At 41.1% G+C, this 142,579-nt stretch overlaps 10 protein-coding genes and 1 non-coding gene across 16 annotated transcripts in view; 5 read left to right on the forward strand and 6 right to left on the reverse strand.

Moving 5' to 3' along the window:
* Positions 1–7,499: 7,499 nt before the first annotated feature.
* LOC117484118 (heavy metal-binding protein HIP-like) lies at positions 7,500–11,613 on the forward strand. 6 transcript variants are annotated; one of them, XM_034132576.1, is made up of 12 exons: positions 7,500–7,759; positions 7,873–7,914; positions 8,024–8,086; positions 8,258–8,299; positions 9,352–9,414; positions 9,699–9,761; positions 9,988–10,050; positions 10,157–10,225; positions 10,332–10,373; positions 10,578–10,640; positions 10,827–10,955; positions 11,279–11,613. In XM_034132576.1, the coding sequence occupies exons 1-12, from the start codon at positions 7,513–7,515 to the stop codon at positions 11,560–11,562; spliced, it is 1,170 nt and encodes a 389-aa protein (XP_033988467.1). In that variant the 5' UTR covers positions 7,500–7,512; the 3' UTR covers positions 11,563–11,613. The 6 variants fall into 6 exon arrangements, with proteins under 6 accessions (XP_033988467.1, XP_033988468.1, XP_033988469.1 ...); XM_034132577.1 differs by having other exon boundaries at positions 10,163–10,225; XM_034132578.1 differs by having other exon boundaries at positions 8,258–8,281.
* A 2,804-nt stretch (positions 11,614–14,417) lies between these two features.
* LOC117483936 (polycystic kidney disease 1 like 1-like) lies at positions 14,418–18,714 on the forward strand. Its single transcript, XM_034132278.1, has 6 exons — positions 14,418–14,506; positions 15,495–15,672; positions 16,331–16,435; positions 16,841–16,981; positions 18,077–18,199; positions 18,484–18,714. The coding sequence occupies exons 1-6, from the start codon at positions 14,418–14,420 to the stop codon at positions 18,712–18,714; spliced, it is 867 nt and encodes a 288-aa protein (XP_033988169.1).
* Positions 18,715–19,273: 559 nt separating this feature from the next.
* pdia4 (protein disulfide isomerase family A, member 4) lies at positions 19,274–26,064 on the forward strand. Its single transcript, XM_034132414.1, has 10 exons — positions 19,274–19,530; positions 20,610–20,787; positions 20,886–21,091; positions 21,185–21,323; positions 21,672–21,877; positions 22,283–22,441; positions 23,653–23,804; positions 23,996–24,152; positions 25,014–25,247; positions 25,435–26,064. Exons 1-10 carry the CDS (start codon positions 19,455–19,457, stop codon positions 25,848–25,850), a joined length of 1,923 nt encoding a protein of 640 aa, XP_033988305.1. The 5' UTR covers positions 19,274–19,454; the 3' UTR covers positions 25,851–26,064.
* Positions 26,065–26,112: 48 nt separating this feature from the next.
* Positions 26,113–39,683, reverse strand: si:ch211-217a12.1 (alanine aminotransferase 2-like). The gene is made up of 12 exons (XM_034132415.1): positions 39,593–39,683; positions 39,009–39,168; positions 34,852–34,941; positions 34,581–34,689; positions 33,064–33,197; positions 31,149–31,392; positions 29,644–29,723; positions 28,779–28,915; positions 28,312–28,486; positions 27,675–27,830; positions 26,853–26,965; positions 26,113–26,743 (listed from the first exon to the last, which is right to left on the reverse strand). The coding sequence occupies exons 2-12, from the start codon at positions 39,147–39,149 to the stop codon at positions 26,653–26,655; spliced, it is 1,470 nt and encodes a 489-aa protein (XP_033988306.1). The 5' UTR covers positions 39,150–39,168; positions 39,593–39,683; the 3' UTR covers positions 26,113–26,652.
* Positions 39,684–41,820: 2,137 nt separating this feature from the next.
* Positions 41,821–57,771, reverse strand: ppp1r16a (protein phosphatase 1, regulatory subunit 16A). Its single transcript, XM_034132614.1, has 11 exons — positions 57,656–57,771; positions 48,357–49,351; positions 47,800–47,870; positions 46,717–46,862; positions 46,171–46,274; positions 45,837–45,961; positions 45,180–45,305; positions 45,021–45,096; positions 44,585–44,714; positions 44,324–44,486; positions 41,821–43,556 (listed from the first exon to the last, which is right to left on the reverse strand). The coding sequence occupies exons 2-11, from the start codon at positions 48,601–48,603 to the stop codon at positions 43,047–43,049; spliced, it is 1,698 nt and encodes a 565-aa protein (XP_033988505.1). The 5' UTR covers positions 48,604–49,351; positions 57,656–57,771; the 3' UTR covers positions 41,821–43,046.
* A 2,843-nt stretch (positions 57,772–60,614) lies between these two features.
* Positions 60,615–66,446, forward strand: foxh1 (forkhead box H1). The gene is made up of 4 exons (XM_034132615.1): positions 60,615–60,711; positions 62,395–62,988; positions 63,668–63,772; positions 64,591–66,446. The coding sequence occupies exons 2-4, from the start codon at positions 62,515–62,517 to the stop codon at positions 65,542–65,544; spliced, it is 1,533 nt and encodes a 510-aa protein (XP_033988506.1). The 5' UTR covers positions 60,615–60,711; positions 62,395–62,514; the 3' UTR covers positions 65,545–66,446.
* Positions 66,447–70,351: 3,905 nt separating this feature from the next.
* oplah (5-oxoprolinase, ATP-hydrolysing) lies at positions 70,352–96,049 on the reverse strand. Its single transcript, XM_034132555.1, has 27 exons — positions 95,970–96,049; positions 94,602–94,808; positions 93,453–93,644; positions 92,629–92,743; positions 91,798–91,921; positions 90,766–90,961; positions 89,607–89,772; positions 89,175–89,313; positions 88,472–88,539; positions 87,857–88,032; positions 87,647–87,763; positions 87,176–87,288; positions 86,535–86,705; positions 85,865–86,002; positions 85,512–85,650; positions 85,245–85,357; positions 84,357–84,508; positions 83,646–83,908; positions 83,115–83,289; positions 82,182–82,366; positions 80,458–80,604; positions 77,360–77,494; positions 76,515–76,664; positions 75,335–75,492; positions 74,692–74,852; positions 73,775–73,872; positions 70,352–70,828 (listed from the first exon to the last, which is right to left on the reverse strand). Exons 2-27 carry the CDS (start codon positions 94,770–94,772, stop codon positions 70,676–70,678), a joined length of 3,915 nt encoding a protein of 1,304 aa, XP_033988446.1. The 5' UTR covers positions 94,773–94,808; positions 95,970–96,049; the 3' UTR covers positions 70,352–70,675.
* A 1,029-nt stretch (positions 96,050–97,078) lies between these two features.
* shrprbck1r (sharpin and rbck1 related) lies at positions 97,079–111,480 on the reverse strand. The gene is made up of 14 exons (XM_034132514.1): positions 110,878–111,480; positions 109,991–110,165; positions 108,121–108,198; positions 107,743–107,884; positions 107,107–107,197; positions 105,867–106,218; positions 104,580–104,680; positions 103,965–104,135; positions 102,192–102,352; positions 101,505–101,616; positions 100,319–100,498; positions 99,712–99,810; positions 98,698–98,841; positions 97,079–98,349 (listed from the first exon to the last, which is right to left on the reverse strand). The coding sequence occupies exons 1-14, from the start codon at positions 111,166–111,168 to the stop codon at positions 98,269–98,271; spliced, it is 2,178 nt and encodes a 725-aa protein (XP_033988405.1). The 5' UTR covers positions 111,169–111,480; the 3' UTR covers positions 97,079–98,268.
* Positions 111,481–112,584: 1,104 nt separating this feature from the next.
* trnar-ccg lies at positions 112,585–112,657 on the reverse strand. The gene has a single exon. It is a non-coding gene; the product is annotated as a tRNA-Arg (tRNA).
* Positions 112,658–116,773: 4,116 nt separating this feature from the next.
* Positions 116,774–121,536, forward strand: prlh2 (prolactin releasing hormone 2). Its single transcript, XM_034132638.1, has 3 exons — positions 116,774–116,895; positions 119,185–119,358; positions 121,179–121,536. Exons 2-3 carry the CDS (start codon positions 119,223–119,225, stop codon positions 121,364–121,366), a joined length of 324 nt encoding a protein of 107 aa, XP_033988529.1. The 5' UTR covers positions 116,774–116,895; positions 119,185–119,222; the 3' UTR covers positions 121,367–121,536.
* An 888-nt stretch (positions 121,537–122,424) lies between these two features.
* Positions 122,425–142,579, reverse strand: part of LOC117484153 (rab effector MyRIP-like) — a 120,216-nt gene continuing 100,061 nt past the window's right edge. The window contains 13 exon segments of the mRNA XM_034132637.1: positions 122,425–125,015; positions 127,030–127,090; positions 127,201–127,296; positions 127,718–127,879; positions 128,671–128,736; positions 128,738–128,863; positions 132,673–133,314; positions 135,003–135,146; positions 135,693–136,222; positions 137,372–137,543; positions 140,086–140,247; positions 142,138–142,218; positions 142,318–142,415. Coding sequence (XP_033988528.1) covers positions 124,972–125,015; positions 127,030–127,090; positions 127,201–127,296; positions 127,718–127,879; positions 128,671–128,736; positions 128,738–128,863; positions 132,673–133,314; positions 135,003–135,146; positions 135,693–136,222; positions 137,372–137,543; positions 140,086–140,247; positions 142,138–142,218; positions 142,318–142,415 — 2,384 coding nt within the window. The 3' untranslated portion in view covers positions 122,425–124,971.

Here is a 142,579-nt window from a genome sequence, read left to right on the forward strand (position 1 = left end):
ATCCTCGTTCTCCTTCTCCACCTGTTTTAGTTTGGCCTCCATCGGTTGTTGGTCTTCAGAGATCTTTTCTCCCTGCTTTTCCAACTGGAGCACCAACTTTTGGACTTCCTTCTCCAAGGTTTGGATTCTAAAGGTCTGCTGACTGTTGTGCTTCATCACCCCTTTCACTTTCCATTCCATCTTTTGATTTTCCGTCTCCAAGGTGTGGTTTCTAGCGGCCTGGTAGTTTGTCTTGTCCACTACATACTTCACGCCTTGTCTTCCACTCTCCCAGCTCTGTTGTTTCTCAGCCAGGTCCTTGGTGGACTTCTCCTGGCACTGAAGGAGTTCTTCCTCTCTTCTCTTCAGCAGGTTTATGGTCACCAGGTTCTCGTCCAGCTGCTGCTTGTGTTGAGCCTCTTTAGCTTCCATCTCCTCCTCCAGAGCGCTGTATCTTTCCTCCAGAGCGCTGTATCTTTCCCCCAGAGCGCCGTATCTTTCCGCACAGACTGTCACACACTCAACGAGTTCATCTCCTCTCATCACAAGCAGTTTGACGGTCTCTGCGTCAAACTGCAGGAGACTCTCATCGTTCTGGCTGTGGGATGTCTCCTTGTTGCTCTGGTCTGACTTTGTTCTATCCATGGCGCTGTCTGTGGACTTGTGTTGTGCGTAGGAATACAAATCTATGTGTCTACGTAATACGTGTTTTGTCTAGAAAACTGTGAAGTTAGTTTGCTCTGACTGAATACATGTACCACTCACCGCTCTGAACTGAAGAACTGAAGAATGCCTGCACTTCAGAGCTCTCGCAATGTCAAGATGAAAGCCATCTGTGATGTCATGTGATGATGTCATCGATTCTACTCTGAACTGAGATGTCATGTGATGATGTCATCGCGTCTACTCTCAACTGTGAAGATGTGATTCCGTTAAGGTCACATGTGATTCCGTTAAGGATCACATGTGATTCCGTTAAGGTCACATGTGATTTCGTAGTAAAATGCAATTAATTTGTCCCACTTTATGACTTTATCAGCAGAATAAATGTTGTGCTTTAAGGTCTTTACAGTTACACAATGCAAACATTTAATTTGTTTTAATTGTTCCTGATGTTGTTTTGAGTCAAAGTCACACGCTTCTTTGTAAGCACACATGTCTTTTCTGTCTTTATTAATATAAAATATATAATTATTTATTATAAGTGCATTATTTGTGTGTTTGTTTCTACTTAGACACACTTAAAAAAATACTGATATTATATACAGATCAGTTGATTTTAATACATTTTTGCACTATTTCACTCAAATATAATCGTGTTAGAAGCATTAAATATAACTATATCCCACTATGTGTTTTACATCGTTGTGGTACTCCAGGCATCTGAAGGATGATGCTCCAATATTATAGCTATTAGGTTTGATATATCACTATCAAACATATTGAATTAGTCTTATTTCAAATAACAGTTTGTAAATGTTTTGTACATGTTGGGTACCAATTAGAAATACCTGCTACTGGTTGGTAGAGTGGAAGAAGTACAGGGACTTAGGGGGTAATACATTTGTTATTAAGAGGTAATTAGAAATAAAACACACCCTTAGTACGATTCAAATGACTGGTATAGTTTATATTGAATCATTACAGGGTATAGACAGAGGACAACAAGCCTTATAGGTCCTTTTGTAATAGAGCGGTGCAGGGATGACGTCTGTTTGTTAGCAAACTTGGATGTTAGCATGTTAGCATCGCAATCATACCCTCAAATAAAAGTAAATGGGATTTTTGAAATTGGCTTTTGAACTATTGCAGAAAATCAGATATGTGGCAAACAAATGTTGATGATACTTACACGTTTTGTCCAGCACTTTAGAAACAGGGCTGAAACAGAGGGGATTATGGGATGCTGCAATGATCTGTTTGGTATTTGGAGCCAAACACTTCAGAGACATGTTTGTATATATCTGAGACCTATAAGATATTGATGAAAACAGTATAATAGGGGACCTTTATTTTGATACAACTAGTTCCTGAACAGTGTCCTTCACATGCTGATATACAAGAGAGGGAGTTACACAGTCACAAGATGGAGGAATAGAAAGCAGTATTCAATGTTTAGTTCAGATTAGCTCCACGTCAGAAATGATCATGCTTGTCATATGTCTATCTCCATAGAGGCTGAATCATCATGTTAATCACATAGCTATCATATGCCTAAAACAGTCCTGATGCTCTTCTAGGTAATCATACATCCTGTCATGTACACAGCTACAGTTGGGATACCTTTGTTATCATGTTACTCTCATATTGGAAGAGTACATTCAGTATTTTCCCAACAATAAACATTATGACTCTGAGACATTTTAAAGTCAGTATTGATAATAAATCTGTCAGCATTATCCACACCACTTCACAATCCTCCAGATGTCTGTTACCTCATCCCCAGCACTGCAGAGAGCACCAGGCAGCAGAGGGACATCAGCAGACACAAAGTCCAGGCCAGGTAGAGACCCCAGTGAGATCTGAATCCTCCTCCCTTCAGAGGGACGTCCTCCTCCAAGCTGCCGTCCGATGAACCCCCATCAACACTTCTCGGTTCCTGTCCTCCATCCCTCGTACCAAACTCTTTTCCCGGAGGTGTTTGATTGGCATTGTCCCCCTCGTTAATGAGCAACAAACTGCAAAGTGTTGTGATTTCAGGTTCTTTATCCGTGATTTTATTTACCAGAATCTTAGGGGACACTGATGGCAGATCTGTGCCCTGAAAACACAAGAATTAGAGTCAGACAGGGTTCACCATGTTGTGGGAATAAAGATATAAAGAGTTTTCTTTTGCCTCCGATAGTCTCCATTTCTTTTATCTGTCAGATGATCATAATAGTGTTCAGGACAACGCAAACAACGGATCAGCGTTAACAAATGTGGACACTCTTGGGGCTCTAAATATTAAACTCTATAGGTTTTATTAACCAACCTGATCATCCATTTGTGATATGATCAGGGTGCTGACACGTGCATATCCCAGCAGAAGCAGCAGGCTCACACACAGTCTCTGAGTGTGTGTGAACGCGTTGGGGCAGGGGCAGCTGTACAAAGATATCCAGATGTGGAAATCGGCCAAATAGTCTGATAGCTTGAGACTCAGCATCTGCAAGGGGGGGAGATATTAATATTAGTTTTTTGTATCTGAGTGTATGTGTATGAGGACTCTGTACCTTAAAAAAGCCTATTCCACGAGTGCATTTTCCCAGAATCCTCTCCACCCGCCCGTCACTTTGGTTCACAGCCAACCAGCACTGAGCCACAAAGAGCCACGCACGTCGCTTCAGCTGCCCTCTGCTCACCTGGGTTATTAAGAAACAGAAGGAAACAAACCATATTCAATGCTAATATCATACCTGCCAACCCTACCGATTTGGGCGGTAGTCTACCGCTTTTGACATGTTTCTACCGCCTACCGATTTAGCTGACTCTCCCTACCGATTTTCAATCTTCCCAAACTATAACAAATAAAAATGACACTACATAGACACTGGACTCGACTTTTGGCGGACACCGTTTGCAGCGTGTCTGTGATCCCATCATACAAACAGTCCTCTGTGTTTCAGTCGATCGCGAGATGTGTCTAAAAATAGAACAACAATATTCTGTTTTATCGTTAATGTCCTATAACATAATCTTCCTGTGCCAGAATAATGCACATGAACGCATCAAAGCTTTGTGATTGGCGTGACCCCATGTATCGGGGCGTGGCTGGTAGGCAGTGGGCACTGGGCAGTGGGCACTAGTTTGCTGTGCAGTCCGCACACACAAGACCACAATTATGGCAGAAGCAAAAGAGCCCAAAATATATAATTTTCACTCTGAGTGGGGAGGATGATTATTTTTGTATCTATTCCAATTCAAAGTCTATCTGTCTCATCTGCAATGCGAGCGTGGCTTTATCGAAGAAGGGTAATTTAGGAGCGGCATTTCAAAACAGTGCACAAACGCTACGAGACGGAATTCCCTCCTAATTCTGCCCTACGCTCCCAATGCACAGCAGTCCATTTTCACCAGGCCCAACAACAAGAGCAAGGCTGCTACCATAGCATCTTATCGTGTCAGTCACGTTCTTGCAAAACACATGAAGTCTTTCAAAGACGGCGAAGTTGTGAAAGAAGCATTCCTGGAGGCTGCCGACGCGCTTTTTTGGGACAGTAAAAATAACAGTAGCATTTCAACAGGTTTTTGATATAATAAAAACTCAAGTTAGATACCGTTATTAATCAGCTGTAAGTTTTAGTTTGTTTGAACTTATTCATTATAATGATTGTACAAAATGGTATAAGAATGCAAACTTTAAGATCTGTTCTGTTTAAATTGATTATAGTCTATTATCAATTCAGGTTAAGAAACTAGTGCTGCTTGCATCCTATTTTAAAAGGCATTTCTTTTTATACTCTACTAAAATGCAAAAAAAAGAAAAGGCTTTGATTCTATTAATTTTGTCTTTTTTATTGCACTTTGGCAGCAGATTCCTGTGTAGCTTCAGATCTGAGTTGTCTTATTAGTAAAACTAATTTATACTTTTGTAGCAACACTATTTTTATATAATGGCAAAGAAAGGGTTCAGTCTTTTCTTTTTTTCCTGTATCATATGTGGCAGCACTGTTCAATGTTTCTTGAAAACATTACCCACTGTAGTATGTGACGTGTGAATAAACTCCCAACTCTGTATCAACAACACTGTTGTGTAACTTCAGTTAAATACTTGTGTGTGTGTTGATTAGAAAGAGGTAAGATAAAGGATCTGCAGTATTTTATGAAGTATTAATCGTACAAAGGTCAGTTTTATACAAGTAGAAGTGTGTATTTACCTGGTAGTAGGCTGTCAGTAATGGCTACACCTCTCTATTTGGACTGGTAGATCTCGGCAGACTGGCCACTTTAAAAGTAGCTCTCGGTTAAAAAAAGGTTAGGCACCCCTGATCTACACTGTCAAGGTTCAAGGTTCTTTATTGTCAAACTAACATAGCTACAGAGTAATTATGTCGTTGAAAATCTTATGTCACAGGCTTCGCCAACAATGCAACTGAAAGAGGACCAGAAACACATTAAAAATATAATAAAATGTGGAGACTTTGGGATATTTATCTCCCATTCTTTTACTTTTCGGGCATTTTACAGACCAAACATGTCGTTGATGTCACTGTTTAGTGTTTACCAAACTACCACTTTTTCTGAAAAATGCATAAAATGATGCAATATATGTTAAATACATGGTTTATACATGTAATTACTGGGGTTCTGATTACCTAATTTGGGCGTGCACATTTGCCGCGCGCAAACCTACCTCTTTTGGATTTGGAAAGGTTGGCATGTATGTAATATGTTGGGCACTTTTAGGCACAATTAGCATAAGTTGAGTTAATTAAGATGAATGGCATTATAGAATATGTAAACAAAAGTAAAATAATTATGTGGCTGATTTGGAGTGGGGCACAGCCCCACCTAGTGTCAGCAGAAAGTATTACACATAATGATTACAAAAAATGCAAAGAGATGCAAAAAAGAAATTAAAAAATATATAAAATATATTTTAAGGTCATGTTTAATCATCTGATTTGTCTGTACATTGCTGTTTTAGTCTGTGTTCTTCTAATTAGTGTCTACAGTGTCGTTTTGAGCCATGTGGGACAAAACCTGATCATGCCCCACCCTTTCACTGTCAAAGTGAACGGTGACTGTAAAAACTACACTGCGCATGCTCAGAGTATTTTTCAATGTAATGTGTGTGGCAAAAAAAAAGAAGACCATAGGGGCACAGAGCTGCCATCCCCACCATACGTCATCTCACATCATTCAGAGCTGATTGGCTGTAAGTACGTGTGCCGCGAAAAGTGTGGTGTGTGAAGAGGAGACGAGAGAGCTGCAGTGACGCGTCCTAAAACCAGGAAGTAAGCTGCAAAAAAGCAATGAGGTTTCTCCATAGGATTTTAGAAAGTAGCTCGAAATAAGATCTGTGGGAAATGTACCTGTTAGATAAATGCACGTTTTGTTCAGCCGGATAATATCCACATGTCTACCCTACTTTTATAATTTTCGAATCATAAATCTATCGATTAGATTTATGATAGACTTTTGAAACTACTAGAAGATAAGGAGGACTTTTACAAAAAAGTTATAGAATTTTTTGTCCAGAAGGATAGGCAAATGGACTTCATCTTCAAGTCAAGGTAAGACCGCAGAGAGAACAATTCAATATTTAAATGATAAAATTACATTTTTTGGGTATCCTTTTGTTGAACTGTCTGTTTAAAATTAATCGAAGCATCAGACAAAAAAAGCTTTTGAAAATAATATTATATTTTGGTTTAGGTCAAAATATAATATTTGTAAACCTGAAGAGTCAGTGCCAGTGCCTCACCAGCCATGAACCTCACTGCACGTCACTGCAGAAGCTTATATATAGACATCTAAGTTTTTTGTGCCCCACCACTTTTGTACATATAAAAACGCCACTGCATATGTGTACTCTCTGTGAGCTGATTTTGACTACCATGAGTAATGTTTCCACCATTGGATGTACAGAGCACAAGATAACAAAAATTACCTCTACTGTGGACAATTCTTTTTCAAATAAATAGGCAATCTGGCAAGAATAATTTACCTACATTGGATGGATCTTTCCAACTGAATTTATGAGGCCATACATATGTCCTCTAGCGAGTGGCCCAGCCCTTCGTCCGGCAGTGGCTCAGTCAGTAGGGGCTTCGACTGGGAGCTGGAGGGTCGCCGGTTCAACTCCCCGACCAGACCTAAAATATGGAGTGTGGACTGCTACTTGGAGAGGTCCCAGTTCCCCGGGCGCTGTGCAATAGCTGCCCACTGCTCCTAGTAGTAGGATGGGTTAAATGCAGAGGTCAAATTTCACTGTGCATGTGTGACAATTAAAGAGGGTTTCATCCCTCCGATTCTATCTATTACACACACACATACACACACACACACACACACACACACACACACACACACACACACACACACAAAGAGGGTTTCATCCCTCCGATTCTATTCGTATATTCTTCTGTATGTGGCCCTCGGTGAAAAAGCTTTGGACACCCCTGGGGTAAAGGATGTGTGTGGTAATGTCATTCTGTACCTCGGACACGTCCAGGTGTTTGATGTTCCAGCTCGGGGAGGGTCCAGAGTTGTTGTGCCAGATGTGCACCCCCCACACAGGGCCCAGGCTGTCGGCTGCACTGTGGGGTCAGAGACAGACCGCCTTTATAAATGAGCAAAAACAATTCAAATAAAAGAGATATAGAAAAATCAGGAATAATACACTTTTTTTGAAAGAACAGAATTCAAGTTGTTGTTTCCCCTTTAATATCAGTAAGATGTCCAAGGACGTTTCGATTATTTTTATGTGTTATCAAAGACATCTGCTGGATTCTCATGGCCTTGCCAGTGACCTGTTTAACGTGGATATAAAGGCGGGAACAGAGCGAGACGTGTCTCCCTTCTCTGTCTGAACAGCGATATTTCAGAATGAGGAGAGCTGCAGTTTTTCTGGCGTTGCTGCTCTGTCTGCTCTGGACGGGGGCTCAGGGTGAGGATGGAGGGGGGACAGGGAAGAAAGAGGGGGAGTTTGATATCCAAGTAGTGAAAGCAGCCCACGATCAGAGCAGCAGTGAGACCCAGATGAGCACTGACGTCTGGGCTGAGCTGAAGGAGCTCAGAGACATGGCCATCAAACACAGGATCAAGATCCAGAGGCTGGAGCAAGACAACACAGGTGACACACCTGACGTAAAACACACTGAGTGCCACGTCACGCTGCACTGATACATGCAATCATCAAAACTGACACTCTTCACTTTAAGGACTCATTTGTTGTTTTTAACAAAGTCACACAGGTCAGACTGACAGCCAGTGAGAGCAAGAATGCAGGTACATATTTTCATATGCTTACTTATATGTTGATGTACAATAATGTTTGGGACAGAGCTCCAAAGTGACATCTACAATAATACTAATAACTATTTTTAAATGTGTTCAGCTTTAGAGGGCAGGATGAGCTCCAGTGAAAAGCAGGTGGAGGAGCTCCAGAGAGAGAACGCAGGTAAGAAACAGAAACTATTATTAAAAAATAAACATTGAATGTTTTTGTGTATAACCAAAAAGAGAGAAAAGAGAAGTGAAAGATATATGTCAGAGAAACAAATTCAACATCTTGATGAAATATATGGAGGTAGTTTATCAGCTGTTAACCTGCTCTTTCTCTTTGTTGCAGATCTCCTGGATAGAGTCACAGCAAGTGAGAATAAGAGCACAGGTAGGAGTTGTTGGAGCAGAACACCTATTGTGGTGGCTGATAGCCACCCCCTCTGCTACGCGCCGTTCGTTGGATGAGGCTGATCTCTATTTAATAAAGAAAATAATTGAAAACACCGGAATCAAAAGTTATAACAATTATCTGAGTTTACTCTTGTATGAAACAAAACACGTATACAAGTTTTACAGAGTACTCCGGTCTTCAGGCTTGTGATGCGGTTTACAGGTAGACAGACCAGCCTTCAGGAAACGAGAAGTACGGACTTCAGGTTTGGGATGCGGTTTACACGTCTCTAGACCAGCCTACCCAGAAGTATTTTTACATACAAAAACAACAGTATTTATATCCATATTTTAGGGCGGAGATGTGTCGACTCTTCCTTCCCATTTTACTCCGAAGCGAATCAGAGAGTCCGTGGGGAGGAGCTGTGTGAGCTGCTCACTCCCCCAGGTGTCCTTACTGGTTGGATCCACCTCTGGCCGGGTTCAATACAGCGAATCAGAGTTCTGACCAGAACGTGAGATTCTAAGGTTCCACAAGGTCAAAGTCAATCTTATCTCTGCCCCGATATCCACTCCCTTATTTTCCCATGGAATATTTCACATAAACTGTTACTCTCAGACAATTAAACATTGTATACAGATATAATGAGCCCAGAAAGAACATAATGATACCCAGAAAGAACCTTGAAAAGAACATGTGTGTGTGCTCTGGTGAAAAGGGAGGTGTATGTGTGTGTAACAGGATCTCTGGGTCAGTGAGTTGTAAGTGAGAAGACATTATATATGGGATTACTTAAAACAGTTCAAACAATACATGTTCACTTCAATACAGTTTAGAATCATATCTTTTTACTTCAGAGTACAAAGTTATCAAAGAAAAAATTGAGAAAATACAGGCAAAAAAGGCAAAAAAGCGGTCTAGAGCAAATTTGAAAGTGAACATTTTAGTATGGTAGAAACATTCTTGAATGCGCGGTTTGTAAAAATGACAAAAACTGAAGACAAATGTTGACCATAATTTATTTTTTTACTATTTTTTTATTTGTTCAGCTCTAGAGAACAGGATGAGCTCCAGTGAGAAGGAGGTGGAGGAGCTCCAGAGAGAGAACACAGGTAAGAAACAGAAACATCATAAAAAGGGAAATGTTGCGAATATTAAGATACAAAGACTTGTTTTTGTGTAAAATACAAAAGTTAGAAAAGAGAGGTGAACAAAATCAGAGGCTGGAGCAAGACAACACAGGTGACTCACCTGACGTACACACTGAGAGCCACATCACTGATGCTCATGATCTTAGATTTAATTAACAATTCATGTTTGTGAAAGTGTTTCTACTTGGTCACGCTCCAGGGTAACATTTAGCATGATCCTAATAAAAAAACTCATATGTGTTCAGCTCTAGAGGCCAAGATGAGCTTCAGTGAAAAAGAGGTGCAGGAGCTGAAGATAGACACTGCAGGTAAGTGACAAAAACCTCATCAAAAATAAAAAATGCCCTGTCTTATGTTTGAAAAGTAATGTTTAAATTACATGGGAGATAAGAGAAACACATTTATAATACTGATGAGATATAAATGTTGTTGTTTATTAGTTATTGACCTGCTTTTTCATAAAAATCAGATTTGTTAAACTGAAAGAAACTGAAACCATAATTTTATTTTACTTAACATTTTACATTTGTTCAGTTTTAGAGTCCAGGATGAGCTCCAGTGAAAAGGAGGTGCAGGAGCTCCAGAGAGTGAACGCGGGTAAGTTTCAAAAACATCATAAAAAATGATGCCAACAAAATGAAAAAAAGACACAATCTTGTTTATAAGTCAAATGTTATTTACCTGTTTTCTATGTCTAAACATGTTTCAGCTTTAGAGGCAAGGATGAGCTCTAGTGAAAAGGAGGTGGAGGAGGTAAAGAGAGTGAACGCAGGTAAGATATAGAAATATAATATAAAAGGTAAATATTGCCTATAATGATAGAAAACTAATGAGTTTGACATAATGAAGAGATAATCTGCTTTTTCTCTTTGTTGCAGATCTTCTGGCTCGAGTCACAGCAAGTGAGAATAAGAGCACAGGTAGGAGTACAAATGAATCAAATGAGAATAGGAGGAAGGACAAATATAATTGTATTTTTCCATAAAAACGTTGGATTTGTTGCCGTTTTAAAAGTGAATATTATAGTATGGTAGAACAATCTTTTAACATAAGATCTGCAATAGTGAAATTGAAAATGAGAGACTATAACCTCATCTGAATAAAACAATGTTGAACTTGTTCAGCTTTAGAGTCCAGGATGAGCTCCAGTGAAAAGGAGGTGGAGGAGCTCCAGAGAGAGAACACAGGTGAGAAACAGAAACTATTGTGAAGAGTCAAAATGTTGTTTAAAGAAAGGAACTGGTATACTGAGGAGAATATTACATATCACTCTCTGCTGGCTATCAGAATCCAAACCACTGACTTTATTGTTTTAATAGACAGTTTGTTAATGAGTTCTCATCTCTCTGTGTGCATCCTCCTCTTCCTCACAGACCGTCCTCAGGTGGCGTTCTCAGCCGGTCTAACTGATTCAGGATCAGTCGGACCCTTCACCACTGATACCACACTGAAGTACAGTAAAGTCTTCACCAATATCGGCCAGGCCTACAGCCCAACTACAGGTACTGAAAACAACACACACACACACACACACACACACACACACACACACACACACACACACACACACACACACACACACACACACACACACACACACACACACACACACACACACACACACACACACACACACACACCCTTTCTTAAGAGTTTTCTTAATGAAACCATTAAAACATCTCTTAGTTTTCCTACAGTTGATCATGGTAGAAAATAGAACAAAGTCAAGAGCTCCTACATGCTCCTTATTTAAAAAAACCCATCCTTAAGTCCTGCTGAAGCACCAGAAACAATCTCCTCTCACTGACCTTCTCCTCTGATGCAGGTATCTTCACAGCCCCCGTCGGAGGAGTCTACTACTTCAGATTCAACATGTGGGGAGACATCGATTCATCTTACACACATGTTGGATTCTTTCACAACGACCAGAGAAAGATGATGCTTAGTGATTACAATGATGGCTATGGCTTTGTCTCTGCGTCTAACTCAATGGTTCTTCAGCTGGAGAAGGGAGATGTTGTCTACATCGTTCTCAACTCCAACAACGCCATTTTTGATGATTCGTATAATCGCATCATTTTCAGTGGATTTTTACTCTTTCCTCTGTGAAGCCCACTGTAAAACACCCACTGCATTACGTTTCAACATTACATATTAATAAATAAGTGTGTTGACTCAACTTATATAATTGTTTGTGTTTATTTTTGCTTGGTTACATGAACAAGAGGCATTCATTAACATAACAACGTTTTCTACGGACAATATAAGAGAAACACTTTAGCAGTACTGTTGTTGTCCAAACCCCCTAAACCGAGACCAAGTCAAGACTAAAGAGCCCTCTACAGTCTGTGCCCTGACTACAGAAGTGAGAGACCCACACTGCATGACACAGATATGAAAAATATATAACATTAAAAACAGAGACACTCCTCAAAATTATCTGTCATATCCACAATCCCAGAAAAACTCAAATGTCTTCATTCACCTGGTTGCTTGCCTTATATACTTACAGTATATGTTTGTGTATGAATGTTATACGAGAAATGTAAAGCAGAGTTGACTTTTATGTCCGGGAATCTTCCTTTATTTTATGGCCTCTTTGTCAGAGACAGAAACTCATCAATATGAGGTTGATTCTGAGACCAGTCTTCAGGACTTTTTAATAAACTTTAAACTCATTTTATTTTTGGGAAAATGTCAGATTCACAAGAACTGGACTGATTTTTAATGCAGCACTATTACATATTAAAAATAAAAAGGCAATACAAACCAGGTGTGTATTTGATAAATATTTTACTTGAAATGTAACCTGTTTTATTTCTTTACTTTATTATATTTGTTTAACTCTGTATATGTACCCCTGATGTCAATATGTTATGTTTATATAATGTTAGATACCTAGCATTTGGAAACTAACATCCATAGTATTCCCTTAAACTTATATACTCTCAAATAAAAAAGTAAAGAAAGTTCACATTTTCACATGCTACTTCCATATATCTAGTAAGACACCAATGACTTGCTTGTCAAAACGCTTTTAAAAACAGATATAGGCAAATGTGATGCATGAACTCAAATACATGCATGCATTGACAGGTTGCACGAACATTAAGGTGAATGATCTCTTTGTTTAAACTAGTCACTCAGGTAACAGTATTTGCAGAAACATGCTGGTCACATACAGTTGTTAATCTTAACAGAACAGAAAATACAGACCTTGTAGATCTTGTTGTCTTGTAATACTTGCAGATTTTCAGCCACATCTCCATCACTTATTGATCTGGCTTTACCCTGCCAGGCTCCTCGTGGACCAGCACCTGCACCACCATCTCAGTCTGTGGGGTCTGAGTTCTCCGTTGGGGAGAAAATCAGCGATGTAAATGGTGACGTCATGACGCAGCAGCGGCAGCTCTGGGCGGTGTGAACAGAGCGGGAGCTGAAAAGGGAAACCGGAGCTGAACCAGAAAAGCTCTAGCTAGGAGCTAGAAAGGGAAAAGCGCTGGTGTGAAAGCCGCGAGGAGATTCAGGTGATAAGGTGGGGGGGGGGGGGGGGTTACCTTGGTTGGTGATTGGCTAATGGTTACACAAGCCAAAACATCGTTATGACATCATAAAGTGGCCAAAATCTGATCAGCTCATTTTCAGACAGTTTTTAAAGAAATGGATCAGGACAAAAAGAGAGAGAATCTTTTTTCCTGAAACTTTCAGAGTCTCTTTCCACAGAGGGGACACATGTTGATGTAGAAGAGACATGAAGAAGAGGGGACACATGTTGATGTAGAAGAGACATGAAGAAGAGGGGACACATGTTGATGTAGAAGAGACATGAAGAAGAGGGGACACATGTTGATGAAGAAGAGACATGAAGAAGAGGGGACACATGTTGATGTAGAGGAGACATGAAGAAGAGGGGACACATGTTGATGTAGAAGAGACATGAAGAAGAGGGGACACATGTTGATGTAGAAGAGACATGAAGAAGAGGGGACACATGTTGATGTAGAAGAGACATGAAGAAGAGGGGACACATGTTGATGTAGAAGAGACATGAAGAAGAGAGGACACGTGTTGATGAAGAAGAGACATGAAGAAGAGGGGACACATGTTGATGTAGAAGAGACATGAAGAAGAGGGGACACATGTTGATGAAGAAGAGACATGAAGAAGAGGGGACACATGTTGATGTAGAGGAGACATGAAGAAGAGGGGACACATGTTGATGTAGAAGAGACATGAAGAAGAGGGGACACATGTTGATGTAGAAGAGACATGAAGAAGAGGGGGGGACACATGTTGATGTAGAAGAGACATGAAGAAGAGGGGACACATGTTGATGTAGAGGAGACATGAAGAAGAGGGGGGGACACATGTTGATGTAGAAGAGACATGAAGAAGAGAGGACACGTGTTGATGAAGAAGAGACATGAAGAAGAGGGGACACATGTTGATGTAGAAGAGACATGAAGAAGAGGGGACACATGTTGATGAAGAAGAGACATGAAGAAGAGGGGACACATGTTGATGTAGAGGAGACATGAAGAAGAGGGGACACATGTTGATGTAGAAGAGACATGAAGAAGAGGGGACACATGTTGATGTAGAAGAGACATGAAGAAGAGGGGACACGTGTTGATGTAGAGGAGACATGAAGAAGAGGGGACACATGTTGATGTAGAAGAGACATGAAGAAGAGGGGACACATGTTGATGTAGAAAAGACATGAAGAAGAGGGGACACATGTTGATGAAGAAGAGACATGAAGAAGAGGGGACACATGTTGATGTAGAGGAGACATGAAGAAGAGGGGACACATGTTGATGTAGAAAAGACATGAAGAAGAGGGGACACATGTTGATGTAGAAAAGACATGAAGAAGTGGATTTTGCATAATAGGTGACCTTTAAAGCTCTATAAGAAAATATCTCCTTCTCTTTTACCCCAGGGATTTGTCCGTCTGTGGCTCCATGCTTCTCCTGATGCTCTGCATAAGTTATGGCGGCTCATTCACTGACCATTACCAACTCAATGAAGCTGTCAGAAAACAGTTCACAAGGTGACATCCTAAAACATGCTGTCTCTCTCTTTATCCCCTTAACTCTCTGACACACTTCAAAATGATTATTTATCTTCAAACAGGGGCCATGATAATGCATTCATGTCCATCCAAAAGCATGAGGACTGGTGGCTGTGGGCACAGAAGAATCTCCTTCATTCACTGTTCAAGAATTCATCATCCACTGAGGTGAGATACAAAAGGCATCGCAGTGAAGTTTCTAAAATACCTTGAGAATAATTCATCCAATGCCATGAATGCACGCTTCTGTAACCCTCTTAAGGAAATACAAGTTCCTGTATCATGAAATATAAAAACAAACATTTCAACGTTTTCTCTGCTTAATAATGTGATGTCCTGCAGCAGTCACACATCTTGATTGGAGAGCCAATCCTGTGGAGGGAGGAGTCGAGTGCTTTTCAACGCAAGGTAAATAACCAAAGGAGACATTTCATGTACAGAAGTACTCCACTTCTATTATTCTATTACAGACATGGACCATCATAATGACAGCTCCTAGAACATGAACATGATTGTACTTCTAACCCTATAGTAGCACCTTTACCAATTTAGTCAAACAATATTCTTCCTCAAAAATACAGTGTCTTTATCTCCCCCCTAGAGAGCGCTGTTTCACACATATTGACCCATACTGTATGCAGAGATGGCAAAAGTACACAAGTTGTTTTCACTTGAAATAAGTACAAACATCTGCTCAAAAGTGTTCTGTTTTCTGATGTTAGTTGGTGATTTTTTCATCTGAGATAGGACTCAACATAAGATTATTTGACTTAACAAGATGATGCATTGCCTAAAAACAAGACCCGATATCTCACTGCAGTGTTACTTCTGAAGTTAGTATGTCTTATATCAACTGTAAAGACATATTCTGACTAGATATTAGACAAAAATACGTGACAAGATTTCGAGTGTTTGTAGTGTATGAGGAATTTCCAAATGTGCTGAAAGACTTCCTGTGTTTCTGCAGGTCTGCTGCTGCGTCCAAACTGAAGCTCCTGCAGTCAGACGGCTGGCTGGACGGACATACTGTCTCTCTCCACTTCACCTTGTTCAGCCCTGCACCAAACCTGTTCACCAGTGTGACCCTGCAGACTGAGCAGAGCCCCCCCGCTGGCCTGCTGCCCTCTGCCAGGGTCCAGTCCAGGGTGTCACTCTCCTGCTGTGGGGGACTATGGTGTCATGGTGTGCCAGGTACAATACTGCATTATCTTTTAATCTGTGGAAACCACTAGTCTGCAGCTGAAGAGAATCTACAGATCTACAAACAGAGGTGGGAGTAGTACTCAGATGTTGTGCTTGAGTAAAAGTAGAAGTACTCAGATGTTGTGCTTGAGTAAAAGTAGAAGTACTCAGATCTTGTGCTTGAGTAAAAGTAGAAGTACTCAGATCTTGTGCTTGAGTAAAAGTAGAAGTACCAGAGTGTAGGAATACTCTGTTACAGTAAAAGTACTGCATTCAAAATGTTACTCAAATGAAAGTACTGAAGTATCAGTATCAGAATATAGTTAAAGTAGCGACAGTAAAAGTAGTCATTGTGCAGATTGGTCCATTTCAGAATAATATATATGATATGTTTTATAATGATTGATCATTAAAGTGTTCTCAAAGCTGGAAAATGTGCAGCTAGTTTGAATGACTTTGTATACTGCAGGGTAGCTTGTGAGTTTACTCCAGGTGGAACTAAAGTCTGATTTAAGAGTAAAACTGTGGCTGTCTTTCGCCCACTGGTGAGAATAAAACCCTTGTCGAGCTCAGGAGGACCTTGCTTTTAATTTTCATCTTGTGCTTCTTCCTCCTGTCCAGCTCCTCTTCCTCGTCCTGTCTCTGCTGCAACTCCGTCGTCAAGTGTACGCTGTAGGGGAGCAAGGGCTGATGGGATACTGGAGGACTCCCTGCAACTGGCTGGAAGTGAGTCTACTAACACACACAGGCAAACATATAACTATTCAATTCAAGGCTTTTATTGTAATGTGTACATAGCTACAGTGTAGTTATGACAATGAAAAGCTTAGGTCACAGGCTCCAACAACAGTGCAACACAATAACACAGATATATCAACATAATATGATTTATTTTTGGTGTGCACACAACTTTAAGATACAGTAAACACACAGAAACACGCACACACACACTTGGCCACACACCAATGCAAACAAGATCACAATGACCTATCTGACAGGGTAAAGTAACCTGCAGCTCTTAAACCAACATACCTGTGGAAGGTCACAGCATGGTTTTAACTTTAAAATAATCTACCTGTTTATGCTTTGACTGCTGTAGAAATATAACTCTCTCTCTCTCTCTGTTTGCAGGTCAGTTTGCTGACTGTGTCTTTAGTGTACTATATTTATTACATCTATCGCTCCGTTATCGTCCTGGAGGTTGTGGAGCTGCTGCACAAACACAGCTACAGAGGGCATGTGGATGTCAGCCTCCTGGCAACATGGGAACAAGTGAGACGGAAAAAACAATATTTAAAGGGGACCTATCATGCAAAATGCACTTTTGTACGTCTTTTATACATGAATATGTGTCCCCGGTGTTCCAGGGAACTCACCAAGTGTCAGAAAACACAACCCTCTCTATTTTCCTCCATACCCAAATCTCTAAAAAAGGGGCTGCAACGGATCTGATAAAAACTGATCCAGATTTGAACACTGTCCTGACGTCAGGACGGTGGCGCTACGGCTATTGGGCCAACTCCACCAATCAGGAGGAGACAGCCACGGCCATTGCCGTTCGAAAGCGCTGGAGACGCTGTAGTACATATGCCAGGCCAGTAGATGGTGCTGTTCTCACTGAATCTGCCCTTGCAAAAACAGAGCTAGAAATGTCAAATTGAGCAAAATGAGGCATGGCTAAAATGCATGATCTGTTTGGTATTTTGAAAAAAAAAAGTATAAATATGCCTTATATAGGTATGGTCCTACACTATATTATTCAAATATAGCATGATAGGTCCACTTTAATGTTGAGAAAACAGCTCATTGCTACTCCTGCTTTAGGTTGAAAAAAGGAGCTTCCCTTGAAAAAGAGCCTCATCTTTAGGGGGGATAATCACACTTTACATAATTACAATGTTACTTTAAAGGTAAATACTGAATGAAAGCCCGACTTTAAGGTTTAGAAATCCCTTAGAGATCATGGTGTCAGATATAAAAATGAAAGTAATTATTGAAAGGCATTATAATACAAGTTAACAAGTGCTCTACATGGCTAGGGAGGGAACAGGAAGAGAGGAGGAATGCACTACAGTGTGGGAGAGGTGCTGACCATAGTGAAAATAAAAATGTGAACCAAGGCGCAGTCATGAACCAAAAAAGTTATTTATTTACCAATGTTTGACTGAATGAATGACATAAAATCAAACAATTACAAGATTTTTATATATGGAATAAAACACGCAAAAGTAATTTCTAAAAGAAGAAGAATAACATTTACTAAAAGACATGTTGGGAATAAACTAGTGGGCTCACATTAAGAAGCTTTTTGAGAAGTGATTTAAAGGGTTCTACTGACTCAGTGTTACGTTGTGTTTTGTTTCACAGCGTATTCGATCTCTGCGTGGCGTTACGCTCTTCCTCCTCACCATGAAGTGTGTCACCGTGCTGAGAGTGAACTCCTCCGACTCACTCCTCACCCGCTCACTCTGCAGCCTCCTCTGGCCAACGGTACACAACACTGACCGCACACACACACACACACACACACACACACACACACACACACACACACACACACACACACACACACCACACACACACACACACACACACACACACACACACACACACACACACACACACACACACACATAATAAATGCAAAACAAGACTGGAGAAAAAAAGAGAACATTTTCACATAAACACTTGAAGACATAATGAGAAATCATGAATGAATGTTTCTTTATGAAATGTTGTGAGGAAAGCAAGCGGTCAATAATGTCCTGTCCTAGATTTCCTGTGTTATCCTGATGGTGGCGCTGTCCTGCGCGGGGAACCTCCTCTTTGTGCAAAGCTCCTGGTCTTTCAGCTCACTTCCCCGCTCCTTTCAGACGCTGCTCGGTCACTGCTGGGGTCTCCGGGCCCTCAGGGGCCTCCACCGCTCTGAGAGGGATCTCCTTTACCGTGGACTCCTCTTTCTGTCCTCTGTGCTTCGGACAGCAGTGGTATACTTTATAATATAAAGAGTTTCCTCTGTATATAATATTTAGTTTAATATGCTATTACTTGCACACTCCATGTTAAAAACATCCTACTTTAATATTTGGTTAGCCTTTGATTGGCCCTTCATAGTGTATATGACAGAAAGTCAGAAACTCAAATATGTTTGTTTGTGTCTTAATTTCTCTCATGTACATTGCCTTGGGTTTTTTATGCTGCTGCAACGCAAACAATTCCCAAATTGGGATCAATAAAGTACCTACCTATCTATCTATCAAATCAAATACATCAAATACACACTTGGTATTGCCTTTTTATTTGTAATATGTAATAGTGCTGCATTAAAACTCAGTCCAGTTCTTGTGAATGTGACATTTTCCGGAAAATAAAATTTGTTTAAAGTGTATTAAAAAGTCCTGAAGACCAAGGGTGTGAGTGTACAACTATAATAAAAGTCATAGATCCGGGACAGAGCTATCCAATAGAATCACCCAACGTATTTTTGAGTGGCGAATTGTGATTGGATGGCGGCCGATTACCCGGACCAATCAGAGCGTGGCAAGTCAGACAAGTTGCAGACGGAGGAGGCGTTGTTCGTGTTCTCAGAAGTAGTTTGCATGAAAACACACAAACACATTATCGTCAGTATTGATCCGGACAGAGTGTGTGTGCAGCAGTGTGTGTGTTGATGACACGTATTAGCCCTTTTATTAGCTGAGTTAATTAGCCTGAGACGAAGAGTTAAAACCCGTCGCCCGTGGACATGAAGAAGCTCGCGCTGCTGCTGCTCGTGCTGCTCGGCGTTGCACATTTTGCGACCCTCAGCCGATGTGAAGATGGTAAGTGAAGCATTTAACATCTTAATGTGTTAACTGCAACTTAATTAGCTATTCAAGCAAAGCACGGAAGTGGCTGCTGTGCTAATTATTGGACCGCTAACTAGCTAGCTAAGTTAGATACCTTGCTAGTTATGTTAGCGCGCTAGCTAACAGGACACGTAAGCTAAATGACAACAGCACTGCCTTACACACATGAAAGTTGACCCCCCTGGTCTGAGGGGGTCAACACTAACATAATGTGAATGCAAAAGGTTAATAACGTCTGGTTTGGTGCAGTGTCTGCGTGCAGGTGTGGAGCATACACATTGTTATCTCTGTCTATATGCACAGGTGGGAGAGGTACCTCTACTTCTGCTGTACCTGGGCAATTAAGTTATTGCTGAAAACAACGAAGCACTTGTTGAGTTAATTTAGGCCTTGTAACTGATTCACCAGCACTAACTATGGCATGATCTTGCTTGAAGTGAATATATCTGCACTTTCCTTGTTGTTCGGAGTTTGATTCTTTATGGTTTTTGCACTGATTTGATTTTGCACTTTGGAGAAAAGCGTCAGCTAAATTATAATTTACATGTAATCAAAAAGTACTCGGATCTTGTACTTGAGTAAAAGTAGAAGTACCAGAGTGTAGGAATACTCTGTTACAAGTAAAAGTCCTGCATTCAAAATGTTACTCAAGTAAAACTACAAAAGTATTAGCCTCAACATATAGTGCCAAAAGTAGTCATTATGCAGATTGGTCCATTTCAGAATAATATATATGATGTGTTTTTTAATTATTGATGCATTAAAGTGTTCTCAATGCTGGTAAAGGTGCAGCTAGTTTGAATGACTTGCAGTATATTGTTCTGACAATGATAAAACCATCTTTATAAACTAAACTAAAGGCATAAATAGTTCTTAATCTAAGAATAGGAGCATACGCATTGTAGAAAACATTGATCTCTGCCTTATTGCCCCTCTTAGTCTTATCTTTTTGAACCTGTCCTGTTTCAACAAGAAGCATGTTGATAAATGAATGCACTCGCCAAGTTTGTACGGCTGAAATCAGTTTGGGTCCTCTTCTTGTTTGCTGGCAGATGTTACAGAGGAGAAGCAGGAAGCTGACGAAGAGGACAGTGATGACGAGGAGGAGGAGGATGATGAAGATGACACGGAGGTGAAGGAAGAGAATGGCGTGACGGTTCTCAAAAACAACAACTTCGACACTTTCATGGAGGGCAAAGACACAGTGCTAGTGGAGTTTTATGCTCCATGGTGCGTCTGTTAGGACATTCTTTATTCACACACATTTGACAGCAGCTCACTTTCCATATGCCTGTCAATAGTTAAGTCTTCTTTGTTTATCCCTTTAGGTGTGGCCACTGCAAACAGTTTGCCTCAGAGTATGAGAAAATCGCTCAAGCTCTGAAGGAGAATGACCCTCCGATTCATGTAGCCAAAGTGGACGCAACAGTAGCCAATGAAATCGCGACCAAGTTTGAAGTGTCGGGCTATCCCACCTTCAAGATCATGAAGAACGGTGAAGCTGTGGACTACGATGGAGAGAGGACAGAGAAGGGTAGGGACATCTGGATAACTTAAGCATCATTATGCCCCTTCAACAAAACCTGACCTCGTTTTTAAAAATATGTTCAACGCCTGTTTGTTGCAGCTATTGTGGCTCGGGTGAAAGAGGTGGCACAGCCAGATTGGAAACCCCCCCCTGAGGCGACGCTGGTTCTCACAAAGGACAACTTTGATGAGATTGTGAACAACGCAGACATCATCCTGGTGGAGTTCTACGCCCCATGGTCAGTCAGTAGACAATCTTTGATAAAATACAAATTGTTTAATGCCACTGTTGTCAATTTTGTTTCTCAAAAGTGACCCACTAAACCAACCTTGGTTAGTGATTGGCTAATGGTTACACAAGCCAAAACGTCGTTATGACATCATAAAGTGTCCAAAATCTGATCAGCTCATTTTCAGACAGGTTTTTATCAGGACAAAAAGAGAGAGAAAGTTTCAGGAAAAAAGATTCAGAGTCTCTTTACACAGAGAGGACACGTGTTGATGTAGAAAAGACATGAAGAAGTGGATTTTGCATAATAGGTGACCTTTAATAAGACGTTCCTCACTACTCTCTGTTCTGACTCCAGGTGCGGACACTGTAAGAGTTTGGCCCCAGAGTACGAGAAGGCAGCGAAGGATCTGAGTCAGCGCTCTCCTCCCATCCCTCTGGCCAAGGTGGACGGCACCATCGAGAGCGAGCTGGCGTCACGCTTTGACGTGACGGGATACCCCACCATCAAGATCTTCAGGAGGGGCAAGATGTTCGACTTCAACGGACCCCGACAGCACCAAGGTGAGTCCCTCAGATATCTTTCTATGTAAATGGATACAGAACGCCAAAGTACATGTTATCAAAAAAATCCTGAAAATATTTCAAAATATATTATATTTACTTCCATGTATTGTTTTTCAAATGAAATTTGTTTTTACTGATTTTAATTTTAATTTTTTAATTCATTTTATTGATTAATGATCCGTTTGTCATTGTTAGTTTTCGTCCATAAGAAGTAGGGCGGTCCGATTAAAAGGCCAGGGGTTTCAACCTCTCCTGTCACATTTTTAAATCTTTCATTATCTGGTTTGCATGCAATCTTATGCATTTGCAAATGAAAAGAAACAAATACAAGTCACTTCCTTGCATGCAAATGTTTCCTGCTCTTCCAGTCCAGTTGATCTACCTCCGTCTCTTTCTCTTTAGGCATTGTTGATTACATGGGCGAGCAGGCGGGGCCTCCCTCTAAGCAGGTCCAGGCAGTCAAGCAGGTGCAGGATCTCATCAAAGATGGCGACGATGCCGTTATAGTCGGCGTGTTCTCCAGTGAACAGGATGCAGCTTACGAGATCTACATCGAAGCCTGTAAGTAGCATGACATTTGAGGGATGTTTAAAGGTCACCTATTATGCAAAATCCTCTTCTTCATGTCTCTTCTACATCAACATGTGTCCCCTCTTCTTCATGTCTCTTCTACATCAACATGTGTCCCCTCTTCTTCATGTCTCTTCTACATCAACATGTGTCCCCTCTTCTTCATGTCTCTTCTACATCAACATGTGTCCCCTCTTCTTCATGTCTCTTCTACATCAACATGTGTCCCCTCTTCTTCATGTCTCTTCTACATCAACATGTGTCCCCTCTTCTTCATGTCTCTTCTACATCAACATGTGTCCCCTCTTCTTCATGTCTCTTCTACATCAACATGTGTCCCCTCTTCTTCATGTCTCTTCTACATCAACATGTGTCCCCTCTTCTTCATGTCTCTTCTACATCAACATGTGTCCCCTCTTCTTCATGTCTCTTCTACATCAACATGTGTCCCCTCTTCTTCATGTCTCTTCTACATCAACATGTGTCCCCTCTTCTTCATGTCTCTTCTACATCAACATGTGTCCCCTCTTCTTCATGTCTCTTCTACATCAACATGTGTCCCCTCTTCTTCATGTCTCTTCTACATCAACATGTGTCCCCTCTTCTTCATGTCTCTTCTACATAAACACGTGTCCCCTCTTCTTCATGTCTCTTCTACATAAACACGTGTCCCCTCTGTGGAAAGAGACTCTGAAAGTTTCAGGAAAAAAGATTCTCTCTCTTTTTGTCCTGATCCATTTCTATAAAAACCTGTCTGAAAATGAGCTGATCAGATTTTGACCACTTTATGATGTCATAATGATGTGTTGGCTTGTGTAACCATTAGCCAATCACCAACCAAGGTAACCCCCCCCCCACCTTATCAACTGAATCTCCTCCTAGAGCACCATTGTGTTCTTTTGACAGAGGGGCGTGGGGAGGGGCTCCTTATTTTCATCTAAAGTAACAGACAGAGAATCAGCACTTTGGAAACAGGGCTGAAACAGAGGGGATTATGGGTAATGCTGCAATGATCTGTTTGGTGTTTGGAGCCAAACACTTCAGACATGTTTTGTATATATCTGAGACCTATTATATATTCATGAAAAACAGTATAACAGGCGACCTTTTAAAGTAATTTTCGCCTGCAGGACTTTCTTCAACTGTTTAACGGCAGTCAAATGGATGTGTGGCTTTAACTCTCATTGCTGTCTGTTCTGCAGGTAATTCACTGAGGGAAGACTTCACCTTCCGTCACTCCTTCAGCTCCGAAGTGACCAAACTGCTCAAAGCCTCGCCCGGTCAGATCGTCATCTCTCATCCCGAAAAGTTCCGCTCTAAATACGAGCCAGCGTCACACACACTCGCAGTGGAGGTACTGTCCGTTTGATCATTTGATTTGAACTGGTTTCATTGGGTATTAAAACTCATCATATCATAAATGACTGTGCTTTCTCTTAGTTTTAGTGTAAGTGTTAAAACGGACCAAAAAGCAATAATTTAAAAGACTTATTTCAAAAGGAGTCACTTTGAACTCGAGACACATTTTGTTAATTTATTTCCCAGGACTCCACGGCGGTGTCGGAGGTGCAGGAGTTCTTCAAAAAGCACGTGATTCCCCTGGTGGGCCACAGAAAACCAGCCAATGATGCCAAGCGCTACACCAAGAGACCCCTGGTGGTGGTTTACTATGGAGTCGACTTCAGCTTTGACTTCAGGAAAGGTGAGTTTTCTTTTTTTTAGATAACAGGTTTGACCCTGGATCATACAGAGATCTGTGATGTGAGTGGAGATGTGATTCTCCGCATTCATTGAATGAATTCCGTTTTAAGGACTTTATTTATGGCATCCTCCTAGATTTGACGTACTTTAAAAAGAACAATAGTTATCAACATGTTTGACATATTAGAGTGTCATTTAACATTTTTAAGTCTTAATATGCTATGACTTTTTTGTAACATATTTAATGATAGTGAGTTTTTGTAATATTTTATGCTTACAATACTATGCAACATACTTAATTATGCAGTTGTTTTGACATACTATACTGTTGTATTGTGCTGTGTTTCTCTCATATATTTGAGATACAATACTTTACAGTTCTTAATATTTTCAACATGCTCTACTAATCAGAATACCTTTATTAGTCCCACGGAGGGGAAATGTGCGTAGTTACAGCAGGAAAAAGAGCCACAGACAGCTTAATGTTACATATGTTAAATATGTGACATGCATAAAAAGTACTAAGTTTTGATATAATAAAAAAAGTTACATAATTACAAAAATAATACACATCCTGTAACAGTTCTTAGGATTTAGCAGCCAGGTATATATTACACAGTTATTAACGGCATCTATATATATTGCACATAGGTGGTTGGTATTTAACAGCAGCAAGTTACACCATTTACAAAATACACACCTTGTAACAGTTCTAAGGATTTAGCAGCCAGGTATATAAGTATATAAATGGGGTTATCTGACATAATCAACAACCAATAATAATGAATACAAAGTGTGCAAGATTTACAATGCAGTCACAAAACCCCTTAAACCTTTTTTGTCTTTTATATTTTTTTTTTAGCCACGCAGTTCTGGAGGTCCAAGGTGCTCGAGGTGGCCAAAGACTTCCCCGAGTACACGTTTGCTATCGGCGATGAGGAGGACTACGCAGAGGAGCTGAAGAGCCTCGGCCTCAGCGACAGCGGAGAGGAAGTGAACGTGGGGATTCTGGCCGATGGGGGCAAAAAGTTCGCCATGGATCCAGAAGAGTTTGACGCTGACGTGCTGGGAGACTTTGTGAAGGCTTTCAAGAAAGGTGAGGGCTGAGTTGTGGTCAATTTGGAAAGATGGGTAACAGCTTCTCTAGTGGAAATCCTGGTTTTATTTAACTCGTAAGAGCTGAGGTTTAACTTCCTAAAATAGACCCAAACATGTTTCTAGTGGTGTTTTAAGGGTTAATCCGCTCTAACACTTTGTTCTGAACTTCTTTCTCTTGTCAACAGGAAAGCTAAGCCCCATCATTAAGTCCCAGCCGCTGCCAAAGAACAACAAAGGACCCGTTAAGGTCGTGGTCGGGAAAACCTTTGATGAAATCGTCATGGATACCCAGAAGGATGTCCTGATTGAGTTTTACGCGCCCTGGTGTGGCCACTGCAAGAAACTGGAGCCAGATTATGTGGCTCTGGGCAAGAAGTACAAGGGGGAGAAGAACCTGGTGATCGCCAAGATGGACGCCACGGCCAACGACGTGCCAAACGAGAACTACAAAACGGAAGGGTTCCCTACGATATACTTGGCCCCAAGCAACAGCAAGCAGAGCCCCATTAAATTTGAAGGGGGAGACAGAACTCTAGAGGGCTTCAGCAATTTCTTGGAAAAGCACGCCACAAAGCTATCTCAGAAAAGAGACGAACTTTGAAAGCCTCTAGCTAAGAACTCTCAATGCAGCGGAGATACAAACGGTGTTACTGAGATGCTGCGATGATTACAGTTCAATCATATTTTTTTGTTTTGTTTTCTGTTCATTCCAAGGGATTCAGCTTTCCTATGTTTCTGAAAAAAAGCATGTAAGCACTGTTGAGGATTTCCATCTTTTTAAATAAAATAATGGCAGCTCTGAAGGCCAGCACTCATATTCTCAATTTCTTTTTTCAAGTGTAAATCAACACAAGTGAACAATGCAGATTAAAAGGTTTTAATAACAGGTAAAAACAATTTTAATATTAGTAAAAACAAATTTCTACAATCTGAGACGGGCTTTAAATTCATGGATAGCTCTTGCAGTGATCAGTAATATGGTTCATCCTCTAAAGTTAGTCAGGTCAGTTAATTAACAACATGTCATTGAATAATACATCCAGCTAGTTTTGCTATGGGTCTTGGCAGGAGAGAAATTCATTTGTAAAAGCATCTGAACTAATACTCTTTAAATGACATAGAATCAGCATTCTAACATCGTTCTGAGCAATACAAACCTGGCCGGGTAGATTTTTGTGAAAGTGCATAATTTAGTGAAAATAGTTACAGCTGTACATAGGACATCTAAACCGTACTAGCTGTATAAACAAGGAAGCAGCAAAGACGTTTTTCACTGATGCAAAACAGTGAAAATATCTGTAAAAATCAGATGTAGTGTAATATAGCCTCGAGCTGTAAGACGGCTCCTTCCACACAAAGGCACTTTAAACTGGCACTGATTGGGTCTTCTGCTGAGACGCTCGTTAGGAAAACTGTTTTGTGAAACGCACGTGAAAGTCCCGGATTTTCTGCAGCACGACCTTCAGCTTCTCAGTGGGAGGCAAGATGGTCATCCTGGTGAAACAGCAGGAAGGGAGATATGGTTTAATAGCACTACAGATTTAGTGGATGAGACTAATTAACCTTTTTTTACATTTGATCCATATAAAGAAGCGGGACTAACCTGAAGTGAAAGGTTCCCTCTCTCTGGCCAAATCCACTCCCTGGCACGAGGCAGATGCCCTCCTCCTCCAGCAGCCTCATGCAGTACAACATGTCTGGAGCCAGGCCTTCCTCCTGGGGACGGACACACATCAAAATGTATTTAAAGGTCTCCTATTATGCAATTTTTAGGCATATATTATGGGTCTCAGATATATAAAAACATGTCTGATATGTTTTGCTCAAAATACCAAACAGATCATGCATTTTAGACATCCCTCTATTCCAGCCCTGTTAGAGAAACGCTGATTTGGGTCCTTTGGGGGTATCTGCTCAGAATTACCCGGCAGATACTCAGTTAAATTCTGCCGTGATTAAACGCCATCATGTTCCAAACCACATCAAGGATTATTTCTGAAACAGTATGGAGCTCAAACGCTTTTTCTCTCGTGGGTTTACCACAAGGTGAGTTTCTTTATTTCCTTTTTTTCTCACATACTCTCTCCAGTACAGGTTAGCTCTGAGTGTTAGCGATGCTTGCTAATGTAAACAAAGACCATATTACGTCCAAAAGACGTCGGGCATTGTTTCTGATAGGGCCGTGGGTCCACATTTCAGATATTACGTCATATCGGACGCAAATCTGGATCAGCTCCGTTGTTCCCCCATTTTTAGAGATTTGGGTACGGAGGAAAAGAGAGAGGGTTTTATTTTCTGACACTTTGTGAGTTCCCTGACACACATTTATGTATAAAAGACATAAAAAAGTACATTTTGCATAAAAGGTCCCCTTTAACATCGATGAGTGAATCCAGGTGAGATGACGTTAGTGTGCAGTGCATACCTTAGCTGTGTCGATAGCCCTCTGCGGCAGAGTGATGCGGGGGAAGGTGTACATGGCCCCCTGCACAGGGTTACAGATGATACCTGGCACTGTGTTGAAGGTCTTCTCCGTTAGCCCCGCCTTCTCTGCTAACGCTGCAAGAACCTCTGTCCGCTCCTGAGGAGGAAGCACAAGCAAACACGTTATATTGTAGTATATCGAAATATACTATTTTTTTTTTACTTTTTTAAATATTATACTATGTCGAAAAAATCTAAACAGTATAGTAAGTCGAAAAAAACGACATAGCATTTTATGTCGAAATAAGGCATAGTATACCATGTAAAAATAGGGCATGATATCGTATGATGAAAGAAGGGAAAAACAAGACATATCGTATGTCGAAAAATTGGAAATGTCATTTTTTCGACATACATTATGTTTATACTATATCTTTTTTTTCTTCCTTCCTTTTTCAATATTTTTTTACTCCACAATCACCCCAAAATACTATATAGATATATATATATCTAACGTTTTTTCAGAACATGCCACCATTTGAAGCTGATTATTTCCTTATTCAGGGCCATGTGAGAACAGCAGGCATTATATGCGGTGGTGTTTATAACTGTTTGTTTGTGTTGTGAGTTGTTCCTACCTTCATAAAGGTGCTGTAGGAGGGCTCGTCGGGCTGGGGGGGGTTCACCACCAGCTCCAGGAGAGCCTGGCCGGTGACGGGGGGGCACAGACGCACCGACACCAGCTTTGTGAGCTGGGCCTTCACCTCAGGGTCCATGTTGATCACCTCCATGTAGCCGCCGCGAAACCCACACCTGACCAGAGGAAACAGAGGAAAACACAAAGTAAACTCTTAGTGAACGTCAACAGCGGGAGCTTAGGTCTGTGTGTTTTATTAAGCATGTGATAAAAGGGAAGATAAGATAAACCTTGACTGATCCATGTAGGGAAATGCAGGCGTCAAAGCAGCCAAATGTACCTATAGGCAACACTTTTAATAATAATAAATGAGATACAAAATTGCTTCAGTGCCCTTATTCTAAATGTATATATGTATGTATTAATACATCAACTGAATTGCGTAATTGCGTGCGTGCGTGTACTCACTCTCCCATGTAGCATTTGGAGGTGGAGTGGAAGGAGGCCATCTCCACGGTGCTGGAGAACTCTGGTCCCATCTCAAACAGCACTTTCTTAAAGGAGTGGAACTTGCAGTCCTCTGCGTACACGTTGTCCTGGTACACCTGGAGAGGGACAGCAGATTAGTTAAAACACACCGTTATCCAGTACAGTATAATCAGATTTTTTACCATGGATGAGCAATTAATTGTTTTTCATTTGTATTAACCTCTTTATTTAATATCCCATTTTACTTTTGCCTTTTAATCCTCACTGTACTTTTGCTGTTGTAACCCTGTACATTAAAGTCGCCGTGGGACAAATACAATATTTCTGATCTGGTTCTGTGTTACCTTAAGGCAGTGTTTCTCGTGGGGGGGGGGGGCGCAGAGGCATGACAGGGGGGGCGCGATAGACCAGGGGGAAAAATGGTTTTGAAAAACTAACTTGACCCATTACGTGACTATTTGTGTTGGGGGGGCCCGACTTTTTTTTTTCTCCAAAGGGGGGGCCTGACAGAAAAAGTTTGAGAACCACTGCCTTAAGGGGCTCAGGGGAAATTGTTACAAGTAAAAAAACATACTAAAGCTAATAAGTTAGACAGGGTTCGTCACAAAATATATGGTACCATTTTCATAAAAAAAAAAAAAAGGAAGGTTATTAAATATTTTAATCATTTACTATGCAAATGATAACTTTTAAGGCTAAATTCATTCTTTAATTCTGACACTTGGGTCACCTCTTGTGACACTGGGTGCATAATTAATGTACAAATGGTACATTGTAAGGCTCAAATATTATTTTAGGATGAAGAAACAGGAAGTGAACTTCTGAATTGAGGAAATGACATTACTTCGTCAGCCATGAGGAAGAGATGCTCCTCTTTGGCAAATCGGATGACATCTTCAATGCACTGCCTGCTCTGGACCTGACCTATCACACAGGACGAGCAGAGTTACAAGAAAGCTGGGCGTGCACATAACCATTTCATTTAAAGGGGACTTATTATGCAAAATCCACTTTTTCATGTCTCTTCTACATCAACACATGTCCCCTCTTCTTCATGTCTCTTCTACATCAACACGTGTCCCCTCTTCTTCATGTCTCTTCTACATCAACACGTGTCCCTTCTTCTTCATGTCTCTTCTACATCAACACGTGTCCCTTCTTCTTCATGTCTCTTCTACATCAACACATGTCCCCTCTTCTTCATCAACACGTGTCCCCTCTTCTTCATGTCTCTTCTACATCAACACGTGTCCCCTCTTCTTCATGTCTCTTCTACATCAACACGTGTCCCCTCTTCTTCATGTCTCTTCTACATCAACATGTGTCCCCTCTTCTTCATGTCTCTTCTACATCAACATGTGTCCCCTCTTCTTCATGTCTCTTCTACATCAACATGTGTCCCCTCTTCTTCATGTCTCTTCTACATCAACATGTGTCCCCTCTTCTTCATGTGTCTTCTACATCAACATGTGTCCCCTCTTCTTCATGTCTCCTCTACATCAACATGTGTCCCCTCTTCTTCATGTCTCTTCTCCATCAACATGTGTCCCCTCTTCTTCATGTCTCTTCTACATCAACATGTGTCCCCTCTTCTTCATGTCTCTTCTACATCAACATGTGTCCCCTCTTCTTCATGTCTCTTCTACATCAACATGTGTCCCCTCTTCTTCATGTCTCTTCTACATCAACATGTGTCCCCTCTTCTTCATGTCTCTTCTACATCAACATGTGTCCCCTCTTCTTCATGTCTCTTCTACATCAACATGTGTCCCCTCTTCTTCATGTCTCTTCTTCATGTCTCTTCTACATCAACATGTGTCCCCTCTTCTTCATGTCTCTTCTACATCAACATGTGTCCCCTCTTCTTCATGTCTCTTCTACATCAACATGTGTCCCCTCTGTGTAAAGAGACTCTGAAAGTTTCAGGAACAAAGATTCTCTCTCTTTTTGTCCTGATCCATTTCTATAAAAACCTGTCTGAAAATGAGCTGATCAGATTGAGGCCACTTAGTGATGTCATAACGATGTTTTGGCTTGTGTAACCATTAGCCAATCAGCAACCAAGGTAACCCCCCCCCCCTTATCACCTGAATCTCCTCCTAGAGCAACATTGAGTTCTTTTTAACCAAATCTCTCTCAGAGGGGCGTGGGGAGGGGCTCCTTATTTTCATCTAAATTAACAGACAGAGAATCAGGGCTGAAACAGAGGGGATTATGGGATGCTGCAATGATCTGTTTGGTGTTTGGAGCCAAACACTTCAGAGACATGTTCTGTATATATCTGAGACCTATACTATATTGATGAAAAACAGTATAATAGGGGACCTTTAAAAAAACCTGTACTCCTACCAGTGGGGTTCCCGGGGTTGATGATGCAGATGACGCGGGGGTTGCAGTGCGTCCGGGCGGCGCTCAAGGCTCTTTTCAGCTCCGCCACGTCCAGACCCCAACACCTGTCCTCGTCCAGGTAGTAGTTGATCTGCACGGCAGCCAGGTCTGCCAGCGCGGCCGAGTACAGCGGGTACTGAGGGATGGAGATCATCACTCCTGTACGGTCGGGACCCTCACCACAGACCAGCAGCTTCAGCATGGTCTGGGGTCAGGGGGTGGAGAGAGGAAGGAGATGAGGGGACAAGAGAAAAGGATAAGACTTGAGGTGGTAGGAGTAAAGAAATATATAAAAAATGTATATACATGTGGAAATCAAGTAAAAATATATATACATGTGGAAATACAAGTTACTTATTTCTGTGTCCTAATTTCTCTTATGTACATTGCCTTGTGTTTTTTATGCTGCTGCAATGCAAACATTTCCCAAATTGGGATAAAGTACCTATCTATCTATCCATCTATCTATCCATCCATCTATCTATCTATCCATCCATCTATCTATCTATCTATCCATCTATCTATCTATCTATCTATCTATCCATCCATCCATCCATCTATCTATCCATCCATCCATCCATCTATCTATCCATCCATCTATCTATCTATCCATCCATCTATCTATCTATCTATCTATCTATCCATCTATCTATCCATCTATCTATCCATCTATCTATCCATCTATCTATCTATCTATCTATCCATCCATCCATCTATCCATCCATCTATCTATCCATCCATCCATCTATCTATCTATCCATCCATCTATCTATCTATCCATCCATCTATCTATCTATCTATCCATCTATCTATCTACCTATCTAACTAACAGAGAAAAGCATGTCAAGTATTTAATAATGAAGGTTGATGTATGATGATTTGGCACCCAGACAGTTACATATAACTCACTGAACATCCGCAGATCTACTTTACAGCAGCAGAATAAACACACCTACATTGAGGCCAATATGTAACATTTTAATACTGCGGGCAACAGCATATCTCGTGGTGCAGTAGTTTTGGAATAGTTGGAGTTTTTGAGGTGGGGTTGTATATCTGTAGTCACTCAGTGTATTAAAAGATTTAAGATACAGAGGCTTTATTGTTATATGCACACTTTTTATTATTATTAAAAGTGTTGCCTTTAGGTGCATTTGGCTGTGAAAGCTTAGTTTTGGCAATTAAAATCAAGGCTCCTCCTACAGTGCAACACACTTAAGACATACAAAGTAATAAAGTAGTGCAAGAGAATGATGCAAGGGACACAATAGTGCAAGTAAAATGCAGAAATATGTTAACTTTCGCCTTGTTATGTAATCAATAAGTGGAACATTTTAAATTAGAAGCTAGTGTCTCTTTGCAGACTGTTGTAAATTACCCTTTGGTGGATATATTATAAATAACATTACGCCTGTTTTTAAAAGTAAATGGCATTTGTCCGATGATTTGTTAATCTTCACCAATCTAAATAGCATAACCGTCAGTTCTGGAAAAAAATAAACAAGTCCCTTAAACCCAAAGTCAAATCAAATTGGAAACCCCTATGAGCTTCCTGCAGGTACAAATATGCCAAATAAGGCGTGCAAACCTCAATCCACTCTATCTACTACACTGAATACGGACCTCATTTAACCCCACTCCACAAAATCCTTGATCCTGATTTAGTTGCATAAAACTGGAAAAAGCTGCATCCTCAGTGGCAAAGGTCTGTGGGTGGAGGATGTGCAAAGTGCAGCAGAGTGTATGATCAACAGGAGTTAAATAAAGAAGAGACTCACGGGGCAATTATACCCAGAGTGTGTCACATGTGCAGGGGTAAGGCAACAGATGAACTGATGGCCTACAGTGAGTCAGTAATAAACGGTGTAACGTGTACCACGATGGCGTCGCTGGCCCCGGTGGAGAGGTAGATGTTGTCGGGGTTGGAGGGGATCCCACCGTCTCTCTTCTCGATGTAGCGCGACACGTCCTGACGGATGCACTCGATGCCCTGGCTCGCACTGTAGGCCCCTGAGGTGGGAAGTAGTGGAGTACAAATACATCGTTACTGTACTTAAGTACATTTTTCTGGTATCAGTACTTTACTCCACTACTTATTTTTCTGACGACTTTTTACTTTGACTTCTTACATGTTGAACACAAATACCTGTACTTTCTACTTCTTACATTTTGAACACAAATACCTGTACTTTCTACTTCTTACATTTTGAACACAAATACCTGTACTTTCTACTTCTTACATTTTGAACACAAATACCTGTACTTTCTACTTCTTACATTTTGAACACAAATACCTGTACTTTCTACTTCTTACATTTTGAACACAAATACCTGTACTTTCTACTTCTTACATGTTGAACTCAAATACCTGTACTTTCTACTTCTTACATGTTGAACACAAATACCTGTACTTTCTACTTCTTACATGTTGAACACAAATACCTGTACTTTCTACTTCTTACATGTTGAACTCAAATACCTGTACTTTCTACTTCTTACATTTTGAACACAAATACCTGTACTTTCTACTTCTTACATGTTGAACACAAATACCTGTACTTTCTACTTCTTACATGTTGAACTCAAATACCTGTACTTTCTACTTCTTACATGTTGAACACAAATACCTGTACTTTCTACTTCTTACATGTTGAACACAAATACCTGTACTTTCTACTTCTTACATTTTGAACACAAATACCTGTACTTTCTACTTCTTACATGTTGAACACAAATACCTGTACTTTCTACTTCTTACATGTTGAACACAAATACCTGTACTTTCTACTTCTTACATGTTGAACACAAATACCTGTACTTTCTACTTCTTACATTTTCCAAACAGGCTGGTTCCTTTAGTTTGAATGTGTGTTTGGTGGCGTGATCATTATTATTTAGAGTCATTGCGTGCCTATTGATTTGAACACGATCCGTGTATCCATCATTTCCTGGTCTTCTCTAAAGAAGAGGGACCAATGAAAACGTTGTCATGTTGCCGTTGTTCAGCATGGAAACATTCATTAGCTAACAATGACATTAGTGTTCTATTAATCTAAAGGGAGGTCAGGTACTCTTTAAAACAGCTGCTAGTTATGGGTACTTTTTACTGAAGTACATTTCAAAGCCCTCTTTACTTTTACTTGAGTAAAGAAGTTTAGTCAGTACTTCTACTTTTACCAGAGTATTTTTAATATCTGTACTTCTACTTGAGTAAAGGATGTGTGTACTTGTGCCATCTCTGCATGACAGTGAACTTTGATTTAAAAAGAACACTCACTGCCTGTTTGAATAGTCACACACCGTCCAAACAAATGTTAATGAGTAGACGAATGGAGGTGGGTGCGATGGAGGAGGGGTGGATGTGGTTCGAGGAGAAAGGGGGGGGTGTCTGACCTATACTGTGGCCCCCGCAGGCCCCGAGGATACGCCGGGCTCTCTGCTTGGCATCCTCTGGAAACTTGTTGTCTTCCAGGAGATCAGGGTACGCACACAGAGCCAGGACCTGACCAGTAAGACCATTTTAACATGCAAGTATAGGAAACAGGTTTATAGACAAGTAGGTTTACACATACGAGGCATTTGTCTTGGTGCATACATCAACACAGTTAAAGAAAAGAAAAAACAACCAAAAAATAAAATATAAGGCACTCAAAAGATGTCTGACCTGTCTGAAAAATGTGATTGGTTTCTGACCCATGGCGTGGGCGTCACCAATGTTTGCCTTGATGACTTCTGTGAAAGGTTTCTTGACTCCCTGAAAATACAAAAGACAGGAAACACAGCAGGTGAAAATGAGGACTGTGAGAAGAAGTTAGAACAGGTTGACTTATATCATAAATACTTTACATCCATTATCTCTTGCATGTAGCAACAGCTTCACAAACAGGATGTGTGAAACTTTAATGAGGGGAGGGAAGGAGACATTCATCTGGATAGGGAGGACTGTATGGCTTCAATTCAAATGAGGAATTACAGCGTCCTCCGCCCACTAGTCAATAACAGTTCAAATTGTCATAATTTAATCCTACGAGACATCTGTGTGAAATTGTCATTATTACAGTTATGGCCAAATATGTGTTTTGTGAGATCCTTGATTCCAGCCGCAGCATGGAGACAGAAAAACCTCTCTAAACAAAGAAAGGTATTCCCTTCTTATGCCCAGAGTCAAATAGAGAGAAAATGTTGTTTGCATATCCCTTCTTACACCCTTCTTACAACTCCTGTGTTTGAAATTCAAAAAGGTATCCCGATGAGGAACATTTCTTTAGGGCTTTGGTGGTAGGAAAATGAAATCCTAATATAATCACGTGTGTTGTTCCCAGCTCTGGCTCTAAGTAGCGACACACACACACACACACACACACACACACACACACACACACACACACACACACACACACACACACACACACACACACACACACACACACACACACACACACACACACACACACACACACACACACACACACACACACACACACACACACACACACACACACACACACACACACACACACACACACACACACACACACACACACACACACACACACACACACACACACACACACACACACACACACACACACACACACACACACACACACACACACACACACACACACACACACACACACACACACACACACCTTCTGCTTCCACTCAAGAACGGCTGCCTTAATCCAATAGTGTGACAAGCTTGGTTCTTTTTCATTACATGTCCATTCTCGTCTGAACCATTTGCTTCTTCTATCAACTCGGATCGAATCAGAGTCCTTCATATTCATCTCTTTGACTTAAGTGGACATTTAGTTTGGTGCCTGTAAGTCTGTGGGCCACAACATGCTGCAGCTGTTTATCAGATGACGTAATGTAACAATAGATTGTCCAATGTTTCTTCATACCAGTGTTGGGCAATGAGGATTAAATAGAAATCAATATAATCTTGAGTTTTATGGCTTCATAGTTTGTGCATTCAGAATCATGTCATTAAATGAAGAGTCATTACATTTGACTGCAGGCTGATGTGACACTCAATGTATAATGAAACAGAAAATCGGATTAGATTAAGAAATGTTTGACTTCTTGTGAATTTTTTACACAATTGCCTTGCAATATATATCTAATAAAACATGTTGAAACCTGTCTCGGGTGAGTGAGTGCAAACATGTCCTAGTGGTTATCCAACTAATGACTCATATCATATTATTAAACCCACACAAAGCTACAGACAGAGCTGCACACTGAAACAAACGTTTACATCTAGGCTACTACATGACATTTTCTATTCTAAAAATAAGTCATTCATATTATAACATGCTGTTCTCAGCCTCTAAACAAAGGTTTCTTCTGTTTTATATTTTAAAAGTGAATATCTCTTGTTTTTCGGACTGATGAAAAGACATCTTCAAGAAACTGGGCTGAACCGTTTTCAACCTTTTATAGTGGAAACGATTAAATCCATTCATCTATCCTATGATTATCACATCAATTGGCCACGAAAAGGTTGCATCCCTTTTCTAAATATAGTTGGACTTTGCATTTCACTATGCACTGTCGTAGCAGCTTTAAAATCATATACTTGCAAGTAGACGTCTATCTGGGAGGCCAGCTGATACCCCCTCTGGCACTGTATGCAAAACCATCTCACCCTACAAGACAATGGGATATACAGATACCCCTCAGACACAGTAGGTTCACTCCCAGAGAGATGACCTAATCAGAGAAACTAAGGTTAGCAATGATAACACATTTGATTGCACAATTTCCTTCACAGCACTAATCAAGCCGTGAGATTACGTGATAAAATATCAGGCAAAAGGCGTCCAAGGGTACATGTAGTGCTTTCCGTTTGATTAAGTCAATGTTAGCATTTCTATGACCTTATATGACAGTGGGAGCAAAGCACACCAGGTTCTCTGGGTTTATGGGCCTGCTTGAAATGTGAGTAACTGGACGTTTCCTTTTCAGTCCTGGAGCAACAAAGACGCTGCTGTTCTCGGGGAAAGAGAGGAGCTCAGCACTGATTCTCCCTCGCTGCGCCAGGCACTGATTACACAGGCCGGAGCCCAGAGAGACAAGAGAGAGAGAGACAAGAGACCCTCAGGGCCACCAGGCCTGATAAACTGTCCTTACAGTGTCCAGTCAGGCTAGAATACTAAGAAAGGTTAGCTCATGCGAAACATGCAACTCCTGCCAATGTTTTTCCACACAAAGAAAAATAAAGAAAGAGAAATACTTTTGTGATTACACAAATTACAACTAAATTTAAAAAGTTCTCTTCCCTGGTCTCTTGCTCTGTTGTCCTTGACAGTGCAGACTTTAGATCAAAGCTTAGCTAGATGTCTGGGTTAAGGATGAATAAGGGTCATCAACACACCAGCCGTATAACACACACTTGCATAAAATCTGCTGAGCCATCAGGAGAAGTGTTCCAGTCACAGGTCTGACAGGAAACACACACTGCCAGCTGATTGGACATCGGATGCAAACCCTCCTGACCTCGCAGAAAAACTCCTGGATTTCACTTTCATTTAACTCCCTTTTTTATTGCTGCAACAGTAACAAATGTCTGAAATCAAATCTGTACAATTCGTAAGCAAACGATGGTGCTGCAGGAGAGCTTTCTAGCTGCTCCAGTGCTCCTTGTTCCTTTCTTCACAGGAGGCTAAACAAGTGGATTCCCAGGAACTGGAGCACTTTGAGCAGAAACTGGGCTGCTTGTATTGGAGGTCCTCACAGAGAAAGGCCTGTGACGCTGAGGGGCCTCACAGCTGCAGCTCTGTCCAATGACCCCCCCCCCAGTGAGGAGGAGGAGGGAGGGGAGCAAACCCAGAGACACAAAAGAGGAAAGCGAATGTCGCCTCTCATCTTACGTAATAACCTTCTACCATACACAGTGAATCTCTCAGGACTGAGTGAAATGCAAACACTTCGTCCCTCCTCCAGGTCCTCTAATAAAAAGGACATAACTACAGAGGGCTGCGTCGCTCCTTGTTTAACGTGCTGAGGAATGCAAGCTGGATCTAAATCACCACTGCAGGATGTAATATGAGATGAGGAGTGCTGCGCAGAACATAACAAGCTGTCATGCACGGGCTTTTAAAAAACTACCATCTACTTCCTGCCTCCACTCTCTCAGCACAAGCTGTCAAATGCTCGCATGTCATTAGTCAGGTTTATAGCCTTGTCTTTCCTCCCTCTTTATTTTGTTGCCATATATATTGAGGAAAAAGAGCATGGTAAATAACTTGTGTCTTCCTTCACAGCTAATGATGGGTGCCAAAATACACTGAGAGCCACTCAAGGTTTGATTGATAAAAAAAGAGTTTGGGGAAAATACAATAATAATATTTTTGTGATTAAAAAAAGCAGGGAAATAACTTGTTTTTGCACGTAAAACTAATTTCCAAAAGAAAAACAGACTTTTGGCTTAAGTCAATTTCCAGGTGGTTCAACCGCTTTTCACATCTTCTTCTATCCCACAAACACACGTTATTTCAATTCTCAACATTTGGGAATCACTATAACAAACAATAAAACCAAATGTTCCACATACAAGCGTCAATTTTCCCGTCATATCATGGAAATGAAAAATAACTGCTCTATAAACTTCCCTCACCAGCACGACTGTAATAATACAAAAATCCCTTGTGCATTATCAACAGTGGTGTAGCCTATATTAGTAACTATGTTCATTTACTCAAGTACACTTTTGAGATACTAGTAGGCTACTTTACTTGAGTATTTCAATGTTGTGCTACAATAGTCCTACCCCCACCTCTGTGTCTTATCTCGCTAAACTCCATGAGTCTTCACCTCTTTCAGCTCCTTCTCTATCTGCATGGCGCGCTGCACGATGGCTCCTCGCACCGCGTACTCCACCTTCCTCACGTTGGGGTTCATGTTCTCCAGGGTCAGCACCTTGCCCCCGAACCCGTTCATCGCCTGATGTGACATGTTGCTTCTGTCTGGGTATCTGGAACAGAGAAAGAGTTTTAGATACTGCACAATGAACAGCTGTGACTGTACACGGGCAGTTAAAGGGCGTCAGGAGTTACCCTCAGAGCTGGAAGAAGTATTCACATTCTCCTTTTGTAAAAGTACAATCAGGTAATTGTACTTAAAGTATCACAGTAAAAGTACTCATTGTGCAGAAACATTGTGTGTATATAATTATAATGATATATGTGACATTTCTAGATAACATTGTTGCATTAAGTCGCATTTGACTGTTGTATACAAACAAAGCTCTGATGACTTTTAGTAAGCTACATTATTTAAATAATTTGTCTATATTGTATATATTTCCCTTTTGGAGTAGAAGTAGCATTACATGGTAATACTCAAAAAAGGTACCTCACAATTGTACTTAAGTGCAGTACTTGAGCAAAAGAACTCACCAGCTCTGCCAGTTGTTCCGCGAGGAGCTCAGAGTGCTCGCCTCGTGTTGTTTACCTCCACACGCACTCCTCGAGCTCCGAATGACAGTTGAGCCTCTCGTGTTCATATTCCCATCCGCGAGACACGCCTTCGCTCGTGGTTGGCTGGTTCCTTGTCCAACTTCCCCTCACAATTCAGCGTGCCATAAGGACGCCTTTACGTGCCGTAGGAAATATATAACATCCATGGGCCCTTTACGTAAAGCTATGTAGATATCCCACTTCTTCAAAACCCTGTTCTCTTAAAGGCAGAGGTGGAAGAAGTACTCAGTACCAGAGTGTAGGAATACTCTGGTACAAGTAAAAGTCCTGCATTCACAAGTAAAAGTACTATCATCAAAATAAACTTAAAGTACCAAAAGTTAAAGTAGTCATTGTGCAGATTGGTCCATTTGAGAATAATATATATGATATGTTTTGATTATACATTTAAATTAAAATGATATATATGGATAGTCATTTGGACAATTAACTACTGGGTCACTCATGAATTGTAATTTAAGAGTCTATCATTCTGTACCAAAGGGACAATATAAAAGCAGTGCTGCGTTCAAAACCTAAACAAGTTGTTTGTTTGTCTCTTTAAGGCAGACAAACCACATTATGGTAATGTGGTAAAAGGAGTGTTTGAGTTAATTAAGTTGGGTGTGTATCTTACATAAATGCTTGGGTGTGTTGCAAGGAATTATGGGGCAGCATGTTTTTCTCAGGGATCCTTTAATCCATCATGTGCTCTGCATTAGGAACAAGGAGAGTTTTGAGAAAGGCTCTTACAATGCGAAGGTTATTTTCTGCAAGTTGCAACATTGTTAATAAGTGGACAAAAGCAGACTTTCCAGTAGCTCACACCCAAACATACTTTTGAAATTAAACTTGAGGACATGTTTTGGACGAATGTGGGGGTAATGAGAGACTTGGAATTTCGTTAACAACAAAAGGGAGTAAGAGTTAGGAATGCAGAGAGCAGGAGGCAAGGATTTCAAAGCAGATAGAAGCTGTTGTGCAAAAGAAACACAGAAAGAGAGGCACAGAATAAGCTGTGAGTGAGACAGAGAAACCCCACGAGATGTCCTGGAAAGACATTTGATATCCCAACATGTGATGTCCCTGCAGTCTTCCCGAGCCATCCAGTGCGTATTTTGGCAGCATCACCCGACACTGTTCCATTTCAAACCACGCCTTAATTTGAAGGACGCATCGGCATTGTATAATAAATAAAACTTTCAAACAGCTCTCTGTTAGTCGCTCACAGCCCTCAAAGTTAAAGCATTTCTGAATATAAGCAGGGGGGCATTTTGAACACACTTCATGCACAGCTGTTACCAAGGCCACATACTGTGTGTGTGTGTGTGTGTGTGTGTGTGTGTGTGTGTGTGTGTGTGTGTGTGTGTGTGTGTGTGTGTGTGTGTGTGTGGTAGTGGGTTGTCCGTAGGTGTTCGGATCAGGGGGTCACAGGTTCAAACCCCACTGCAGTCAGCATGTCGTTGTGTCCCTGAGACACTTCACCCCAAATTGCTCCTGTGGGGATTGTCCACAGTATTGAGTATGTAAGTCGCTTTGGATAAAAGCGTCTAACAAGTAACATGTAATGTGTCAGCAGAGATTCTTAAAAGGGAAACTAACTTCTTGACAAGAGTCCCAAAAGTTCTGTGTACATGCAGGGGCGCCGTAAGGAGGTGAAAAGTTAGGACAATTTTAAGGGCCCGTGACTGACAGGGGCCCAAACTATTTTAGAACATTAAGAAAAAAAAAGGTTTAAGTAACCAATATGATATCTTTTCATGGGGCCCAAAATCCCTGGCGGCGCCCCTGTGTACATGTGATACTTTTAAGTGTAGGGAAGGGTTTATTACGTATATCATGTGCTTCCCTTCGCAGGTGGATCAGGACGGAGTGTGACATTTGAGATGAGCTGAAAGTGAGTGACCACATGATGTAAGAGGAAGAGGAAAAATCTTTGTGCATAACACTTTTACATTTTCACCACGAGAGGGAGACATCGCTCACTTCATGTCAACAAGACAGTCAGTTCCCTTAACATGAGGCCAAGTTAAATTAAGCGTAATGTATAAAGGTCCCCAAAACGTAGGTTGCAACGTCATGTTTCTTCACAAACGTGTATATCTAAACCAGACAGACACATAAACCAAGATGCATTAAAATGACCTTTTGCAGAAAAGACAAAAACATTAATGAAAACATTTTTTTATGTAGTTTTTTTTCTTAACAGGGCTCAGTAAAAATCACTAGCAAAACTGAATTGCAACACAGAAATGAGAGTGCATTGACCGCACATCACGTAGGAGTTCATATCGGACAGATCATTTGATCCCTCAACTCTATGTGGGACTTTGTGCAAGCATTGCAAACCTAAATCAAATCTGCCACCTAAGGAAGGCACCAACCTGTGAAATAAATCATATGACAAGTTCACTTGGTTTGACAACTTAAATTATATATAATTTCTCTGATAAATATCTTGCTTTCAAACTTTTATCTTAAAAAAAAAAATGGAACTGTACACCGTCAGCCATATTCAGTATTAGATAATAAATAATGTGATTCCATTCAGAGGGTAGAAAAATAGAAATACTGACAGAAAAATAGAAGTGATTATGATAGGCTGAGGATCCACTGATTTCAATATAAGCATTTATGATCGCTAATTATTTTAAATAAAAACACTTCAATTACGAATTGCACCGTTACACATGTAGGCTTTTCTGTGCACTGGAAAAGTAACAAAAAAAAGAAAATCAGGAAATGTCCAGTCCAATAAAATAAAAAAAAACAATGTTTTCATCTTTCTGTAAATGAACATTTAGAGGAGCTATACTGTATACTGAAACTATCATGACCAAGCAATCTCTGGCTCGTAATGGAAATGTATGCAAATGTGGATCACCCATCGTAGGAAAACAGATCTTAATTTAAAACAAATAATCTTGAACTGAATTTCATTCATCTGAAATGTTAATCGACAGTAATTGTGTAGTAAACGACAAAGTAATAAACAAAAGGCAGAATAAAGCAATTATTTGGTTGTGATTGAAAAACTGGGAGCCGTCGTTTTTCTTTTAGTGTCTCACGTACACCTGACATCCGGAGGGAGCCACATGGAATGGTAGGACCTTTAGTGGAGAGTGTGTATCGTGTTAAAAAACGATAAGCAAATGGGAAATAAGCACAAGGACTGCACCTCAGTCACTGAGATGCTCTGCGTAGATCAAACCCTCATTGGCATGTGGCCTTAACTCACAGTCTTTAAGGATTTTTTTTGTCTGTTCTGAAAGCTTTTTGCCACTTTGGAGTGTATAACGCCGGCTTATTTACTCTGCAGGCAGTGTGTGTGTGTGTGTGTGTGTGAGTGTGTGAGTGAGTGAGTGAGTGAGTGAGTGAGTGAGTGTGTGTGTGTCTACATGAGTCCACAGCAGGGCTCCTTATTGTTAGACTGCTCCTCCTCAGGCGCTCTGAGTTTCAGAAGGGGAGGGTCTCCGCTGGCGGGGGTGAAGTACACCTGGCTGGGGGAGGCGAGCTCCTCTGCAGGGGGGGGGGTGATCTGGACCTCATGCTGTGCTTGAGGGGGGGTCAGCTCCACGGCAGGCTCCTCCTCCAGGGCAGGGGGCAGCGGGGGTTGAGGGGCTGGGTACTTGTTGAGCTTGGCGGCGGCTCGCTGGCGCTTCAGGTCGGCCAGCGTTTGGTGAGATTTCTCCCGAGTCATACTGTCCGCCCCCGCCCCCTCCCCCTCTGAGGGGCTGAGCTGGTAGGAGGCGCTGCGGTCCATCAGACCTCCTCCACTCCACACCTCTGCGGGGACAGAGGACGCCAGAGACAAAGACGTCCCTCCGTTACCCAGGCTGGACACAACGCTCCTGTCTGCAGCCTCCAGCTCCTCTAGGCGGGACGTGGCTCCGACACCAGCGACCTGGAGCAGCAGAGAGAACATTGAAGACAATCAGCTTCAACTAGTCGTGCAAAAGTGAGACAGCAACCATGAGACAAACGAACACAGACCCATGTCGCCCCAAATTGTCAGCATTGTGAAGACTGATCCTATTTATTTGTTTAGTTTAATACTTTATCTACCTTAGTGTCCTTAAAGGTGGGGTAGGTAATTTTGGAGAAACCAGCTTGAGTGCGCTAGATTTTGAAAATACACAGCCGGAAGAAATCTGCCACTTCCTTCCAGAGCCCCTCCTCCAACACACACGAACGCGCACATGACCAATGAGGGCACGAGATAAGTTTGTGCACAGATGGAAGGCTGACAGGCAGGTAGGCCATCCAGTTATTTTAGCCGGGCCGGCTCAGATGAGTGGTCGTGCTTTTTACAGTATTTTTCACCCCTGAACCGGAGTTTGATAGTAGTCATACCACCTTGCTAGAACTCATTGAAAATGTAAGAATAAACAGTAAGAACTAGACAAGACATTATTGATTGACTAAATTGTCGTGTTTTTTTGGACTTTTGTTTTGTTTTAGTTTTGTGTACCTTGTACGGCGACCTTGAGAGCCTTGAAAGCCGCCTTTATAAATAAAATGTATTATTATTATGTTTCTTTTTCCTAACAGTTACAACCAGCTTGTTAAGAAGTTTAATCGGCTTCATCTAGCGGTGTACAAGTTAGACTGAAACCACGACACAGGCATCCTCAGCGTCATGTCAGCCTGTCTCCTGCCTCTCTCTCTCACCATGGTGGCGTGCCGGTGCAGCTCGTTGTCCGTCTGTCTGTCCTCGTCCTCGTCCTGAGACTCCGGCTGTCGGCCGCGCTCCTGCCACACCATGGCCTCTTTGTGGTGCTCGCGCCGGTACAGACTGGAGCGCTCGTTCACACTGACGCGACGTACCACCTTACTGTACAGACAAACGAGAGAGAAGGGGACATTTAGGTTTAACTGCTCCAACTTCATGTGTACTGTCTTCCCCCTCTGGTCTGTAATGCTCCCTCTCACCCTCTGCTGCCGGTGCTCGAGGCTCGTCTCTGCAGCGTTCCTTTCTGCCGGTCCTGGCTCTTCATGATGGCTTCATGTTTGTGTTTCAGGTCCATCAGTTTGGCTCTGACCTCTTCATCCATACACACATCTGAAACGCCAGTAGCAGCAAAGGTTAGACACATGGAAGGAAAGATGCTAACAAGAATTAACAGGCCTTTAAGAAATGTATCAGGATAACTAGTTGCTATTTTAGCACAGGCAGTTTATACATTTGAATGGGGATTTTTGGCATTAATTGGGAAAAAAAATCCAGTTCTAGCAGGGTGATTGTTAAGTAACTGCATAGCCTGGGTGCCACTGGACTTACAATCAGATGAAAGCTATTATGGCTTTTTTGCCCAATTATTATTTTGCTATGAAGCAATACAGAACCATAGAGCCTCTGTGATCTTACCCAGAGGCGTCTCGTCCAGCACAGACTTGGTGTTTAAACTGGCTCCATGCGCCACCAACAGTTCCACCATCTGGATCTATGGATCACATAGAAACACAGAAATGGTTCATTTAAGAAAAGTGGAAGGGATTTATCCTCCGTGTGTGTTTCAGCACTCACTTGTCCCCAGCAGGAGGCGGCGTGCAGCGGCGTCCAGCCGTCAGAGTCCCTCACCTCCATCTGAGCTCTGTGCTCCACCAGCAGCTCCGCCACGGACACGTAGCCGTTAGCCGACGCTATGTGGAGCTGGAAGAGAAGTTTAACATTTAATCTAAGGAGAAGCACTTAAAGTCAACATTTCTATGGCCAAAAGAGAGACACCTCATGTAAAATACAACGTCCAAAAAAGCTTCTCAGGAGACATCCGTAGCCATGACTAATAATAGGACCCTGTTTCGATATTGAATTGTAACCTTGAGAGGGAGCACTTCATAATAATACATTTGATTTATATAGCACACTTTAAAAACAACGTCATCTCAAGGTGCTTCACTTCAGAGAAACTAAAAGCACAGCCTAGATGAACTAAAGCAAGTCGGGAAAGTTATGTTTGGGTTTTGGACTCTACACACAAGGTGGATATAATCCTACGCAGCCACAACTGTAAACTAATGAGGCCACTCTTTGGACATTCTCTCGTGCTCTCCTTGCAAAGCAATTCCCCCCAGGGGGTAATACATATTCCACTCATTCACCTAATTCTATAACACTAAAAACATATGGATAGCTTTCAAACTAAATGGCACAGGCCTAATTTATAATGTCCCTCTGTCTCACCAGTGTTGTTCCGTTAGCATCCTGTGCGTTTAAGTCCGCTCCGTTCTGAACCAGAGCCTGAATGTCAGCCAGCATGGCTTTCTCTTTAGCCCCCCGACATTCATCGATGCGGTCCTGAGTTATCCCTGTGCACACACAAAATGATTCATGTTAGCATACACACATTAACAGCCTGTTTATTATAGAGCGCTAACTGGTTTCCAAAGGGAGCGACAAATAAGGAATTTGTGTTATCTTGTTAGAACTTTTTTTTTTTTAAGAGAAAGAATCCATTATATTTTAATAAATGTTATTGCAAAAAGCGAGAGTGAAAAAACAGATTTATTTTACTGACCCTGTTCAGCCATAACCATCTCCAGCAGCTCAAGCGTGGCCTCATCCTCACAGAGGTCATAGGGCATGTTGCCATCTGCATTGACAGCCAGCAGGTCAGCCCCACTACAAGCATGCACACACACACACACACACAAAAAAAACAAAACCCATATGTAAAGGGTTAGTGCCACACTGCGACACACCCAGATGTACTCACGAACATTCCTACACATGCAAAGTGTTTTGAAAGTCAAAGTGCAGCCATGTTTGCATCGTTTATGTAGATCAGTCCCTCGCAAAGAAGTCTGTTCATATTCTGGACTAGAAATGATGTAATTGAAGCAGAATTTATCCTAATATAGTTGTTGGAAAACTCAATAATATATCAGTTTGGGGACATGGAGTTTTCCGAACCTTTCCGTTTGAATAAGCAAATGAGGCATTTCCATTTTAAATGTGTGCTTATTTGCTTACATCTTTTTTCACTGCGCTGACAGCAGGACAATCGTTTTCAATGGTATAAAAGAAGCTGAAATATGGGGTTGATATTGATGGGGAAACTCACGCCTGGATGAGCAGCTGCACCAGGCCGGTGTGTCCACAGGTGGCAGCAGCGTGCAGCGGCGTCCACAGCTCACTGTCACACGCATTCACACAGCCACCAGCGTCCAGCAGGCACTGCACGATCTCCACAAAGTCATCTATGCAGCACTGAGAGGGAAAATACATACGAATACACAGACAGCGAAGTGTTAGAGAAAGGGATATCTATGCATTATTATTTATGGAAACTAATACACTTGCTTGAGTCAAATGTGCATGCGTGGCCCAGCCCTCTGCTCTGTAAACACTGACGTTTTCCAAGGGGAAGAGCAGAGGTGACTGCTTTTATAAAGAGTTCTCTGTGCGCATAAATACCACCCACATGCATTTATGGCAGAATGTGTTTACTTAGGAAGAGAAATAAATAACAGAGAGCAAAACAAGAAGGGAGAGAAGGTTTCTTAGAGATTTTAAAGTATGTGTTTCAAGGTCCGGGCAAACTAAACACAGGACGATAATGATGGTTACTTCTCAATCTGACTGCTATGTTCAGGAAAGGAATGTAAGCCTTCAAAAACAACCGCTGTCACAGTGAAATGGTGGAAATGAATCGGTGTGTTTTTGTAAACTGACTGAGGATAGGTTATGGTTCAGACAAAACAAAGGCAAACTCAGATCAGAGCTGTGACTGCATGAGACATGAACACACTGCTCAACAATGTACACATCGTCGATCGCTAATTTGAGCTCCACAGTTTTAAGGTACCAGTGTAAAGAATCTCCTCCTAACATCTCTGCTTAAAAGTATCACTATAACACAACGGATAGCAATTACCCAACTGAAGACAATAAAACAATCCTAAAAAAGGGTAAAAATCAAGAATAATATGCAAGATAGTCTATGGAGTTTATGCTAGTTTAAGCACCTTGGTCATAGATGGCTGATGCTACGCTATGATAGAGCAGTCTGTGTTTGAGGGGCGGGACAATGGTGGAATTGGTAGTGTTTGCAGGTGGGAGGCCAGTGAGGGAGCATGTCCTTCTCCCTGCACAGGTGACACAACTAGGTGTAAACGTGTGTGTGTGTGTGTGTGTGTGTATATACCTGATGTAGGGCTGTCAGTCCATCCTCGTTGACCAGATCTGGGCTGACGCCGTTGTTTAGCAGCTCCCTCACTAAAAGACACACACACCCACACACACACTTATTACCCAGGCAGAGTCCTTTTCACATAAACATTACCACCCTTGGCACCTATCGGTCTGCACTAAATAGATCTAAAGAGCACCTATGATGTGCGTGTCTGTGTGTTAATAATGAACTCACAAGGTTTATAATTAGCCTTGATCCTGGGACTGACAATAACGCTATTGATAACGACCGTCACGTATATAGGGTATAAATTATGCATAAATAACTTCCTTTGAGTCCCTTTTTATAGATCATCATGCCACCTTCTGATAATTGCTTTATGTCTCAGAAAAGGAGTTCATAGTACCAAAGACTTTTAGCTTTCAAGGGTCATAGGACATGTATTGGCATCTTCTGAGTGTTCTTGACTTTCCTCACATATTCAAGCTTTACTTTTAATTCAATATACAGTATTGTGTTAGTTAAGCTTCTAGCATGCTATTTCTCTCCGAGTGTGTGTTGGTACCAACCCTCCTCCACGTCGTTGCGTGCAGCAGCATCCAGCAAGGTGATGGCCTGGGGGAACGTGACTTTTATCGTGCGCGCCTTCTTCTTATCTGCTTTGGCTCTCGACCCTCGCGTTGAGTCCTTCTCCATCTGCGCCCATCCCTTAAGCTGCTGAACGCGACGCTTCTGGGCGTGTTTCAGGCGCTCGGTGGCTCCCAGACGCCCGACTGTGGCCATCTCACCCAGCAGCTCCCCGTGCTCTGCTGCCATGCCACACCACCACAAACTGTCCCTGTGTCTCTTCTCCTCTTGGGTTCTCTTAGTCCAAAAGGATATGAAACATTAAAGTTTCTTAAATGTCTTCTTTACCTACGTCTTGCCCCTTAAGGAGGCCCTTCTGTAAGGCCAACCAGGCCTACGTTAGGGCCAGTGGGAGACAGAAACTGCAGCTTATCTGTACAAAAATAAGGAGCAAATTTCACAAATATCCGAGAGTGTGATGAAACGACTTATGTTGTGCAATCAGGTGAAAGATATCTCCCTGATTTCAGAAGGAAGCAACATGTTGTGGCAATGTCTCTTCCTCATCTTTCACATAACTCTTATCGTGCCTTGGAAAATCAAAGAGAGAAACATCCAGGATTTGGGCTGTAAGCAACCGTCAGTCCTCCCGTCCATATCAACTGCCGGGAACTTGGCCAATGACCCACTGAAGGGAAGAGATAGAGAGATGAGATGTTGCTAGAAAGGAATAGATGCCTTATTTGGGCTTTGAATCCTTGTCCAAGATTTTGATCCAAGTGTTTGAGAATCCATAGTGAGAATATGATGAACAACAAATCCACAAAACAGGAAGAACTGAGGAGCTTAAGCTATGATTTAAGTCCAACTTTAGCTAATGTTGTGGCAGTATCCCGTGTGGGTGAGTGGAGACTTTTCCAACTTGTTGTTGTGTACGTTTTCTCTTCAGGGATTCAGACGAGGTTTCAAGGATTCGTCCCTCAACGTCATTGTCTGCCTGTAGAGCGGGAGAGAGGAGAAAAATAAAAATGTGAGTGCTGTGTTACAGTATAATGTTTGCACACTGCTCTCCTCATCCGGTTATCTTTAACCCCTGAGCTCCTTCCAGCGACTCCCTCCTCTCCCACTCCTCTCCCGGAGGAAACCTGAGACGGTGGGACGCTTTTCATTAATGATTGACACACCCTGCAGCCCGATACACACGACGCCGCCATTAGCATAAACGTGGAGTAAAAACCGAGAGAGGAACGTGGTCGAGAAGCAGGTAAAAAGATCAGATGTGAGCGTGGAGCTCTGGCGACCGCACTCTCATTACTTTTCTTTAACTTCCCAGATGAGTTACGCGGCTCACACACACACACACACACACATTAATGCTCTTTCCAGGCTATTCATTTATAATTTAGGCCTGGCCTGTGAGCGCTGAGAGGAAGGTCAACTAGACGCACTCAGCGAGATAGAGAGTAACTGACAAGACACCAGTCCTGGGCCACGGAGACACGCCAACACGCAGCCACAGATAACACACCAAGAGGCATTTATAATAACCAGGTCAAAGTTAAACTAACTACTTGATTTATTACATTACACACTTGTTAGATGCTTTTATCCAAAGCGACTTACATACTCAATACTGTGGACAATCCCCACAGGAGCAATTTAGGGTGTAGTGTCTCAGGGACTCAACGACATGCTGACTGCAGTGGGGTTTGAACCTGTGACCCCCTGATCCCAACACCTACGGACAACCCACTGCACCACACGCCTCCAATTGATATCCAAATGAGGTGAAAGAAGTGCTGTCAATTGGTATAAAAAAAAATTGATGTATAATTGCGTTAATCCCCATAACGCTATATAAAAATAAAAAATAAAAAAAATACATTTGGTGTTTTAATAAAGAAATGCATGACAAACTGGTAAGAGACATTTTAATTATAACAGCTCAGATTTCTGAATTAATGGCATGAATTCTGACTATTTTCTGGCAATGAGCTAAAGCATCATAAGGAAATCCCTAAGATAACTCAAGTGTACTGCTCGGAAAATAAACACCAGGTCACAGTCCTTCTCACAATCCAGAAATCCTAAAAGAAAACTCAGTTATAACTTAGATATAACGCAATTATTAAAAAGCAGTACTATAATATATGACTACTTTTAGAGAAGTAAGGAAAAACATGTAGTATGTGCAGCATCACTAGCATATTGTGTACAAAGTCTGAGGGTTGAATCTGGACATGTATATAAGGTGTTTATATATATTTAGAGAGAGACCTACCAGTCACTGTTTCCGTTAAGACAATTTCCTAGCCACTCAAATAGTTCCTGTTTAAAGGCGGACAGACGTTTGTCATTTGTTCCTTTACTCTGCCGTTCTTCTATTCTTAGGACATCTCACCTCTCACCCTTTGTCACAAGATACAATACAAGGATTTCCTTAGATTGAGGTAATAAGCTTAACTCTCCCCCATAGACTGCTGAACACTGCACGCATAATTAACTCGGACAATACACACATGAACACGGACTTGTTACGCACGGGATCAAACATCATGAATGATGAATGTTAGGCTTGTTTATAATGCCAATTATCCACTTCTTTCTTTCTTTCTTTAACCAGTCCTCCTCCTAAAGGGAAAAGTCCATGTTGTGTTAAAAGGTCAACAGGAAACTAACAAACCCTTAAGGAACAGTGAAGCCTTTTTAGAGCTTTAGAGGAGAAAGGATTGGAGAAATAGGGGAAAACTCTGCAGGATTTTAACTGCTGTGTTAGCGGGATAATACCATACACCAGTGACCATCACTTAAACTGAAGCTTGACTTTAAAGCAACCCAACGGAAGCGCTCCACTAGGGCTCCACTTCAGGGCTATATATAAAAAATCGCTGGCCCCCGAAAGTGTCTCTAGGAATAATTTTGGCCCTTGGACAAATGTAGTTGGTGATCCCTGCCATACACAATCTAAAAGATCAGTGGAATAAAGATCCCAATCTTGGTGTTGTGTGGCTCACAAAAGAAACTAAAGAATACATTCTCATACGGCAGGATTTGACTCATATTTCAGATGACTCGTGTAAAGGAGTGGTGAAAAAACGACCTCCAAACTGAAATATTGGGACACCTGCATGTTGCAACACATCCACTGAGCCCCGGCTCCACGGGAACGCATACGGCAAAACGCATCGGAGTAACGCAAACGCAACCGCAAAAAAGCTTCCGCCCACACGCAATATACACTGGATTGTGTCAAGCTCCACGAGACGGCTCCGTTTACATCCAACCTGCTCCAAAAGCTGCAGTACATATGCCGAACCTGTACGTGGCGCTGTAACTTCCTCCACAAAAAGCAGCAACTTCCTCCACAAAAGCAGCGAAGAAGAATGGTTGTCATGGCTGCACTTCTGTTTATTCTCCGCGGTGGGGGCCGACGGAACCGCGCAGAGTTTTTCGCCGGTCAACGCGTGTTAAAGTTTAAATCTTCATGCTTCCTCATGCAGCAGCTGATCCAGTAAGTAAACCCGACAGTAAAAATAAACATATTTATAACTAGTTTAGGTAGTTTGAGAGGTAATTAAAATAGCTAAGGGTGGTGATCTGACTTGAAGTGTGTGTTTTGCTCCCGCTGCATCACAGGAGGAGCTGCGTGTCTCCGTCCTGTCAGATTAGACTTCACTCGCGTTTATGTCCATATCGAGATAAAGATAAATAATCTGAATTCAGTGTGCAGTGTACTTTTGCGGGGGTGAGCAGCAGAGGTGGGGAGAGGCGGGGCTATTGCGTCGTCATTATCAGAAACGGATGACCGTATAGGCGACCACACGGCCCCGTTGGACCCCCCAGAGCGCTCCGTTCCCAGATCTATCCACCTTTGGACCCGTTGTCGTTTGCAGGGTCTGTTTCTACGTTTCCGTTACGGCGTCGTTGAGCTTAAAGGGCTATACGCATGAGAAATATGCGGATTCAACCAGTTTTCGTTCCCGTGGAGCCTAGGCCTTAATTCACCTGTTGCTCTGCACCTCTGTTGATTTGTATACATTATATCAGCTTCTATTTGATGACTATGCACATCTCAGGAGCAGGAATGTTAGGCTTTTAGTTTGATGGCCTTACACTGACCTGCGTCGTCTGATCCAAAAATAAACTCACTCCAAGCTTACATGTGTTAAGTAGCTTTGAGACTACATTGTGAGTCCAATTGTCTCCATTTCGTATTTATGTAGTGCCAACCACGGTTCCTGTGATCATAACAATTAAACCGGTTTACAGAGTTTCCACCCTGACCCCGGGCACAGTGACTCACCTGACTCAAGGCCACTTAGTGCTGCACAGACACACAGAAACACACCATCTAACATCTGGGAAGGGATTTTTTAGGATGTTAATCACAATGCTACTACTTTGTGTAATGTCAGAACAGAGATATTTAAGTGTTCCTTCAAAATAGAGTAATGAAGAGAAGTTTAACCCTTTAATGTTTACATAAAACTTCCACATTTCTGGCCCATGTTGAAAGCATCAGGATATTCTAAAAGACAACAAAAGGTATTTTCAATCCGTCATTTGACCTAGCTTTGCTCCAAATATAAATAAACAATCTTAATCTCACCCACAACTCAAGCGTCTGCCTCTAATTGTGTCTTTCATTACAATAGACCTAACGGAGGGTGTTTTGTCAAGCTATAACGTAGATTAATAATATATTTTGTGTGTGTATATCATTTAATGGACTATTGGTGATACTAATTTAGCGACTCGTTACATAACAGGAGAGTTGAAAGGGGGGACAAAGCTGCATGTAGGTCAACCACACACACACACACACACACACACACACACACACACACACACACACACACACACACACACACACACACACACACACACACACACACACACACACACACACACACACACACACACACACACACACACACACACACACACACACACACACACACACACACACACATCACACACACACACACACACACACACACACACACACACCACACACACACACACACACACACACACACACACACACACACACACACACACACACACACACACACACACACACACACACACACACACACACACACACACACACACACACACACACACACACACACACACACACACACACACACACACCTCGGCCAAAGCCAATCAGTGCAGGTATCGAGGGAATGAAGCCGAGGCTCAGACAGTACGATGTGCGTGACTCTAAGAACACAGAAACAATCTGTCACGTCCATCATGAATATATCATATTGCTCCTTTACAAACCTGGAATTAGACACACACTTTCTTTGCTTTCCACACAAGTTTGGATGTGACAAAAAGCTATGTTTTACACCAAGAGAGCAACAGAAGCTGCACAATCATTATTAACAACCTCACTGACATGTATGTATGTACAAATACATAATGAGAACAAATGGTTACTTTAAGACTGGAGAAAATACATGATTATCCTGCCCGAAACAGTTCTCCAAAGTATCCCAAGAAATCATCCAATTATGCTTTAAATGGCATCATTTGATCACTTTCCACTCTGACACAGATGTGGCATAAAAGCTACACCAACAAGTCCTACAACTTTATCATTAACAAGCCAACTGACAATGCATACATTTACATGCCCATACTTAACTATAACACATGGTAACTTTGAGTGAAACTGATTAAATCAACTCAAGAGCAAGTGGATAAATACAGCCATTTCTTCTCAATATTTCTCTAATGTTGTGATCTTACCTCTTCTCTCTGTGCACACTCCTAAAGGTCTGCACACTCACAGGTCGACTGAGACACTGGATGCTAAGCTAGCATTTCACGAGCTTCAGTTGATTTAGTCCCGTATAAAATAAGCCCCAGCTCAAATGCAGAATGGGGAATTTGTTGGTGGCTAAACTGTGTAAGAGCCTTGTGATCCTGAGTCAGGACGAGGCCAGACGGACGGGGAAAGACCAGGTGAGATCACTTATAGTGTACAAACCTAAACAGTTTGTGTTTTTGAAAAATATCCCTACATCAATATGACATGTCGGATTTTTCCACCTAATGACCGAACAGGAAGGGCTGAGAGGAACATAACTTTCATTCAACAGCTGCAATGAATAGACCAGTATGAACACACACACACACACATTCATCAGGTGGGTGGCGCCTCAGTGTAAAAGCTTGTGACTGAACTTAGTAGTACCGATATCGAGCTAAAACTCTGCTCAGAATTCAATCTGGATACAAAGGAATGACATTGCTCAGCTGTTGACTAAAACACACAAAGCTGAGTCGATGCAGCGCGATCATTCGGGAAGCATCCCGCGAGCTACACTCTGAACCAATGCCAAGTGAACATGCCTGCATCATATTCAGAGGGGGTTTTTCTGCTGCTGTGACAATTAAAATTAAGTTATATGATCCTGGCCAAAATCATTCCCAAAAGTATTCCGATAATCATGAAATTAGGCTTAAAACGGCACTCAAAGTAGCTGGAATCACTTTGCCTTATTATTTCTGAAAAATGTCTAAATATCTGCATCATAGATGATAGGACAGATTTCTTTAGAGAAACATCATAAAAAGGGAAAAACAAATAAGCTTTAAAAAGTTAATCACAAGGTCCCCCTGCATAGTGTGAGTCTGTTCTTTCCTACATGGTAATTCCTGTATTTTGCTACCACAATAGCAAGCTTGCAGCATTTCCAGAAAACTACAATCAACTTATTCTGAGTGTTTATAAAATAATCCTTTTTGGTAAAATAAACAGTCAGAATTGGGGATTTCAGATCTGGAGATCATTTTAGAAAGATATGTGGCACTAAGTTTTTTTTTAATTTTTTTTTTTTTTAAATGCAGGAATTAGTAAATGTGATAGAACTATATGAATATTACACACAATCAAATTATGGTTGCCATAAAGGGAAAACTACTGGTTTTTATCTCAATTTGCCATAAAAGTCCTATATATTCCCATTCCCTCTGATGGGTCAAAGCATTTGTAGACACCACCTTAGTCTCTGGGAAACTGCCATGGGTGTTTCTTAACTATTTTAAACATTTAAGAAAAGAAACCATTAAACAATGAATAGAGAAAATAATCTGCCCTTGAGTTGCAGCCCTCGGGGAAAAGACTGCGGGTCAATGAGTGCCAAACTAAATGGGGAGGGGGTTGCACTTGAGGAGAAGTGTGCACACATTAAGTCATGTCATGTGCAATGGTGTGCTCCATATAATCACTCAGAAATCTCAGCAATGCCACAGAGGAAGGAGAGAGCATGTAGAGAGAGTGTGAGCATGTTTTATCGAGGTATAGAGGACAAATTCAGACAAAGAGTTGCTACTTTTTCTGGAGAACAGGATATAGAATGAGATGTGGAGGAAATAATGTGAAGGAGATAGAGAAGGAGGAGGAGGAAGGATGGGGAGGAGACGGAGAAACTCCTGGGACAACAGTCTGAGATGATGTATGTGCAGATTCAAACACACACACGTGATGCTAAAGAATTGCCTCAGTACGAAAATGCTGAGAAAAATGAGAAGGAAATAATGTACGAGAGAATAGAAATGCAACAGAGTTTGACCTTTAAATAACTGCAGGGGTCATTCCACTTGTCTTGAAGAAAATAACTATATTAGGACGAGAAAAACACTTCTAATGATTAACTAGTGACACACCGGGCGCTTCAGTATCTAATAAAGTGCTTTTTGAAGTTGAGATAACCTAGTGTTCCAGTAGTGGAGGATGCACACTCTGTACTCAAGATCACAGAGGTTAAAGTCCACTATAGTAAAAGTAAGAAATAATCTGTTCTACATCTGTGTGTGTGTGTGTGTGTGTGTGTGTTGCCATGCTGTGTATCAAGGGGCCTAGCTGCTAATCCTGCCCTATATTGTGAAATATTTGACCATACATCACATACCAAGGAAATGCTATTGAAGAAGTACTTTGACCACACGTCTGAATACTTGTGAGTTAGGTTAGTAAACAAAGAATAAATGACTGTTTTTTTAGGTTAATAAGTCAGTGATGTTGTGTTTAAGTCAAATGGTCAGTGAGCTATAGTATATCCTGCATAAAGTTATCATTAATCTGCATTTTTGTTGGAATAAATCCATTATTTCACCCAACATTTTGAGTTTACGGTCATACATGGCAAAGAAAAGAAGTACATCTGACTCATGGGACTCTGCAAAATCATAAAACTCACCATCAAACACTTTTTTATTTTAATTATCTCCAGTAGTGTTCACTTTCTTGCAACCAACATGTGTGTGTAGTATAAAAAACACATTTGGTGCAACAGATCATGCTAAATATAGCTTAAGAGCTAAACAACTTCAATTAAGATATTTGGACCGTATATTTAACCACGGAGGATACTTCTAATGTCCTTTTTTTTTAATGGAAAAGTGATCATATTAATGCAGATATATGGAAACATTGAATTACCTTTTTGTAAGTCCCATGAATTTAACAGACGAGTACACATCCACTAATCCATGACAATTAAAGGGAGATCCTGATGAGTTGATATGAAATTCCCCTAAAGTATATAACATCCCCCCCCCCCCATTACTTTTGTATATAAATCACTAGAACAGCAGGATTGCAGCCCTGCATGACATTGGAGCCATTTGACTGAACTATGAGCTGCAGCTTGTGCTATAAAAGTCAAAGTGTAGATGTATGCCAGCCCATGCACCTGATAGTATATAGACTTTGCACTTACCACCCTGTCACAAAGCTGTGATATAATATGGGCTAATATGAATCAGAAAACTACCATATAAGTATTAACTTATACTCACCTTCATTGGCTATAAAAAGGCTTTGAAAGCAACAACACCAGTGTTTACTTGTTGTCACTGTGCAGGATTAAGGGTGGCTGCAGATTAGCTCATTTACCTTCATGCAGGCTCAACAGGTGGCTAATTCGACAGGTAACATAAGCGGTTAATGAATAAAGCTACCTGGTTCATTTATCGACTCCAGCACCGCAGCACGGATACAAGTAAACACAGGAGGGTTTATCATAACTTAGTGACTTTATATGACTAAACATGGTGAAAACACTGTTAAAGCAGCATTAAAGTCGGCTAGCTCTGATGTCATGCTAACATCACCTTAGCCTCAGGTTAGCTCACCTTTCCGAAACACGACGCACACAGCGGTGCATTACAAGGTGCGTCAAATTAAAAAAAAACGACTAACTTTGGCGAACACAAGTTAAAGTGAGAACAGTGGAGAGGTATATCGATGGGAAATTATATTACATAAAGTGGATCCTACCTGTTGGCTGTGAGTGGTGTCTCCTGTGAAACTGAATCAGCTGCTGCTCCAGCCCTCAGGGGGAATGCTTCACCATAACAACCGGACCTGCGCGCTCTCCTCCCGGGTATCCCTCCGCCGGGGGGCGCCACAGCCTAGAGGACTTTATTCTCATTTATTAAACACACACACATCAGAGAATTTGTGGAGAGATTCGAATACAATTAAATTAAAGGTATTTATATAAAATGACAAGGGCTATGAGTAAGAGAGTAGGCATATATAAATATAATATAAAAACATAATTATAAAAGATCGGATTTGTATTCATTTACATTAGTACAATAATATTGGGCAATAATCTTTACTTTTGCATTGACCCTGCAATTATGTATGTATTCATTTATTTATAAATGTACTGTACAGTCCAACCAATATATTTATACTATTTGAACACATTTAATCATCATCATTATTATTATTTCTACACGTTTGTTATACAGTACACATAATTGTTTACACTTTATTTTTCAATTTGCATTGCTTTTATATATTGTAGTATAATGCACATACTTAAAATACTTTTTTTAAATGTCGATGTATATATCTCTTTTAAAATTGGGGCAACAGTAACTTTACACAATTTTCTTGCAGATATCCATAACAATTTTTAAATAATTTCTTAATCAGGCACAGATAAGAACAAAAAGTCAACGAAATGGAGCAAAGTCTTAAGAAATAAGGGGTACAAATCAAATTGAATTCACATAACATATCTCTGATTAATCTAAAAGAAAATGCTATATAAAATTGTGGAAATTGTGTTACAACACTGACCTTTATCCTAATTTTGACAGGTAAGTGCCGAGTGCAAACGCCCCTCGCCTTCTTTATTAAGCCGAATATAAAGGGGTGTGTTTGTGAGCATAAGCATAGGTTATACAGCTACTAGTGTGCTTATGCTTTGTAAAACATGAATGCACTTCCCCTATTTCACAACAAACTATCAGGGTGTGTTTGCCCTCTTGACAACACAAGCCTGAACACATGATCCTTTAACAAGCCATAACTAAATATCAATTGAACAAAGCCACCAACCTTAAAGTTGTCTGGCTGGTTTTCTATATAAAAAGGAATCGGCTGATAATACAGAACAGAAACCCAGTGGTGATCTGCTGACCCCTGCAGTGAACTGATCACCATCGCAGCACTGACTCTGCAGAGACGCAATAAAGAAACAGCTCGGGAACATGAGCTACTGTAAATCCTCTGCTGTGACAACAACAAAATGCAAAACATAGACATTTTTTGACCAACTTGTGCATATTATTGTGTTGGTTTTAAGTGCCCAGATTTTAAGACATCCCTCTTCAAGACGCCTGCATTCCCTGTAAGAGGATATAATGCCTACAGCATTCAAAAGTGACATTCATAAGAGCTATATAAATATAAGCTTTCAACAAAAACTGTGTCAAGGGTCATCTACAGAATTTGATTCATTAGAACTTGTTTTTACTAAAGAAATAGTCCCTTGGAGAAATGCTGATTTTGTTCTGTGGTTTATCCAGATACAATACATACATGAAAACACTAGGAACAACACATCTTGAAGTTAGAGCATTGTTTTGACCATGTATGATATTGCTGCTTTTCCACACTCTTGGAATAGTCTGCAATTGAAATGGAAACTGAGCAATATGGTGCCACTAAATGTTTTTAAAGCTCGGTTGGATGCTACTCAATCAGAAGCTGTTGGTACCTGTTCATGTGGATAGTTATGTAAATGTCCAATACACTTTGGTTGCAGTCAAATATTTGGAGATGTACAGTGAATCTCATTCATCAACACTGTAAGACAGCAGAGGTTAACAGTAATTAAACACAAAGAAGACGTTTTTTTCTTTCTCTGTCAATTCTTCTTTAAAAAACTGAACTCTGATGTTGGTTTTTAATACCCACAACAAGTATTTTGATGTATATTATTTCCCTTAAACCTGCACAACACTGATGGCTGATCTGCTACTCAACAGCTTTAATCTGGGGCGGTGTATGTTTGTTGTTTGTTGTCAAATGAGTTAGATAATAAAGTCTACTCTTGCAGTAATGAAGCAGTGACAGCACAATGCAAACTTCCTCTCACTTTCTGTGTCCGTCACAAAGGGCTAAAGTCTCGTCTCGGTTTCAGGATGAGTCCCAGCAGCTTAGGAGGGATTTGTCTGGACACAATCAGCCCATGTGAACAGCCCTGTGCTGCATGCTCTCCTATTCATATGCTTTTCCATTCTTCTCATGCGGGGCTCACTAATCCAGGCAAACCCTATTAACTGGCCCTCCGGTAGACAGGAAGACACAGATAAACAGTTTCTATTTAAATGACTGCGTTTTGCACGAGCACTTGTTTATAAAAAAGGACATGTAAATCAGTCCAAAACGTGTGTGAGGGGTTTGTCCGTACATGTTTACGTTATCTGATCTCAAAAAAGAAACTGCATTGATATGAAACTCAAATGTAAGGCTCTGGAAGTCAGTGATACTTAAAGTTGGGACAAGTTTTCAGATCAATACATTATAATAGTTTTGAATCCAAAAATGCTTCATATGTTTCAATCTAACAATTTATTTTAAATCCTGAATTGCTCATCTAAGAATTCCAATTTCTCTTGATTTGTCTTTCATATTTAGTTTAGGTACAGAGTTTCAGGCATGCCAATACATTAATGTACATTGTGTTTTCATGGTTATTTGATCTGCGTTAAGATGGTGAAAATCAGTTTAATAAATGTCCTAATTCTTACTAATATTTCACTTGTGTGAACTAAGAATTTTGAGTGTAGATCAAATAAAATAAGCTATATTAAAATGTTTTGAGTGATCCCTGGTATATTCTTCTTCTTGTATGGGACACATTTTGGGTGAAACCACTAGAGGGAGACACACTTTCTGAGCATGCGGAGAGTGTGTGTCAACCAGAGAAGAAAATCACTGATGCAAACTGCAGCAGGTGAAGGAGGTTTGCTGGGAAGCAATCTGACCTGGAAAACATTTGGAGTTTTACTGCAAAAATCAAACTCAACAAGGTGAGTTTGTCTCTCAGGGGGAATCATTGCTCCAATTGAGGCTTCTTACTTTATGCAATAACCCAATAAAGAGTTTGAATCTAAAAGTTACATTATGGAGAGGCTAGATGCCACTTTGTGTAAAAGGTAAACGCCCAGTAGCATTTTAAATTCAGGGTGATTTTGCATTTTACATGCAGGCTTCACTTCATGTCAAAATGTGGGTTGATTGTCACTTAATTATGGTTTGGCAGCACAGCTTTTCTTGTTTGATATCAGCTTGAAAACTGACAACTCTTTAGTTCCTCTGTCTTTCTGACAAATCTTGGTGGCAAAATCACTTTTTTCAAGAGTGGTTTCACTATCTTATCACATTGTAATATATCCACAATTTAAATTGAGTACATGAATACAAATCAAACTAAATTACAAGATGTACAAAAGCAATGTTTGTTGTTGATTCTTACATTGGGTTTTTGTTTGAGAGACATCTTGAGTTCAGGAGAACTTGATGGCTCCATGTTTGAGGTGTGAATGTCCTGCCCAACAACGACACTTGGCAGCTTGTAATCGCCAGAAAACCCACAAATGGTGTTGAATGGCCCCCGTATTTTCTCACATGCTAAGCAGCTTCTCGGGGAAGGAACCGTCTCCAGCCTGCCGGTGGGGGTTCCTTCTAATCCAACTTGTTTTCACTGTCTTGCTGGGAAGAAAGCGTCTGCACATTAGCACTACGTTAATATGAACAAAAGACATGCATTCCCGAAACTTAGTCTTTCAACGCTGAATGACGTCTTGCATAGTCACAAGGACACCCTACTGTGCGTAAAACACCCCCAAATGTTGCGCACTCTCACCAAAATGTCTCCAAATTATATATTCTGAGTCAAATTGGAACAATTTCTTCCGAAATGTGATAGCTTGTTGAGGAGTGTACATGTGCATTTAGTTTGGAATAAGGCTCAACTCCTTCAATAAAAGCATGACCTTTGTTTTCTTTTTTAAAATTAACTTTCACTCTTTCCCTCACAATATAATTGACTCAAATGACTCAAGTATTTCAGAGACGTTATTGGCTGTGCCCTTTTTAAAATGGATGATTCTAAATCATGTCAATCACCATAATATTAATGTTTTAGCGTTTGTATATTAGCCATTCGTTATGTATATTGCTCACCAAAAATTGTTGATTGCATGTAAGCTTCAATCGAAATTACCCCTCTTTCTTGTACCCCACCCAACCCCCACACGCTTTAGCTTTCGCCTCTGAGCACAAGTGTCCTGACTCTCGAGAAAAGTATTTTTAATACAGCCTATATATGTAGATGACATGTTCTGCAGATTGAATTACCTGGTAATAAACCCGTTTCTGATTCTGATGCCCTTATCTTTGGAATTGTTAAAGTCAATGTAATTGTTTGTTTTAAGTTGCCTCCTCCAAATACGCACTTAATACTTTTAGGCCTTGGCGCGTAAATCTCCTGATTCCAAAGCAAACTGAATCCCTGGGTTGTAAGTGGCATGTTGATATTATCATAAGGGTTATTTACAGGTTTACTGTCTTTCTGTCGCCCCTCCTCGTACACAGACCCTCCCCAGCCCCCTGGCGCGATCACTCATTCTGCTCTCAGATAACGCGTCATTCTCCTCTCGATTACGCAGCGGGATTTACATGAAACTGTTAATTGTTTGCTCTTCAAATAGTCAGCCTGGAGCCAGCAGTCTGCCAGAAGTTAAGGACCGACTCTTTGACCTCCCTCCCCCCCTCTCCGAGCTCCTGTCCAAACGTGCGGGCCGGTCTTCACCCCCCGGTTGGGCATCAGCATGACAAAGCACTGGCCGGAGCCGACAATCTCGGCACCAGCCGCCCTGTCCCACTGTGGAGAGCATCACGACCATCACCTTGACTTCCACAGAGATGCGCAGCACAGTTGTCCTCCTCACAACGGAGTAGCGCGGAGCTCTGCAGCCCAGCATTGGCCTCACCACCTGGCTCACATGGTTCCTCAGCAGCGCCTGGAGAAACCCACTGCGTGTCCTGAACACATCACCAGCACCACAGCATTCATGGATAAAACCGCACCACCGGGGTCTGATTACCCGAATCAACAAGATGCCAACTTTAAACGGGAGACTATTTCCCAGGAGACGTGTAATGGTGACCGGGAGAAGAGTAGCACCAGCGGGGCGAAGAAGAAGAAGAACTATCAGCGGTATCCAAAACCTCCGTACTCCTACCTCGCTATGATTGCTATGGTCATCCAGAGGTCGTCGGAGAAGAAGCTTACGTTATCTGAGGTAAGATTATACTTAGTTTAATTACATATTTGTAAATGCTCGATTCCCCTTCGCTATGTTTGAGCTATTTTGGTAAAAATGGCACAGGGTGAGTTTTTACGCACAGTGCTACTCATGATGTTTACTTTAAACCAGCAGTATATCTCACAGGAATTACTCTGTAGTGAAATTCTAACAGGAGACTAACTATAATCAGAGAATTACTTTCACTTTCTACTAAATATATCAATAACACAAACAGATAATGGGTTTCTAGAGTGACACTAAACAGCAGCCTGTTGGTGACACTTGAGTGACCGGCACCCTGACCATTCCTGCTTTGATTTGATAAGGCGGGACTGCAGTGAAACCAGACACTGATCTGTATCAGAAAAGTGATAACATGGTGATATCACTTGCATTGTAAAGCCACATTTCAGTTGTTAAACTAACAAAGTTTTGCCAATACAACTTTCATTATTATAGTGATTTCTACCTCCCTGGCTTATTTTTAATTAATTAACAGCTTACTGAAGGGTACAGTAAGCATTAACTTCTGCAAGTCAGTTAAAGTAACTTATCAACTCTGAAGTTATCAGTCACCACATCAGTGTGTTCACATATCATTGCATACCCAAACCTAAATGAAAATGAAGCAACTTCTTCAGGCGGCCATACTGATGTTTTGTTTTGTTTCTAGATCCTGAATGAGATCAGCACCCTCTTCCCATTCTTCAAAGGAAACTATAAGGGCTGGCGGGACTCTGTGCGCCACAACCTCTCCTCTTATGACTGCTTTGTGAAGGTATGTTGAAATTATCACACAATTTAACCCTTATTCAATTTAAAATACACACATTTCAATCCATCTAGATTGTTTTGGTGTGAGATTTTGAGTGTTCTAATACGACTAGACTGGTCTGCTTTTTCTCAAATCTATGAAACTAGATAAAACTCTGCTTGTGTTGCTTAACCATACACTTATAAAACTCAAACACAATGTGCCTTTTCAGAAAAGCATGGTCCAAATACTCAAGATAATCCACAGACTTTGTTTTAAACAGTTTAATCTTTGAACTATTTACTTTATACCAAAACCACGACTGCCAATGAGTGAGCCTCTTTATACCTCTCCTTCTGCACAGTGATGCAGTTTTAGTTTGGTAGAATGAAAATAGTTCCGACAGTAGGGAACTGATTGAAACAAGATCTGTGTTTCATTTTGAGGTCATGATTTCTTGGAAGAGACTTTGTGGTTGCAAGAGAGCCACTTCTAGTTCCATTGTTTTGAAGAGAGGGCAGACATCTTTTTCAGCTGAAATCACCAACAATCTGTAACTTGCACCAAAACAATCTAAATTCATGAGTAGCAATACATATAAAAAGGGATAATATGTTTGTTTGATTGAACTGGCCTTTTAACATTAGCATTGCACTATAGGTATCTCTTTTAGAAATACGCTCTAGGGGTTTTTGATTGAACCTTCGAACCAGTTTTGGGCCTATCCTCTGTTATTGTGATGGTTAACAGTAAAACTAGGTCAGTCCGGTCTGACTAGGTTTTCAGGCCAAGTGCTCATCTCACTGTCTCCCCCCCCCCCCCCCCCCTCTCTCCACCTGTAGGTGCTGAAAGACCCCGGGAAGCCTCAGGGAAAAGGTAACTTCTGGGCCGTGGAGCTGAGCCGGGTCCCTCTGGAGCTCCTGAAGAGGCAGAACACGGCGGTGTCGCGGCAGGATGAGACCATCTTCGCCCAGGACCTCGCCCCCTACATCCTGCAGGGGCACAAGGTTGAATCTGAGCCTCCTGCACCTCCTCCTCCACCTGTCACCCACCTCCCCATTGTATGCTCCAGAAACCCCTCCCCACCTCAGGAGGATCTGTTCCGCCCTAAACTGGACTCGTCCTTCGCCATCGACTCTCTTCTACACAGCCTGCGTCCCCCGAGCGCCTCCGATGTGGACGTGTCCTCCAGGGACTGCTGGGGGAGGGGGGAGCGCCCTCGATCCCCCCCCCCTCGCCCTCGCTACGCCTCCTCCGCCCGCAGCGCCTCGGCATCCTCCGCCAGCCCTGCCTCCACCTCCTCGTCGGATGAGGACTGGAAAGCGATGTCTGGGAAACGTGTTCCTTTGGATGGAGAGGCCGGGTCCGACGGGTACGAGGACTACAGACCTCTGCACAAATCAGCTCGACGAGACACCTCTGCACCGCCATGGGAACTCCCTACGTCCTACGCCAAATATGCCCCCCCTAATGCTGTCGCCCCCCCCAGCATGCGGTTCAATGGAGGCCCTCTAATGCCCCTGCATAGCGGACTTCCTCTATACGGATATGGCAGCTCTCCTGTATCTCCGGGTCACTTTTTAGGGCATGCCTACTGGCCTTTACTCCCTAGTGGAAGGGTTTCTGTCCAAACCGCCCCCCTCCTTATGGACCTGGACAACATGTTGCAATCAGTGCCGCCCAATAAGAGTGTGTTTGACGTGTTGGTGCCGACCAATCAGAACTCACACCACCAACCCCCCAGTCAGTACACCCTGCAGAGCGGCCCCCACCTGAACAGGTACCCTCAGTACTGACTGAAACTCTGACTATTGGTGCAGGGCTGGAAGATAAACCACACAGGAAATACATTTCTGATGCAAACTCTCCTAAATCAGCATCAATCACTACCTCCAGGACAAGAAATGTTGACACATGTTTTTAAATAGATGAAAAGTCTACGTTTAATTTTTTTATGTCGCTATTTCCCCTTATTGTTTGTCAGTGTGTGAAGTATTACATGGTTTCTTTGGGGGAAATGTGCCACAAACGGCTATACAACAAAACCGATCTACCTCAGACTCACTGCAAAGTTGCATTGTTTTTTTATTCGCATGATTTTTTTTTTACATTAATTACTTTTGTATGTTGTCTACCTCGACGCTGAATGTATTGTTGGATCTAATCTTGAATTTTAAAGTCAAGAAAAGTTTGAAATAACTGTTTTTTCAGGGTGTGAACAGACACTCACTTGTGCCATTTGTGAGTTTGGTTTGTTTGTTCAGATTACCAAAATGTTTCTCCTTGTCTGGACTGTCTCAGTTTGGCCGTATAATTGTCTTATTCCATTTGTGTTTGATTGGTTTACAAAAACAATCTTAACCAACAAAATTGACAACATTTTAAATTGTAGTCATTCTGTGAAAATGCTGCCTGTCTTCAGGACAACCACGACACAACCTCCAGTCTCTCCCTCAGGTTTGAATGTTTCCTGTGGACTTTGCACTGCCTGTTCTTTGCACTATTTTAATGTCATTATGATCATCTTCCAAGTGAAATTGCTTGTAAATATCTGCCTACCTCGACAGCTGAATGCCGTTTTTCCCTGTGGTCTTGTTAAAGGTTTGTACAGTAATGAGCTGAAGGGAAAACAGCTCAACGTATTATAAGGAGGAAGTGGAGTGGAACAGGGTATGCAATAAAATGCGGTTTATTTTAACTCTGCTGCTCAGTGTGGTTTGTGGCAATGACTAAAGTCAAACTGCAACTCAAAGTCTCTTTACGGCGTGCATGTTGGATTGACTTTATCATTTATGTGTTAGTTTCAGCACGTTGGTTCAGATGCTGTTTAGGGCGGCTCGGTTTATTTGCTGACAGCTGGACTCTAGCAGTGTTGCACAATTTGACTAATGGCTGTCTCTTTAAGTCTCTTGATCTTTAATATTCAATGATTATTGGCTTTGGTTTTTAACTGCAGGTTAAGAGCTGCAATGATAGAGCAACTCATTTTAAAGCATTTTTTCATGCAAAAGTACAAGAAAATGCTTTTTTCTGAAGCTCAAATATTAACTATCTTTTTCAGTTTTATATCAAAGCGAATATCCTTAGGAATTTTCGGGCCATTTTACAAACCAATTAAGCCCAAGCAGATCTATCAATGTAAATAGCCGTTAGCTGCATATAATTACTTTATTCAATCGATTTGTTTTTTAACTATTTAGACATTTGTAGCTAATGTTTGAACTATTAAGCCATTACACATAGCTTCCTAATTTTACCATTTAAAGGTGGGGTAGGTAATTCACTTCAGAAACACTTGTTATATTCCATGGAATGCTCTTAACATCCTGATAGCAATGAATATATTAAATGCTTTGACAATAAATACATAAATAAATGTAATCTGTGGAAGCCGTGGCGCTGTAAAAAGCACGACCAATCATCTGAGCCGGCCCGGCTAAAATAACTGGATGGCCTACCTGCCTGTCAGCCTTCCATCTGTGCACAAACTTATCTCGTGCCCTCATTGGTCATGTGCGCGCTCGTGTGTGTTGGAGGAGGGGCTCTGTAAGGAAGTCTGAAGGAAGGGGCAGATTTTTTCCGGCTGCGTATTTTCAAATTCTAACGCACTCTAGCCGGTTTCTCCATTCTTACCTACCCTACCTTTAATAGTTCATTATTTAAACCATTGTTCAAACTATGTTCTCAACTATTTCAATTTGTTATACATCACCTTAAACTATTAGACCTGATTAATTCGGCAAAATATTTCAACTTATTATTCAACCATCTTCTGTTAACTATCTCATCTATTTATAATGTTTAGTACATTATTTTAAACTCCAACCCCATTTATCTTATAGCTAACTTTGTCAAGAATGAATTCATTATCTTTAGCTCTCTTTTTGTACCGTTTATTTTGACTAACTAAGTTGAAATGAAGTCATTTATCTCAATTAGTTATTTAGTCTATGTATGAACGCAAGGCTTTACTAATGACCTTCTGTTTTTAGATTGGTTGTTAGGGTTGCCTCTACAGTTTCTCAAAGCATTTACATTAAGGCTGGTGCCCCACGAGGACGCATACGGTAAAACGCAAACGCAATCGCAAAAAAAGCTTCCGTCCACACGCAATAGACACCGGAAAGTGTCTGTTCACACGAGACAGCTCCGTTTAACTCCAACCGCTGGAAAAGCTGCAGGAGAGGCGGGGCTATTGCGTCATCATTATCAGAAAATGATCGTATAGGGCGTACACACGGAGCCGTTGGACCCCCCAGAGCGTTGCGTATGCCGTTCTATCCACCTCGGGACCCGTTATCGTAGTCGTTTACTGCCATATTCTGTCGTCCTAGTGTGGCCGAATTGGCTATATGACACAAAACTGTCACGGAAACTACCGTATGCGTCCTCGTGGGGCCGGGGCCTAACTCTGTCTATTTAATTTCACAACTAAGGACTTTCTCTTGAGTCACGCTTTCTTTCTCTTCAGTCTCCAAAACTCAAAGCTATTTTCTTCCAGTAACTGAAGTATAGAGATGGAGAGATAGTGCCAGATAGCAGCAGGGGGCGAGTTAGAAATCCTCTCAGTTTGATAGACTGTTTTACCACAGGAATTGTGATCTATAAACAACAATCTTTGATCCACAGCCCATGACACTCTCTCTCTCTCTCTCACTCACTCACACACACACACACACACACACACACACAACACACACACACACACACACACACACACACACACACACACACACACACACACACACACACACACACACACACACACACACACACACACACACACAACACACACACACACACACACACACACACACACACACACACACACACACACCTGATTTACATCCAGAGTCCAGCCGTCAGCCTCCTGCTGTTCTCTGCTATCTCTTTATCAGCCGCCTGCTCATGCCTGCACTCCCTCACCATCCTTCCTCCTCTCCTCCCTCATCATTCCTCACCCACAGAGGGGAGGAGGGGACGCCACTTAAACAGGGACATGTCCCCTTCCCCCAAACACACACACAACGAGCCATTCTTGAATGCATCTCAACAGCTCCATGAATTTACATGCATGGCTGACATTGTGTTGTTTAATGGTCTGTGATTGCCTGGCTGGAAGTGTTCTTTAAATTGTCTGCGTTCCCACACACCTTTTTTATAATTGTCCATAGTAAAAGGGCTATTATTGTTAAAGTGAATTATGTATGATATGTAGTGAAATCTGATATAGCCCTAGTATGTATTTATTTATTTGTATATAAGTATTTGCACATTCATACTAGGCTTTCCTTCCTTTTACATTTTTATTATTTTCTCAACTTTACCGTTATTCTTTTAATGAAAATTATATATTAGTATATTTAAGCAACAGTACATTAATGTTAACTCTTATAACAATGAAAAAATCCCAATGCCTACTTCCATACTGCACACGTTTCACAATGTAAATTAATCTTTGCAACCATTTCACACAATTCCTACAAACACATTCATCGTGTCTTACATTAAAACACGTAGGGTTTTCTCTAAAGGAATGAAAAGAGGACAATCTAATTAGTAGAAATGGGGTTTATTTGACTGTCTTGTTAGAAAACAGAAGAGCAGACACTACATTAGGACTTTGTTGTTCCAGTTCAACATAGATTAGCAGATGCTTCATATGATTTACTTCAATTAACTTCAGTTCATTTCAGTATTAAAACACACTATGCTTTCCCTTACCTGGCTAATGTACACTGGGATATGTTTTATCACAATGGGACTGTAAAAAGATGTGTAAATATTAAAGGTGGGGTAGGTAATTTTGGAGAAACCAGCTCGAGTGCGCTAGAATTAGAAAATACACAACCGGAGAAAATCTGCCACTTCCTTACAGAGCCCCTCCTCCAACACACACGAACGCGCACATGACCAATGAGGGCACGAGATAAGTTTGTGCACAGATGGAAGGCTGACAGGCAGGTAGGCCATCCAGTTATTTTAGCCGGGCCGGCTCAGATGATTGGTCGTGCTTTTTACAGTACTACGGCTTCCACAGATGATATTTCTTTATGGATTTTTTGTCAAAGCACTTAAAGTGGACCTATCATGCTATATTTGAATAATATAGTGTAGGACCATACCTATATAAGGCATATTTATACTTTTTTTTTTTCAAAATACCAAACAGATCATGCATTTTAGCCATGTCTCATTTTGCTCAATTTGACATTTTTTAGATCTGTTTTTGCAAGGGCAGATTCTGTGAGAACAGCACCATCTACAGGCCTGGCATATGTACTACAGCGTCTCCAGCGCTTTCGAACGGCAATGGCCGTGGCTGTCTCCTTCTGATTGGTGGAGTTGGCCCAATAGCCGTAGCGCCACCGTCCTGACGTCAGGACAGTGTTCAAATCTGGATCAGTTTTGATCAGATCCGTTGCAGCCCCTTTTTTAGAGATTTGGGTATGGAGGAAAATAGAGAGGGTTGTGTTTTCTGACACTTGGTGAGTTCCCTGGAACACCGGGGACACATATTCATGTATAAAAGACGTACAAAAGTGCATTTTGCATGATAGGTCCCCTTTAAGATATTCATTGCTATCGGGATGTTAAGAGCATTCCATGGAATATAACAAAAAGTGTATCTCGAGCCGGTTTCTCAAACTTACCTACCCCACCTTTAAACAAACAATTACATTTTTGTAAACAGATTCTACAAAACAGTATTATTGAAATTAGTTTTGTGCCTGAGGTTATTTTATGCTTTCCAAAATAAATCTGTTGCTTGACATATTTCCCCTTTTTAACGTTAGTGTGTGCCTTTCTCTGTCTCACAGTTTATTGCTTTGATCGTTTCACTGACAAAAAGCCCCCCTCTGTTTCTGTGATTTCCCACCTCCTCTTCTTCTCTCTGTTAACTCTTCCTCTCTTTCTGACTCCTCTTCACACTCCCTCTTGGGCCATCCGGTACTCGAAGACGCTGCCTCTCTCGGGGAAAGAGTCGTTGAGGCGCCGGCGCTTCGTTTGGGGTTTTCCGTTCGTGTCCCCCTCTCTTCCATACCCTCCTCCTCCGGGGGTGTAGAGGCAGAACATGTCCTGTAGGGGGAGACAGAGAGACACAAAAAAAGAGAAGGTTAATCTGACTGCTTATAGTTAAGATAAGATCAAATAATAATTACTTTATTGATCCCAATGTGGGAAATGTTTGTGTTGCAGCAGCATAAAAGACATGGCATTGTACAATACAAATTAAAAGGTAAGAAATAAACAAGAAAGTAGAAAATATACATGTTGTCAGTTCACTCTTTGACCATTTTTTAAATGTAAAGCTTTACATGAACTATATATTTTTTTATAAGCTAGTTCACAATAGCTTTCTTATGTGCTTCATGCTGTGCTTCCTCTATGATCCTCTATGAAATAAGTATTTAGTCGTTTTTTGGTAGATATTTGGCAGATCGGGACTAATATTGATTAAAAGAGTGAAAATGGAAAGTGATAACATGTATTTTTATGGCAGCTTTTGACGCAGACACATTTTAAAAGTGAAGCACAATGGTTAAAATGTTTGCTTTAAATACAAATATAAAAAAGGATCATTGTCATGTAAGAAACATGAATACACAGGAATGAACCTGCGATCAGAATATGCAACATAACAACGTTCATTTCACTCTGACATTTGTAACTACTGTTTCTTTCACACATGCACAGTCTATATATATATATATATCCTTTATTTAACCAGGTAAAAAGTCTCATTGAGATTAAAATCTATTGACCTGGCTAAGAAGGGCAGCATGAACAACAGATAAAACAAAGACAATACAGGCAGACGAATACAGTCGTAAAAACAAATTAAATGGCACATTAACCAGTCTATATGCGATAAAAGAAACTATTAGAAATCATTAAAAACTGTCTTAAGGCCCCGCTCACACGGGACCGTTTGCGTTTATGCACAGTATGCGTATTCAAAAAAGTCTTCCTTTCACATGCATTCGTTTCATTTAACGTGTCTGTTCAAACGAGGCCGCTGGAAACGCTGTAGTACATATGCTGGGACTGTAAGTGGCGCTGTAACTTCCGCCAAAATACACCAAAAGCCGCGAAGAAGAGCAGCCCGAGCAGCCCCGCCGCAATGTTGCCATGGCTACCCTTCTGTTTAAGCCCCGCGGTGTATTTAGCAACATGTAGTTCATCAGGGCTGCCAACACTCACGCATTGAGCGTGAGAGTCACGCAATTAACCCATATCTCACGCACTCACGCCACACTTGCCTTTCCTCACGCTAAGTTTTCGTCCAAAATAAATGTATATAAAAATAAAGTGAAGGAACAGCAAACCGAGGGGTCTACGAAATGAGACTTCACGGATCAATAACTCATGAACAAAACGTTATTCAGACACAAATGACGTCTCCTAAGTACCGTGGTAAGGTTGACAACGAACTACAATCACATTTTGATAAAAAAAAGCCAATACGCGCCGTCCTCCGGGCTGGACACATTACATTGGTCTCTATCCGCAGCCGGAGAAGAAACGAGTGCTCAGGGACCGTCTGCAAAGTGCAACCCCCGAAAAAAGAGAATACAATAATATTCAATCACTATTATACAGTATATTACTACCAAACTCACTACACACATCAATAGTCTCCTGTGTGTCATACTACAGCAAGGAGTTTGGAAGAATATGCTTTTGAATAATTTTGGGGAATATTTATAATGTAAAATCTTCAATAAATATGGCATCATCTTAAATAACTTTACTATTATACAGTATATTTCTACCAAACTCACTATTTGCATTGTTGTTGTTAGCATCTGGTTAGCTAGCTGCGCTAAGGGATATTAGAAGCTGTTTCTAAAACAAGGAAAGGGAGAGCTCTCTCCTGTCAGACTGAGAGAGATAACTACAGTGAGGTAAGGGACTCTCTGTGTTTAGATAGTTAACTTTAGTCTAGTTATCTCAGTGGGTCTCAAACGGTTTGGTCACCATTTATGAGAATAAATGAAAAACAGTTATGAAATACTATATGACAGTAAAACAAGAATACAGTTTAAAAGGTGAGTGATTTGTAAAATATCCATAAAGAAAAAGAAAATCTGTTTACAGTTCTGTTTCATATGGGTGTTGAGAGATGTATCCATAAATTCATTTTGCTCTCAAAGTGCACCAGGTTGATGCATTTAACTTCAATATTGAAAAAAAATACAAATACATTTGTAACACTGTACAAATGAACGTTTCTTTTTTCGGTTCAACAAAAAAAAAATCTCACTCCAAGCTGAACTCAAATGTTGGCAGCCCTGAGTTCATGTAATTCTCCATGTCCACTTGTTGCTGATGGTTGTGGTAGAGGAGCTGTAGATTTTGCACTAATATCTGTAGCATGGTCAGTAGCAGTAGCACTAGCAGTAGCTACTGACAGGAGGAAGTGTGTGTGGCGATTGCTGGTATTCAGCGGGATATAGTAATTTCCTCAGCATATGGATAAATGCAACGGGGAAGTTAACTGAAAGAAACCGAATCTGTGGATATTGCATCGACCGACCAAGAAGCACGTCTCTGTGGAGAGGACGCGCTCAGAAAGAGAGATATTCTCTACAAACACCGGGTGAGATCCTCCTTTGTCAATATAATGGATCAATGCATGAAATCTGACTCTGTTTATTTTGTTTAAGGAGTATATTGGGCGTTAACAATTCTGGTTTGCCTTTTATAATATTATTTAATTCAAGAACCCCTTGTGCGTTTAATTAACACAGCTATTTTTGATAGTTGCTACAGCAGTAAGCAGGAGAGGTGGGGAGAGGTGGGGCTATCGCTATTTTTTCAGGAAATATTCGTATAGAGGTGATTACACGGACTCGGTTGACCCCCCAGAGCGTTTCGTTTGCAAATCTATCCACCTTGGGACCCGTTATCGTTTGTGGGGTCAGTTTCTATCGGCCTCGTGTAAATAATAGGGCTATACGCACGCGAAACTATTCAGATACAAGCAGTTTTCTCCTCGTGTAAACGGCGCCTTAGTCTCACCCCGGGCTGCAGGCTGATGCTGGTCTTGCCTCCCAGGTTGAGGACTCGTCCGTCGGCTCTGTGCAGGAGGTTCAACCCGGAGGAACCGTCCTCACCCCCTGAGCCGCAGAGAGAGTGTTGGAGAGAGACAGAGCAAATACCTTTCAATGCAAATTAAAAATGGTCATATGCATATATTATAATGACTATTATCATAATTATCTTAGTATCAGTTGACGTAAAAATAGGATGAGAAATGAAACTGTGTTGTTATCTGAACATAGACTTGTAGGAATGTATGTTTTAGAAATGGGTGTATGTATGTATATGTGTACATATGTATGTGTATGTATATATATAATTTAGTTTATCTGTGTGAGTATTTAATTATCTTTTATTGACTTTATCCTGCAACAGGATGACTAGCGGGAGGGCTACCTCTGTATAGACTGCTTTCTGCCCTCCCACTTCTACACATTGTGTTTGTTTATTAGATGTATAAACTGTCTAATTGTTGAAATAGTAGAATAAATAATAATTAAAAAATAAATATATAAGTCTATATACATGTAAATAGAATATGATATGTACAAGTACAGAATATTAAATTAAATAATGTAAATTAAGACAAAAAATTCAATACGGTTTATTGCGGTGTATAAAATGTCTGCTGGTTCAGGTTGAAAGGGTCAGAGGTTGTTACAGGATGTGTATTTTGTAAATTGTGTTGTTACAGGATGTGTATTTTGTAAATTGTGTTGTTACAGGATGTGTATTATTTTGTAAATTGTGTAATTTTTATTATAATTTTTGTATCTTTAATATTTTTTTACGCATGCTTCTTAGGTAACATTCCGCTGTCTGTGGCTCTTTTCTGCTGTAACAATGTAAATGTCCCCTCTGTGGGACGAATAAAGGTATTCTGATTCTCAGGTTACCCTGCAGGCCGTACGGTCGGGTGGACCTCCTCTCCGTCAGCACCGACAGCACCACCTGGTTCCTGAACAGAAGTTTCCGCACCACCCCGTCTCCCCCGCAGTATTTCCCTGCTCCTCCTGAGCCGGGCCGCAGAGAAAAGTGCTCTAAGATGACGGGATATCTGAAGAGCAGCAACACATGGGTCAATATTCATACAAAGTGTTGGGAAAATACTGAATGTACTCTTCCAATATCAGAGTACACATGATAACAAAAGTATCCCAACTGAAGCTGTGTACATGACAGGATGTATGATTACCGAGAAGAGCATCAGGACTGTTTTAGGCATATGATAGCTATGTGATTAACATGATGATTCAGCCTCTATGGAGATAGACATATGACAAGCATGCTCATTTCTGACGTGGAGCTAATCTGAAGTAAACATTGAATACTGCTTTCTATTCCTCCATCTTGTGACTGTGTAACTCCCTCTCTTGGATATCAGCATGTGAAGGACACTGTTCAGGAACTAGTTGATGCTCTGTATGTGATGACTACTTCCATTCTGGAGAGGATCAGAGATACATGGATCCTGAGATTGAAGCTCAAGCCGGGGACTAGGGATATTTTCCTAACAAAATACTTGAGCTCATGTCTGACCTCTTCTCCAGGATCTCGGGGTCGGTGATGCGGGTGTTGGTCATGTGACTGTGAACTCCGCTCCGCCCCCTCCAGCCTGGCCCCGCCCCCGCTCCCCCGGCAACCGTCTCATAGTAACCAACGCTCTCACTGCCGAAGGAAATGTTGTTCATGCAGCCCTGAGAGGAGGAGGAGGAGGGAAAAGAAAAGTATGGGAAGTTCAAAAAAGTTTTAAAGGTCCCCTATTATACTGTTTTTCATCAATATATTATAGGTCTCAGATATATACAGAGCCTGTCTCTGATTGGCTGAAACACCAAACAGATCATTGCAGCATCCCATAATCCCCTCTGTTTCAGCCCTGTTTCCAAAGTGCTGATTCTCTGTCTGTTACTTTAGATGACAGGTTTTTATATAAATGGATCAGGACAAAAAGAGAGAGAATCTTTGTTCCTGAAACTTTTAGGGTCTCTTTACACAGAGGGGACACATGTTGATGTTTAAAAGATGTGAAGAAGAGGGGACACATGTTGATGTAGAAGAGACATGAAGAAGAGGGGACACATGTTGATGTAGAAGAGACATGAAGAAGAGGGGACACATGTTGATGTAGAAGAGACATGAAGAAGAGGGGACACATGTTGATGTAGAAGAGACATGAAGAAGAGGGGACACATGTTGATGTAGAAGAGACATGAAGAAGAGGGGACACATGTTGATGTAGAAGAGACATGAAGAAGAGGGGACACATGTTGATGTAGAAGAGACATGAAGAAGAGGGGACACATGTTGATGTAGAAGAGACATGAAGAAGAGGGGACACATGTTGATGTAGAAGAGACATGAAGAAGAGGGGACACATGTTGATGTAGAAGAGACATGAAGAAGAGGGGACACATGTTGATGTAGAAGAGACATGAAGAAGAGGGGACACATGTTGATGTAGAAGAGACATGAAGAAGAGGGGACACATGTTGATGTAGAAGAGACATGAAGAAGAGGGGACACATGTTGATGTAGAAGAGACATGAAGAAGAGGGGACACATGTTGATGTAGAAGAGACATGAAGAAGAGGGGACACATGTTGATGTAGAAGAGACATGAAGAAGAGGGGACACATGTTGATGTAGAAGAGACAGGAAGAAGTGGATTTTGCATAATAGAAAACACTTTTAAATGCACTAATGCAGTTTCTCTCACCTGTGAAGCGGCGCACACCTCAAACGCCCTGAAGATGACGTCCACCACTCTCTGGGATGTGAGCACGTTTCCTCCGACCACTGCTGCATTCTGGGAAGGCTGGAGGATCGAGCCGGGGGGAATGACCACTTTGATCGGAGCTAGACAGCCCTGAACATGTGAAGAAACCCCAATTCAATAACAGAAACTATATGGAAGTTATTATACTTTTTTTTAAGCATTTGGGTTTATTGTTTGATGTGCAAAAAGAATTACTGATCGACTCCAAGCTGAGCAAACTTTCCGATTTCAGTTTTTTTTTCTTGTTTATGCTAATTATAAACTAGAGTCCGACGCAAAAAGTGACAATTTCAGTGGAATGTTTTTGTTCTTTTAAACCACTGATGGCTGTATATTGAGATGCAATGGATTTTATAAGTGGGGGTAAAAGACTGAGATTTCTATTATTATTTTTTTGATTTTAATAAATTTTTTCACTGATTCCCGTTTTATTAAAACACATTAGATTCAGCTGATTAAGCCAACAGGACATTTGGTCCTCAGTGAGGAGATAACAATCAAACCCTTTTCACACATGCTCTGTATCCCTGAAACTATCGTATCCAGAGGAGGTTTATGTGAGAACACTAATGTCCTAACTACTCAGTCTGTGTGATGTCCAATTGATCCAACGTGTGAAAAACAGAAACAAAAAAACCTTCCAAAACCTCAAAGTATTTAAAAGAACGGTCACGTGATTAGCAAGGCCCACGCCACAGCCATACGTCCTTTAAGACTACATGGATGTTCTGGATGGTTCATAATTTAGCAGTAGATCAGAAATGTATTTTGGGCCTAAACCGTACCTGATTGAGGGGGATGTCCTGGCCCACCATGCAGCGCAGGCAGTAGATGAGGGCGGAGAGGGTGATGGCGCGCGGGGCGTTGCAGTTCCCCCAAACCTCGGTCCCCGTCCCCGTGAAGTCAAACACCGCACTGCCCTGTGGGGGGGGGGGGGATGATCAGCTCAGTGTCAGAGATGGCTAAAGTACACACATCCTTTACTCAAGTAGAAGTACAGATACTCGTGTTTAAAAATACTCTGGTAAAAGTAGAAGTACTGACTAAACTTCTTAACTCAAGTAAAAGTAAAGAAGTATGGGCTTTGAAATGTACTTAAAGGTAGGGTAGGTAAGTTTGAGAAACCGGCTCGAGATAGCTAGAATTTGAAAATACACAACCGGAGAAAATCTGCCACTTCCTTACAGAGCCCCTCCTCCAACACACACGAACGCGCACATGACCAATGAGGGCACGAGATAAGTTTGTGCACAGATGGAAGGCTGACAGGCAGGTAGGCCATCCAGTTATTTTAGCCGGGCCGGCGAAAATAACTGGTCGTACTTTTTACAGTACTACGGCTTCCACAGATGAATCTTTTTATGGATTTGTTGTCAAAGCACTTCAGATATTCATTGCTATCGGGATGTTAAGAGCATTCCATGGAATATAACAAAAAGTGTATCTCGAGCCGGTTTCTCAAACTTACCTACCCCACCTTTAAGTAAAAAGTACCCATAACTAGCATCTGTTTTAAAGAGTACCTGACCTCCCTTTATATTAATAGAACAATAATGTCATTGTTAGCTAATGAATGTTTCCATGCTGAACAACGGCAACATGACAACGTTTTCATTGGTCCCTCTTCTTTAGAGAAGACCAGGAAATGATGGATACACGGATCGTGTTCAAATCAATAGGCACGCAATGACTCTAAATAATAATGATCACGCCACCAAACACACATTCAAACTAAAGGAACCAGCCTGTTTGGGAAATGTGAGAAGTAGAAAGTACAGGTATTTGTGTTCAACATGTGAGAAGTAGAAAGTACAGGTATTTGGGTTCAAAATGTAAGAAGTAGAAAGTACAGGTATTAGTGTTCAAAATGTAAGAAGTAGAAAGTACAGGTATTTGTGTTCAAAATGTAAGAAGTAGAAAGTACAGGTATTTGTGTTCAACATGTAAGAAGTAGAAAGTTCAGGTATTTGTGTTCAAAATGTAAGAAGTAGAAAGTACAGGTATTTGTGTTCAAAATGTAAGAAGTAGAAAGTACAGGTATTTGTGTTCAAAATGTAAGAAGTAGAAAGTTCAGGTATTTGTGTTCAAAATGTAAGAAGTAGAAAGTACAGGTATTTGTGTTCAAAATGTAAGAAGTAGAAAGTACAGGTATTTGTGTTCAAAATGTAAGAAGTAGAAAGTACAGGTATTTGTGTTCAAAATGTAAGAAGTAGAAAGTACAGGTATTTGTGTTCAAAATGTAAGAAGTAGAAAGTTCAGGTATTTGTGTTCAAAATGTAAGAAGTAGAAAGTACAGGTATTTGTGTTCAACATGTAAGAAGTAGAAAGTACAGGTATTTGTGTTCAAAATGTAAGAAGTAGAAAGTTCAGGTATTTGTGTTCAAAATGTAAGAAGTAGAAAGTTCAGGTATTTGTGTTCAAAATGTAAGAAGTAGAAAGTACAGGTATTTGTGTTAAAAATGTAAGAAGTAGAAAGTTCAGGTATTTGTGTTCAAAATGTAAGAAGTAGAAAGTACAGGTATTTGTGTTCAACATGTAAGAAGTAGAAAGTACAGGTATTTGTGTTTAAAAATGTAAGAAGTAGAAAGTTCAGGTATTTGTGTTCAACATGTAAGAAGTAGAAAGTACAGGTATTTGTGTTCAACATGTAAGAAGTAGAAAGTACAGGTATTTGTGTTCAAAATGTAAGAAGTAGAAAGTTCAGGTATTTGTGTTCAAAATGTAAGAAGTAGAAAGTTCAGGTATTTGTGTTCAAAATGTAAGAAGTAGAAAGTACAGGTATTTGTGTTAAAAATGTAAGAAGTAGAAAGTACAGGTATTTGTGTTCAACATGTAAGAAGTAGAAAGTTCAGGTATTTGTGTTCAACATGTAAGAAGTAGAAAGTACAGGTATTTGTGTTCAAAATGTAAGAAGTAGAAAGTTCAGGTATTTGTGTTCAAAATGTAAGAAGTAGAAAGTTCAGGTATTTGTGTTCAAAATGTAAGAAGTAGAAAGTTCAGGTATTTGTGTTCAAAATGTAAGAAGTAGAAAGTACAGGTATTTGTGTTAAAAATGTGAGAAGTAGAAAGTACAGGTATTTGTGTTAAAAATGTAAGAAGTAGAAAGCACAGGTATTTGTGTTCAAAATGTAAGAAGTAGAAAGTTCAGGTATTTGTGTTCAAAATGTAAGAAGTAGAAAGTTCAGGTATTTGTGTTCAAAATGTAAGAAGTAGAAAGTACAGGTATTTGTGTTAAAAATGTAAGAAGTAGAAAGTTCAGGTATTTGTGTTCAAAATGTAAGAAGTAGAAAGTACAGGTATTTGTGTTAAAAATGTAAGAAGTAGAAAGTTCAGGTATTTGTGTTCAACATGTAAGAAGTAGAAAGTACAGGTATTTGTGTTCAACATGTAAGAAGTAGAAAGTACAGGTATTTGTGTTCAAAATGTAAGAAGTAGAAAGTTCAGGTATTTGTGTTCAAAATGTAAGAAGTAGAAAGTTCAGGTATTTGTGTTCAAAATGTAAGAAGTAGAAAGTGCAGGTATTTGTGTTAAAAATGTAAGAAGTAGAAAGTACAGGTATTTGTGTTCAACATGTAAGAAGTAGAAAGTTCAGGTATTTGTGTTCAACATGTAAGAAGTAGAAAGTACAGGTATTTGTGTTCAAAATGTAAGAAGTAGAAAGCACAGGTATTTGTGTTCAAAATGTAAGAAGTAGAAAGTACAGGTATTTGTGTTCAAAATGTAAGAAGTCAAAGTAAAAAGTCGTCAGAAAAATAAGTAGTGGAGTAAAGTACTGATACCAGAAAAATGTATTTAAGTACAGTAACTAAGTATTTGTACTCCACTACTTCCCAGCTCTGCTCATTGTGTTTCAGATGATCATGAGACGATGCTCCCTGCTCACCTCTGTTTCATTTATCTGAACTCTCAGTCTGATCGCTGTCCCGTCGTCCATGAAATCCTCCGCCTCCACATCTAAGGAGCCCGTTTCTTGCCGGCGGCGCCGAGCAAAGTCTCTGAGCATGTCCCTCACCGCCAGCTCTGCATTACTCTGAAACATCAACAGGAAGCATGTAGAGGTACAACACCAGCAGTACACACTACTACTATTGTTCACAAAAGAGTGGTGCAGGGATGAGGTATTTTTGAAGGCTGACCTGGAAGTTAGCATCGCAAAGGCTCTCTCCACAAAGAGCAATGGGGTCTTTCCATATCCATATAAACACCACTTGATTATTGAAGTAAAAAGCTAACGGTAGGCTATCACTGCTAAGCTTAAGATAAGATAAGATAAGACTTTATTCATCCCGAAGGAAATTGTTGTGCCAGAGTTACAAAAATACAATAAACACAGCAGCATAATAGTAAAACTGTACACTAACAGTGCAGCAAAAAGAGCAATTAAATATCTACAGGAAACAAAGACGGTCACATCATTAGTGTAAATATTACCAGTATTTAGTAGTGAAAAAAAACGTAGTGGCAGATACGTAATTGTACGGAGCCCCTAAAGGGACATGGGAAAAAAATTCAAAAAGAGAGAGAGAGAAAAAAAAAAGTCGGGATAACGGGTTAGTGAACTGTCAACGTGGGGGAGCCTCGCTGCGGGGAAACGGTGGACCTCTGTCGCCTGTCAGCGCAACTTCAATGATGCCGTTTAAAAACATAAAAATGTCAGGGCGGTACCGGCCATCAGCGGTGATTCTCCAGATGGCCAGTTCGCCCCACACACCCACACCCACACACACACACACACACACACACACACACACACACACACACACACACACACACACACACACACACACACACACACACACACACACACACACACACACACCACACACACACACACACACACACACACACACACCACACACACACACACACACACACGATTACTCCCCCTTTTATTCGTTTTATGAAGGAGATGTCCGGCCACCAGGAGGCATGATGTGAGTCTGTTTGTGCTCTGCTCCGCTCCGCTCTGTGTGTTCTGAGTGTTTGTTTCCCTTTAAAACAGCTGCAGCAGCAGGTACTCTGAGAGTCACGGACATTAATTCATAGATCAAAGCAGACTGGTTTACAGACTCTCCTGTTTTGCCAATGCTTAAACAAATAGCTCTACACCCCTGGCCGAAATGTCCATAAAATTAAGTCTGAGTTCGAAATATATCTCAAATAACTGTCATTTGGGCGTGATGACGGTTAGTCGTCACATTTGTCAGTAACAGCTGTTTTTAAATCCACCAGTGTGGTATTTACTGGCGTATTCTATGTCGTAGAACAAAAATATCTTAAACTTGTGTTAACCACAGACCTTATTTCAGGCTAACAACCAAAACTAATTCAGAAAACCATTGGAGAGGGGACAGGAATTGATCAAATGCTGACTCATATATGGGTTTTAGGACTCATTCCTGCACCACTAAAATCACTATTTCTACTGTGCACAGCAGAGTGGAGCCCAGAGAGTCCCTCAACGGAAAGCGATGGGATTTCTCCATTTCATTTTGGATTATAATTTATTATTTAAGGCATCTATCCAAAACACGCTGACTCATTTCCAGGTTTGAGGACTCATTCCTGCACCACTCTTTGACAGTGTTTTGTTTCTTTCACAGTTACCTGGATGTATCCCATGTAGGCCTGAACCACCGCTAACCCGTAGCTGTCAATCAACTCCCCCACCAGCTGGCTGCCTCTCCGATTGGCTGCCACCTGAGCCCGCAGGTCTGACAGGTTGTCATGGAGATTACGAGTCCCAGAGGATTCTGGGTACTGGGCCGGAGCCATCAGAGCTTCAGTTACAGCTGATAGAGACAGAGGGGAAAGAGACGGACAGAAAACAACATTACTGGATGTATTATTAAAGAAACAAATGTAAATGTTAAAGAACATAACTTAAAATGATTTATGTGGATATCTAAGGTCCCTCAACCGGACCATTCTGGTAGTTTCTTATGTTTTAGCCCATTAAACTTGACATGCATTCAAGATTGCAGCTGACTATTTCCCAAAGCACGCAGTACGTTTCTCGAGAAGTAACCTCAGAGGGTGCATCAGTCGTTCAAATACATGTTTGATGTGAGAAATGACTAAATTCATAGCATCCATGATTGCATTTTGTTTGTTTTCCAAACCAGCCTCTTCTTACCGTATATTAAAGGATATCTTGGATTTTTTTTTGCATAATTTATGAGGCAAGTCCCAATTTTGGAGAAGATTGCAAGACTACAAAAAATGTTTGTGTTATTGTGTGACTGTGTTGGTCGAGGCTGAAGTAGACCTCTGTGTTTTGAGAGGTAAATAATGTTTTTTCAATGGATTTGGGTGACTTTGATAGATAACAAGTCAAGAAAACTGGTGAAAATATTATAAATATAGTGTCCCTTGTCCACAGCAGTACATCTCTTAGCCTCCTGCTGTGACTCCTGTCTTTTTGGGGTCAAACACTGACTGTGGAAACCAGGTACAGTAAAAACATCCACATCTTTATCTGGACTTGTGGGCGAGACCCAGCTCTGACCTCTCTCTGTTCCCCTCCTCCTCCTCTCTTACCCTCTTCCTGGAAGACCCCACCAGTGACCAGTTTGAAGGAGATGAAGACGGCCCCCTCCTGCTGAAGGGAGGTGGAGTGGGGGGGCATGGAGCCTGGAGTGATGCCTCCGATGTCAGCATGGTGCCCCCTGCTGGCCACGAAGAACACAGGACTGCTCACCCCCTTCCTGAACACCTGGAGGAGGAGAGAAGTGGTATTTAGTGAGAAGATCGGACAACTGCAACTAGGATAAGAAGAGGTGCAGCGAGAGGAGATTGCATTATTCCACTCAGGAAAAGTTTGTTCAGTCAGTCTTCATTTTCTGTTAAAGCTGGGAACTCAATCCCATCTACAATCAGAGACCAGACTACATTTAGTGTATTTCAATCTCAACTCAAAACCTGGTTAGTGAGGAATCAGCTCTGAAACACTGACACAATCTTCTGCACCTTACTGATTAATGTGCACTGTCCCTGTAAAATAAATGAATACAAGAAAAGATCAAATGTAATTATGAGGAGATAAATCCGACACACAGCTGGATTACTTACTGGTGTGATGACTGTGAGGTCGGGGAGGTGGCTCCCCCCCGCACACGGGTGGTTACTCAGGATCACATCGCCTTCTTTCAAAGTGTTCCCCAGAGACCTGATCTGGAACTGCACGGTCTCCTGCATGGCCCCCAGGTGCACGGGGATGTGGGGCGCGTTGGACACCAAACCTCCGTCAGGTCCGAACACGGCACAGGAGAAGTCCAGACGCTCCTTGATGTTGGTGGAGATGGAGGTTCTTTGGAGAACCCTACCCATTTGTTCTGTAGAGGAACAGAGGAGGAACACAAGCTGGGTCTGAGTGTCTGGACTTTAACACCACACACACTCACACACTCAAATCCAGCACCGGACACTTTTTTTCACGCTGCTATGGACAATCTTGCACTAATGTACATTCTCAAAGTTATTGAAGTGACTGTTATTTTTTATATATTGATTGTTGTGCTTTTATTTAGGTCTTAATGTGTGCATATGTATACATGTGTCTGTTGATATACATATTTTATACATATTTTTATATACATTTGTATTTTTGTATTCTGGATTGTGGGAAACGGTATTTTGATCTCTCTGTCTGTACACACAAACTGAAACATTGACAATAAAGTTGACTTTGAGCTGATAAGAAAATGATACTCAACATGTTATAGTGACCCCCCCCCTTCCTCCACTTGACCCCCCCTCCTCTCCTCTCCTGTGTTTTTTTACCTGCGATGCTCATGAAGCGGTGTGAGAAGATGGAGAGCTGCACGGTGTTGAGCTCCGTGCCCAGAGCACAGTGAGGGTCCGAGCCCACCGTCATGCACACATCGCCCCCTGCTGTCAGCCGGGCCTCACAGCACGGCTCCACCAGGATGGTGCTGATGGAGGAAAGAGCAGAAAACATATAAATAACACAGGCAAAGATGCATACAGGCATTCATGTATTTGAAAGAAACCACTGTTAGCTTAAAAGTAAAAAGTAGGCTCAAGTGGAAGTATCTCAGTATGTGGAAAAATATCACGTCTCACTTAAAGGTAGGGTAGGTAAGTTTGAGAAACCGGCTAGAGATACACTTTTTGTTATATTCCATGGAATGCTCTTAACATCCCGATAGCAATGAATATCTGAAGTGCTTTGACAAAAAATCCATAAAAAAATGTCATCTGTGGAAGCCGTGGTACTGTAAAAAGCACGACCAGTTATTTTAGCTGGCCCGGCTAAAATAACTGGATGGCCTACCTGCCTGTCAGCCTTCCATCTGTGCACAAACTTATCTCGTGCCCTCATTGGTCATGTGCGCGTTCGTGTGTGTTGGAGGAGGGGCTCTATAAGGAAGTGAGAGATTTTTTCCGGCTGTGTATTTTCAAATTCTAGCGCACTCGAGCTGGTTTCTCCAAAATTACCTACCCCACCTTTAATGACAATTATTGGGACTGCAAAAGTACTCAGTCAATGTTTATCTATTCAAATGTTCCAGTCTGCTGACTACTTCCATTCTTGCAAGGATAATAAATACATGTATCCTGATTATTGAAGCTCAAGCCGGTGATGAGTGATATTTTTCCAACACAGTCAAACCTTTTTATTATTTTGACAGCTGTTATAACACCTGCCTGTTTTTGTCGATGATGATGGCCGGTCCCTTGATGCTGTGACCGGACGGCAGCTCCTCCCACAGATACACACCTGTGTCCAGGTACCCTTCCTCAAAGTAACACTTGGTCATCTACACGGAAGAACAGACAGTGAAACAAAAAATAATACATTTAAAAAGGTAGGATTTAAAACCGATATAAACTTGCTTTCTTTTGTCACTTTTTCACGTTAGGACGTTTTTCTGTGTGTATTTGAGTTGTATGTATTCATAAGAGTGTGTGTACCGTGACTGGTTTGGCATGTCCGCGCCCCGTCTTGGTTTTATACACAGATTTGATCCCAGATTTCCCACAACCCCTCACTCTGATGTCATCCACCATGATGGGTCTGTCTGGGATGGTGAATCCAAACTCCTTCAGATAACTAAAGAAGAGAAAAGGCAGCAGGAGGAATGTAGAGGAACATTAACCTTTAGTAGAGTAAACAACGTCAGCTGCAGAGTTTACTAAGCTTATCTCCTATGGAAAAATGACTGTAACTCGACTGTTTATACAATGTGAACAGAGGGCACAAAGGGTGACATGTGTAAGAGGCAATGCGTAAACCTGTTGAATAAATGTGTAGAGACAAATCTGACCGCTTGGTGAAGGCGCTGCGGAAGTCTCCGGCTGCACAGGACTGAGCGTTAGCGGGGTGAGCGTCAGCGGTGACCATGAGAGCGCAGTCTGTGCCTTTATATCGCAGGTGGAGGAAGACCTCCAGCGATATCTGACTGCTGAAGACGACAAGAAACAGAGAGGGAGGAAGTATTCAGAGCCTGCACTGAAGTACTAATACAACACTGTCCTGTATCCTAAACCTTTCTTTAAGGTTGGTATAAGAAAGTAAAAGTATTGACTGTGCTTCTGACGATTATTATGATGATATAATTCTGGCACAATATATATACCTCAACATTTAAAATTGAGAACATTCTGTGTACTTTTACTTAGATTTATTCCACAACTGCAATACACACACACCTCCATCTTGGTTTCATTACTTGTTTAGTGAGTATAACAGTGAAAACGACTCGACTAACACACCTACTAAATCCTCAGAACTGTTACAGGATGTGTATTTTGTAAATTGTGTAATTTTTATCATAATCTTTTTATGCATGCTTCTTAGGTAACATGAAGCTGTCTTTGGCTCTTTTCTGCTGTAACAATGTAAATGTCTCCTCTGTGGGACTAATAGAGGTTTTCTGATTCTGATTCTGTAGAGGGTCTAGTTGAACCTGATCACCCTGCAGTGTGTGTGCTGACCTGCTGAATCCTCGGGCACACAGCGTCTCTCGGCAGCGCTCTGAGAGCTGCTCCACCCTCCGGTTCAGATCCCTGAAGGCCAGCTGCTCGTACTGCAGGGAACACGGCTCCTGCTCCTCCTCCACCACGTCAGCCAGAGCCAGGCCGTAGGCCGACAGCACGCCGCTGTATCTGTGACACACACACACACACACACACACACACACACACACATGAAAAAACAACAACACACATTGAACATAACGATCACTGAGAGACAACATGCTCAAAGAGCCTTCAGCGTGCATCTGATCTGGATTCAGCTCTGTATTTACTGAGAGGATCGACTGGAGCACAGAGGATGCTTCAGTCTGACTTTATTGATCTCCCATTAGATGGTAGCAGTTCATATTCTCTGTTCAGAACATGCTTTGGGTCCCAGAGGATGTTACTGGACAGCCTCACTAGGGTTGACCAACAATCTTTGAGCAGATTTTTAACAGGTGGAGGAGTTTTGATTTTAAAGTGTTATTGATTGATTCTATTACAGGCTCAAGTAGATCAACACACACACACACACACACACACACACACACACACACACACACACACACACACACACACACACACACACACACGGAGACACAACCAATCTCCCTTACTTGTGTATGAAGACTGTCTTCATCCCCAGGGCGCGGGCGATGGCACAGGCATGTTGCCCACCTGCCCCCCCGAAACATGCCAACACATGCTGAGAGGTGTCATGGCCTTTAGCCTGGGAGGTATGGGCGTAGGGAAAGAGAAAAGAATGGAGAGAAATCATAATTCAAATCATTTACACTACAGGTATTTGTGTTGTACCAGTATTGATTGATTTTATTTTAGGGATTATAAAGAAAAATATATATATACAAAAGGTTGAAATGTTAAAGTGAAAACATAAGAAAGCACGAGATATGCAAAATGAAAAGAAACACAAACATTACCCTGAAATCTATTTAAATTCCTCCACAATTAAAATACAAAAAAGAAATGAAATCTGAAACCACTGATATGGTGACAGCCCTATTTGACACATTTACCAACCAAACAAATATCATTTCTCAAAGCTGGAGTTAAAAACCAAAGCATACCTGTGTCAGCGCTCTGATTGGCCGGCACATGGCCTCATTAGCAACACGGATGAATCCCATCGCAACCTCCTCCACACTCATCTCTGACCCGCTGCCGTTGGCTCCATTTGTACTAACCTGCGAATAAAAACACAAAAAAAACACATTACAGCCTCATCAGTAATACTCCCTTATAGACTTATTTAGAATGATATCAGTTGTTTTTAGTGCCTGTGATTGCTTAGAGGACAGGAAGAGGTTGATCTCCTTGCTCAGACGATGGAAATGCTTCATGGTTTCCTCTGAAGACAACGCCTCATTCTCCCCCGGCCCGAAGATCTTTGGGAAGAAGGAAGGCAGGAGTCGACCCAGAGCTAAGTTAGCATCGGTCACAGTCAGAGGGCCGCCTAGGAGAACCACAGGGAAGCAATGTTAGCTGAATGCGGTTCAAAGTAGGTATTTCAGTCTTGTATTTTAACCTATGTTATGTAAGTCTGTGAGAAATGTTATGCTCTGCCCTACAGGGAACATTAGATTTGAAGTCATGTTTATGTTTGTTGGCACACAGCACATTTCCAACTGAGCACTAGGAGCTCCAGCTTCAGTTATATCATCTGAAACTTGGACCTGTGCCAATGTCCAGGCTTCATATAGCTAAACCAGATAATAAATCCACAGAATGGGGCAGGGAGGAGGACATGAGGAGACAGAAGTAGAAGCTCTGTGTGGATTTATGTCAAACGGAATTTAATGGCGGAAAGAGTGGGCGAAAGGTGGGAGAATCGACCCTGACATGTATAGTTTGTAAAAACAGATTAAAAGGGAGGAAGCACAACAGTGAGTTACCTTTTCTGTAGCAGGCGGGTCCTGGATGAGCTCCTGCAGACTCTGGTCCAACCACAAACATCCCTGATCTGAGAGGAAGGAGAGAAAACAGAAAGGAGAGAGGCCATGAAACCCAAAGGAGCAGAAATTGTACGAATCTGGATCCAACTGGATGCAGAGAGGAAGAAAGAGTATCGTGCATGTGTGATAACATGGCCTTATTTGAGTAACAAAATGGCAAGAGTACTCAAAATCTCAAAGCTTAAGTACTTTGGACAAAAGGGCCCACAGTCTTTCATGCCTGTGCCATTTTGTTTTAGTAAGAACTGAGGTAATTCTATCCTAGATCTTTATACAATCACATTTTTAATTTTGCAGCCATTGAAGTCGCCCCCAGGTTTAAGCACAGCGGGGTCTAATCACCAAACACCATTACATGCATCTGTGTATTCCCGGCAATACATATATATCGTTACATCAAAACTGTCTCTCCTGATTGAAATGAAGCTTAGCGCAAGTTCAACCAGGAAGACCATCTTTAGTCATTCATTCACATATTCCCAGTTTACTACTCTCTCTCCTCTCAATCAGTGATCGACAGCTAGACCTATCACTTCGACCTCTATTCCCACAAGCCTATCATAGTGCATTGCTAAACCTTTAAATCTGCTCTCCCCCTTCCTCACAGTTGTCATGTTCCTGTTGTTCAGAGCTAGTGACCGACCTGAAGAAGAGGCGGGACCCTCCTCCTGCAGCTACAGTGTTGATGTCCAGCTGCGGGGCCTGCAGGGTGACCCCGGCAGTCGTTGCCTCGAACACGTGTTCATACTGACCCGCGTAGCGACTTACATCAGTGGATGTTCCTGGAGAGTGCAATAAGATGGAAGAAATCAGGAAGACAAGTAGCATGGAAAGCTAACACTTAGCATCTCTCCCGTTTATTCCCATTTTCTTTAATCTGTAAATAATCTATGCACAGGATCAAAAAACATGTCAGGTCACATGTAATAACAATGTTTAAAGGCGTTTAAAACTACAAAACAACAGCAGGAAGTTCCTCACATAGTGTGTGCATGCAATAAATGTACACTAACAATATTCCTCCGCTTCTCTGCAGCTCCACTGTTCTTAATTATGCAGCATTGCCCCTACTCACCTCCCATGTCAAAGCCAATCACAGGTTTCTTCTCCATCTGGTTGTATGAAGTGATGGCGTATCCCACCACCCCCCCCGCGGGGCCGGAGAGGACGGCCCGCGACCCGCAGAACTGATCCATGGGAGTCAGCCCGCCGTCCGACTGCATGAACAGGACGTCCACATCCTGAGGACAGAGGGACGGTAGAGATGGAGGAGATCATATTGTTGTTTGGATGAAGCTCAGCATATCAAAAACATGCCTAAACTTCAAAAACAGAAGCGCCACCTGCAGATTAAAATGGACGTCACTGCTGCCTGGTGTGACCTAGCAGAGTCGTATTTAAATGATTGCTAATAGGAAGAGGAAAATCTAATATCAAAACATATATGAAGTCTTAAAGGTCCCCTATTATACTGTTTTTCATCAATATAGGTCTCAGATATATACAGAGCCTGTCTCTCATTGACTGAAACACCAAACAGATCATTGCAGCATCCCATAATCCCCTCTGTTTCAGCCCTGTTTCAAAAGTGCTGATTCTCTGTCTGTTACTTTAGATGAAAATAAGGAGCCCCTCCCCACGCCCCTCTGAGAGAGATTTGGTTAAAAAGAACTCAATGGTGCTCTAGGAGGAGATTCAGGTGATACGGTGGGGGGGGGGTTACCTTGGTTGCTGATTGGCTAATGGTTACACAAGCCAAAACATCGTTATGACATCATCAAGTGGCCAAAATCTGATCAGCTCATTTTCAGACAGGTTTTTATAAAAATGGATCAGGACAAAGAGAGAGAATCTTTTTTCCTGAAACTTCCAGAGTCTCTTTTCACAGAGGGGACACATGTTGATGTAGAAGAGACATGAAGAAGAGGGGACACATGTTGATGTAGAAGAGACATGAAGAAGAGGGGACACATGTTGATGTAGAAGAGACATGAAGAAGAGGGGACACATGTTGATGTAGAAGAGACATGAAGAAGAGGGGACACATGTTGATGTAGAAGAGACATGAAGAAGAGGGGACACATGTTGATGTAGAAGAGACATGAAGAAGAGGGGACACATGTTGATGTCGAAGAGACATGAAGAAGAGGGGACACATGTTGATGTAGAAGAGACATGAAAAGGTGGATTTTGCATAATAGGTGACCTTGAAGTGGGTCTAGTGGAAAACACACCTTGAGGCCCCCCTTGAACCCAGAGGTGAAGCCTTTTAAATACTGATGTATTTTGGGAGTGAGGTATGCGTCTGCGCAGACGGTGTATCCGCGAGGCACCGCCCGCACCATGGGCATCACCTGGCTGGACAGAGACACCTGAGAGAAGCCCAGACGGAGAGCCAGAGCCCCGACGGCTTTCTCATGATCCGACCATCTGAAGGAGAGAGGCAGAGGAATGAGGCGAGGCAGGAATGTAAAGCAAACATAAAAGTCTTATGTAATTAAAACCGCTCCTCTAAAGCCTACCTTATCTTTTAAAGCTGAGATATGTGAGAGGAAGCAAAGCAAGTTGGGCAAGTGCTTTGACCACTTGTAGGTAGAAGTGTGAGTGGATTTAAGGAGAACATGGGAATGGATACAGTTATTGATCTCGCACTAGTATTATATAACATCATGTCCTTGGTGTGCGAGTTTTGATGTAAATTGTATTAGGTGTGTTGTTCTATAGATCTGTTGCATCCGCTTCTTTCCAGTAAATGAAAACATGTTTGATAAAGTGGGATACACTTTAATATAATGTACGTTACTTGGAGAACTTTTATTTTGAGCTTTGTTTGAGTGAGAGAAGGTCCTGTAGCTTTGGCAATTTAGCAGACAATGTAAGCTAAGAAATACTAAATGTTTTATTATGGAATGTATACAAGTTACTATAAAGTTGGGGAAGCTGTCACTTATAGTTCTGAGAAGGAAAGAAAGGTTGGAAACGACAGGTTTAGACTTTCAAAAATTGGGAAATAGATGCACCTCTTAAAGTTAAACATGAACTTTCCCCCAGTGCAGCTCATGGGGACCCATACAGTAACAGTGAAAACAGGCTATCCGACACCCGACACCTCTGACATACATACCACTATCCCCACAGAGAGGGTGGGAACTGTTCACCAGTGTACAGTGACAGGGAGGAAAAGACAAATGACTTCTATAAGAGATAAGAGAAGGAGAGATGGGCGGGGACAATCCTTAAGAGGTAAAAGGACAAGATGTACTGACGTGTAGGAGTGCAGCAGGAGGACAGCGAGGCTGGTGATCCCCCGGGACAAAACCCCCTTCAGGTCCTTCTCCACCAGATCCAGATCCAGCTCCCTCCACACCTCCAGAGAGTCTCCTGTGCTGCCTGAGGGAAAACACACACACACACACACACACACACACACAGCAGGACAATTAAAATGATGCTATCAAACAATGCCATCATGCATGTGACAGAAGATTGATTTAGATTACATTCAACCGATTGTCCTTGCACAAGCAGTGAGCCTCTAACCAGAAGTGCAGAGGGATATGTAGTATGATATAAATCTACACATCTGTATAAGGCAGTATACACATTACAAACAGCAGTGTAGAAAAATAAATACACTATAGATCAGGTATAAATAAGACAGTTTCATAAAGACATAATAAAGAATTAATAGGAATATATTATGGGCCGTTTTTAAATTCTAGGAATAAATATGAGTATGCCATAGAAAATAGTTGTTTGGAACGTTTTTGTAAATACACATAGGTTGGTATGTGAAGAAATGACAGTCACTAAGTATCCAGGGGTGTGTGTGTGTGTGTGAGAGAGAGAGAGAGAGAGAGAGAGAGAGAGAGAGAGAGAGAGAGAGAGAGAGAGAGAGAGAGAGAGAGAGAGAGTGTGTGTGTGTGTGTGTGTGTGTGTGTGTGTGTGTGTGTGTGTGTGTGTGTGTGTGTGTGTGTGTGTGTGTGTGAGCTGACTTTCCTACACTTACACTACATATAATGTATTCCTACCACCACTGAAGTCACCACTGACATAATGTGAAGTGTGTTGGTAGTACAATGGTTTGAGTTTCACACCTGTGACAATACGCTTGGGGTCTTTCCTGGGCAGCTGGCAGCCATCTTGCACGAGAACAACCCGCTCGGCCACTTCTATGACTTCTTCATACAGCACATCAGGAACTGCCACCTCCTACACACACACACACACACACACACACACACACACACACACACACACACACACACACACACACACACACACACACACACACACACACACACACACACACACACACACACACACACACACACACACACACACACACACACACACACACACACACACACACACACACACACACACACACACACACACACACACAGGAAGTCAATTCAAAGCCGGTCTTGAGGAAAGTTTGACCAACAGCTCATGTCAGAGCCCTACAGATAAGGATGAGGCCATATTTCAACATGCATAACTGCTCTGCATTAGCTCCATAGATAAGTGACCATTTAAACCACTAATGGTACAACTGGTCAGGGGACAAACTCCAAAAACTGCCCCCTGTTTCTGTTACGTAAAATAATGTCTAAACCTTGTATGATGCAGGGACACTGGACCTGTACCCAAGATATTCATGAACAACACATTCAGAACAGTAAAAAACTGAGAGACACAAAATCCTTACAAAGTGGCACAAAATGACCAGAAATAGATGAAAAACGACCACAAAGACAAGCTTAAAACAACAATAAGAGACAGAACAAACAGTGCTAAGGCCTCTTAAGTGTCTTTGCCAAAGGACCAACTGTCTCATAATACACTCATGACTTTACATTTCAGTTTTAAATATTTTCGTATAAATATTCATGTGTTAAGAACATCTAGCATTACACACCAGATCGAACAGCTTGGGTCTGGCCTGAGTGCCGATGTGCAGCAGGTCTTTGAAGCCCTGTGTGACCATCAGAGCCGTGCGCTCCCCCTCTCTCTCCAGCAGAGCGTTGGTCGCCACCGTGGTGCCCATCCGGATCCAGCCAATCAGAGAGGTGTCCACCGGCTGCTCGCGGGGGAACATCCGCCCCGTTTCCTGTACAGAAATATATCATGGTTCACGTCGTTTTTGATTTTGTGTTGATTTAATGAGCAATACTATACAAGCTACATGAATCTGTGCAGCATTCATTCATCCACCACATGACCACAGTCAGGGTCACATTGTATGCCTTTGGCAACACATACATCTATTGTGCATGGGTGCTTTTATATTTTTTCAGCAACTTGCTTTACACTCACAAAGTTACGTAACTACCACTACGGTTTTTTTGCACTACTAAATACCAAATACTGTTAATATGTAGATTCATTATGTGACCATCTATGTTTCCTGTAGTTATTGAATTGCTCTTTTTACTGCACTGTTACTGTACAGTTTTATTATTATTCTGCTGCTGTGTTTATTGTATTTTTTTTAACTCTGGCACAACTATTTCCTTCGGGATAAATAAAGTCCTATCTTATCCTTTCTTACTAACAGTTCCCTGTGCTTGAACTAATTTCAACTAATTGATTAGTTTGGCGCCATAATCGCCAATTATTCTGATTATTTGTAAAAGTAATTTTCATGCAATGTCATAAAACAGAGAAAATCTGCACACAAAGGTACTATCAAGACCACACCTTGTACTTGACATGGGCATTTTTCACTAGTTTCTGACGTGTTATACTGAATTATCTTTTATTATTAAAACAATTGCTAGCTAAAAAATAAATTCTCTTTGTTTTTGCAATTATAACAGGTATACATATTGGTAAAAATGGCTTCCGAAGAGGTGAGCTATGGAACTTGAAACGCCATGCCATAGTGTTAAAACTGAGACCATAAATACATTTAGAGTCAAGGCTTTTATTGGCATTTGTACATAGTGTAGTTATGACAGCTACATTGGTCTTTGAGTGGTGGGTAATTCTCCAAAACTCTTTGTACCAATGGAATATTTAATAGTAAATGCTTTCTTATGGTATGTATAATGTCCTGTCATGTTACCTCCTCCAGGACTCTGCGGATCCCCTCTGTTGGGGCGTCTTTGTAGTTCTGGGGGTCCCGGGACAGGAGCTTCAGGACTCTCTCGCTCCCATCGGGCAGACGGGCAAACACATCGGTGAAGGTGCCCCCCCGGTCGATGGCGAAGTCGAATTTTCCCTGAGTCTCAGCCATGGTGAAGAGAGAAGAAGAGCTGCTGAGAGAGATAATCTGCAGTCACAGGAGGAGAGTGAGGTGAGTTATATCCTCTGTATCACTGCGCTGATAACACACACATGCTCCTTCACTAAATACACACTTATTGCACACTCACATTTCTTATCAACCCCCACCACGCTTATATAAGTCAGTCCCCCCCTCTCTCTCTGATCTCCAGGTTTGGTTTAACATTTTGCTGACTACAGACATTCCTCACTCATCAAAACGTTTCACGCACTCCTGTGCATCTTAACTTCACACATCATGCTTATCTTACTCTCAAGTTCAACAGATGTGATATTTGACTAAAAGCAGTAAAACCACAGTGAAAAGAAACGAAAAGTATAAGTCTTGCATTCACAAAAATGTAAATGGGTAAAAGTGCAAAGGTTTAAGCATCAAAATATACTTTAAGAAAAGTACTTTTTATGCAAAATTTGTCCATAAATACTAATGCATGATTGTGTTCATCAATAAAATCTTGCAGCTGGTCTAAGTAGAGCTGCATTTATTAATGTATACTACTGGGTAATTACATTATAATAATACATTATATTAAATTGGTTGATAGCATTTTGTATTAATATTAAATATATAAAAGTAATTGTTACAAGTGCAATATGTTTCCCTGAGATGTAAAGAGGTAGAAGTAGCCTTTACTTTAAAGTAGCAGAACACAGAACTACTGAAGTAAAGTACACATGCAGTAAATGTACTAGTATGTCTTGTACTTTTAGCTCGTTTGTGACAATTACAAGTTTTCTGCATGACCTTTAACAAACCATGTCTGACTTCTGAGTTTAACCATGCTATTACATATATATCGTGCATTTTCTTTTACAAATGCAGATTATGTCATTTTAAAGGAGTATTCAGTCACAGCCAAACAGAGAGGATCCCTGCAGGAATATCAATGAAACTGCCCCCATAAAGTGAGTTAAAACAGCCATAAACTCGCTACTGATTCTGCAGCTGGTTTGGACTGTTATCGTTAGAGAGACATTAGAGAGTAATACAGGATAATGCAATATAAATTAGTTTTTGAAGGCTGTCTGCAGCTGTGCATGCTGTGTCTGCAGACCCTTCAGTCTTTGTGCAGTAGGATTGCTTGCAGGACTCAGAATCGACGCTAAATGTGTGCACAAAGTGTCGGTGTTTACCGTGTTCACTCACCGGTCCGCCGCTGCTGCTCTGTCCGGTGATAATCTGTGATAATCCGGTAACTATCAGATGTTCCTCCCCTCTGCACTGACTGTGACGTGTGTGAAGGACAGGAAACACAAGGTTGCTGCTGCTGCCTGAGGGTTAAACCCCGCCCCCCTGAGAGGCGCCGGTGTCAGTGACGAGGACCCATTGACCTGTTTTTATGCTGTCCTAAAATATGAAGCGAAACTCTAAATTAAAATGTTTCATCATACTCCATGTTATTTTGAATCCATCACATCTGACACCACACATGCACCTTGTCCACGTGTCCACAAAGAGACACCGACACCTGCTGGTGGTTTACTGGAAGTACAGATGTGACAGTGAGTGATAATGTATAAAGTGGTCCTCTCCAATTAAACAATACATTACAAAATCCAGTATATAAAACACAAAATAATACCATCATTCAAGACTGACTGCACCACTTTAGTCACCTGAACATCAATACAATTCAAAAAGTAAATTTACAAGAAATTATAAATCTAAAAGTTGGAGCAAATTAGAGGTAAACAAAAAAGGGAACATGGGTTAAAATATGTCATATACTTAAATGATTACTAATAAATTGTCTTCCAGAATAAAACTAGAACTAAGTTTACGGGGTCTGTAGAAGAAACATATAAAAACAGGAATATATTATTTAAAATAAAACTAAAGCAAGCTCTCAGAAACGGAGAAACGACAAACAAAAATGTTCTGTTGATATTAAATCATAGCTTGAAGAAAATAGAAATATCTAAACTTTCAACTGTCAAATTATTTGGAAGCCCATATGAGAAATTATTATTACACAATAGTAGCCTACAGTATTCAAAATTATGCATGTTTTAGTTAAATAAAGTTGAATGCAATAATCCAATTAGCATTTGCATTTTGACACACTGTGAGTATGTCCAATTGTTAATAAATACCATTCTATTTTTAACTGTGACTTTAATGTTTTCCACATTTATTCAAACAGGTAGTATACAGATTTGGTTAGGGTTAGTACTTATAGATAAAACAATCCTTTAACTACTTTGTTTAATTAAAGGTATTATTATTTGAGTGAATAAAGAGCAAAGACATGTGTGAGTTTACAAGTGCTTTTATTGATAATTAAGGCACAAGTGAACACCAGCGACACAGAGCTGAAGTTTGAACACAGGTAACAGTGGAGACTTCTCATGGCTTGTCAGTGAGGGGCAGTAGTGTAGTGGAGGTGAGGATTCAATCAGAATAACATGCATAGATGAAATAGAACATATCCAAAATACTACCATGGGTACAAAGCTTTTAAACGTTTAATAAAGCTGGCTAACATGCAGCCGATCTATTAAGCTTCCCGACACAATGAATAAATGTGCCTTCACAGAAATGTTTTCAAGTATTGCAATACATCGGACTATTAACTTTTATTTATTACTAATATCAGCATATAACACTCAGTACCTCAGCACCAAAACAGCCTGCTTCCACTCAAACATTAACAATCAAACACATTTCAAACTTCTTTGGTGACAAAGGACACATGCAGTCAGACACAAAAAATGTAACAATATATAACTCTATTAACTTTGTTTGAATACCTCTATGGAGAAAATTGCACGTCAAGGACACAAGACAGATTCAGTCAGAAAACGTCCTCAGAAACACTCTGCAACAGCTTTTGTGCACATGAATAAGGCCACAGTTTAGTTTCAGTTTAGTTTAGAGGGATAGTTTGGATGTTTCTATGTGGGTCTTATGAGGTACTCATCCACAGTCAGTGTATTACTGACAGTAGATGCAGTTTGGGTAACAGACAGGAGTACAGACAGGAAGCTAAGTAATGAACGGCTGAAAAACAAACATATTTTACACAAAAAAAAAATCAATATCAGTCTTTTTCTCTACTAAAGTGAATATGGAGAAGTACCAACATACAACGCCACTTCACAAATCCAAACCGTCCCTTTAACGTAATGCATCCTGGTTTGTAACTGCTTCCAAAACAGAAAAGGACACACCTGTATTGCTTCACTTGCAGTGCAAACATTGTAAAGTCAGAAGTGATCTTTTTTAAATATATATATATCAACGTATAACTTAAAAGGTTTCATTAAAAAATTAAGTTATTCTAGTGGCACTGAAAAGTGGTTAGAAATGGTGTCCAGTTATAATACGAGGGTCCTGCTTGAATACACTTTTCGTTTAAGCTTAATCCTCTTTTCTCTATTTTAGAGAATAGTTTATTTAAAGTTGTATATCTCAGTCAATTTTATAATCTGACCTCTCAGGTTTCTCAGTGGCAGTTCTGACATTTAGGATGACACTTCTGATTGTCGACGTTGCAGCGACATCCCCCGCTGGTGTCTCCAGGACCCTTTAAGAAACAGATCAGAATAAGAGGTGACTTACCTTTCAAATAAAAACCTTTTTTAACCACCAAGTTTTGGCAGATTTGTATTTGGATCATTGCTCCAGGGTGTAGGAGATCGGGTTTCTACATAAAGGGTAATTGAAAATATTTTCTCTCAGTGATTGTGCTGTTATGTTAAATGTCTGTTGTTTGTTTTACATGTATTTTGTGTTGATGTTACACATGGAGCTGCTGTGATGCAAGTCACATTTAAGACTTGATCTGAACAATAAAGTATTATCGTATCGTATTGTATCGTATCGTATATTATAACAAAAGAGAGATGCAATGAGGAAAGGAAGGGTTTCTTACCCCCGGCCCCCAGCGAGGCCCTCTGGTCACCCAGCAGATCTCAGAGTGACAGACGGTGCAGCGCAGCCAATCACATCCATCCCTCTTCTGCACGATGATGCCACACTGCGGACAGTGCATGGCCTCGCCTGACTGCACCAGGGTCTGTTTGAGACAGAGAAGTGTGAGTGACAGTTTCTGATATGCAGAGATGGCAAAAGTACACACATCCTTTACTCAAGTAGAAGTACAGATACTCGTGTTTAAAAATACTCTGGTGAAAGTAGAAGTACTGACTAAACTTCTTTACTCAAGTAAAAGTAAAGAAGTATGGGCTTTGAAATGTACTTAAGTAAAAAGTACCCATAACTAGCAGCTGTTTTAAAGAGTACCTGACCTCCCTTTATATTAATAGAACAATAATGTCATTGTTAGCTAATGAATGTTTCCATGCTGAACAACGGCAACATGACAACGTTTTCATTGGTCCCTCTTCTTTAGAGAAGACCAGGAAATGATGGATACACGGATCGTGTTCAAATCAATAGGCACGCAATGACTCTAAATAATAATGATCACGCCACCAAACACACATTCAAACTAAAGGAACCAGCCTGTTTGGGAAATGTGAGAAGTAGAAAGTACAGGTATTTGGGTTCAACATGTAAGAAGTAGAAAGTACAGGTATTTGTGTTCAACATGTAAGAAGTAGAAAGTACAGGTATTTGTGTTCAAAATGTAAGAAGTAGAAAGTACAGGTATTTGTGTTCAAAATGTAAGAAGTCAAAGTAAAAAGTCGTCAGAAAAATAAGTAGTGGAGTAAAGTACTGATACCAGAAAAATGTACTTAAGTACGGTAACTAAGTATTTGTACTCCACTACTTCCCACCTCTGCTGATACGCATGAAACGTGATTTTATCCCAGATTGGTTATTGCACCAGTGCATTCATTAAAACCAGTCAAATAGACAGCTTAGAGGAGGTTTCTCTTTCACTTCACAGTTCACACATAAACACAAGGGAATGGCAGCTTGCCTTCAGTAGGTGTGTCGTCCTCCTGGCTGCAGAGTCATTTATAGCGCGCGCTGCGAGGTCATCCTGGTATTGCTTACAGTTCATTCCCTCGTGGATAGACTGAGGAGAGACGGGACATAGAAACAAGGATCTAAATATAACCTCAGGGGAAGTTTAATGCATACAAATAGAAACATTTCTGTCTCTAAACAGCAGTACGCCTGAGGGGATCAGTCCAATTAGAAACATGTGAGTCTCAATAACTTCTTTCAAAGGGCTTGTTGTTATCAATTAGCTCTGACTCATTGGTTAGAGCACAGTACAATCTTTCTACTATTTCTATTATCACCAACACAGAATATATAATTGTCTACCACTAGGGGTCTCCTAATCAAAACATGACACCATCACAACTAACAAAATAAAACGCAATCTTACCTTGATTACATTTACGGATTGCTCTGGGTTTGAAAATGGTTGGAAATAATGTGAGTATCAAACTCAACAATATATATATGTAACAAAGTCTAGCTGTTTTTCTACTTTGAATGCAGTAATCTTAAACATTGCGCCAGTAAATGATCCAATGCTGTATCATTTGTGTGTATACACTGTTGATATGTCCTACCTTGCAGATGAGGCAGTTGTGTTTGGTGCAGACGGGGCAGTGGAAGACGTTGACCGTGTCCTCGTACACACACCAGCCTGCACAGTCGGGGGTGGCGCAGTGATAGCTGCCCTCACACCGAGACTCTGCCACCGACAGACCTCTCTGCAGCCAGCGCTCGTACTCCTCTGCCGGCACCAACTGAGGACGAGGAAGGGATGTAAGATATTGTAGGAGCCACATGTAAAGTATTTACTGTGTTTGTTTCGTCACATGTTTTGAGTCACTATAGGTGGTGGGCGTGTCTATTGGATTTGTGTGGTGACGTTTGTGGTTATATCCGGTTGCCTTACCTTGTCATAGATGGAGGGGGAGTGAGCTTGAGAAGGAACATTTTTGTTGACCGCATACCCAATAACATACTGGATATGGATTAGAAAGAATTGCATGTTTGCTTGTTTCGTTTGCAAATAAAAGGTCAAACGCATACCAGTGGAAAGACTGTATTCTTGCGCGTCAGACAATGTTTTTCTCCTGTTTATTCCCTTGCGGCACTTTGTTTGGATTACTACAGCCGTAACAGATATGAAGGACGACTTAATACTAATAATACTGCTAACAGGATTCTGTTGTTTCCATGCATTGTTCTTCCACACATCTTGTTCTGCGCACAAAGGCATTTCAACTGTTACATTCCTTCAGCTTTTCTGTTTAGATTATAGTTAATTTTTTGACATCTAGAAGCTGGGGAGGTTGAGAAACTGTTGCTTCATATAAGCTGAAGCCGCTGAAGTCTTTCCTCATGAGAAGAGGTCAAAGTCTGGGCAGAAAACAGAGCAGTAGCTCCAGCACAAAGTACTTTAAATATTCAAAACTTGACTGGGAGTCAACACAAAACAGGCGTAACTCCTATAGTTAATGGAAAACAAGATGGAAAATCTGTAGCCATATTTGCAGCATGCTCAAATATAGTGTATCAATCAAAACTGCAGCAGCATCAAGAGGTGTGCATTCTTCTTCTTCAACATTATTTCACATTTAGTGACTAATTGACACCTAGATTCTTGATGTTACTGCTACTTTTTCTGATGGACAAACTCAACACCGTTCTGTTCTCTTTACACAGAAGGAAGCATTCTCTACTTCAGGAACAAAGGCCAGTTGTAAATATGTGGGGGATAAAACAGTGTGTGTTGGTGTAACTCACGGCTCTGATCTCCCTCTCCTGCAGGGAGCAGGTACAGGAGTACGTGTCGTCTCTGTAGGGACACGCCACCTCCGGCTCCTCACTCAGCATGATGACTGAACGCAGGCACTCTCTGGAGACACACACCGAACAGACAGGAAACACATCAGGCGGAGGAAGCGCCACTCCCTTTCATTTCTAAACATCTTTACTCTTGACATCACACTGCCTTTCCACAGAGATGGCACAAGTACACACATCCTTTACTCAAGTAGAAGTACAGATACTCGTGTTTAAAAATACTCTGGTAAAAGTAGAAATACTGACTAAACTTCTTTACTCAAGTCAAAGTAAAGAGGGCTTTGAAATGTACTTCAGTAAAAAGTACCCATAACTAGCAGCTGTTTTAAAGAGTACCTGACCTCCCTTTATATTAATAGAACAATAATGTCATTGTTAGCTAATGAATGTTTCCATGCTGAACAACGGCAACATGACAACGTTTTCATTGGTCCCTCTTCTTTAGAGAAGACCAGGAAATGATGGATACACGGATCGTGTTCAAATCAATAGGCACGCAATGACTCTAAATAATAATGATCACGCCACCAAACACACATTCAAACTAAAGTATCGAGCCTGTTATTTGTACTCCACTACTTCCCACCTCTGCCTTTCCACCTGTTATAATACATGTTCTCTGAGTACCTGCAGAAGCAGTGCAGACACTCCCTCAGCAGGACCCCCTCCCCTCTCTTCAGGTCCACATAACAGATCCTGCAGTCCACGGGCTCGGGGTTCGGCAGCAGCTCCTGTCCGTCCAGCAGCACCAGCCGGGCGAAGTTCTCTCTGCGCTCCGCTTCCCGGGCCTGGGGTTATTGGGAGGGTTAGAATAATGCTCTGACTGTTTCCCGTCAGTATTTATCATATGCACAATAAACATGGCAATGCACTGAATGTATGTTGGGAAAATACTGAATGTCCTCTTCCAATATCAGAGTAACATGATAACAAAGGTATCCCAACTGTAGCTGTGAACATGACAGGATGTCTGATTACCTAGAAGAGCATCAGGACTGTTTTAGGCATATGATAGCTATGTGATTAACATGATGATTCAGCCTCTATGGAGATAGACATATGACAAGCAGGATCATTTCTGACGTGGAGCTAATCTGAAGTAAACATTGAATACTGCTTTCTATTCCTCCATCTTGTGACTGTGTAACTCCCTCTCTTGGATATCAGCATGTGAAGGACACTGTTCAGGAACTAGTTGATGCTCTGTATGTGATGACTACTTCCATTCTGGAGAGGATGAGGAATACATGGATCCTGATTATTGAAGCTCAAGCCGGTGACGAGTGAGATTGTTCTAACAATGTGTAAGAAGTATAGTAAGACGCAAAAATTGTGTATAAACATTTTATTTCAATGTGATTCACAATATACAGTGCAAAAATAGCAATCAGGCTGATACATTCAATTTAGTGGCAAACTCTTATTAAAGTTCATTAAAAAAACACCTGATGCTGATCATGATTATCCAGCTTAATACAAGTACAAGTCTTTCATAAGCTTTATCACCCCTTTATATCTCCAGCAGTCTGTACCAATAACCAAATATATGAGGGCTTCACTCATTGTTTCACAAGAGAGCCAGACTGAGTGATTTATGTCTTTCTGATACAAATAAATCCATCTTTAAAACTCTAAAATTGCAATATTTGATTTTTTGTATGTAGGATAACATATACCACCACCTATTTTACCGGTATTAGGTTGATAGGGATATACAAAAGTCTTGTAAATCTCAAATGACCCACATTCAACTTCAGAGTGGCAATAAAGAGCCATGTGCTTTCTAATAGTATATTTCTGCTGAGACGATGGTTCAGGCTGTCAATGAGACATATCTAAACGTGTGTGTGTGTGTGTGTGTGTGTGTGTGTGTGTTCAGTAGTCCTGGTCCAGGTTAAACAGGAGTGAGTTGTTTTGAGCCTCAGCACTCCTCAGCACCTCTCTTCTCCCTTTCTCCTTTAAAAAAACAGAGACAGAAGAGAAGAGAGTAAAACTGAGGGGCCGGCAAATTTGAACTTGAATCAATTTCAGACTTTCCCCCTGCTTAGCATTTGGTCCAACGTGGAGCCCTGTGTTGCTTTAACGGCTGTACCTATGTTATTCCTTCATTCTAAAATTGCAACTAAGATAATTCACTATAATAGTGTAAGAGTACTAAAATGGTAAATTGTAAAAGTGTACGTTTCATCTGACACTGAACAAATACCGGGTTCAAACTGAATGCCACCATATGGTTCATCAAACCCAGGTTTTACTCTCAGTTCATACTGTATGGGCTGAAGAAGCTGTTGTTTATACATAGAGTGTACTGTGTGTGTCCGACTGAGTGTTCAGGTGTTCAGGTGTTCAGGTGTTCAGGTGTTCAGGTGTTCAGGTGTTCAGATGTTAGTGAGTTTCTACCTGCTGGTACTGTCTGACCGCCTCCTTCTCCTGCTGGATGCGTCTGAGCTCCAGGTCGTCGGGCCGGTACCCCCCCGGCACCACGTATCTCTCAGGGCGGTTGGTGCTGCAGATCTCACAGCCCGGACGCGTGGGTTTGTTGATGTAGGTGCAGGACGGACACGCCCAACCCTGAGGGGTGGGATCAATCAATCAACAACTTTAGTAATCCCACAGGGGGCAATTGGTTATGAGCAGCTTTTGTCATGTACACAGGCAGGAAGATACAGGAAGAAAAGCACACAGATACACCCAGGAGCCTGGATGTGGATCATTCCAATTTACACGATAAATAGTTCATAGCATCACAATAAAGAAGTAAATAAATAATCAAGTTAAAAAACCTATCAAGAATTTGGCAACAGATGAAATTCATGTGCAGGAATATGACCTGGAGATGAATTTCATCTGTTGCCATCAGGACGTAGATATGCTCTACCTGCTCTTAAGATAAAGAACATGTGAGAAACATAGCTACCTACTTTAAATATGACATATTTGATCAAACATTGAGCATTTCTAAACGTGTGTAAATAATAAAGTGATGTTCTTATTAAAGCGTGACTGCTCTCTTACCTGTGTGGAGGCTGCGTTGGGGGTCAGAGCTCTGTTGAGTTGAGGCATCTCCATGTTGGCTAGATCTCTGATCTCACGGATGTTCCCTCTCTCAGACCCACCTGAGACAGAACAAAGCATCTAATAAGCAACCAGGAATGTTTCATTTGTGTGCATGGTTATACTTTAGTGTGGTTGGGTCACGGTAGGGCTTGAGCCAGCAGAGCAATGATCTCTTTACATTCAGTTTTAGTAGAATTGCACTTTCTTTTTATACAACAAGATTAGGCAGTGTTATAAGGTCATGCTAGAGAAGCATATGGGTCGTAACATTACATTTAAATACCCTGTAGTTTTCAATGTAAAGTTCTTTATTCAACTGTGTTTCAGTGCCGAGATAATGACTTCTGGTATTGTTGCAGCATCAGATTTTTCTTACAGTGACCCACTCTACCATGCTGCACTGCGTTATATATCAAATGCACCCTATAGGACTCATCATTGCAAACTGTATAGCCTAACTGGATGGTCCTCACTTACTATGCGTAGGATGCAGCACTGGTTTTTATTAATGTATAAAGCCATTTTAGGTAAGCTTCCACTCTACATATGTGTCAGATTTTCCCCAGTTTGTGACTCTTACAACCTCAGATCCAGTGCCTGGATACGGGTCCAGGTTCCTGCTCTGCGGACTGAGGCTGGAAAAAGGAGTCTTTTTTATTATGCTCCTTGGTCTTGGAATGAACTTCAATCACGCCTAAAACTGACGGCACTTGTCTCAATAGTATGTTTTAAATTGAAGTTGTCTGAAGTCCTTACCACCAGCTGCTCTTGCAGTAATAAGTAGCACCTTTCTTACTGTCCTAATGTGCACAATGTAGTGACTGCTTTTTCGTCTTTTGTTTTCTTAGTTATGTTCTCTGTATTTTATATGTTTGTGTTATGTGTTATGTGAAACGTTGCTGCCTTCTTGGCCAGCTCAGCATTGAAAATGAGATTTTATCTCAATGCTTTTATCTGGTTAAATAAAAAATAAACAGTGTATTATGAAGCGCTTCAGGTCCCTTTTTCTACCTACTGCTAAAACAGTTAATGCACTGAACTAAGAGCTGTAATGTCATGTGTGCCCTTGACATTTAGAAGTAATATACAGGAAATGCAGATACAGGAAAACATTCCTGCCCACTGCAATAACTCTATATAACAAATCAGCTCTGGCTGGCAAAATTAGGATCAATAAAGTACTATCTTATCTCTTATCTTATTAAAAAATCTAATCTGATAACCATCACAAACGCCCTCCCTCACCCGTGCTGCTGCTGCTGCTGCTGTGGAGCCTCGCAGGCAGGGTGGTGTACGGCCTCCGGTCCAGAGAGGAGGGGTCGTTAGCAGAGGTAGCGTTCAGCGGGGGGGTGGGGGGAGGCATAGAGGGAGGAGTGAGGAGAGGCAGAGAGAGAGGGGTGAGGAGCAGAGCACTCTCTTGGTCCTGCTGCAGGGCCTGGAGGGAGAGGCGAGCGTGTCGGGCGGACAGGAGGAACAGGAAGGCCGAGTCGTCGTTCTGACGGACCCCGTACGAGGCCAGGGAGCGCTGGTCGCTGCACAGACACTGACCGATCACCCAGCGCTGCACCCGAGGGTGGAAGCCGTACTCCAGGAACATCTGTGGTGGAAGAACAGTGGGGAAGACATTTTAGCCTTTTTTGAAATTAATTTGTGATTCTGTGAAAGCTCAATATGTCATTTTATGCCGTGGTTTCTCATTTAAAACAACGACAAAAGACAGAGTTTGTGTTGTGAAAATACTGAATGTCCTCTTCCAATATGAGAGTAACATGATAACAAAGGTATCCCAACTGTAGCTGTGAACATGACAGGATGTATGATTACCTAGAAGAGCATCAGGACTGTTTGAGGCATATGATAGCTATGTGATTAACATGATGATTCAGCCTCTATGGAGATAGACATATGACAAGCATGCTCATTTCTGACGTGGAGCTAATCTGAAGTAAACATTGAATACTGCTTTCTATTCCTCCATCTTGTGACTGTGTAACTCCCTCTCTTGGATATCAGCATGTGAAGGACACTGTTCAGGAACTAGTTGATGCTCTGTATGTGATGACTACTTCCATTTTTTTTATTGCAGTTGGCATCCCCTAGTTATGATTTGTTCAGGAAGTTTTTACCCGAGCAGAATTATCCACGGATAACTTCCTCTCCAAAACCAACAGTCTTGTGATTTAACAAGTACAAACAGGGAATGAAGCTGTTTTATGTCAAGCTGTTCGGCTGCAGCTGATTCCTCTGATAGCTTAAGATCCCATCATCCAATGACTAACATCCTTCCTCAGGTGTGTGATGACCAAGATCGAAACGGTGAAAAATGTGTCTTAAACTGGATAAAAAGTCTAATTGTGACAGCTTCTGACAGACCACGCTGTCACATGCTCAAAGGGAATAAGACGCCATTACTAAATAAATCAAATCAACTGGTCATGATCACTTCAGGACACAAATAAAGAACAGAAGCATCTCTCAGACTAACCTGCTGTTTCAGTGCAGCCGTCGTCATGTGTGGGAAAACCTTCACAGTGACACAACACGACGAAGAAGAATCCTCAACAGCAACGACCAAGCTGTCGGACAAAATGAGACGCACACCATTAGACAAAGATAATTTATTGATCCCAATTTGGGCAATGTTTTTCGTCACAGCAGCCAAGGCAGTGCACATCATTTGAAAATGAAAAAGAGTAGAAACTAAACAAAACTGAGATATACACATCTCAGAATATTATTAACATTAAGTGTGCAACATCATATCTTTAAATGTGACATTATTGAGCTATGGAAGGTTAAAGTGAAAAGACTGAACTGCTGTGAGGACATGTTGAATATGGTTCATCTATTTGGAGAATTGTAAGCTGTACTCTGCTGTTTGTGGATGTGCTTTTATTGTATTTTGTAAAATGTAATTATATTCTTGGTATGTACTTTAAACTGATTTCTACTAACCGCACACTTTTTATTTATTTATTTGTGCATTATTTTGTAATCTGCCATATGTCTAATGTTGGGGAATGTTCGGTTGTGTTTGTGTCATGTGATAAATGTAAAAAAGCCATAAATACATGTTTTAAAAAATAAAACAAATAACATTATTATCCATTAATCTGCCTACTTGATTTCATTGTCCTCAGCGTCTCGGGGGGTCGGCTGGATCTTCAGCGCGGCGTGTTGTCGGGCGAGCGTCGCAGCGCAGAGCGACGCAGACTGCATGTCGCCTGCCTCTATGGCTCGAGTCAGCTCTAGGCAGGTGTCCTCTACAGATGGATACACACACACACACACGCACACACACACACATGCACAACGAAGCACACACAACCCCACACAGGTGAACACAGTGTGCAGAGGATGTTCCCATACCTCCAAACAGCCACTAGAGGGCTGATTCAATGAATGAATGAATAAAAGGAGCGAGGGAATCAGGGAATTAGTTACATCACATCTAAAAGAAATCAATCAGATAATACTTTATATTAATCTGAGTACACACCTGTTCGTTGCAAGGCTGTTGTTTTTTCAAGTTGGAGCGCATCGGGGGGGCGCGGTGGACTGTAGTGTTGAGGGGCGACTGCCAATGAGAAGAAGAGATTTAGATAAACAAATGGATAAAAGACACATAAAAAAAACGCACTAATCAACTGATTCAGATTCTACAGAAACATCTCTTCTACTGTCAATTTGTAAGACAAAGATTACATCGTTTTTGGACATTTAAATATGAAAATGGCACTTATTAACCAGTCTCTTCATCTACACAGAAAAGGTTTTAACATATTTGATTAGAACAGTCAGCAACATAGTCAATAACACGGTAAATATTTATTTCTGATCTTATTTATCAAGGTTATTTAAATGCTAAGTTAATTGAAATGTATGGGCATGAGTTTGTGATGCAGCCACCGATAATTAATTTAATATTTATCCATGGCACAGTTTTATCATCCATGAACATACATTAACTTTCTTACACCTTTCTTTTTTTTACTTTTCCATGAATGTAATTGAGTAAACAAGGGGCATGTTTGTGAGTCAGCACAGAGCAACTTATTGATATTCCCCCTGAAACCACAATATGGAGCTTGTTTACAGTGGTTGAGATGGACTGTAGAGAAAAGCTCTTTTGTTCAAATGAATAATTATATAACCAGCTGGATTCATCACGCTTAATTAGCATGAAGTAGTTCGCTAAAGGGCAACATCATTACTCCAAATCACAGACAACAGGGCTTTCCCTTAAATGTTCCTGCAGTTCTGCTCACGAATATCTACATTTCCACACCCTCCATTCTGCTGTGGTTGTTACAGCGGTGGGAAGCAGTGGAGTACAAATACTTCGTTACTGTACTTAAGTACATTTTTCTGGTATCAGTACTTTACTCCACTACTTATTTTTCTGACGACTTTTGACTTTGACTTCTTACATTTTGAACACAAATACCTGTACTTTCTACTTCTTACATGTTGAACTCTAATACCTGTACTTTCTACTTCTTACATGTTGAACACAAATACCTGTACTTTCTATTTCTTACATGTTGAACACTAATACCTGTACTTTCTACTTCTTACATGTTGAACACAAATACCTGTACTTTCTACTTCTTACATTTCTAACACAAATACCTGTACTTTCTACTTCTTACATTTTGAACACAAATACCTGTACTTTCTACTTCTTACATTTTGAACCCAAATACCTGTACTTTCTACTTCTTACATGTTGAACACAAACACCTGTACTTTCTACTTCTTACATGTTGAACCCAAATACCTGTACTTTCTACTTCTTACATGTTGAACACAAATACCTGTACTTTCTACTTCTTACATTTTGAACACAAATACCTGTACTTTCTACTTCTTACATGTTGAACACAAATACCTGTACTTTCTACTTCTCACATTTTCCAAACAGGCTGGTTCCTTTAGTTTGAATGTGTGTTTGGTGGCGTGATCATTATTATTTAGAGTCATTGCGTGCCTATTGATTTGAACACGATCCGTGTATCCATCATTTCCTGGTCTTCTCTAAAGAAGAGGGACCAATGAAAACGTTGTCATGTTGCCGTTGTTCAGCATGGAAACATTCATTAGCTAACAATGACATTATTGTTCTATTAATATAAAGGGAGGTCAGGAATTCTTTAAAACAGCTGCTAGTTATGGGTACTTTTTACTTAAGTACATTTCAAAGCCTCTTTACTTTTACTTGAGTAAAGAAGTTTAGTCAGTACTTCTACTTTTACCAGAGTATTTTTAAACACGAGTATCTGTACTTCTACTTGAGTTAAGGATGTGTGTACTTTTGCCAGCTCTGGGTTGTGATCTAAGGAGCAGAATTTGGCAGGAAGGACACTGACCTCTGTGCGTCTCCCTCAGTGATGACAGCACGACCGTGGCCCACTCCTGCGCCTCCACCTCGCAGCGGAAGTTGAAGCTGATGCGGTCGTGAGGAGGCGCCGCCAGACTCAGCTCGTGGCACTTTGGTGACTTCACCTCGTAGTTCACGCTCCTCAGATCAAACTCTGTGATGGTCTGGGAAATGAAGAAAGGAAAGCAAGAATGAGACGAGATGAGGTAGGAACCATTTGGGAAGGTTAATGAATCCCCAAGGTTCAAAGTGTGGCAATTATGTTGAGGTTATGCATGTTACTCTGAATATATGTAACTGAAAAAGGATTTTATGCCATGCTGAGGCTCTTTCTAATAGAGGGAAACATAAAACCATTGTTGTTTAAGTCATGTGTATGTTGCAAATCCTATAAATACATGTGCTGAATCAAATCCGACACAATATTTAGGTTTTGTAGACAAGCCAAATCATGTTGGAAACTACAGCCTTAGACAGTTGCCATCAACATTTGGTTTTATTTCACAATATTTACACACACCACATTTTTGGGATGTTTTACCTAAAGTACTAAAGCCTAAATGTAGAAATACTCTTAGGTAAATCCTGAATTCAATGTTTTATCCAACTACAAAAGTGTCAACATCTATTTAGTTAAGAGTAACACACATAAAAGTACTTATTATGCAGAATGTCCAATTTCCAAATTTGGGATCAATAAAGTATATAATCTAATCTAAATAACAGTAGTATAAAAAACACAATATTGACCTCTGAGAGATGTAGTGGAGTAGAAGTAAAAGGTAAAATTACATTTAAATACTGAAGTAAAGTACAAGGACATCAAAAGTGTACCTTACTTGAGTGTATAGTGTTACATTCTGTCCCTGAACTCACCACGCTGCGGCCGACCCCCCCGCTCTCCTGCTGGAGCGACAGCCGGAATTCCCCGGACTTCCCCGGGTCCATACTGAGCTGCAGGCGGAGAGACACGTCTCCTGCCCCGGGGAGACACAGGGGCCGGATCCCGGAGTGACACACCGACACCCGGACCGACGCGAGGACGGTGTGGCAACCGGGCTGAGGGTGCTGGGCCCCGGCATGGAGACCCTGGAGGGCGGGGGTCTGGCCCTGGGTCTGTTGGTCCTGCGTAAAACCTGGTGCCCAACCGCCTGAAGTCAGAGACATCCTGGCTGTTGACACACAGGGTCCGGGTGGTTCAGCCTGTCGATGGTTGCCCTTTTAACGACATTTTTGTCAACATTTCATATCCACACTCACAACAGGAAGCAAAGTGTCCGTGACGTCTCTCTGTCAGCTGTTCCTTCCGAAGCTCAAAGGTTTCTCTTCCTTCCTTTCGGCTTTATTTAGTGTTTCGTTTCGCTTTAACAGTATTTCTCGGGGTATTCTACACCTGTAAACATGGAGGTTATCAACAATAGTTTCACTCACACCACTGGTGTTGTTTGTGCGTAAAGGCTTTCACTTCCCACTGCGCATGCGTCGTGGGCTGACGTCAACTCTTGTAATATTCATGAGAGGCGTGACCCTGATCACAGGTGGAAGAAGTACAAGGAGTAATACCTACTTCTACAACATTGTAGAAATACTCTGTGACAAGAAAAACGCAAGTTAGTGCAAAATAATTAGCATCAAAATATAATTACAATACTTACTATTCATTATGCAGAATGGCCATTTCCCCCAAGATCATGCATCACTTAATTATAGTAAGTGATGTATAAGTGTGTATATCATTTTATTTTTGCAGCAACTAAAGGTGGAGCTAATGACTTTTTATACTTCCAAGGTGTTTTAATCCATAATATTACATCATAGCTTATTAGTTGATTAATATTTTGCATTTAATAATATTTACCTGCAACAAACTAGTAGGCTGAATAACACTAACACAGATATATAGAGTAAAAAGGTACAATATTGGCTTCCACATTGTAGTGATAAAGTGGTTTAAATGTGCATTAATTTGCATTAAAACGTTCATTTTAGGTAGGTATGTTGTTGTGCACATATTTTACCACAAGAGGGCAGCAAAGCCAAAGTCTTCTCACTTCTCTACCTGAAGATTTAGCTGAAATTTGATATTTATATTATGTTTTTAATGACGTGTGTTGTATACATGAGTATTCCTATACTCTACTCTAATGTGTCCTACATATTCAATACATTTAAAAATAATAATACTTTATTATTAAGTGATTAAAACACAGTTATACTTAATTTAGATAACTATAATTTACTAGTACGTTGATCCAGGTCGGAGCAGGGTCTTCTCACCTGCACTATAATGCACAGTACTAGTTAAAGTAGAGGACCTGTGTGCAGTGAGAGAACCTCTTTCACTCTGTTTCATTATCTTTGAAAAAGTGACAAAAATTCATGGTGTATAAGGGTCATCATTCTGTCGTTAACATGGCCTTATTCACAAGCAGCTAATTTTGACCTGTGGCAGGTTGTTGTTAATTAATGATGGCTGCATTATATTCAGGTGTGATTGGAAAGTCATTGAGTCATTTTTTATTAAGTTAGGTTTTTAAATGTGTGTTTTTATTTTCGTAACAGTTATTTTAAAGATGCTCGCCACGACCCAGGTGGGACTCGAACCCACAATCCACAGCTTCGGAGGCTGGCGCCCTGTCCATTAGGCCACTGGGCCTCAAAATCAATCACTTTCTTGGTGGATTTTGCTCCATCATTCAATTATTTATACACACAGGAGATTTAATGAATACTTATCAACCCTTAAAAAGACAAGACAAACCTGTATTTGTACCTGTAGGGAAATGCAGGTGTCAAAGCAGCTACAATAATACGATTAAAAACACAATTACAGGTACTAAAAACTAGTACACATGCAATCTAAATGCTTTTTATTTTTGTTGGGAGGCGTGTGGCGCAGTGGATAGAGCCTTGGTGTTGGGATCAGGGGGTCACAGGTTCAAACCACACTGCAGTCAGCATGTCGTTGTGTCCCTGGGCAAGACACTTCACCCCAAATTGCTCCTGTGGGGATTGTCAGTATTGAGTATGTAAGTCGCTTTGGATTAAAAAGTGTAATGTTCTGAATGAAATTCTTTGCCAACAGGAAACACCCTAAAAGAGACGTCCCTGCTGACTGACTTCCCAAGCCTTTTTTTAAGAAAGAGGGTCACCCAAACATGGTCAGTGAACGTCTCATCCTACACACTCTGTGGGTTTTTACGAGGTAGATAACAAAATATACTGTAGCACGTACGGGGATGATTTAGACCTCACAGCTCGGCCGGAATAAGATGTTAATCATTCTGCCAGCAGGGCTTTTCTCAATCAATGCCTCATTCATCACAGCCCTGTCCTGCAAGATAAGGAAGCATCTTTGGAGGTTTTCTTTTTACAAATGAAACACCTTCACTCAGTTGCTTTTTATAGATATATCAGGCTTTTGTTCACAAAGTGTAATGAAGCAGGAGAGTGTCACTGCCCCCCTGCTGTGAGGCGATGATGATCCTCTGAGAGCACGAAGCCTTTCAAACTGTTCTGATGAGAGCGTGACAACATGGTGATACGTCAGAGGCGGCGTTATTACAAAAAGGGCAAATCTTGAAATGTGGACAACGTTGAGGTTTATTTTAAAATCAAATACAATGATTCAGGGACATTAGAGCAGGAGGTTTAAGCAGCCATATGCACAGGTTAGGATACAACACATATTGCAATTGAGTTTGTTTTTACGGAAGAGGATCAGCGCCACATGTGAAAATTGTAAAAGGTATTTCTTTGAATTCGAATTCTGAGACATGTGGCTTTACCTTAACACATATCTGAGGTGGCGTTATAATATTAAAGACCAACATATGGGAAAGCATGTGTGTTTTTCTTTATCAAATATGGTGATTTGGTGAATTTATAACAGAGATTATTCAAGAACCATATGCATAAACACAGGTTTAGGATGAATATAACCATATTCTTATTCATATTGTTTTTAGGGAAGACCATTGGGTCCACATGGAGAGAAATACATTTGTTCTGTAAAGTCAGAGTTCAACTAAACTCAAAAACATTTCTGAGGTATCATTACACAAAAGAGAATCTTGAAGGCAACATGTTGGACGATGTGGACCAAAGTGTATTCTTAATAAATCAAATATGGTGATTTATTGAGTTTAAAGCAATGATTATTCAAGGCCATATGTAAAATAAAATGATTTCATTTTAAGGAGGAGATTTATGGCGACTGTACATGTATTTGACTCTGTACCGTCAGACAAAGAGCTCAAAGTATTGTTTTTACATGTGGCCTTCATTAACTCTATGTGTCTCTTCCTCTGGTTTTCAAATAAATGCTCGCTATCATAACTCAGCCTCATTAGCTCCGTGAGATGAGGAGTCGTCCGTGTTGGGGTGTGATTACACGTCCGCAGGTATTCCTCTCCTCATTATTACTCTCCCACAGGCAGGCTGTGTCTCAGAACATCTGATCTCAGACCATGACTACATTATGTTCGCCCTAATGTGTGGAGGAGACCAGAGCGCTGCTGGAGGGTGCACATACTCACATGGTCACACACAGACCACCGTCACATGCTACGCAGGACAATCATATCATTGCACTATGCGTTATTAGAGTTTGATTATATCGTACATGGCAAAGGTTTATTTTAACACCGAATGTTCCATTTTGAGTCCAAATGTTCATGGAAACACGATGCACGTTGTCACTATTATGTTAAAAAGTCACATGTATCTCCAGTAGAGCTGTGACTATTAATTCATATTTACACCAATCACTGGATTGTTTCCTTGATTAATCAACTGGTTTAAAAAATAACCAAAAATAATGAAACATCTTTGACAGTTTCCTTTGTCTGGCGACCGCTCCAATGCAAACAAATATTCAATTGTTTACCAAATGAGTAAAAGGTTTAATATGTTATCGAAACTATTCTTTTTCTTTACACCTGAACACACGAGTGAGAGGAGTTATCCACACCTTGAGTTCTCACTTAGGATTTATCAGTATGCTTGACATATGAATTCACACACACAGTAGTTTCACCTCTTATTGCTTCCTGAATCAGTTTGACATAGTGGCTTTAACTGTCACTGATTTCCAGCTGCAACCAGGGGTAAGGGGTAAGGGGGTGAAAAGTTAGGACGATTCTAAGGGCCCGTGACTGACAGGGGCCCTTACTATTTGAGAACATTAAGAAAAAAATGTTTAAAGGGCCCATGTCATGGCCATTTCCACTGATCATAATTCCATTGTTGAGGTCTACTAGAATAGATTTATATTGTGCATTTTTCCAAACTCACATTGGTTTCTCAAACAGCATCTCTGTAAACTACGTGTATTCACTGAATTTCACTCTCTGCCTTTAACGGCTCGTTGTAGCTCCAATAGCTCCAGCCCCCACCCTCCCTGTGAGCACAGTGTGCTCTGATTGGTCGGGACGTTGTGAATCGCGCTGAGCTCCGTGGAGGTGTTGTTTCCTTGTTAGCGATACACAGCCAAACTCATCCTGAGCACACACAAACTCACATCCGAAGTAAAAACAATAAGTGTGGCTTGATATTGAGTAAGAAAAAGGTTGATAAACGCTGTGAGAATGGGTCAGGGAGGAGAAATCAGCTGAGCTGCCTGCTCCCTGCACACAGATGTGTGTGTGAGGAAGTCCGTGGATTGGTCAATTTGAACCAATCAGCGGGAGCTTAACGTAACGGCTCCGCGGACGTAACGTAACGGCTCCACGGATTGGTCCATTTCGTTCCGGGTACGGCTTGACATCATGCCGTACCCGGAACGAAATGGAAGAATCAAATGGACAATGACGTATCTCCAACGAGGCGTTTTGGGGAGGTCTTCTCTGTGTTAGAGTTTTACTCGCTACAGGGTGTACTTTGAGGGTTTGTGACTCTGCTCACCGTTTACATGCATAAAAACCTTCATAACACAGGGGACGGGTAATAACCGGAAAAGCATGACATGGGCCCTTTAAGTAACCAATGTGATTATCTTTTCATGGGGCCCAAAATCCCTGGCGGCGCCCCTGGCTGCAACACAAACGTAATTTAAATCTTTCTTGTCACATTATACATGGCATCAACATGCTGGTTACAACAACATAACAATCATGTAACAAAAGGCTAAGGATACGTCCTCATGTTATTATAATCGTGAACATGTAACTATCAAATATCTTTGTTTTGAGTTTTCTATAGAGTCCATTTTTCCCACTTTCTGTTGAGTTGTGTTTCTTGCAATCTCAATTTATATGTCCATCAAAAAGATTTCTTCCACAATTGTTACCCTTTGGTTTTTCTTCCTTACCCCAATTCCTAGTGATAGCTTTCTTGCTGGATATTAGCAGAATTCTGATCAGATATCTGTCACTTGCAATCATTTCCTCAGTGAAACACAAACGCTTTGACCTTGTATTTGATAAAAGACATTGTTTTAAAGGTTCAGTTGTTGCTTTCATAATCTTTAGAGTTTATTTCAAAGAAGAAACTTCCGGTGACAGGAATCGAGGGGGGGGGGGGGGGGGGGGGGGGTTGCAATAGCTGTGATGAAGCTGGTCGATGAAAACCTCCCACCAGTCCCAGTCTCTGTCTGACAGACCTACTTCAGGTGGTGGACTAATTTAAAGTTGTCCACATGTCACCGACTCCCTGATGGACCGCTCTGCTGCGTGAGGAACGTCAGGAAACAGACCTGCTGTCTCCAAGAGAGGAGGGGGAGTTTAAAGAGTGGGAGGAAGGGAGGGGAGGGGGGGTCGTGGTGTGACGGATGTTCTTGATTCATCATCCAACAACAACAGGAGCAGCGTGGGTATAAAAGGTGGAGAACACCTGCTCAACAACAACGACTGCAGACCTCCGCCAGCTGACCTCCGCCTGCCTCCGAAGTCCAGGGTAAGAGACAATATATATATTTATTTAACATGCAAGAGAATGAGGACAACATACGTTATTATTATTAGGTTTTTCTATTATTTGATGGTCTTAATGTTCATTTTGAACCATTTTTTGAAGAAATTAAAATGATTTACTGAACATAGGGAATTGAAACCCTCACTCATCGGTCAGTAAGAAATACAATGATACTAAAAAGAGTAGAGATACCCCTCGAGGTGATTATATTGTTAACTGATTCAACAGTTACATCTTTACTTATCATATCATATGGATAGAGTTTATAATGGTCACTATAATGTGTTTTTAAATTAATTCAAATCTAACTGTATGAATGTTTGGTGCTTGGTGTAAGAATCAAATCCCTTCATGCTATTTTCCATCTATTATATAAAGAGGTACAGCTTTTATATTAGATTGAAATGCAGACCTTTTAATAATCTAACCTCACATGTTATTTTTGATGTCAGATTGTAAGAGTTTATATTTCTTTGGACTCTCATTCACAAAGATTCAAAGGCTTTTTTGTCGCATGCACAAAAGCTACATGTACAGCGTAGACTCTTCAAACAGTGGAACACAGTATATATACTGTTCTGTACTTAAGATATAAAATAGTGCAAGAAAATAGTGCTTGTGATCGACAATGATTGCAGAAAAATGCAGGAATAAGTAGACGATGTACATATCAAATAGAATAAGGTAAACAGAGTATACATTAAATCCTGTACAGTGGAATAAATACCATTCTTTTTTGTCTAATAAAAGGTGAGTGTGCTTCAGTGACCAGCGTCTCTCCGTGCTCTTCAGTGCTGTTTCTATCTGTCGTACAAAGAGGCACAGCTTGTCTATTACATTTGAAAGTGCGTTTTTGATGTATGAGTGTAATCTTTGTGAGAGCTTTCATTAGGATGTACTATTCAAAAGCTTTACTGTCATGTGCAAGATAGCAACAGCGGAGTTTTTGGCAATACAAAGGACATACAATATGCTTCAAACATGAAGAACATACACGAAATAGAGCAAGGAAATTACAAAACGGTGCGAGTTAAAAGCAGTAATAAGTAGACTAAGATAAATGAATTCATCCAGTGAAATAAATACGAGTCCTTCTTGTTTTCAGTGTGTAATAAAAGGTGAGTGTGCTTCACTGACCAGCGTCTCTCCGTACTCTTTAGTGATGTTTTATCATCTATCATACAAAGAGGCACAGCTTCTCTATTCAATTTGGAAAGTTCATTTTACATTTTCTTTAGGATGTACTATTCAAAAGCTTTACTGTCATGTACAAGATAGCAACAGCGGAGTTGTTGGAAATAAATAGGACATACAATATGCTTCAAACATGAAGAAAAGACATGAAATATTGCAAGAAAATAGTGCAAATTACAAAACGGTGCAAGTTACAAAGCAGTAATAAGTAGACTAAGATAAATGAATTCATCCAGTGAAATACATACTAGTCCTTCTTGTTTTCAGTGTGTAATAAAAGGTGAGTGTGCTTCACTGACCAGCGTCTCTCCGTGCTCTTTAGTGATGTTTTTTTTTATCAATTATACCGAGAGGTACAGCTTTTCTATTAAAATGAGAAGCGCGTTTTAAACGATTTTTACCTGATATAAATTTATTTTTGAACTCTAACGGGATACGTTTAATTTTTCTTGGGGCTCTTTTTAACATAGATGTAAGATTGAAAAGCTTTATTGTCACATGCAAAATAGCAACAGCGTAGTTGTTGCCAATAAACATCTTAAGTCCCAACTGTGCACCATTCAATATACAAAATACATAAGATAGTGCCAGTGACAGTATGGTGACAAGGGACACTAATTAAAAAGCAGTAATAAGTAGACTAAGATAAATGAATTCATCCAGTGAAATAAATACGAGTCCTTCTTGTTTTCAGTGTGTAATTAAAGGTGAGTGTGCTTCACTGACCAGCGTCTCTCCGTGCTCTTTAGTGATGCTTCATCATCTCTCATACAAAGAGGCACAGCTTCTCTATTCAATTTGGAAAGTTCATTTTACATTTTCTTTAGGATGTACTATTCAAAAGCTTTACTGTCATGTACAAGATAGCAACAGCGGAGTTGTTGGAAATAAATAGGACATACAATATGCTTAAAACATGAAGAAAAGACATGCAAGAAAATAGTGCAAATGACAAAAAGCAGTAATAAGTAGACTAAGCTAAATGAATTCATCCAGTGAAATACCTACCAGTCCTTCTTGTTTTCAGTGTGTATTTAAAGGTGAGTGTTTGCTTCACTGACCAGCGTCTCTCTGCAGTGCCTTCATCACTCCTCCTTCTCCTCCTCCTCCTCCTGATGCATCCTGGGAGATCAGCTGACGACTGGCTGCCTGCAGCTCTCTCTCTGCTGCTCCTCTCCTGCAGCTTCAGCCGCGCTCACAGCTCCACGCTGGAGCACGACTTCCCCCTCGTGCACAATGTCGACAACAGAAGTAAGACTTTGTTTGTTTTCTATTACCTGCAGAGATTCAAAAGGTAGAGGTGTGTGTTTATGGTCTACTTTTGGTTGACTTCAGTGACCTTCTGATTGTAAGACACCTGCAAATATATATTTTTCTGTACTTTTGAAATGTACATTGTTCAACACTCTGAGGAATATCTAAATCCACTATTTGTGGTACACATAGTCATTTCTTTTTATTAACTAAGTGCATTATTTTGTCTCAATTGACTTTTAAAAGATTTAAATTAACTAACTATAACTATTCTATTTATGTTTAGACTTTATGATGCTGCTGTAATACACTAATCCAGGGGTGTCAAACTCAAATACACAGTGGGCCAACAGTCGAGGGCCGGACTGGTTCAATGTTTATTGCAAAACGTATTGAAATGAACTTATTGCACATATTAAACCTGGAACTAACAAAGCTTCAATGATTGCCTATAAAAACAACATTAAACATTAAATAATCAGTTGCATTCATTTCTTATGGCTCAATCTGCAGCTTCTCCCGAGTCATTTCTTATGATTACATTTTTCCACAGGCCAACAACAGCTTCAACAAAACTATTTCCCTCAAAGAACAAAACCAAACATGCCCTGTTGTCTCAAGAAAGAAAGTGCAGAAGGAAACATCCATTGAACTCAGTGTGCTGCTCTGTGATGCAGTTCAGATACTTGGCATCTCATCTTGGGTGCAAGTTCATCAATGTTTGGGGTCAGGCTCTGAGCTGAGGAAACCCTCAGGATTGAGTGAAGGTGTGCGTGCAATATACCGGCGGGCCAGATCTAATAGTAATTAGAAATTATCCTGCGGGCCGAAATTAAATCCACCAAGGGCCTGATTTGGCCCCCGGGCCTTGAGTTTGACACATGCGCACTAATCTATTTGTATTAGTAGTCTGTACAACACAATGACTTCTAATGAATTAATTCAGCATATAGTTTAAGGAGATATGCTCACAGATTTTATTCAGCTCAAAATGAGAAACACCATCAATCCATTAACATGTGGAACACTTGTTTTTCATGTGATCGACTAGGTGTATTATTTTGTCACAATTTACTATACAAAAAACTGCACGATAATTCCTGTTATTTTGTTTCACTATATGTTGAATGATCTACTTTAGATAACGGTTAAAGGGTGTATGTGTCATTGTTATTATATTATTTATTTTATATACTGTGCATTTAGAGAAGAAAGACCCTATATAGACAATTAAAGGAAAAACGTCTGATTGTATGGATTAGTCTTTTAGGTTACAACATCGATTCGTTGAATTTAAAGTGTATTATAATCATACTGTTGACCGGCAGTAATGTTTTTAAACTTGTATTTCAGCAGTTTCTACAGTTATTTCAGCAATCATATCTATTTGATTCATAGATCATTTAATAAGAGGATGAAAATGATAATACTTCAGCCGGAAATATTGATTGTATAGAAGTAGAACTGAAGTAGGTATTGTGAAGAAAGGATATATAATAATAAGAATACACTTTATTTGTATAGCACCTTCCATGCACAAAGCAGCCCAAAGTGCTCTACAGAAAACACAACAATATTAAAAAACAGGGATCCTAATGAAATTCCATTGAAGTAAAGCTGACAAGATATAACATAAGAAGAAAAGACCCAAAGGGAGGGTAGAGAGGGGTTGTGTGTGAATGTGTGCAAAGGTAAAGAGTGTGTGTAATTGCACAGAAAGGAGAGCAGGTTAGTCTTTCTGTACTTTCCCCCCCTAGTGATCTCTGTTAGTATTGCACCATGCTCTGCTGACTCCTCTGTTCCTGTGTGTCCTCCAGGTCCAGAGATCGACCCCTTCTGGTACGTGGGCCGCGGGGTGAGACCCATCGGGCGCTTTGGGAAGCGGCACAGCGGCCTGCAGGGCAGCGGGGGGGCGACGCCGGGCCTCAGGACGTTATCTCTGCTGCTGCACAGCCTCAGGAACAAAGAGAGTCTGGAGGAGGAAGACAGGGACTGGTTACCCTGACACAGAACGTTTCATTTTGTATCTGAGCTCAAATACTGCTCTCACTCATACCTGTGTCTCTCTCTGGTGTCTGTGACCAGGCCTTGGTGGATGATCCTTCATATCTGTACATAAAAATGCATCTATATTGATTAATAAACGAGGATGTTGTGATTATATCTGCGCGTCACTTTGCCTTCACGATAACATATATAAAAACAGTCGTTAAAAATAAGGAATTTGTTTGGTTTTATTAACAGTTACATATTTCACATGTTATATATATGTGATATATATTGAATACTTTATCAACGGTTAAAAATATGTTTTTGGTTCATCTATCTATAATGTTTAATAGATGTTTTACAAACAATTTCCCTTAAAGTGGACCTATCATGCTATAATTGAATAATATAGTGTAGGACCATACCTATAAAAGGCATATTTATACTTTTTTTTTTTCAAAATACCAAACAGATCATGCATTTTAGCCATGCCTCATTTTGCTCAATTTGACATTTTCTAGCTGTTTTTGCAAGGGCTGATTCAATGAGAACAGCACCATCTACTGGCCTGGCATATGTACTACAGCGTCTCCAGCGCTTTCGAACGGCAATGGCTGTCTCCTCCTGATTGGTGGAGTTGGCCCAATAGCCGTAGCGCCACCGTCCTGACGTCAGGACAGTGTTCAAATCTGGATCAGTTTTTATCAGATCCGTTGCAGCCCCTTTTTTAGAGATTTGGGTATGGAGGAAAATAGAGAGGGTTGTGTTTTCTGACACTTGGTGAGTTCCCTGGAACACCGGGGACACATATTCATGTAGAAAAGACGTACAAAAGTGCATTTTGCATGATACTGTAGGTCCCCTTTAAGGTTTGCAAATCATTTGGTTGTCATTTCAAATACTTAATATAATATATAAAATGGTTATAATATCACTTATAAGAAAAAAATAGTATTTCATTAAGTAAAACAACTGTGGACTAAAGTGTAATTCACCATTAATAGTATTGGTTATTATAAAGTGTTACCACCGTCCTGTATTTGCACAACAACGATTTCTTTAGAATAAGACATCTTTTTAAGTTTGCAAATTTTATTCATTTCATAATACATGTTTGTCTCAGTGTGGCACATAGAGAATCTGTATTTTTTGCTTGATAACATTTCCCCCAACATGTCATATGGAGCGCATCGAACGATTGCACATAAAGTGAGAGTCCTACATCTCACTGGGTTTAAAGTGAGATCTGTCTGCAGCTCTGAGGGAATCTCATCATTTATCCCGAGACACCGTTACAGTAAATTCGACTTCCTGCGTGAACCCCGCCCTCAGGACAATATACACAGTCTCTTGCACACAACACTGAAAGATTGGTCAACTATGATTGGGCAATACACATATTATTCTATATCATATCCATCTTTTCACACATATACATATATTAATAAATTCTGTGATGAGAGAATATTATTTTTTACATTAGAAAAATACAGGACACTGATGATTGGACCCTTGTGGCTGTGCTTCTCATGGGACATTTTCACATCAAATTTCGATAAAACCAGAAACATGCTTTTATACATCGACACCTCCGGAGAACAAGATTGACAAAAGTACAGGATCAATGTGCAAAACCCGAGAAGTGAAAGGCTGGGATGAAGAGGGGCAGAGCATTCATTCAGAGGATCATCACACCTTTTTTAGTTCAAGCAGTCCATCAGGAAAAACAACTCTGCAGAAACGTTGACAACCGTATGCATGGCTAACTGAGAATCTGACTAATGCAAGTGGTCACAGAGTAAAGAAAAACAACCAAAAATGAAAGGCAGTATTCTCAAATCTAGTGTTTAAGGAGTACAAATACAGTGTGTATCAGTGTGTACTAGCCGCTCCAAAGATGCCTGTTGACACCCGTGTTTTTGCATCATTTACCATCGTCATTACTGGCAGAATATCAAATGGTAAATGCAGGCGTACACTGAAAGCACTTTGAGTCATAGAACCGACTGAGGAGGGCTCCTTTGAGGAGAGAATAAAGCCTTCAATGTGCAATAGTACTTATATCAGTGATATTGCATAAAAACGTTCAGTAAGTACAAAAATAAATTGCTTGTAACAAAATCATGGTTTCATGGCATTTGTTTTATAGCCCATGTGACTTCATTATGTAAAAAATCTTTGCAAGATTGAATGAATGCAACACAAAAGTTTGGACATGACACAGCGAAAGGTTAAAACATGAAAATACCTTTTTGTTTAGAAAAGGCCACAACGTTTGAAAGTAAACAAATAAAATGACTTTGGGTTGAAGAATACTGAACAGGGGGAACGTTGGCAAACCTGAATGTCAGACCTGAGCTGAGTTTGTCTGACATTCAGACATTAGTTTCACTCGTTTCAATGTAGAAGCCCATAGCTCTCACATTAAGGCTGTGTGTGTTTCTACTTAGCTTTAATAATACTTGGAAGAAAGCACTTCCTCGACATGTATTTGAAGAATAATTGGACATTATGGGAAATACACTTTTTCATTTAATGAGAATCGTGTGTCTGTAGCCTTGTTATGAAGCTAATTAGCTGGTTAGCTTAGCTTAGCTTAAAGACTGAAATTCAGGAGAAACATTTAGACTGGCTCTGTCTGACGGAACAATATATGTCTATCTTTTGTACAGTTAAAACAAAAATATAAATCTCTATATGTATATGTATGTAAAGGTGAACTTTAGAAGTGCTGCTAATATCATAACCTTTGTGAAGTCAAGCTAGCAAGCTAGAGTCTTTATGCTAAACTAAGCTAACGGCTTCATATGAACTGTACAAACTCTACTGTAGTTTTGATCTTTGTCTGTAAATCTAGTCAAGAAGTTATTTCCCAATACCAATCAAGTAACTACTTTATTTGAGGCCGTAAAGAAGGGATAAAAGATTTCTCAAATGTGCTTTGTTTTTCCTTTTTAGCCCTCTAGCATTTTCAGTGTTAGGAAGGAAGGACGAAAACAGTCGTGGCCCTGATACCTTGTGTATCTTAACCCTTATTTTCTGGCAAGTGCATGAATTATTAAAATGGTTAACATATCAAAGGTGTTACAATCATTCCCCAAATGAGGATTACCATCTGATAGCTGTGTGTGGAAATCATCCATAAAAGCTCTGAGGGGGGCTTAGAGTTTGACATGTCACCTGTTGAGAAAGAGGATGCAGTATAAAACACTGGATCACAGAAAGTTTCACATGATTTTTCCACGTCTTCATTGTACAGTAAATCACAATACTCTTGCAAACAGATAGAAAAGGGGAATGAGAGTTATTCTTGTCTGTACAGATGTTATTTTTGCCATGAGGATTGTTTGCAGATTTTTAAGGCAGAGACTGTCGAGTTATCCTTGCTTTATGTTACGAAGTGAAGAAATGGACGATTCATGGAAAAGACCAAAGAGCCAGTTGTCTCTTTTGCCGGTTTTTGACTGACAGGGTACCGACAGAGTGCTTTTAGGGTCACAGGGCAGGTGTTGGCCCCTGATTGGCCTGGAGGCGGACACTGGGTCAAGGCACTGGATGAGAGGGGCCCGTCCCTGGGGCTCTGAAACCGCCCTGAGGGACTCCTTGTGCTGCTGACTGTCACTACGGCCGAAACACTTTCACCTGTTGCTCTGGCTCCAACTTCTCTGAAATTCAAAAGAAGAAAAAATGGCATTTAATATCCAACATATGACTTCCTGCCTGTGAGTTTGGTGGCATCCATTGCAGTCATTGCTGTCAGCTTCACTCGGATAGGATTTGTTTTAATGTTAATAGTCCATGAAGTTTTTATCTAAAGCCGAATTACCCGCAAAGGTCTCCGCCTTTCCCAAAACAAACAGAGCCGGCGTTTTAAACTGTTTACATACTGAATAAAGCAGTTTTATGTTTAAAATGTGTGTTTCTCGAAGGCAGTTTGGCAGACAGAAGATGTACAGGCTGCGAGATAACAATAACGTTTCTCATCTTATTTATCTTATAGCTTAAGATCCAGACATCCAATAAAAAAGCTTTATTGGGTTAAAATGTATATTTAAAAGTACCAAAATCTATACGTTTTATTGTAAACAAATGTGGGTTAAAATTCATAATCTCGCAGACAACTGTAACGCTGGCAAATTTTCAAATGGATAAACTGCTTTTACCAAAGACCAAATGAAACGTAAATAAAATTACAGATTTCTCTAGGTTTACTGAAAGAAGTAAACAACTAAACCAAATATATAACGGGGGTCCAATTGTTTTACATTTTAATGGGGAAAAGTTACATAATATGATCCCAAAAGTAGGACTTTATGAAGCTCCATCTAGCAGAAAAATGGGGTTGTCCAGAGAAAAAGGAGAAACTATTAATAACATATGATTCAGATGAACACATCAGACTTGTGTCTAAAAGTCACGACAGTCTTTACCAGTCATACATTTAGTGCATAGTGTACGATGGCCAGACTAAAAGGACACGTTAAGCTGGAACGAGCGATGTGATTACATGTCTCGGTCACTGATTTTGCCCCATTGTCCAGCGTGCTTTCTGGCTTTGGAGATGTGCTGAAAAAGCCACCCTGAATCAGAGCTATTGTGCGGATTCTGCTAAAGGGAAAATCGAGACAGACGAACAGAAAAAGGCCATTCACTGATATGAAAAAGAGAACCGAATTCTTGTAGGTTGATACATCTAATGGAGCTTTTCAGTTCCTTAGTCCCATTCGAGCAGATGTATTCACATCCTTTCATCCGCCAATGACAAAGCGTAAAAGGTGTGATGTTAACTAAAGATGAAGCCTTTCGTTTCACTCCCCATCTGCAGCGGTTTCACACACACAGAGCGTGTTTGTGTTTAGGAGACTTTGCAATGATGATGTGTGAGTTAGCATGGTTGGAGACACATTTTGCATTATCTATCCATGACTGGTATAGTGGAGGGTTCACTGTACAGAAGATAGAACATCAACGCAGTAAATGTATTCAACACTGCTCTGAAAAGTACTCCAGAAAATGTATGTTTATTTCAATATAGTACTAGATGTTTCCAAATGTATGTATGCATGCAAATAGAGGAGTACAAAAACAAGAAAATTCACATTTAAAAAGCAGGAATCAGAGAATTTTTTGTGTGTTCTCTGAAGACGTTACTCTCACCAAGTAATCGATGGGTGAAAAAGCTGCCAATTAATCTCACAGTTGACAGGTAGGTGATTTTTGCATTTCTAATCAGCAGCTTGTGTGCGCTACCCGTTGTGCAGCGACACATAAACACATACGCTGCTGGTCTTTAATCAGCTGTTGTGGCGTAACTAGGTTCAGAACAAAGAACTGGACGTAAGAAATGCAGTAGTGATGGAGGAGGGTAGAATGTGCATTTTTAGATCTTTATGCTTTGATGCTTTAAAAGATGTTGCAGTGAATAGACGATCTCTTGTTACTGTGCAGCCTGCGGCCAGAGGAGAGCAATTAAGCTTTGTGGTTTGCAGCTGAGGAATCAGGCATTTAATCACCTTCAGTTACAACACAGCTCGAAAAATAACTCATTTTATTTCAATATAGGTTTAGATTTGTCACAGTTATATATGTTATCTTATTGTTTACATGTTACCGAATGAATGTATGCATGCAAATAGTTTGTATATGTATGTACTGTGCAAAATAAACCTTGTTAGGTACCTTTCAGTGGGGGGGCAGGGAGCTTCCTCCTCTGATGGCGTGATGAGTCCAGGGTTTGAGGCTGTAATCAGAGTATTGGTATTATACACTTCATCCTAATACTTTATGATAAAATGCTAAGACCATGGAGATATAGAACATATTTCTGTGTTGGAGAGTGCCTCGAGTTACCATGGCCTTTGGCTTGAACTTGGAGAAATGATTGCAGACATTCACATTCAACCCAGCTGTTTTCAGAGCGGATATCCTCGCCTCGATGTTCGAAATCTGAAGAGGAGACACAGACTTTATTTAAGGGGAGACACTTCAGGTGAATAGGGCGAACATTTTCACTAGAAGATATCACCAAGAAACTTCCCCAGCTGATGACTTACATTCAGACAATTGCTTATAGTTCATTTTTTGAGATGTTATGTTTATATATGGGAATGAGGCATCATCTAATGCTAATTTATTAATTTGCACTAGTCTGAAGGAAGACTTGTTATGGAGGAATAATTGCCTAAACTCTCAGAATGAACCAGTGCATGAAGAACAATGTCTAATCCTATAGTTTCTCGCCTTAAAGCACAATTAAATACAACATAATTAGAATTTTTCTTTTAAATAAACTATATTGCGTTGAAGAGTCTGTGATTTGGGGCATGCATGGCCCAAACCAAACTGCAGGACCCCTCCTCTCAAGTACCTGTATCTCAGAGTGCTGCACCTGGGCGGCAGCAGAGGCCACCTGGTCCTCCAGGAAGGACAGCTCTGTGTCGCTGGTGCCGCTCTGAATGCTGCGTGCGCACTCCTCCAGGTCCCCCAGCTCCCCCTCCAGGCCGTACACCTCACCTGCAGCCAGGTACACCTACAAAGGGGAGAAGATGAGAAGATTCAAAGGTTTTATTGTCATATGCACAAAGCTACAGTGTAGAAATGGCAATGAAATTATTTTGACCTGAGCTCCTCCAACAATGCAACATATATAATGAAATACATATAAATAAGTAGATTAAGCATTTAGGCCCAGTTCCAAACCGCCCCCTACACACAAATGGTTGCCTCAGATTATTTTTTACTTACATTACATTACATTACACTTGTTAGACGCTTTATCCAAAGCGAATTACATACTCAATACTGTGGACAATCCCCACAGGAGCAATTTGGGGTGAAGTGTCTCAGGGACACAACGACATGCTGACTGCAGTGGGGTTTGAACCTGTGACCCCCTGATCCGAACACCTACGGACAAACCACTGCGCCACACGCCTACTTAGGATCATATCCCCATGGCTAGTCTAGAAAAAGGTAAACGTGTGGATTTGATCGTACAGTTTTGTATATTTACGAAGACTGACAGGACAACAGATCATTACAGTCCTTAGCAACGGTCATTACAGTCCTTGACAGCGGTCTGTTCTACTGGATTAACGTGTCACATGTTCTGAATTGACCAATCAGAACTTTATTTAGCCTCTGTATTGTTTATGGTTGAATGTGGGCCGTACATCTTTTCTTAAAGAGGGCCCTGAGTTGAAAAGGTTGGGAACCGCTGCCCTAGCTGTAAGAAGGTAGCCTCATTCTGCTGTGAGTGTTTGGGGCCTTAGTTTCAGATCACATTACATTACTTTTATCATTTGGCGGTAAGTTGCTTACGTTCTCCTCCATCTTGGTGAGCCTCTGGTCCAGCTGGCGGGTGTCGGAGCTGTTGGACACGGGGGGGGGCGCTGAGGGGCTCTGATTGGCTGAAGCTCTCTCCTCCTGCCTCTCCGATCAGCTCCTGTGTGGCGTTCAACACCTTCAGCACCTCCGTGGTGATGCTGCAGAGAGAGGCCGCCGAGTACTTCTGCTTCACCACACACACACACACACACACACACACACACACACACACACACACACACACACACACACATCAGACGCAGTGATACTCTGAGAAACCTTTTAAGGGACGTTGAGAGCAAAATGAGTCGATGCATGTGTGGAGAGAAGTAGGACATAGATAGTGAAAAACATCTTTCAGGAAGCCAGGGGATTTTACAAAATACAATTAGGCAAACACATTTGATGATAGAAGGGGAGCAAACAAATGCGACAGCCCTATATGATGTCCTTCAAATAATCTTATCATATCCCCCACTCAAATATATTTTGTTTATTGTCATAGAGGAGTACAAACATTAGAAAATTCACATTTAAAAAGCCAGGAATCAGACAATTTTTTACGTGTTTTCTGAAGACGTTTTTTCACCTTTTCACCATGTAATCGATTTGTGAAAAAGCTGCCAATTAATCTCATAGTTGATTTTTGCATTTCTAATCAGCAGCTCGAGTTATAGACTCTTCTTGCACTATTTCAATTGTATTTGTATTCACTTGCACCTCTCAAAACATTCCTTGCACAGTGGAGGTGCCTGTGACCTAAGTTGTTCATTGCCATATCTACACTGTACTGTAGCTAATGTGCACATTACAATAAACAAGCCTTGAATCTTGTGCTGCTGCTGTGAGGTACGCAGGTGCAGAACAAAGAACTGGACGTGAGAAATGCAGCAGTGATGGAGGAGGACAGAAAGTGAGAAAGCTTTTAAGACAAAGCCTAAGGAGGCATCTTTTACATCTTGAGGCTTTGAAGATCTCGTGTTACTGTGTAGTAGCAATCATGGCGTTTAGTTTGCAGCCGAGGAATCAGGCATCGAATCACCTCCCAGATGTTAGATAAAGCTCACATCCTGCATTGTATGACCAAGGAAAAACTAAACATGTAATGTAACCAATGGAGTTTTGTTGAACATCACGAGCTCAGTTTAGTCATTTGGAAAAGGATGAACAAATCAGCAAAGTAGAAAAACAAAAACATGTTTATTCATTTTTGTTTACTGCTTGTTTACTGGAGCAGCTCGTTCCTCCAAATCCATGCCTGCCTCCAAATCTCTGACGACTAATGATATAAATAGTGAAGAAAGCTGCCGTGCCCGTTTCTGAATAGATGAAAACACTGAGCAGCAAGGAAAGGAGAGGAGAGTGAAGAGAGACGGATCATATTCAATAATGAATGAATCACCGGCTGAAGCTTTGATCAGTGAGTATTGATCCGTGTGTTTATGTAACGAGATGAGAGGCAACATATTATCTTAAAAAAACAAACATTAGCACTGATCTTAAGACTGAAGCAGAGATATCGACATGGGTTGATCGATGGAGGAAAGATTGATATTTGGTAAGAGGGCCGTGAACATGAAGATCAAACAAGCTCCACTATTAAAGTTGAAAATAAACATAATGTGTATTTAAAACATAATTTAGCTGACATACAAGTTGGTGAAGAAGGTAAGAGTCACTGGAATATAAGCGCAGTTATTTAATCCATTAAAACAATAATCTGTATTTATTCCGTATGCAATGTACACATTATAAAGCCCCCTGAGAGATATGTGATATTGGGCTTTATAGATAACATTTAATTGAGTTATAGTATTGAATAGTAGAAGCTAGTTTAGGGATCACTTTTGTAAGAATGGGTTAGGACTCAAAATGTGTTTTTCTGGTCCTTTTGCCTTTCTTGAGTTGTTCTACATCTCATTGCTCTGGTATTAGTGGGCGAGTTTGAGGATCTATTTCTGTCTGAACAACAGACCAACATTCCCCTCAGCTTTTCGGTTAGCATAAAGTTGGTTTAGGTCAGTTCCTCTAGTCTATTTCAGATCCATCATCTCTTGAGGGACGGCAAAGTGCTCACCCGCCTTCCCCTCCTGAGTGCATACCAAAATAAGCCATTTATTTTTAAGCAACACATTAGCCTGTGATTTCAGTGTTTAATTCTGTCTGGTGTGTGTGTGTGTGTGTGTGTGTGTGTGTGTGTGTGTGTGTGTGTGTGTGTGTGTGTGTGTGTGTGTGTGTGTGTGTGTGTGTGTGTGTGTGTGTGTGTGTGTGTGTGTGTGTTTTATAAGTCCATCGACCTGCCTTTGTGTGGGTATGACTGGTCAATACATTCATGGGAATATCAATACTGGAACACAGCTTTTAAACTTACTAATGGATCGTTGATTTTACAACCAGATTATGAAATGTGGATAATTTCTACAATCTACAACATAACTGTGTCCAGATTCCATAAACACGCACATACAGCACTCAGTATGCACTGCATTTACTATTATAGTTATTACACAAGAATTCACACATTTTTTTACAGGAAATAAAGCAATACGTTATTTGATTTTCAACTTTCATATGTCACTGTCTCGATTATGGCAAAAATCATAATCACGATTATTTTGGTCAATAATTGATATCACGATTATTAAAAACGATTATCCATTTACTTTGAAAACATCCATTTATTTAAAAAAAAAATGAACAGTATGTTTTTAACAGTTGATTACCCTGAACTTTAAGTATAATTCAACTGAAAACACAATAAAAAATAAAAAATAAATTAAATAAAATAATAAAATAATAATCGTTTTATTTCGATTACGTTGTTTTCGTAATCGTTGCAAGCCAAAATCGTAATCGAGATTAAAATACGATTAATTGCACAGCCCTACTGTCAGCTAAAATTCAGATTTTGGACATTTGAAGTTGTTACAGTTGATTTTGGGAGTTGCTGAATTGTTTTCATTTTGGATTTGTAATTGTTTTAGTTGCTCCTGGTTGCTTTGTCATTTCCTGTACCCACTTCAACTGAACACGACTTTTTATGCTTCTGCTATAATTAAAACGTGTACATAAAGAAAGCAGCAATGGCACAGAGGCAGTTTCTTCCAGTCAAAACCAAACAGAACAGCGCTTGTGTCTTCAAACCACTCTAACCTTATGAGCCTTTTATTAAAAATATCCATTCCAGACTTTCTGTGAAAGATATCTTCCAGTATAACTCCTGAAAACCACTTCTAAGCAGTTTATAAAGAAACACCAGGCTGGTTTACTTTGTATTGCAATTTCACAACAGCTGCAGCTACTAAAGGTGTGTGTGTGTGTGTGTGTGTGTGTGTGTGTGTGTGTGTGTGTGTGTGTGTGTGATAATGGAGGTTTGCACGAGACATGACAGAATTCTGTTGCTTTCACGCTGATATCTCACCTGCTGCAAGAGAGAGGAGAGCAACTGAAGCCTCTGCTGTTGCTCCAAGTCATGCTGTTCTTCCTGACACACACACACACACACACACACACACACACACACACACACACACACACACACACACACACACACACACACACACACACACACACACACACACACACACACACACACACACACACACACACACACACACACACACACACACACACACACACACACACACCACACACACACACCACACACACACACACACACACACACACACACACACACACACACACACACACACACACACACACACACACACCCAAAAAAGAAGAAGGGAAGCACAGAGAAAGACGGAAACACAGGATGAAGGAGGCAGTGAGGATGGAGGAGGCAGTGAGGATGAAGGAGGCAGTGAGGATGAAGGAGGCAGTGAGGATGAAGGAGGCAGTGAGGATGAAGGAGGCAGTGAGGATGAAGGAGGCAGTGAGGATGAAGGAGGCAGTGAGGATGAAGAGTGATTGAGAAAGTTAGACAGACAGGCAGACAGAAGCAGAAGACGAGTGTTGTTCTCCTGATCTCCTCACCTGGTTGTCTGACAGCGCCCCCTCCTGGAAGGATGGAGTAACAGCAGGTGAACTAGCGCTGGATCCACTCCTCCTCGCCTCCTTCTCAGAGTCTCTCTTGTGTTGTCTCTTACGTTGTCTCTCGTCTCCTCTCTTTGGCTCCCACTCTTCTACCTTCTCTTCCAAACACTCGACCCCCATCTCTAACCTCGTCTCCTCCCTCTCTGAAGGACTCTTTATTAGTCTCTCCTCCGGCCCGTTCCCTTGTTCCACCGTCTCACTTTCTGCCTCTCTTTCTTCCCTCAGTCTGTCACTTCCTCTCTGTCTCTCGGTGTCTCTCGTCCTCTCCTCCTCTTCCTCCTCCTCCTTCTCCTCCGACGAGCTGCAGTCTTTGCTGTTTGCTCTGCTGACCAGCTGGCTGAGTCTGGCCCTCAGCTCCTCCTCCAGAGAGTCTGCAGGCGGGGGTCCCGGGGCCACAGATTGGGGCTGTGGAGGGCTGGGGGCCGCTGAATCTGGTGCCACCGTGTCCAAGTCCTCTGGCTCAGGGGTCATGGCGTCTGATTTGAAGGCGTCCGGGGCAGCTGATGGCACAGAGTCGGGAGCTGACTGCTCCTCACTGAGGCCCCGCTTCAGGAGAGCGTTGAGGAGGACACCACTGTTCTCCTTCAGGGGGGGGGGGACAAAGAGACATCATCAAAAAGTCATACATCATGCTCATTGTTTAACAAACTGCAAACGACTCAATTCCTTCTACAATCAGATGAACTGCATTATCAAACAGCCTCTCAATGGGGAAACACTATCTCACACTTCATTTCTCAATGGCATAGGGGAATGATCAGATTGAAAGGCTTTATTGTCATATGCACAATAGTTACAATGAACATCTGAAGTTCCAGGCTTCTTCAGTGCAACCAACAATATACTTAGAACATTAAAAGAGTGCAAGAATAAATAGAAATAGGATAGTGCAAGAGAGGTGCAACGGACACAATGGTGCAAGTAAAATGCACTATATACATGTAAAATAGAGCACATGTGTCAAACTCAAGGCCCGGGGGCCAAATCCGGCCCGTGGTGGATTTAATTTCGGCCCGCAGGATAATTTGTAATTACTATTAGATCTGGCCTGCCGGTATATTGCACGCACACCTTCACTCCATCCTGAGCCCAAACATTGATGAACTTGCACCCAAGATGAGATGCCAAGTATCTGGCTTGAACTAGCATCACAGAGCAGCACACTGAGTTCAATGGATGTTTCCTTCTGCACTTTCTTTCTTGAGACAACAGGGCATGTTTGGTTTGTTCTTTGAGGGAAATTGTTTTTTGAAGCTGTTGTTGGCCTGTGGAGAAATGTAATCATAAGAAATGACTGAGGAAAAGCTGCAGATTGAGCCATAAGAAATGAATGCAACTGATTATTTAATGTTTCATGTTGTTTTTATAGGCAATGATTTAAGCTTTGTTAGTTCCAGGTTTAATATGTGCAATAAGTTCATTTCAATACGTTTTGCTATAAACATTGAACCAGTCCGGCCCTCGACTAGTACCCATTTTTAAATGTTGGCCCACTGTGTATTTGAGTTTGACACCCCTGAAATAGAGTAATATAAGATAATTAAATGTGATACTTTACAATAGCCCAAACGTTCAGTATAGATCAGTGCATGTTTTTGCCTATACTGTTTTGTCTTAAGAATCTGTCAGGAAAGCCTGTGAGTGCAGGTGTGATGTACCTGATGATGGACTGAGAGTGAGTGCAGGTGTGATGTACCTGTAGATGGACTGAGAGTGAGTACAGGTGTGATGTACCTGTAGATGGACTGAGAGTGAGTACAGGTGTGATGTACCTGTAGATGGACTGAGAGTGAGTGCAGGTGTGATGTACCTGTAGATGGACTGAGAGTGAGTACAGGTGTGATGTACCTGTAGATGGACTGAGAGTGAGTACAGGTGTGATGTACCTGTAGATGGACTGAGAGTGAGTACAGGTGTGATGTACCTGTAGATGGGCTGAGAGTGAGTACAGGTGTGATGTACCTGTAGATGGACTGAGAGTGAGTGCAGGTGTGATGTACCTGATGGACTGAGCGTGAGTGCAGGTGTGATGTACCTGTAGATGGACTGAGAGTGAGTGCAGGTGTGATGTACCTGTAGATGGACTGAGAGTGAGTGCAGGTGTGATGTACCTGATGGACTGAGAGTGAGTGCAGGTGTGATGTACCTGTAGATGGACTGAGAGTGAGTACAGGTGTGATGTACCTGTAGATGGACTGAGAGTGAGTGCAGGTGTGATGTACCTGAGCTAGAGGGTAGATGGACTGAGAGTGAGTGCAGGTGTGATGTACCTGAGCTAGAGGGTAGATGGACTGAGCGTGGCTCCCTGCAGCTTTCTGCTCTGATGAAGACTCTCTCTTGCTCTTCCTGCGTCTCCGTGACCTCCGGACGGGGTCGATCTGCTTCTCCTCCGCCTCGCTGCTGTCCCCCGTCACCTGGGAACACACATCACACTTCAACTTTAGTATTTCATTTTTCAATGCCAGTTCACATTTCAGACAGTACCTTTTTACCCTGCAATGATTGTATTTCCTAAACTATGCACTGGATGAGAGTTTTAGCGAGACTTACTCACTCACTTACTTTAATAATGTCATTGTGTGATTCTTATTTTCTAATGTTTATCTATATTTACTTCTTCTCACACTTCTTAGCTAAGCTTGGAAAAGTCCTTATTAAGACGATGTGTTGCAGTGTTGTTAGTTACTCTCCATGTGCACCAACAGTATGACCTTCAACTCAGGTGAACGGAGAACTTCCTGATACGGCCTCCCTAACTCCCTAACTCCCAGAATGCTCCTTCATGATCACCAAGCTTCCCTTTCACTCTGTATGCTCTCTGTGTGACTAACTGAACTTTCTTGCAAGAAATAAAATACGACAGACAGCTGAATGGTTTGATTCTGTATCCACATTTGATAAATAAATTCCCACCACACATATAAAAGTATTTGTAAGTATAAAATAAAGCTGAGTTTAACCTTGGGGTTGAAGTTGACGTCCAGGGCCTCTGAGGGCACTGGGTACGGGGAGAGGTTCTGGTGGAGGTGTTGGTGGTACAGCGGCTGGTGGGGGGGGTGCAGGTGTGTGTCGGTGGGGGGTCCTTTCTTCCTCAGCAGGTTGTGGGGGGGGTTTCGGGGACAGGCCGACAGCACGGACGAGGCCTCGGAGTCCGAGTTGAGCGTCTCTGTGTTGGTGTACTGCCCGGAGGAGGGGGAGGTGACGGGCAGGTGCTGCGTGTACGTCCACTCGGGGTCGTGCTGAGAGTCCGTGTAGTACGTCTCGTCGGACATTTTGCGCCTGAACTGTCTCAGCGCCGCCCCCCAGCCGCCCTCGTCGTCCGGCTCAGAGTCGGACCCCATCCCGTCGTACGCCGACACCACGCCGGACTCCTTCTCCAGCGCGCTGAACACCAGGCTCTTCCTCTTGGTCAGCAGGCTGGGCCGGGACAGCTGGGAGCTGTGCAGAGCGATCCAGTTCCCGTCCGGACTCTGGAGCACCGAGGACGCACCTGCAGGGACAGGAAGTTCAGAGACACTGACAGAACTGCACTCTGAGGATAGGCTGTTTGACACTGACTACTTAAAGATTAGATTCCTTTTATTGTCACTACACAGAGTACAGCGAAATTTCAAGCATTCCCGATGGTGCAATCACACATAACAGACAGAATAAGTATCAAATACAAGCTAAAACTTTTAATATATGATATATAAAGTGACTATAATTTGGACCTATGATAGATTGAACAGTACGCTTACAAAACAATACAACATTACCATAAAATACAAGAACAATACGGTCAAGGCAGTACAAAAAGTCAGTAAGTAAGTTATTGCGCATGTATTTATCAGTGCAGTTGATGCAGAGCAAAGATTAAAGCGTCTACTGAGCTGTGAAAATGTATTCTGATGATGATTGAGCACATTTCAATTTCAATATACAGACATTTCTTTATCCACGTTGTATATTTTCCAGCTATAAGAAGGTCGTCCTGGGGCCTGAAACATTAAGCCCCCACCCCCTCCCCCAGCTTGATGTTCCCTTTGTGGGCTTTTTGTGTTTTATTGTCTTAAATACGTCCTGCTGCAAAAACCAATTGGGAGAAAAATAAAGCTGAAATGCTTTAATCGATTTTATTGTGCATCCTATTTGTCATACTCGCATCTGCACCCAGAGAGAGAGAGAGAGAGAGAGAGAGAGAGAGAGAGAGAGAGAGAGAGAGAGAGAGAGAGAGAGAGAGAGAGAGAGAGAGAGAGAGAGAGAGAGAGAGAGAGAGAGAGAGAGAGAGAGAGAGAGAGACTGTGTGTTGTTTCCTGGTTGTGTGTCTGTGTGAAAGAAGAGTGGAACTGCCTAACCTCTCTGTTAGGAGAAAATGGAAAAGGTACAAGTGTGTATGGAGTTATGTCAGCGGCACAAAGCTGGTATTGTTTTCAATCTGTGAGTGTGTGTGTGTGAGTGTATGTGTGTGTGTGTGTGTGTGTGCCACTGTGGGAGAAAAATAAAACTGAAATGCTTTAATCAATTTTATTGCGCATCCTATTTGTCATACTCGCATCTGCGCGTGTGTGTGTGTGTGTGTGTGTGTGTGTGTGTGTGTGTGGTGTGTGTGTGTGTGTGTGTGTGTGTGTGTGTGTGTGTGTGTGTGTGTGATGTTTACTGGAGTTGTCCAGGCGGTCCACACTCTTCCAGCTGGGGAGTGCTGTGGCCTTGCCCTCCCTCTTTAGAGAGGTGTAATCTTGTAACCCTCCACCGGCCCGGGCCCCCCCCTCTTCCTCCAGACCCTTCTCTGGGGAGTCGTCACTGGTTAGGGAGAACGCTGAGCGCGAACGCTGTAGACAAAAACACAGGCAAAAATATGATTTGTGAGAAGAAAAAAAAATCAAATGCATGCACCTCTGCTGATATAAACAATAAGCGTCTGAGCTCAGGCATCAGTCTCTCTGGAAAGAAAACGTTTAAAACTCTGGAAATGTAAAGTAGTAAATCAGTCTGGTCTGTATATAAGATCATTGTTGACTTGAGTCTGAGCAGCTGCAGACAGGTTTTACTGCCTGGACGGCGGCAGCAGTCACATATAATATCCACTTACAGTAATTACATAATATAAAGGAAAGCCCTGCTGGCTAGTCTACTTCCTGTCTGGGCAGAAAGCTGTGGCTGTGAGTCAACAATCCCACCAGCAGGGGGAGCTAGACAACAACTAAAGAGCAAAGCAGACAACAGAGGCTCGACAGTCATCTGTGAGAGACATGTTGTGGAAGTTATAGGATCATAACATGTCTTTATATTAAAGAAACAAACAAAAAAACTAGAGCAAGACACTTTGCCTGCTCTGTTAAACTTTAAGGCAAATTAACAGGTCTACTCTTACTCATCTTGTCAATTAGATCTTCATCCTAAAGATTTGGGGTCAACAAATTCGACTTCCATCTTACAAAACAGTCTAAAAAGACATTTGAACTGCCTGCTTTCCCCCATGTATCTGATGGTGTTCTTGTATTGAATCTTATTTTCTTTTGCTTTGTTTCACTTAGGTGACATTTAGCATTGCTATTGCCCAGGAGTCAATGCAGGTGTATCAAGCAATACACCTCTCAGAAACACATGCATGCACACATGTGTAGATTTAGTAGCTGTTCCACTGGGAATGAAAGGAACAATATGGAGGGGATTTAAAGCTCATTCATGTGCACAAGCTAAACTTAAATCTCATTGGTGAACAGTCGGTCTTTCCCATGACTTAACATCCAAGTTAAAGAACTGCATATCTAAAGTATGGACAAGTAGAGAAAATATATACGTTTGTAGAATGGGTGGGATGCACTGTTCAGATTACTCTAAGCATCATTGTTGAGGCAGTGCAGATTTGAGTGTGTATTTGCATGCCTGGTGTCTTAGTGTTTGCAGAGAGCTGATAAACAGCGCCTGTGTGTGTGTGTGTGTGTGTGTGTGTGTGTGTGTGTGTGGGGGGGGGGAGGATCCCCTCGTATTTCACGGGACTTTGATCCACGCTGAGTGAAACAGCGGGAAACAGAACGGCGAGGCCAGGGGAGCGCAGCTTTGAAGCTTCGCTCACACACGGGACGATGACAAATCTGCAGGAGTCCCCGCTGACTCGTAGTGAGAGGCAGGTGTGTGTGAGTGTGTGTGTGTGTGTGTGTACTATACACCTCAGTGAGTCCCTGTGTGTAGTTTTTTTCAAACCTGGAACATTAAGTGAAACCGGTATTCTGTGGATTTGGATTGACTTGGCACACATTTGTAATATTTGTAAGGCTTTGCCAACTTAAGGGGAGAATCCACTGTAAAACACTTCTAAAGAGAAAAGCTAAGCCAGGCACCTGGGGGTCTATTTTGTTGCTAAGTGGGCTATTTTCCCTGAAGCATACAGTAGATGAACCTAAAAAGCAGCACGTGTACTGTCTACCAAATCCAAGGAATCCTCTAAATGAGACAATTTGAACACATTTTTTGTTTGAATATGCTTCTAGAAAAGCATGAAAATCTACATCATTGTCAACTTTTTGCACTTTTTTGGAGAATACCTTAATCCTGCAAAACATTAAGTGGACAAAGTAAAGGAATTCTAACTCATCACCACTAGATCTGAAGAGAAATGCAACCCTTAATAAGACCACATCATCCCCACTACAGTCTACTACTGTCCTTAGGCAAGACACTTCACCTGAACTTGCTCCAGTGGGTATTGTCTACAGTAGATGACCATTACATGTATGTATGATCTGTATGTGTAATGTGTATTTGTAAAGTATATAATAATAATATAATAAATATAAGGATTATTATTATTATTATTATTACTATAATCTGTATAAAAGAGGAAGTAATCAACATAAAAAGGCACCCTTTGGTCGCCACTATCTAGTTGTTTTGAAAGCAGCACTGACATGAGAGGTTGGAACTTAGTAGAGCTGAACATGATATTTTTAGGAGAAGATATCATATACTTCTATACAACCTGAATTATTTTGTAACCAGTGTTGGAGATGAGAAAGAAAATCCCGTTTTAGACACTTGGCTTCACTTTTCAGACGTGGAGGTTGTCTCCTGGGTGCCACTGAAACGATTCATGCCAAACACAACATTCCTGTGTTTTTTTAAACATGGCAAACACAGAGACAGTGGCTGAGAAACACATAACGAAACACAGACCCTCCACTGTTTGAACTCTGAAACTAAGCGAGAAAACCAAACCACTATTGTTTAAAACCAAATCTGCAAAGAGTTTAGAAAACTGGTGAACACTCAGCAGTTCACACGCGCTGACAGCACAGCTTTGTGGGGACTTCACCAGATCCGGTTGACATTTCTTTGTGTTTTTTTTTTAGTTTGAGCAGATTCATCACTGACCCACAGAGAGTAGGAGGTCTTCAGAGGGTCCTGGGGAGCTTGTGAAGACGCTTGAGGCTGCGACGGAGAGGTGAGTTCACCGGACTGGATTGGATTCTGAGGCTGCGGCCAGACAAAGTCGTACTCTGTCTGCATCTCCGAGCGCTTCCTCCTCTGGATGATCTGAGCAGAGAGGGAATAGAGAAGGATAGAGCTTGATTACACTTTTGCATTTTGGAGGGGTCCCGACACTGGACGGGTTGTCGCGGGGAGGAGGTGCTGCCGTACTGACATTTATTGTTCATTATTGACATTTGTTTTAGATTACTGGTTTTCTATTTATTTATTATTTATTTATTAATTATTTATTTATTTATTATTTATTTATTTAATTAATTAATTTTATTTATTCTGTCTGTGTATAATAAATCCAGTTCAACATACCCTGGATATGTTTGAGTTATCTGGCTTAACTAATCCAAAACAAACGCGCTCTCGCTAAGTGGTCCTACGACGCTGGTTATCAACTCGGTAACTCAAGCCAGGGTTTCTCTGTCCGGCTGAGTGTGCGTTCACATGAAAGGGGCGGGGTTAGCAACATTTGACCAATCACAAACATGGACAAGCGTACTGACAGCGCAACGTCATACTTCCTGAATGAAAAGTGAACTATAATATTAGACAAATATGAAGACGTTAAACATTAAACATCCATGACTTAAACACTTTATCCAGGATCAAAGCCACATAGCTGCAGCTGCAAGGTGAATACAGCTGGTAACAGAAAAAGTGTTTGAATGCGTACATTAACAGGTTTATGAAATGCCCCGTCTAAGACACGAGTGGATCTGACTTTAATTACATTTGACTCAAGTGTTTCGTCAACTTAATGTGTTGCTTAAAATAATACTTCTGCATACAGTATGTGACACTGTGAGTGTTGCACGGCCAGATACGGCTCAGCTGACTCAGATAAGGAAATATATGATACATTATGATGTGATATGATATGAATGATAATGGGACACATCGACGTCTCATTTCATTTCATTTCAAACCTTTATTTATCCAGGTGTATCCCATTGAGATCATTGATCTCTTTTTCAAGGGAGACCTGCACTCAGTGCTGCGGACTGTACTTAATGTTACTCTGATCCGGTTACTTATGTTGTGGCAGATATTTAAGTAAGCTTTCTTAACGCTAATGTTATAATAGATTGCTCTGAAGATGGGAGGGGATATTCTATTAATTTTCACGTTCACACAGTCGGTGATTTTGGCCGGCCGTCTTTCCTGCAACGGCAGTTTTTCTGTATTTCCTCTATCCTGTAATATGACTTGATCGCTTTAAACTCCGCACACTGAGCTCTGATTGGTCAGCAGGCGGTGCTTTCACTGAGTTGATCTCTTATCCTGGAACCTAACCTGCTCCGGAGCAGGCTAGCCGTTCAGCATCAGTTACCATGGAGATCTAGCCCGGTAAAAAGAGAACCAGCGCCGTAGGACCGGAAACCCAGAGTTAACCCTGAAGTTACCTCGCTAAGTGAAAATCCAGCTTCGTAGTACAGGCCTCTGGTGTTAAGCAGTATTTACATTGTTACTCTATCTATCTTTCTATAAAGTGAAGATTTGTTTACCTACTTTTGACGCATGCTCTGATAGAATAACTGTATGCTGTTGAAAAAACCCAATAAACAAAGTAAAGAAAAAAAAAGAAGGATAGAGCAAATGTTATCAAGCCTTTTATTAAAAACAAATATATATATGTATTATTCGAGGTATACAAAACATGAAAGAGGTCAGACTGAGAGCTGCGAGGTTTGTAAGCACGCTGCAAGCTTAACTCAAATAAGAAATTATAATAATAATAATTGCAACTCTGAAAATGCTAATTAAATCCCATTACAGCTTATTACATTTGCACAAAGGAATGAATAATTTTCTATAATAAAACTTTAAAACCAATATCCAGTTTCCATTTGAACTTTCTTTTAATGTAACACACCAACTGCCTTACAGTTCAGATATCGGACAAATGTTCATTAATGTTCATGTTCATTCATTCAAAATTACTTTTTGTACGATAGTTGTGGCGAGTTCCTCTATGAGTTCCTCTTTGTGGTCCTGCAGATATCGAACCTCATTCTGCTTCTCCTGCACACAGAGAGGGTGACTGATTAAAAGGGGAAGGGGAGAGACAGGGGGAGAAAGGGAGGAATCAGAAGGAGAGAGAGGGACGCAGTGATTCCTCACCAAGCTGTCACTGAACTCCTCCGCCTTAGCGATGGCTTCCTCTATCGCCTCCTCAGCGACACGCAGGGCGACTGTGAGCGTCTCGGCCATACTGTGTCCTGAACCACACACACACACACACACACACACACACACACACAACACACACACACACACACACACACACCACACACACACACACACACACACACACCCACACACACACACACACACACCACACACACACACACACACACACACACACACACACACACACACACAC

Source organism: Trematomus bernacchii, unplaced genomic scaffold, assembly GCF_902827165.1.
Source record: "Trematomus bernacchii unplaced genomic scaffold, fTreBer1.1, whole genome shotgun sequence".
NCBI lineage: Eukaryota > Metazoa > Chordata > Actinopteri > Perciformes > Nototheniidae > Trematomus > Trematomus bernacchii.

What these genes read in the sequence shown, in the direction of transcription:
- LOC117484118 (XM_034132576.1), top strand. Translation starts at nt 7,513, where the DNA reads ATGAGGAGAGCTGCAGTTTTTCTGGCGTTGCTGCTCTGTCTGCTCTGG. An exon ending in GGTAAAGAGAGTGAACGCAG is followed by an intron (nt 10,226 to 10,331) that starts GTAAGATATAGA and finishes TCTTTGTTGCAG; the next exon opens with ATCTTCTGGCTCGAGTCACA. An exon ending in GCTCCAGAGAGAGAACACAG is followed by an intron (nt 10,641 to 10,826) that starts GTGAGAAACAGA and finishes TCTTCCTCACAG; the next exon opens with ACCGTCCTCAGGTGGCGTTC.
- LOC117483936 (XM_034132278.1), top strand. Translation starts at nt 14,418, where the DNA reads ATGCTTCTCCTGATGCTCTGCATAAGTTATGGCGGCTCATTCACTGAC. An exon ending in CTGCCAGGGTCCAGTCCAGG is followed by an intron (nt 15,673 to 16,330) that starts GTGTCACTCTCC and finishes CCTCCTGTCCAG; the next exon opens with CTCCTCTTCCTCGTCCTGTC. An exon ending in GCAGCCTCCTCTGGCCAACG is followed by an intron (nt 18,200 to 18,483) that starts GTACACAACACT and finishes GTCCTGTCCTAG; the next exon opens with ATTTCCTGTGTTATCCTGAT.
- pdia4 (XM_034132414.1), top strand. Translation starts at nt 19,455, where the DNA reads ATGAAGAAGCTCGCGCTGCTGCTGCTCGTGCTGCTCGGCGTTGCACAT. An exon ending in GTGGAGTTCTACGCCCCATG is followed by an intron (nt 21,324 to 21,671) that starts GTCAGTCAGTAG and finishes TTCTGACTCCAG; the next exon opens with GTGCGGACACTGTAAGAGTT. An exon ending in CGGACCCCGACAGCACCAAG is followed by an intron (nt 21,878 to 22,282) that starts GTGAGTCCCTCA and finishes CTTTCTCTTTAG; the next exon opens with GCATTGTTGATTACATGGGC.
- si:ch211-217a12.1 (XM_034132415.1), bottom strand. Translation starts at nt 39,149, where the DNA reads ATGTCACATCAGGCGATGAACGGGTTCGGGGGCAAGGTGCTGACCCTG. An exon ending in CTGCGGGGGCCACAGTATAG is followed by an intron (nt 33,198 to 34,580) that starts GTCAGACACCCC and finishes TTCCCACCTCAG; the next exon opens with GGGCCTACAGTGCGAGCCAG. An exon ending in TCTTCCTCATGGCTGACGAA is followed by an intron (nt 28,916 to 29,643) that starts GTAATGTCATTT and finishes GTCCCTCTCCAG; the next exon opens with GTGTACCAGGACAACGTGTA.
- ppp1r16a (XM_034132614.1), bottom strand. Translation starts at nt 48,603, where the DNA reads ATGGCAGCAGAGCACGGGGAGCTGCTGGGTGAGATGGCCACAGTCGGG. An exon ending in GACTGACAGCCCTACATCAG is followed by an intron (nt 46,863 to 47,799) that starts GTATATACACAC and finishes TTTCCCTCTCAG; the next exon opens with TGCTGCATAGATGACTTTGT. An exon ending in TGCACCGGCACGCCACCATG is followed by an intron (nt 43,557 to 44,323) that starts GTGAGAGAGAGA and finishes CTGCTGCTCCAG; the next exon opens with GTCGCTGGTGTCGGAGCCAC.
- foxh1 (XM_034132615.1), top strand. Translation starts at nt 62,515, where the DNA reads ATGACAAAGCACTGGCCGGAGCCGACAATCTCGGCACCAGCCGCCCTG. An exon ending in AGAAGCTTACGTTATCTGAG is followed by an intron (nt 62,989 to 63,667) that starts GTAAGATTATAC and finishes TTTTGTTTCTAG; the next exon opens with ATCCTGAATGAGATCAGCAC. An exon ending in CTTATGACTGCTTTGTGAAG is followed by an intron (nt 63,773 to 64,590) that starts GTATGTTGAAAT and finishes CTCCACCTGTAG; the next exon opens with GTGCTGAAAGACCCCGGGAA.
- oplah (XM_034132555.1), bottom strand. Translation starts at nt 94,772, where the DNA reads ATGGCTGAGACTCAGGGAAAATTCGACTTCGCCATCGACCGGGGGGGC. An exon ending in GGGTCCCGCCTCTTCTTCAG is followed by an intron (nt 88,540 to 89,174) that starts GTCGGTCACTAG and finishes CCTTCCTCTCAG; the next exon opens with ATCAGGGATGTTTGTGGTTG. An exon ending in GCATCAGCCTGCAGCCCGGG is followed by an intron (nt 70,829 to 73,774) that starts GTGAGACTAAGG and finishes CTCCCCCTACAG; the next exon opens with GACATGTTCTGCCTCTACAC.
- shrprbck1r (XM_034132514.1), bottom strand. Translation starts at nt 111,168, where the DNA reads ATGTCTCTGACTTCAGGCGGTTGGGCACCAGGTTTTACGCAGGACCAA. An exon ending in CCAACGCAGCCTCCACACAG is followed by an intron (nt 104,136 to 104,579) that starts GTAAGAGAGCAG and finishes CCCACCCCTCAG; the next exon opens with GGTTGGGCGTGTCCGTCCTG. An exon ending in GGACGACACACCTACTGAAG is followed by an intron (nt 98,842 to 99,711) that starts GCAAGCTGCCAT and finishes TGTCTCAAACAG; the next exon opens with ACCCTGGTGCAGTCAGGCGA.
- prlh2 (XM_034132638.1), top strand. Translation starts at nt 119,223, where the DNA reads ATGCATCCTGGGAGATCAGCTGACGACTGGCTGCCTGCAGCTCTCTCT. An exon ending in GCACAATGTCGACAACAGAA is followed by an intron (nt 119,359 to 121,178) that starts GTAAGACTTTGT and finishes TGTGTCCTCCAG; the next exon opens with GTCCAGAGATCGACCCCTTC.